Source organism: Mytilus galloprovincialis, chromosome 5, assembly GCF_965363235.1.
Source record: "Mytilus galloprovincialis chromosome 5, xbMytGall1.hap1.1, whole genome shotgun sequence".
Classification (NCBI taxonomy): Eukaryota; Metazoa; Mollusca; class Bivalvia; order Mytilida; family Mytilidae; genus Mytilus; species Mytilus galloprovincialis.
In genome coordinates, this window is record NC_134842.1 from 83,156,941 (window position 1) to 83,300,072 (window position 143,132).

At 33.0% G+C, this 143,132-nt stretch overlaps 4 protein-coding genes across 5 annotated transcripts in view; 1 reads left to right on the top strand and 3 right to left on the bottom strand.

Annotated features, from left to right (window-relative positions):
* The window catches only part of LOC143076535 (MORN repeat-containing protein 3-like), a 6,777-nt gene extending 2,593 nt beyond the window's left edge, over nt 1–4,184 (bottom strand). Inside the window, exons 1-3 of the mRNA XM_076252359.1 lie at nt 3,922–4,184; nt 2,000–2,154; nt 854–1,013 (exon numbers count right to left, since the gene is read on the bottom strand). Of these exons, the coding sequence (XP_076108474.1) occupies nt 854–1,013; nt 2,000–2,154; nt 3,922–4,066 (460 nt within the window). The 5' untranslated portion in view covers nt 4,067–4,184. The remainder of the gene's footprint in view (nt 1–853; nt 1,014–1,999; nt 2,155–3,921) is intronic.
* Nucleotides 4,185–13,415: 9,231 nt separating this feature from the next.
* Nucleotides 13,416–26,682, bottom strand: LOC143076542 (calcium release-activated calcium channel protein 1-like). The gene is made up of 3 exons (XM_076252368.1): nt 26,561–26,682; nt 23,947–24,127; nt 13,416–15,626 (listed from the first exon to the last, which is right to left on the bottom strand). Exons 1-3 carry the CDS (start codon nt 26,575–26,577, stop codon nt 15,120–15,122), a joined length of 705 nt encoding a protein of 234 aa, XP_076108483.1. The 5' UTR covers nt 26,578–26,682; the 3' UTR covers nt 13,416–15,119.
* A 24,980-nt stretch (nt 26,683–51,662) lies between these two features.
* Nucleotides 51,663–118,330, top strand: LOC143076536 (lysine-specific demethylase 2A-like). 2 transcript variants are annotated; one of them, XM_076252361.1, is made up of 17 exons: nt 51,663–51,813; nt 68,588–68,726; nt 71,655–71,733; nt 72,589–72,635; nt 82,154–82,326; nt 91,019–91,125; nt 92,437–92,530; nt 94,087–94,240; nt 94,869–94,984; nt 96,513–97,178; nt 101,293–101,376; nt 105,171–105,398; nt 105,799–106,020; nt 107,064–107,186; nt 107,897–108,133; nt 110,916–111,176; nt 116,946–118,330. In XM_076252361.1, the coding sequence occupies exons 1-17, from the start codon at nt 51,781–51,783 to the stop codon at nt 118,155–118,157; spliced, it is 3,975 nt and encodes a 1,324-aa protein (XP_076108476.1). In that variant the 5' UTR covers nt 51,663–51,780; the 3' UTR covers nt 118,158–118,330. The 2 variants fall into 2 exon arrangements, with proteins under 2 accessions (XP_076108476.1, XP_076108475.1); XM_076252360.1 differs by lacking the exon at nt 51,663–51,813 and adding an exon at nt 66,793–67,065.
* Nucleotides 87,117–117,880, bottom strand: LOC143076541 (uncharacterized). The gene is made up of 2 exons (XM_076252367.1): nt 117,587–117,880; nt 87,117–88,905 (listed from the first exon to the last, which is right to left on the bottom strand). Exon 2 carries the CDS (start codon nt 88,900–88,902, stop codon nt 87,235–87,237), a length of 1,668 nt encoding a protein of 555 aa, XP_076108482.1. The 5' UTR covers nt 88,903–88,905; nt 117,587–117,880; the 3' UTR covers nt 87,117–87,234.
* Nucleotides 118,331–143,132: the final 24,802 nt, after the last annotated feature.

Consider the following 143,132-nt stretch of genomic DNA (forward strand, 5'->3'; position numbering starts at 1 on the left):
CATAACAACTAATTTCTCTAGTAAAAACAAATAGCAAAACATTGTCCAATTTGAAACAAGAGTGTAGGAGTTGTCCTACACTTCAGACTCGACATTCACTAAACAAGCATGCTGAAATTGACATGGTTGTTTTTGTTACACAATTGACACATTCTAGTTTTGAAATAGATAGTTGTCATCGTAGAAAAGATTGCTGTTAATGTGTGTATGTTATCAGAAAATTGGTGTGATTCTTATTGCTCTAAAGAAATCAAACAGAACGTATAAAAGTAATCGTTAATTTGCAATTGATACGTCATTGGAATGCGACTGCAATACACATTCTGAGGTCACGCAGGTTCATACAATACTCAGTCCGACAGTGGGCGGAGCTTTTAAGCGATATCTGTATAGTATACAGATACAGCATAGCGATATCTGTAGGGCTGTATCTGTATAGTAGAACACCAAATTGCAGGATAAAAAGCAAAAGCAGTACATCTACAACATCTTCTTACATTTTTTTTTACATGATATTAGAATTCAATATACATGTATATATATATTATGGACTGAAAAGTGTCTGATGTCGAGATAACCTTAAAAATACGGAAAATGTGACCCAGTTGATGCCCCTGTTTGCATATAACGTTACAAAGGGGCATAACTCAAGAACAGTAAAAGTGACACTACCAAAATCCAAACTTGATCTGTGTTTTGTTACAGCATTCATAAGCATTGTGAATAAGTTTTTTATATCATTTGGTTAAGGCAAACTAAAGTTAGAAAACAGAAAAAAATTTCAGGACACATATTCCTACAATGGTAACACTTAATGCCCCCTCCTCTGTGGCGGGGCATAAAAAAAACTCACTTAATCTAACCATTCCTTGTCCATTTCTTTGATCATCAAACCATTCTCCTTCATAAATTGTTCCATCACTAAAGTACATGCGACCCCATCCACTTCTTTTATCTGCATACCATTCCCCTTCATAGTATTCATTGTCACCATAAAACTGTGTACCATAACCCTGAAAGTCAAATGATCATCACAGTTTTAATTCAGGGCTACAATTATTAAGGAGTATTGTTTATTTCTTTACTTTGAAAACAAGCATGAAAGAAATTAATTGACAAAATTTTAAAATATGAAATGTAAACATTGTTTCAAACATTCAAGTGTGGGATAAACATTTCTTGTACTCTTCAAAATTCAATGAATCTGCAGTATCAAAAAAAGGTTGGTCCACAGGAGTGGCTGTGCAGGGGAGTGGGATGGCAAAGAGGATGCCCCCCCCCCCTTTTCTCCCTCTTTTGGAAATTAATATAATGTTCATACATGTATGAAATAGTACTCCAAATAATATATACTGTTTTCTTTCTGGAATTAAGACCTAAATAAAAAAATACTAGATGTGCTCCAAACTTGTGCCACAAGTTTAAATTCTGTATGGAGGATACTTTCGAATTCTATAGTACATATCTTGGGGAAATATTTATATATTTCCAGCATTCTCTTGTAAAAACGCGATATTTCTACATTTACATTTGTGGCTCATACAGAATGTTCTTAGAAAATCAAATTCTTTAATATTTCTTTGCAAGAAATGGACATTGTTCATGTTTTTCTTATGTCTAGAGGAGATTTCCATGTTAAGTTGCAGCATGACTTTTATGTCGGAGAACTTTTTAGCTCAGATTTGTTTTAAGAAGCAATTTGTACTCATAAATAAATAAATAAACTCAATAGGCTCTGTGTTGAAGGCCGTGCATTGACCTATAATGGTTTATTTTTTTTCAAATTGTTATTTGGATGGAGAGTTGTCTCATTGGCACTCACACCACATCTTCCTATATCTATCAATATACATTTTGTATGTCTCTAGAAGAAATGTAGATGACCATTCACAAATATTTAAAATTAATTATTTCTTTTTCAGTACATCTGTGTTTGTGAAAATTTGAAAGGCAGTATTTCATATGCTTAAATGTCTTTTGTAAAATAGTATATGCATACATGTCTCATATCATTTTTCCATCCTCCCGAGTATTCTTTTCTATATCCATTATTAGGTTTAGGAACACTGTATGTACCAAACCCGTTCCTCTTTCCTTTCTTCCAATCACCATCATAGATTGCACCATTTTCTTTCCACTTGTATGTACCTTTACCTGTAAAATAAATAAATATTGATATCTAGAACAAGAAAGTGTCCATAGTACATGATGCCCCTGTTACTCGCACTATGATTTTCTATGTTCAGTGAACTGTGAAATAGGGATAAAAACTATAATTTGGCATTAAAATCAGAAAGATCATAGCATAGGGAACATGTGAACTAAGTTTCAGGTTGATTAGATTTCAACTTTATCAAAAACTACCTTGACCAAAAACTTTGACCTGAAGCGGGACAGACAGATGTATGAACAATCAAAGGGATGCACAGACTATAAAACAGAATGCCCCTCTACTATTGTACATGTAGGTGGGCCATAAATATGTTGTCAAATAAACATTTCACTTCATTTTGGTTTGTTTGATATAGTTTATCAAATTACTCATTGAATAAACTGCAATTGTTTATACTTGGTGACATCAGTATGATTGTATTAAAAGTTCAAGGTGATAACCATCCACTAAAAGTTATCAGATGTTTTCTGTGTCACATATACTTACAGAATGAAGTAACTACCGGTACATGTAGCAGACAGGAATTAGAGTCACTGACAACTTCTTCCTAAGATTTCTAGTTGGCCAGAATTTTTCATAAGGGTATGCTCACTGACTGACCTAATTAGGGCCACTCCAGTCATGCTTTAGCAATTCCATATAAAATCAACCAATTTTTCCCCCCCATTTTCAGTATTTGTCAATGAGACACTGGCATTTAATCAAAATCATTATAACAACAAGTCATATTCAACAAAAGGAGGCAGATGAAACTAAAAAAACAATCAAACAAAGAAGAGATACCAACAGAAAAACACACAAGCAAAGAAGAGACAAACAAGTCTACACAAGAGACTTCCTAATTCATTTGAAAAAATACAGCTGGATCCTAATAGCTAATAGACTATTTACTTAAACAGATTAAATAGTTGGCATGTATTTAGTAATGCACGCATATATATTGTGCATGTATTGGGAATTTTAATTCAAAATTTCAAAATGCATCCATGGTTAATTTCCTGAAGGCTGATTCTGCTTCAAATTAAAACTTTTTAACAATGTTCTCCAAATCCATTTATTTTTTATTTTTCTTCCTAGTAAGGAACCAAATTCATAAATAAATGTGTATGGTACTGTGTTATACTAAAAAATAAGCATTCTTCTTCTTCTTTAGTTTTTCAGTAGTCTTTCAATGATCTTAAGATTATTAACTGTTTTGCGCAGCGTGGCCTATAAGGAGGGTAGTAATGTCCTTTACCTTCATGAGTTAAAACTTAAACGGTCATTTTCGGTTACGGTAAGCGTCAAAAGAGGTAAAAAAAATACTGTGATTTGTCAAAATATTTATACAGTGATTCGTCAGTGATCTAAAATAATTATCAATACAGTAATGTTTTTGAAAAAAAATTGGTGAGATTCGTCAAAATCAGCTCATTTTTTTTATCTACTAGCCTAAAGGAAAGTGTACATTTAACGTCATTTGGCAAGAATTTTTACCGTTTATTTTACATAGACGAATGCATGGTTGTTCTCTGAAAATGTTGACTGTAGTGAAAGCGACTGTATTGTTTGGTATTATTATAATGGGAGAGTAAGAAGTAACTTAATTAGTACTTGAGTAAATTTTATTTAGAGTCGGACATGATATGTGCAATTCAACAAGGTAAACATGAGCTTATAGATGTTATTTAAATACATAAATTCGGTATATTCTATGACTAACAATAGACCTGTGTAAATGAGGAATAAGCCTGTTATTGTTATCTCACCGTCTTTTTTATTGTCTAGCCATTCTCCAGTAAATTGATCACCGTTCACAGAATAAACAGTGTGTCGGATGCCTTTCTTCTGTGCTAAATAATCCCACTCTTTCCATAAAGGTTCTTTCTCTTTCGGCTCCTTCAAATGTGGCATTCTACTGGCTTTGATTGTGGGTTGTAAAATGTAAACAAATAATGTCACCTTTCCATGTGTTGACAAAATTAAATCATCGGGAGTTTACGCGTGTTGTCATGACATTGGCGGAAATGTCCAAGGGAAATTACTCCGAATCGCAGTTACTTCCCTTTTACCGCAAAAATGTCAAACGTTGTTCAAAAGAAATAAATAAGTGGTCAAGCTGTTAAAAACACTGAATTATATATAAATGTTAGAAATACTAAAGTTATTATTTTTAATAAGGCTGGAAGAAAAAATCAGGCTGATTTCCTAATTCAGTATAACTTGATTGATTGTGTGTCACATTACAAATACCAAGGATATACAAATCCTTGCAAATACTTATAAAAAAATAACGTGAAAAAAATAAGTGTTCACTTTACTACATCTGGAAGTTTTCATCTATCTAAACTGACAACTATATAAAGTTAGAAAGGATTTGTCTCCGGGAATAATCATGGGTAATCTACATATTTTTTTACCATACCCTTAAACCCATTCTATTTCATGATTCAGAGGTATGGGGAGGTTCTAAATTAATGTTTCATGTAACAAATTACAGTTCTTATTTAATCAGTCTTGAAAACATTCATAATAATTTTCAGTGTGAGAAGCTTCATCTCAAGTTCTCAGAGTTTATACTGGGTTTACACATATGTCAAGCCGTTGTGGAATTTATTCCCTATTTATCAATATTAAAAAAATCATTTTCTAAATATTAATAAATCGATATTTTAATTAAGGAATGACTGTAATGTTTTTTCTGTCTATGAAGAAATAACATAAAAAATTTGGTGCACACTGAATAACGCGCGTAGCGGGTTATTTAACAGTGTGCACCACATTTTTTATGTTATTTCGAATAGATAGAAAAAAATATTACAGTCATTTCTTATAATTTAATTCTAAATTCCATTTTAAACCGTAATAAAACATGAAAAAACGTTGATGACGTCACGGTCACATGACTAAATTATGTCTATGGGCTCATAACAAAATAACAACAGCCAATCAGAAGATCGACGCGTTACATCCAAAATTAAATTATTATTAAATAAAACATCATTTTTTTAATTTTAATAAATGAATATTTAATATTAAAAAATGATTTATCAATATTAAAAAGTCATTTTTAATATTAAATAATACGCCGATTTTTTAATACTAAAAATGATTTATTGCCATCAAGGATTTGTATAGTACTATACAAATCCTTGTTGCCATATACTCAAAAGAAGTGTAAATTTTGCTGTATTATCAGAACTGGGGCGTTTCCCCATACATTATGATATTGTAAAGTCAATTGTTAAATTCTGGTGTAGCTTTGAAAGCTTCAGTCTGCTGAAAGATGCTTATATATGCAGCAAAGAGCTTCACAAATCTTACAAAACTTCTTTGTTCTCATTTGTTAAGAAATTGTTAGTTTATTTTGATATTAAACAAGAAGTAACGTGACATTATGGAAAATATAATTTTTTAAATATATCTAACAAATTAATTCACACTTAATATATTAACAATTGGTATGTTAGCAAAACAAATGCTTCTGATGGAAAATTGTTCAATTAATTAAAATTTAAACAAAATTTTTGCTATGAGAATTATCTCTCTTTGGTTAAGAACTTTGAAGAAGAGCTATTTTTAAATTACGTATATCTGTTCATAAGCTGCAAATTGAATTTGGTTGTTCTTCTAATAATCCACGACATGAAAGAATTTGCAAAAACTGCTCCTCTGGCTGTGTTGAAGATGAAATTCATTTTTTAACTCTATGTGAAAAATTTAAGTCGATCTGATAGAGATGATCTCTTTGACTTTGTTTGCCATAAAACTTAACTTTACTAAACAATCAGCAAAAATTTATTTATTTATTAAGCTGTGAAGACAATCAGGTTCTTAATGTTGTTGGAAAATTTTTCAAGTCAATATGAGTTAGATGTATTACTTACTCATATAAATATATTTTGGAATTAAACACATTTATTCTAAAACCAGTTGTTGGCATGACTCTTCTCATATATTTCATGATGGTATAATACTAAACCCCTAACAGGAGAGATTGTGCCTGATATTGATATGATGAAGACATAATCTTTCAATCAGTTTAATTGGGGTCTGCAGCTGGCATGTCAGTAACTCCTAGTAGTCTGTTGTTATTTATGTATTATTGTTATTTTGTTTGATTATTGATATGGTCAAAATAAATTAATTGAAATACTTAGGCGTTTCTACATGAGGAATAGATAACCTTAGCTGTATTTTCCAAAACTTTTAGGAATTTAGGTCCTCAATGCTCTTCAACTTCTTACTTAATTTGGCCTTTTTAACCTTTTTGGATTCGAGTGTCACTGATGAGTCTTTTATTTTTAAAGTTTTGTTGACGAAACGCGCGTCTGGCATAAATACAAAAATTAATCCTGGTATTGGTGTTGCTTAGGGTTGAACATACAATGATGTTAAATTGGTAATGTCTTAGGGTTAGATAAGATATGTTAAAATGGCGATCTTTTATGGTAATATTCTTTACAAAGCACAAAAATGTAAGTTTTCACCTCAGAAGCTGACAAAACCTTTACACAGACTTATTAAGAAGGGAAAAAGTTACGATACTGTTTTCATGCCATTAAAGATTGCATATTTTGGCTTTAAAATTGATTCACTTATAGGGTCTTTGTATCGGAATTAAACACATTTATTTAAAAACCAGTTGTTCGCATGACACTGATTCTTCTCATAAATTTCATGATGGTATAATACTTAACCCCTAACGGGAGGGATTGTGCCTGATATTCATACGATGGAGAAATAATCTTTCAATCAGTTTAATTGGGGTCTGCAGCTGGCATGTCAGTAACTCCTAGTAATCTGTTGTTATTTATGTATTATTGTTATTTTTTTTATTTTCTTTTGTTTCATATTCTGACATCGGACTCGGACTCCTCTTAAACTGAGTTTTACTGTGCGTATTAGTGCGGTTTTTTCTACATTAGCTAGAGGTATAGGGGGAGCGGTTTGAGATCTCAAAACTCATTTTAACCCCGCCGCAATTTTGCACCTGTCCCAAGTCAGGAGCCTCTCGCCTTTGTTAGTCTTGTATGCTTTTTAATTTTTAGTTTCTTGTGTATAATTCGGAGTTTTGTATGACGTCCATTATCACTGAACTAGTATACCAAATATAGTTATTCTATTACTCATAATAAGAGAGAAATTAACATTACAAAAAATCTTCACTTTTTTTTCAAGTATAGTCACTGAACCATGAAAATGAGGTCAAGGGCATTGGACATGTGACGGACGGAAACTTCGTAACATGAGGCATCTATATACAAAGTATGAAGCATCCAGGTTTTCCACTTTCTAAAATATAAAGCTTTTAAGAAGTAAGCTAACGCGCGCTACCGCCGCCGGATCACTATCCCTATGTAGAGCTTTCTGGGACAAAAGTCGCAGGCTCGACAAAAACTAAACATTGAACCATGCAAATGAGATCAGGGTAAGATAAACCATGACAGACAGACATTTACAGCTTACGATTCTGCCATACAACAAATATATTTTACTTATTTCTTATAGTTTTAAGAAAAACAGACCAAAACACAAAACTTAACACTGAGCAATGAACCGTGAAAATGGTGTCAAGGCAGGGGCGGATCCAACCATTTTAAAAAGGGGGGTTCCTAACCCAGGACAAAGGGGGAGGGGGGGGGGTCCAATTACATGTCCCCATTCAAATGCATTGATCGTCCAAAAAAGGGGGGTTCCAACCCCCGGAACCCCCCCCTCTGGATCCGCGCCTGTCAAGGTCAATATGAGACATATCATACATAATACATGAAATATAATTCATATGCCCGCTCTGAAATACATTTGATATTAACAAGTAGGTTATATGAGACTTTGACGAATTGAATAGCTTTTCAAGAGGATGATGCACCTATTTGCATAAACCGCCATAAAGGGGGAAAAATTGAGAATTGTAAAAATATCAATCTCCACTTAAATTCGAATTGATCGCTGTGTTATGGCTAATAAGTATTGTGTATAACTTTCATAACACTTGTTTGAGGCATCTAAAGTTAACAACAAAATTGAATATTTCCGTTCTCTATATTTATACTGTATATCTTACAAAATTATTTTCATTTACCTGTATAGATCTGTGTACATTATTCTATTGGTTGATTATATAGGAAATCATTGAAGCATGACTGGAGCCCCCCCCCCCCCCCCCCCCCCCCCCTTTAGGAAACGTTCTGGATGCGCCACTGCTTTTGACTCTGTCAAGGAAAGACAAAAATAAGCTTATTACTTGGTTGAAATATTTGTAACCTCTTTGCTCATTAAATAGATTTTTAAAATTTTTAAAAAAGAATGAATATAAGATGCATGAGCATGATGGCCATGATAAGGGAAGCTTCACAAATACAGCAATCCAACAACGAAGCTTACAAAAAAGAATATTTATATTATCTTTCTTCATTGAAACCCAAGAAACATATTTTCACAGAATAAAACACATTCACTTAATATAAAACAGAGCATCCCTTTTCATCACCAACCATTTACATATGTACACATCTCGTCATTTCCATATATACCACATCATTTTACCAGAGGCGGATTTAGGGGGGGCCCAGGCCCCCCCTTTTTGGGAAAAAATTTGGTTGCTTATATAGGGAATCACTGAAGCGTGACTGGAGAGGGCCCCCTCTTAGGTCAGTCAGTGGGCCCCCACTTATGAAAATTTCTGGATCCGCCACTGTTTACTGAGTTTTAGATTCAAATATAAGAATTTAGAAAATAATTGTTCAGGGACTTTACAAAAACACTTGTATCTGGTTTTTTCAGCTAGTATTAAGAGAGGCAATTGATCCCAAAAGGACATTTTGTATGTGGCTGTCCCAAGTCGTTTCTATCAGGATATTATTCATATTTTTCATTCATTGTTTTGTACTTCAATCAGGCTCTTAGTTTTTTTTTTTATTTTAATTGTTGTACATTTATCATATTAGGACATTTTATAGCTGACTATGCAGTATGGGTTTTGCTCCTTGTTGAAGGGATACAGTGATCTATAGTTGTGAAGTTCTATGTTATTTGGTTTCAGGTGGAAAGTTGTTTTATTGGAAATTTAACCAAATCTATGTTTATAGTCTTGTATTATTTTAATTTTAGTTTCTTGTGTACAATTTGGAAATTAGTATGGCGTTCATTATCACTGAACTAGTATATATTTGTTTAGGGGCCAGTTTTAGGACGCCTCCGGGTGCGGGAATTTCTCGCTACATTGAAGACCTGTTGGTGACCTTCTGCTGTTGTTTTTTTCTATGGTTGGGTTGTTGTCTCTTTGGCACATTCTCCATTTCCATTCTCAATTTTACTTCTTACCAGTATTTTTATATTCAAACTGATAAGTTAAAAATAAACTGATATAGTGAATGTAATAAACTTACTGTCATGAAAATCTTTACTGCATCTATATTATATATACATGTATATATAATCCTTTCTAATGAATCATGTGCAAAATCATTTACTTATCTAAATCTAAATTTAGCAGAAGATGAAAGTTGGACATACTCTGAATATCAGTATTCCTGTTATTTTCCTACTCATTTTAAAGTCATGTAAATAATATAAACGCTTTGCTAAATTAGTCCGTTTTAAGTATTTAACATGGGACTTTCCAGTCAAATTTTCAGCTTTCTGATGTGCCATAAGGTAGCACTCCACAGTTGGAAAATAAAATTAAAAATGAGCCACAAAATGTTTTATCATCTCCTATTCCTAGATTTCTAATACAGTAACCTAACTGTTTGTGTTGTACATGTGCATATGTATGTAATCAGTATCTTCCATAGAGTTGATTTTCAAAAGTTAAAAGGGTGAAAAATAATTAACTGTAAGTAATGAAAATGTGTCCAATAAATTAGTTACTGTAAATTCATCAATTATTGTGTAAACTTGTATTATTGTGATTTTTATACCCACACAACGAAGTTGAGGAGGATGAAATGTGTTTGGCCGGTCCGTCTGTCTGTTCGTCTATCCGTCCGTCAGTCAGATAGTTAGTCAGTCAATCCAGTTCTTGTCATCTCAACTCCTCTGAAACCACAAAACAGAATTTCATGAAACCTTTTTAGATAATAGGAGATACTATGTAGATCTGATGTGCATATCAACAGGATATTTTTGTTTTGCAATTTTTTTTTTTCTAGGAGTTACGCCTCTTTGAACTTATTTGCCTCAATATACTTCTGCCACAGTTTGTCATCATAACTCTTCTGAAACCTCACAACAGAATTTCATGAAACTTTGTAAATAAAAAGAACATACTATGTAGATGTGCATATGGACAGGAAATTATGATTCAATTTTTTACTTGAAGAATGGCAAACTGCGAGATTAATTATTGCATGTAATTCCATGAAAATCTGCAGTCAGATATTTGTATCAGATATCAGAATGGAAGTTCTTATTATTGTGATCAGCCCAATGCATTCTTTCCATTGATATATAACTTGCAATAATTTCTGAACTAACAGTAAAATTTTAATGCATTATATAAAACTTATAATTATATTTCATAAATTAAACAACATATAACTACTCATGAACACCTCAAAAAGCCTAGTTCGTTCTTTTGTTGTACTATTATACCACTGTCCCAGCTGGTAAGGGGGAGGGTTGTGTCATGCTAACATGTTTAACCCTGCCACATTATGTATGCATGTGCCTGTCCCAAGTCAAGAGCCTGTAATTCAGTGGTTGTAGTTTGTTTATGTGTGACATATTTGTTTTTCGTTCATTTTTGTACATAAATAAGGCCACACCAATTTAATTTCTTGTTCTACGGATTTTTGGACTCCAAAATTTGGGGCGAGCGAGCGATTTGAAAATTTTAATAAAAAAATATTTAATTTGCAAATTTTTGAGGCGAAGCTTGAAAAGTAAAGGCGAGCGATTATAATTTTTTTTTGTAAACATAAAATAGTAGGTTTTGACAATATTAAAGCTTGATTCATCATTTGTACTTTGACATTTCTTTAATTTCTGAAGTATTTTTTCCCTGTTCACCAAGAAATAATTAAATCTGGGTTATGTATGTGTGACTGACAATGAGACAATTCTCCTTTCAAGTCATAATCAGTTTGGGGACAACCCTTAATGTTATAAATATCCCTTTTACATGTTTTATGAGGGATCAATATAAGTTATAATATATTTGTTTGTACAAAAGACTCATATTTTCTCAAAGAACTATATATCTATCTGGTATTAAATGGTCAAAACATGTCCAAGAATTTTGTAATATTCCTGGACTTTAACCATGTTAACACATTTACTTTAACAGTTTAATATTATTCAAAATAAGTGGACCTCTTTTAGAAAAGTTGTTTAAAATATGATGTAACTCTCCTCTTTTTGAGTACAAAATTCTAAGTTTAAAAGGTTTTGTGTAGAAGAACTATACAAATCCTTGGTATTTCTATTTTCTTTTCTACATCAGTAAAATGACCCCTTGTCTGAGGGAGGGTTGTTCTCAACCTGATAATAACAAACACAGGTCAAAGTACGGCCTTTTACACAGGGCTTTGATACAGACCAAACAGCAGGCTATAAAGGACCCCAAAATTATTAGCGTACACAATTCGAAGAGGAAAACCAACGATCTAATTTATATATCATAATCATGTATATCCAAAAGGGAAAATACCAATGAACAACATCAACAAACGATAACTGCTGAACGACAGGCCCCTGAATCAATCAGGACAGGTGCATAAACATGCAGCGACTATGGATAGTTTTGTTTCGCCAGCATACAATATAATTGCAGTTGAAGGCAAATCCTTCAGAAGTTCTTTGTACTTTATTCTAAAAACGAACATTTTTTAATAGGGAATATAAGTAAGTGGGAAAGTAACCAACTTTTTGTTCTTTTTATAATATTTACAAAAAAAACGGTGCGGGAAATGGACATGATTACATTTCCGGATGCGGGAAGCGGGAATATAAAAAAAATAAAAAAATTCTGTTTTGAAAAAAATAGGTGCGGGCGGGTCCGTCGAACAAGGAATCAAATTGGTGTGGCCTAAGGCTGTTAGTTTTTTTGTATAAATTGTTTTACATTATCATTTCGGGGCCTTTTATAGCGGACTATGCGGTATGGGCTTTGATCATTGTTGAAGGCAGTACGGTGACCTATAGTTGTTAATTGCTGCATCATTTTGGTCTGTTGTGGATAGTTGTCTCGTTGGCAATCATACCACATCTACTTTCTTTTTTTATAGAGAAGTCAAAGTGTGTAAAATGTAAAATTAGTTTTCCAGTTTATTTTTAGTTGCATTTGTCTTGACAAAGTGACAATCTGTTTTTATTATCTGACATATTTTTAGTAAGATCTAATAAACATTAAGTACTTATAAATCTTAATGAAAATGTCCTCTTATCATGGACATGTACATCAATTGACCACTTGAAATATTAACTTTCCCAAACAAATTCTTGATAGAGATTAACTTCAATGATGTTGTCTATAAATTCTTCATTGGGTAAAACTGTGTTAACCTGATGTTCAGTAGACTTTCTCATTTCTTGTTTTTTTTGTATATAGATTAGATCTACTGTTAGCTCCTTTTTTAATTGTTTTACACTAGTCATTTTGGGCCCTACAAAGCTTGCTGTTTGATGTGCACCAAGGAGGGCCCTCATGGGGTTTTTGATTATGTGATTACTTGGCCGTTTTTTTAATGATTATTTGATTATTAAGCCAAATATTTCATGATTATTTGATTACCTAGGACTGTATTTTTAGTTTATGATTATTTGATTACTAAAGATAAGCAAATATTTAATGATTATGTGATTATATTGGCAAAAAAATGGTGATTATGTGATTACTAGGACCCCCCCATGAGGGGCCTCACCAAGGCACCATGTTGAAGACTGTACTTTGACTTTTGGTTTACATTTACAAATTGTGACATGGATGGAGTGTTTCTCATTTACACTCATACCACATCTTCTTACATCTATTAACATACCAAATAGATACATACTTTACTTTTGAAATAAAAATCATTTTTTTTTATCTGTTTTTATTGTAAAAAGGAGACGTTTTTAAATAAATAGATGTGACATGAGAGCATGATACAACCTTCCCTTTTTCAAAGAATAATATTTTATAACTTCTCAGTCATATCAGAAGTTTATATAAATAAAACTTCTCAAATGAAATTTTTTTTTCCTACATTTTTTTTTATCAATTGGAAAAAAAATCATTGTTCAATTGGAAACATTTTAGACAAAAGTAAGATGAATATGATAAAACGAGAATTTTAATGAAGTAGCTTAAATCACAGATCTGTCAGAGTTTGCCGCGTCCATGACGTCTAATGTTAAATATTAGATAAAAGAAAGAAATATGTGAACAAGAATATGCCACCTAATAGGTACAATCTGTCACAGTCAGGATGCTTGTCTTACAGAAAATGTATTAAGACTTGCAAATAAATAATATTTACAACATTTAATAAAATAAATTACAGTTGATGCTATACATACACAAATAATTGTAGAAAAATATTATTTTAACAGAGAATGACATTGAAAACTAACACCAGTTGTCTCCCATTTGAAGACAGCAAATGATCAATTTCTGGAATGCTTTTTCCTATTAAGGACATTGCACATTGCTATGCTATTTATTTACTGGTGGTAATCCTTCAAAGAGATGCGGATTAAGGCGAGCAGGAGGCACGGGCCGCCTGACCCTTTTGTTGATTATATATGAATCACTGTAGCGTGAGCAATAAAAAGTGTTTCTACTGGTAAAAAGGAATATATTTTACTTTTTACAGATATGAAATTATAAAAAAAGTTTTCTCACTTGTCATAAACATTTTGTAGTCTGAAAAAATCTTAAACTCTTAAAAATCAGTGTAATTTGAGTTAGTGCTTTAAAAATGTTTTGGATGTTATGATCAAAGAAAAACACATATAAAAACTTAGTGGAAAGTTTGGCAAGCAAAAGGCAATGTCATAATGTTTGAATAAAGATATTAACTTGTTTGCTATAGTAAAAAAATATTTAAAAATTAATCTTCATACTTGAACTATATTTTAACAAAAATGTATATGAGAATAAAATATTTAAAAGGTAAAGAAAAATGCCTCAACAGACCCAACATCAAACTCCTTCATATAATTGATTAGTATATCACATTCTACATCGTTGTCTCAAATAATTGAGCAAACAGATCATTATCCTTTTTTTTTAAATATCAATATCTCAATTTGTATTAAATCTCTTTTACAGTTGAATTTTTAAAAGTTCAAAGACATCATAATAAATTACAAAAACATTTATACATTATCAGTAAAAAAATATTAAAAATGTCTTCTATAATAACACATAATATAAAGCAAAATGTGAAGAAATTTGGTGTAGAAAATATAACACATTTTTTTACAGAAACTTGAGAAAATAAAATGCACAAAAGACCTGACATTATAATACATGTTAGTCATTTCATGTTAATTTTTAAAAGACATTTTTTTTATTTGAGCATGCCCAGTATTGAAATACTTGAGGTAAATATAATGCAACACTTTAACAAAAAAGTGCTTTTAAATCTTGTGGGGCAATTAAAAGCAAAAAAAATTACTGGACATGATTAAAAATTATAACAAAAAATTCCCTAAAACTTTGAGAATTCTAATAAAGATTCCATTGGAAAAAAAAACAAACACAAAAACAAATCATTTTTGCACACTGAACTTTTGAAATCTTATTCCTACCAAAAGAACGATTCAGACCTGTTAAAATGGGGAAAAAAGTTATGTAAATGAATAATGCCAAGTACATGTAGTACTATCATACTACACAAATGTAACCATGGCTACAAGGTACCAAACATCTTCAAATAAGGGGAGATAATCATACAATTTTAAACTATGCCTTCTTAAATAAACTTTGCAACAACTAGTAACAAGAACAATATTGATGTTAAATAACAAAATAGATTTAGACAATTTGTATGCCACCACTGTTATGGTTGTTCATATCTATATCATTTGCCAGTCTCGCTAACTCTTCTATGTCTTTAGCTTTCTGTTCAACTTTATGTGAAATTAATTGTCGATAAAAATGGAATGAAAATATTATGAAAATAACTCCCACAGGAATGACCACAGCAGTCGACGCCCATGCTGCTCCTTTATTGTTACCGATTTTCTTCACGTCAAACTTGACCCAGCATATTAGCACTATTTCCGTCAAAAACAATAATATTCCAAGTCCCGTTGAAAATGCCCACGCCATTTGAATTAAAATATTCATTTTTTCATGCGGAGATTCGTTGACAGCATTGACATTATGTACATTGCTGACAGCCTCAATGTTTGGTAAGATACATGTACTAATCATCAAGGCCAGGAGATGTACAGAAACAAGTAACGTGGTACACACACTAAACACTATCAGAAGAGCTGGTGATACATCTTCTTCAATCTGTATTTCTACCAAAGCAACCTGAAAATAGAAAAATGCATTTATAAACAAATTGATAAAACTGTAGTGATGTGATGCTACAATAAATTGTCTGTGAAATAATATGAAATTACTGTGTCTAAAGTAAAAAATGTACTAATATTAAACCTCTTAATTGTGCAGTTTTTTTTTAGCAGGTACATGTTGGTTTGGAGAACAGGGACAGATCCAACTATTTAAAAAAAGGGTCCCAACCCAGGATAAAAGGGGGTGAGGGATGGATGGGGGCAACCATATAATATCCCCATTCAAATGCATTGATCGTCCCAAAAAAGGGGAAGTTCCAATCCCCCTTTTCTGAATCCACCGCTTGGGGATGTGTGATTTCGGAAGGGTTTAAAGGATAAATTGTGAATCATTAAAACAGTCTCAATACTTAGTATATTTATTTCCCATTAGCATTTGATTATATTGATTTGTGTACCAAATAATACATATACTTTTTTGCTTGTCTTGTTTGTTCCCCCCTTCCTTTCCCACCTTTCAAAATCTTGGTACCCTCATTTTCATAATTCCAATGCATGTATTACACTGTTATACCAGTACTCTTTATAAACCCTATTTTAAAAACATACAAAATCTATTTACATACAGTTCATATGATACTAATTTAAACTTGGTATAAACAGTAGACATTTTGTAATACCCACTGCTACAATTAATGCTCAATTGTTAAAATTATTAATCTTTTTTAATCTTTTATGAACTCATAATATACATTTAGAAGGCTTCCTCAAATATTCAAAAGAAAAGGGGAGATAATCATACAGTTATTATATCAAAATTCTCTAAGATAAATTAGATAATTGTAATTGAGCTGTGCATTTACATGAGTTCTCCATGTGCAATTTTTGTGCACCATACAATTTTTCAAACTTTTTTTTCTTCTAATGAATGAACAACTAAAGCATTCATACCAACTACAAATGGATTTAAAAACACCAGGTACTTTTGACAAAACAGTATTATTTTGGGTGACCTATTCTACACAACATTGAGACCTTTTACAAACAAAATTATTCCTAATTCATTATTATGTACATTGTACTATCACCTCTTCACATATACAAAGTAATTAATGAAAAATAATTATTGGCATTAAATTAAAAATCACATACTATTTAAGATCCTGTTAAAATCAAACAAAGAATAAAAGACTACATCAAATCAATGAACAGAATGATGAAATATTGACACAGAGATATGTCTCGCCTGTTAGTAATTCCAATAGTGAAATACAATGCATAAACAACTGGTATGAATGAACTAAGGTGCCATATATATATTCTGGATGGAAATAGAAATGGAAATGTGCCAATACTAATATAGCATGAACTGCATACTAAATATCATTGAAATACTTCAAGCTGTTCCTGCTCAGAGTGAATTAAATGCATGTACAATAGAAATGTTGTCCCGCACAAAATTTTCCTATAGTCATTTCATATAAAATTAAACACTTTTTTCTTCACACAAATATTTTGAAAGCATTTTTTAGAATCTTAAAAACCAGTTAATGAAGGCAGAATTGTCTGTTTTTTCAAAAATAAAATTTATATAAGAAATGATAATCTCTCAAAATAAATTGTTCTTGAAAATTAACTATTTTAACAATAGATCGATATCAAACAAAAATGTTTTATTGTAATCTTTCGGGCGCAATAAGTAAACGAAACATCCAATGTCGAATCATCAACTAACAGTCCTAACAAAAAATGTTACAACCCTGTGGTGAGCGCAATCTCAACAGCGCCGTGGAATTGATCACCCCGGACGTTTAATGTGATCCCAAGGAATGTTATTCCACTTGTCCCGCAAAGCAAACTCAAGCTGACTTTATGATATTGGAGGTGGTTTTCATCGTCTAAAACATGTCAAATCTGATACAAAATTTGGTCGATGCGAAAAGCATGACTTTTAGCCAAGGCGGGTGCCAAATGTCTATGTAACCACCACTGACGTTTTTTGTACATAATGAATGATTTTTGGTCTACAGAATTCGATATTTACGCCAGACGGCTGTTTAAATGTCAATAAGGAAAGACTGTGGTGCTCTTAAACAATTTCTGCGCAAATGAAATTTCAACTGAATTGCTCCAAAGGTTCTACCGTTATCACCATTGAACTCTTTGACATTTGGACAGCCATCATAGTCGATATCGGATATGTGAAAGACCAAATGTATCGGTCTTGCTGAGCGTTTCTTGCTTTTTGTACCCCGGGATGTGGCTTATCATTAAATGATCCATTTTGGTTGAATTTGTGGATGATTTGGGTTATTGTAGAGGCTACAACTTCAGTCTTCTCGTAATTGTATACTGTGAAAGGCTTCATTGGATCATGCCCAAAACTGCATGTCGCTGGTTGTCGGAAAGTCCTGGCATTAACTCAGATGTTTATTGCAGTTTCCTAACAATAAGGGCGGGAAAATTCATGACATTAGCCAAGCTTTAAATGACAAAATCGTGAAAATGGTGCGTATGTTGAATAGCGGTGAACTCGGTTTTTGTTCGTTAAAAATAACCCTTACTTCGCATTTGTTCCAAAAATCACTCAACCTTAAAGTTGTCGAAAATTGTCTTAAAAGTCATTTTCAACCAACTATACTAAGTTCTAATATAAATAAAATAAAAATTATAAGATTTTTTGGAAAAACAAAAGTGTTGCGTTTTCATCGGCACTCAGTATAGCTTAAAACAAATAGTTAATGCTTTCAGTGTTATAAGCATCACTATGTCTCCCATTTTGAGTCAAAAAGACAAAATTGAGATGTTGAGAAAATGTCAATCCAAATACAGAATGGAAAAAAAACCATCTATAAGACAAATCTTCATGTTAGCTTACAGTCTTAACTCTAAGCCACAGGTCTAGCAGCCTGTGGTTGTAAAATTGCTTTAGGGCCTTTCAAATGTCAGCTCTACAGCCAGTACAGGCCAACAGAATCTTTCTAAATATTTTAACAAATTGTAAAACTGGTATATTTTAGGGCCAAAAAGGGGTCTCACTGGACCTACTCCTTTGAACGATATTACAGAGTTACCAAATGATCTTGACAGTTATTTAGCAATTATTCCCGATTTGTATCTGATCATAAAGACTGAGATAACTTTGGAAGGAAAACACAAATTTGTATGCTAGGCAGTGCAAGTTAAATTTGAATAAGCAGTGGGACTGTATTTCTCACAAATTAAGTGTAAGATCCCTTCTGAAAAAACAGTAGAAAACTCCCCACAACTATTTCAAATTAACTTACCAAAGCAAATCCTGCCAAGAGTGAGGATGTATGACTAGAAGCTTTCAATCTAGCTTTACTATGATGTAAATATAACCAATTTCTTCCTTCTTTAGTTATTCCCATTTTGGCCATTTTATAAAAATCAATTCACAGTTTAAACATTTAATTAAATGTTTTCAATCACAAGACATGAATGAATCCAATCAAAGAGGGTTGTATGACCTCTTTAGTCCAATCAAGTCAAAGTTCAATCTCCTGAGAAATGATTCTTCATTATAATTCCTATTCAAAGTTATAAATGGTAAATTCTAAACCATCTGTCTCGGAATCAATAAGATAAGTTTTTCTTTTGCATGTATTTATCTATTGATATTAGTACATGTACTATGTATGCAAATACACGCTCCAGTAATATTTTATCTACATGACATACATACATATATTTCAACCACTTTCAATATCCGTTTACACTACCAAAACTGTGAATGTTCCATTTATCATGTAGATCTATTAAGTAGTTCCTTCCCAAAAAACTGTACAATATTTTTCTGACCAGAGTTTAATTTCCTCAACCAGTTTTTGAGGTACATGTACTGTATTATGCCTTTTAATACAGATGATATGAAATTGGTGCACTGCATATGCATAAAGTTATATTATTAAATATATATTCGTTATAATATTTGATTTTGATGAATAACCTTGTCATTTGTATACAAAATATCCTAATATTTATGATGCACTGTATGCTTTAATTTATTATGTCCGTTTAATATTTGATATTGTTAAATAAACTTCTGATTTGCATAAAAAAAATCCTTCTATTTATCAAGTTTACGGCATACAGGTATCATATTTACATATGAATAATTCTCCATCGAGAACCTAGTACACGTACAAGTTCAACAAAGAATACTCCAACATTTTTCTTCCATTTAGTACTTGTCAATTTTAGATAAATTGAGGAGACATATATTTAATCATTTCTTGTAGACATTATATTTGAATTTCCACAAGGCTCTCACAAATTGTTTATAATTTGCACTTGTCAATTAACAGTTAATTAATCACTATACAAAATGACAAATTCACTAATTAGAGGTAAGAATAACAGAACCTCGGACAGGTAAATCACACACCTGCAAACACCTGTTCAATGGTCACTTATAACATCAATCCATTCTGTCCTATGTCAATGGTCACTTATAACATCAATCTACTTTGTCCCCATGCCCTCTGGACATTATGCACAAATCTTTACTTTTATTATAAACATTTTATCTATGACAATATCACTGTCTATAGATGTAGGACAGATTTATTTATCTTTCTGCATATAAATTACCTTTATTATTACCCTACTTTATAATATCAAGTGAATACATTTAAATTTAGAGATTAAGACCTGTGACTCTAGGAATGGTCAAAATTGTATCCCAAACTTAAGTTTATTGTTACGAGATTAGCCGAATTCAATAAAAAATCTATATTTTTTGTACAAGTTGAATATCTTCAGGTTTAAAGATCTGACATTCCCAAAGTAAATATGTTTCCTAGTTTACGATGTAACATGAGTTGTAACATAATATACATGTATATATCAGTTAATTTGGATAAATAAATTAAAAGTTTCTGTCTGTAAAGACATGCTTTTATGAAAGTATGAATGTTTACAATAGGCCTACAGCAGCAAATGAAATCTTGTACGGTATCCAAATGTATTGTACGTTCATGTATATATATATGTCATTGAATCTTTTAATCAACAGAAGGACATTAACTTTAAAATACTTTTTTTCTCCCCATGGCAGAAATAATCTTCAAATAAGAAGCATAAGAAGAGAATAATTGATTGGTCTATACCAGAGTTAGTCATGGACTTGAATTATAGTTTCGTGACATAAATGTATGAACTGATGAAGTCAAAAACATCTCAAGGTCTAATGCCAGGGGGAAAAGAATTGAAAGACTTAGTGCCAAGATATTCAAAATCTCTCTAAACTTGAATGAAATATATAGTTAACCATCTGCAAGGTTGGGTGTTTCTCAATAATTAATTTTGAACGGAAGTCTCGGTCCAAAGACTAGTCATTTTTCGCCATAGTGAGTCCATTTCAGTCCCCATGACAAAATGGAACAAGGAAATTACATCAAGTTTGTTTATTTTCATATTTTTTTCATTAAAAATGACAACTTTTGTGCTCACTCAGTTGATATAACATTATACTATCTTTCAAAATGATAGTCTAGGCAAATTTTGAACTTGCCTTAGTGACAACCCTGAAGGTTTCACATATTAACTTCACAATGTGAACGGCTGAAAGCTGGTTTTTTATGGCCTCTAGGAAAATCAGTTGTATAGCTAACCATGTAAGTCTATTTAAATGAAGTATTATCATTCTTATCTTATTATTATTGTTACAACATTGAGGACACATTTCACATTGATTATGTCTGTCCTGACAGCTTTTTCATGAGCTAAGGAAATATAATGATGTCCTCAGTATTGAAACATTCATATTGTCTCTATGGGGCCGCAGTGATATTGTTGGCTTTTTTCAAAACTACCTCTAACATTTTTTATTGGGAAAATATGCGTCATTTTTATCAAATTGGGAAGTTTATAATAAACCATGAATTTGACTGAAACTACAATTTGCAGACCCCCATTCAAGAGTCAAACCCTGCTTTGAAATAAGACCCCTTTTTGTCTCAGTGATGATACATAAATAGACCATCAAATCTGCACATATAGTCATTGTAGGCATCAAAAGTGTATAAATGAGTGTTTTTCAGTTTGTATTCATGCACAATTACTACTGAGATTGCACTGTTTGCGAAAAAAGTTGTCTTTTGGGACAAATTTAAAGCCATTTTTTTTCAAATTGGGATTTTTCTCCAGGGGAAAAAGCCTTTACTATTCTCTTTTAATTTAAGGCAAACAAACTGGGGGGAAATACAGATATAGTCTGTTAAAAGAGTTCCAACGACAATAGACAATGGCTGATGACCAAGGGATCTGGGCCAATTAATTTCCATGACATTGAGATGGAACAATGCTTATCAATAATCATTGACTTACCCTATTATTCCCACTTTAATTGAAAAATAAAAATAACCAGATTTCCATATGACACTCATCCTTTGATCAGAGCAATAAAAGAAAACTCTCAAAATGTACATCAAACAAGTACACATTGGGAACAAGAGATCAGTTTAAAAATTAACAAATCTTAAAGTCGTTTACTTGCTCAATTTTGTCATTTTAAAGGACTAAAATATAAATGATATAGAAACATAATTTCCTCATCTGACTGTTTGGACTCTGCATCAGACATGGTCAAAAATAAGAAAACTCTCTAAAAAACATCTAAAAAAACATGACAAAGACACATTGTTATAAAAAAATTCATGGGGATACCAGTTTCTTTCATCCAATAAAACATGTGTCACTAAACTTGCAAATTTCTTGAGTTCTGATTTTTCCTCTCACAAATTTTAAATTTCTAACATTATGAGACTGCCAGACTGACACTCTGTCATCAAGGTCATTAAATTAGTTACATGTTTGCACTAACTTCAACAGAAACTAAATATTCTAATTTTTAGACTGTTGGAAGACATTAAGTCTCTCAAAGATTTGGACAAAGGTGAAACTACCAAACGTGGTGCACCTGTTTAATTATGTCAAGAACAGTAACTCAGTACCAGCATTTATGTATTTAAATAAGGCTTGCATTGATGTTTACCGTTTTGTGATAGAATTCACATTTTCCATGTTTTTTTAATATATATTATTATATACAAGTATCCTGTGGTCTAGCGGGATGGCTACAGTGCAGGCGATTTGGTGTCACGATATCTCAGTAGCATGGGTTCGATTCCCGGTGAGGGAAGAACAAAATATTTGCGAAAGCAAATTTACAGATCTAACATTGTTGGGTTGATGTTTAGACGAGTTGTACATACATAATAAATATATATATATAATATATTTCAACATCTCTAATAAACAATTGATAGAAATGTAATCAACTCTATTGAATTAAAATAATAAAGTTAAAACTCAAAGAGACAACAACCCGACCATAGAGAAGACAACAACAGAAGGTCACCAACAGGTCTTCAATGCAGCCAGAAATTCCAGCACCCGGAGGCATTCTTCAGTTGGCCCCTAAACAAATATATATGTATGCACCGGTAAATTCCTTTGTTATCAGAAGAAACCACCATTTAACCCTCTACATGTACATGTAGATCTGTGAGGGTACAGTGGAATCTGTGTACACTCCCTTTTGAGTTGATGGAGATGTGTCACTAACATATATATACAACATTTTTTTACTAGGACAATCCCCACCCAAACACAAAGGGAGTGCTAGGACACCAGGTGTTCTGTTATTTAGGTGGAGGAAGCCGATATACTCGGAGAGAACCACAGGGACAATTGGTGGAACCAGACAAACCGAAGAAATTTCAGAAGATTGATCTATATGTCAAAGGAGGGAACAACTTTGACCAACTGAGGCTCAAATTACCCAGGTCCCTAGTCCAAATAATTATGACGTCTGGCAAGGCTATTTTATTGTTTTTTTGGGACGCCTTCGTAGAGGCTATTTTTTTCTGGGACGCCTTCGTAGCCTTGCCAGACTTCATAATTAATGGACTAAAAGTACCCATACAAGTTTAAACTCGGGTTTGGGAAGCAGTGAAGTGTATAGGAGGGTAAAAATCAGCCCTGTGTCTGATGTACTGAGATTTCGAGCACCCAACTTCGGGCCAAGGCAGAAACGACACCCTGGGCCTTCAGCTCTGTAGCCATCAGTATTAACCACTACATCAGGAACCCACACTAACTGTACTATAATAGATTATCTCTGTACAAGTGCAAGCTTATTCACATAACAGATCATAACACATATTATCTTTGATAAATATTTTTTTAAGTCACATCAGTACAAAATGCAGTTGTAACATGTGCCATACGGTAAAGAATCGATTTTCTCATTGAGGTAAAAAAAAAAAATCCGTAAAAGCTACAAACATATATTTTAGTTTCATTCTTACCATTGCGAATCCTGACAGTAATGCTGACGTAGAACTTGATGCTTTGAGCTTGGCCCTGCTGAGGTAGAGTTTCCTCCACGTCGCGGCCTGTCTATTGTGCTGATTTCCACTCATTTGTTTCACATAACTTTTGGCCAACCAGTCTTCATACGATGTCTTGTTGTAATTAACTTGCATATGGCTGGAGATTTAAATGACATTAGATTTTAATCAGCAATCAAAAATATCGAGTGACAGATCAGAAACAACGGGAAACAGTTTATTTGGTGCGGTCAATATAAATTACGGATTTTCATAATTTAGTGACGATTTCGAATTCAGTAAAGATTATTATGTCTTAATCATAAATTTCAATATACTATATCAAGAATATAACTTTATATAAATGAATCCAGTGTGACTTGATCTAGGAAATATTTTAGACATATCTGATATTGACAAGCTTTTCTTTAGTTTCGTTTTGACATAAATATTTGGTAATTTCGAATATCGAACTTGCTAAAAATACATCATCCCAAACAGCTCCGTGCGCGATAAATTAAAATTTCTGTTATATGAAAAACCCTTAATGACTTGGATTGTAACTTTCTTTCTTTTCTTTTTGATGGCAAAGGATTAAGTTCACAATGGTTTAAATTTGGCCCTTAGAGTTTGATAGGTTTTTTTGTAATCAGGACAACTTGCAACATAATGACCACATTGAAAAAGTTCAAGTGGAATATTAAACTATTATTACAAAATATCTTCCTTTTCGCACATCACATAAAAAATAACGACGAAATTACCTCTCAAGTATGCAATATTTGTGTTCAGTGGTTTTGGACATATTTCAGGCCGGGATAATTTTTTACCGTTTTTTACACAATTTACTTTGGCCGCCTAGATGACCCAAAAGGTGTTTGTGGTTAGGGATTCGATATCATCATTGGAAACATTTGGCTACAGAACATTTTGGATCCTAGGTTGCGGCCAAGGATTTCCTCAGATTGTTGGTTAGAAAAATGTGCGAAATCCTTTTTTTTTTTTTTTTTTTTTACAATATATCCAAAATTTACTACTTTGAACATTAAATGAACATGTTGGAATCTAAGGAAAAAAGTAAAATCACAAAAATACTGAACTCCGAGGTGAATTAAAATTAAAAAAGGAAAGTCCCAATGGCAAAATCAAAAGCTCAAACACATCAAACGAATGGATAACAAGAACAACGGGAACTGTCATATTCCTGACTTGGTACAGTATTTTCTTATGTAGAAACTCGACCGAGGATGGTGGATTAAACCCAAAAATGTGCTTTAATTAATGAAAAAAAAAATGTTAAAACTATTTGTCACAAGGCTTTTGAAATACTAGCAGATCCATTACGAATAAAATTATGTTCATTTTGAAGTTTTCTGATGTAGTTGGAATTCATGGCCATGTTTGGCCTAAAGGGAATTTTAACCTTGTCCTTTCTATCAAATAACACTATTTTTTGTAGAGACGCACACATCGTATATAGCCAAGAAAAGTTGTGAACATGTACAGCCTTAGATTCTTCAAAAGAGTTGTGGCACCCGATTTATACCGCAGAAATAAACCATCAGATATATGCATGACTTCTTGCAACCAATTAAACTATTCAAAGATAAAACATTGGACTTACGGAGCAAACCTTTTTTTCAGTTATTTCTGCTTTCAATTCGATCTTGCACTTTTAAAATATTTCTAAAAGTATTACTAAATTTGCCTCAATGGACTTGAGAAATCAGAGTCATTTGTGTTGCCCTTCATGGGGTGTCAAAGTAATCACACAATCACAAATGTTTGCCAATCTAATCACATAATCAATAATTTTTTCAAACAAAATAATCAGATAATCACAAAACACAGTTCTTGATTATCAAATAATCATGAAATATTTCGTCTGGTAATCAAATAATCACTATATATAAAAACGGTCAAGTAATCAAATAATCAAAAATCCCATGAGGAGACCTCATATGTTTCCGGAGAAATAGAGTAACGAAAAACTTATTTTACTCTGCCACGGTTCGATGATGTGATTGTATAACTGGGGAGTGGTTGTCTGTAGTTCTATCTTGACACTGTCGTCAAGTTTGTTAAATCAGGAAATTTGGTATCAGCTGGGATATAATATAGTTCATATTGTGGAACAGATTTTTGGTTGTAGTTACCAACTCACAACGTCCGTATGTTGACGTTTTCCTATAAAAAAAAAAATTCAAGAAAACAAAAATAGTCCCATTTTTTATGACATATTCCGATGTAACTCGATTAAAAGTACAAGTGTGCAATCGGAAGATATGCCATTCGATATCGTGTAACCTAACTGACAACGAATTAAGCCCTGTGTTTTACTGAATCATAAGTGGAAAACACAGGATTCCGTCTGCGAATTTCATTATTGATAAGATATCAATTAAGTTCTATTTCAAAAGACAATATCTAGCCACGTCGTCAGTGAATTGACAAGTCTAAAAAGCAAATTAAATGAATTTATACTTTAAAATCACATTGTTGTAATTAGTTTGGGCCATAGTCTTAATTAGTATTCAGTTACAAACAATGTATAGTTTTAACACTAATTAAATGTACAATATATTGTAATTACCCGTAAAAATAGTGCATTTCTGTATAGTATTCCTGTCCAGTTATTGAGACAATGAGTGGATAAACTTTCGGCCAGTAATTGCAAACATGTGGTTATAATCCTGTTACAGCTATAGGTCACTGGAATAGGTCATACAGCACATAACATGTACGTAATCCTCTTATAATTAACCAACCTGCTCCTGCTGCTACGATGTACGTGCTTTGATATTTTATTAATTCGATATGATCAGGATAATGATAATCATGTTTTAGGGTCTGGGAGTTTATAGGAGGGGGTCCTCCTTAAAAAAATCGATTATTTATAGTTTTTGCTCATTATTAACTTTTTTAATACTTTTAGCACTCAATTACTCTCTATTTTTTTTTTTTTAACCTAGTTTGTCTTTTTTTTATTTTTTTTTCTTTATTTTTTTTATAGTACTAGTATAACCCCATTAATTATTCTCTATTAAGACCCTCGTGTGCCTTTTCCACAATTTTAAGATTGGATTATGAGGATGACGAGCAAGAGTCACTTTCTTTTTGTACGAATGTTTGCTATCTACAATGTATTTATATCTACTAATTCATGTTTGTATCGCTTATATAATCATCTGCAGTCTTCGGAGGTTACCTCGATAGTTAATTAGATGAGGTCTAGACTAAAATACACACGAAATCATGATACATATCAATCCTATGCCATTTATATTGCTTATTTTAGACTTTTCAATATTTGGATATACGTTTTAGCATGTTATAAATCAAATATAAGAATTAGAACCATATCGGTGACCATGCATCCGACAGCCAATGCCCTTTAAACATAACCAAATGACTGCCGTATTAAGAAAAAAAGTTAGAAAAAAGATTGGAAACACAACTGTAAAGTGGGGGCTTTTGAATCAGACTGGTTTTTGTTTATATTTGCTTCCATTTATACACGAGGAGAAGGCATATAACAGACATATCAACTTGGCGGACATTTTTCTTTTGATAGATCCCTTTATGCCATGAAGATCTAAACGAGTCGACCATCGGTTGTGTATACATCCCTACCTTTACAAATATAAAACGTTCCTGATGAAAACAAAACAAGAAAAGCGCTTTGGAGTGTTATAACTTCAAATATAAGATAAGATATTTTATTTCCAATTATGGGCCCCAAAGGGCATAAACATTACAACATCAATAATTTTTTTTTTTCATAATACAATACAAACAAATATATTATTTTCCATATTCTTTATTTACTATATTCTCAATTCTTCCTATCTAAGCCCCTCCTTATTCTCGATTCTTTCTATTTCATCACCTCGTTATTCTCAATTCTTTCTATTTTATCACCTTGTTATTTTCAAATCTTTCTATTTCAGCACCTCGTTATTCTCAATTTTTCTTATCTAATATAAGCACATCGTTATTCTCTATTCTTCCTATTTAAGCACCTTGTTATTCTCATTTCTTTCTATTTAAGCCTCTCTGTTTATTTTCTTTGGTTACATCTTCTGACATCAGACTCGGACTTCTCTTGAACTGAATTTTAATGTGCGTATTGTTATGCGTTTACTTTTCTACATTGGCTAGAGGTATAGGGGGAGGGTTGAGATCTCACAAACATGTTTAACCCCGCCGCATTTTTGCGCCTGTCCCAAGTCAGGAGCCTCTGGCCTTTGTTAGTCTTGTATTATTTTAATTTTAGTTTCTTCAACTTGTGTACAATTTGGAAATTAGTATGGCGTTCATTATCACTGAACTAGTATATATTTGTTTAGGGGCCAGTTGAAGGACGCCTCCGGGTGCGGGAATTTCTCGCTACATTGAAGACCTGTTGGTGACCTTCTGTTGTTGTTTTTTTCTATGGTCGGGTTGTTATCTCTTTGGCACATTCCCCATTTCCATTCTCAATTTTATCTCGTTATTCTCAATTCTTTCTATCTAAGCACATCGTTATTCTCAATTCTGTCTATTTGAGCCCCTCGTTTTTCTCAATTCTTCCTAACTAAGCACCTCGTTATTTCCATTTCTTTCTATTTAAGCCCCTCGTTATTCTCAATTCTTTCTATCTAAGTACCTCGTTATTCATAGTTCTTTTTATCTAAGCACCTCGTCATTCTCAATTCTTTCTATCTAAGCACCTCGTTATTCTCATTTCGTTCTATTTAAGCCTCTCGATATTCTCAATTCTTTCTATCTAAGCACCTCCTTATTCTCAATTTTTCTATTTGAGCACCTCGTTATTCTCAATTCTTTCAAACTAAGCACCTCGTATTCTCAGTTCTTCCAAACTGAGCACCTCGTGTTCTTAATTCTTGTTATACATCTAAGCACATCATTATTCTCATTTCTTTCTATCTAAGCCTCTCGTTATTCTCAATTCTTTCTATCTAAGTACCTCGTTATTCTTAGTTCTTTCTATCTAAGCACCTCGTTATTCTCATTTCGTTTTATTTAAGCCTCTTGTTATTCTCAATTCTTCCTATCTAAGCACCTCCTTATTCTCAATTCTTTCTATTTAAGCACCTCGTTATTCTCAATTTTTCCTATCTAATATAAGCACATCGTTATTCTTAATTCTTCCTATCTAAGCACCTCGTTGTTCTCATTTCTTTCTATTTCAGAACCTCGTTATTCCCAATTTTCCTATCTAATATAAGCACATCGTTATTCTCAATTCTTCCAATTTAAGCACCTTGTTATTCTCATTTCTTTCTATTTAAGCCTCTCGTTATTCTCAATTCTTTCTATCTAAGCACCTCGTTATTCTCAATTCTGTCTATTTAAGCCCCTCGGTTTTCTCAATTCTTCCTACCTAAGCACCTCGTTATTTCCATTTCTTTCTATTTAAGCCCCTCGTTATTCTCAATTCTTTCTATCTAAGTACCTCGTTATTCATAGTTCTTTCTACCTAAGCACCTCGTTATTCTCATTTCGTTCTATTTAAGCCTCTCGTTATTCTCAATTCTTTCTATCTAAGCACCTCCTTATTCTCATTTTTTTTCTATTTAAGCACCTCGTTATTCTCAATTTTTCCAAACTAAGCACCTCGTATTCTCAGTTATTCCAAACTGAGCACCTCGTGTTCTTAATTCTTGTAATACATCTAAGCACATCATTATTCTCATTTCTTTCTATCTAAGTACCTCGTTATTCTTAGTTTTTTCTATCTAAGCACCTCGTTATTCTCAATTCTTTCTATCTAAGCACCTCGTTATTCTCATTTCGTTTTATTTAAGCCTCTCGTTATTCTCAATTCTTCCTATCTAAGCACCTCCTTATTCTCAATTCTTTCTATTTAAGCACCTCGTTATTCTCAATTCTTCCAAACTAAGTACCTCGTATTCTCAATTCTTCCAAACTAAGCACCTCGTATTTTCAATTCTTGTTATACATCTCAGCTACAATAACACATGGTACGTAATGCTCAAGTTTTCTGTATTTTTTCTCCATCACTATGATACACCTTTATTATTTTATATATATAAATTCATTATATTAAAAAAAAATAGATCTTTTTTTTAATAATTAAGCAACGTAGATTCAAATATTTTGGTATGCAAATAAACTCATCATCAAAGCATTCTGGTTTTCAACGAGACTCAATCTAAAAAATTTCTGCTCTAAAAATATTTTTAAAAATCCACACAAGTATTGCTCCTATGTTTTATGCCTCAGTGTTTACATCGTTCATCTCATACAACAGAATTTTGGACAATCCCGAAATAATCGCCGTTGCAGATGCTGCATGCTAAAAGAGTCAGACCGTAGCGTTTGGACATAATAGGGAACACAAACTTGCTATGGCTTATTCATTTGATATATCTTAATTCCCCTTTTAATTGAAGGGCGCCTGCTCAATCATTTAATTTCAATCTAAATTGTTGTTTTGTAGTATTTTGTTAATCACAGAATCTTTCATCGTTTCCCGTCAATCGTCGGCCGTCCAGTCTTCAACAAGCATGCGCATCCTCTATATATAGTCATGCACGCAACAATGCAGTCGACGTCAGCGTGCAGCAACAGCGAGCATTTCGGGATCGCGCAAAGCTTCATTACACTGAGATTAACGACGAACATACTGAAGAATAAAAAATGGGAGCTACTTGCGGAAAAAAAAGAAATTCAGACAGAAACCAACAAGGAAAAGAGTTTGCTTTGGCAAGGTTTGTTCTGAGACTGAGATATATATTTAATAAGAACAGAGTTGTACCCTTTAATCAACCAGGATCACTTTCAGTATCAAGCGTTATAAGTAACACGGCAATTATTCCAAGAAATAATAAGAATAAGAGCAGACATCTCTCCGCGGAAGAAAGAAATTGCCAAACGGAACTTAACACGCTCTGTGTAGATCAAAATTCAACACCACTTCTCGATAATGTTGAGTTCAACAACGAGGACTTACCTTCCGCAAGAGATAAATCGAATCGTAAACACTTCATTCAGAGAACAGGAGAAGAAACAAAAGTCGCCAAAGAAAACCAGCCCATCATAGGCATACAGACATGTGTTGCTAAGTTTGAAAAAGACGCTGATAAAGTTTTATCTGGTAACAGAAAACGGAGACACAACAAAGCATCGAAGGGTGTGAGAACAAATATGTCTATAATGTTTGCAGCCACCTCAAACATGGATGTTAGTTTACCGGGTGAAGTAATCCCATCCGCAGGCGCATCAAATGTTACAAGACCACAGTTGACAGTCCCTGAGATACATACTAAAGAAACAAAATATTTGGACAGTTGGATGGTACGTCAAATCAAGAAAGATAATTTGAAAAAATAAAATGTATGCTCTTTTTCCTTGTTTCAATAAAAAAAAATGAAATAACAAAATATATTATTCTGCCATATTTGACATTAAATTAGAATCCTCTCTGTTTGATGTTTTTGATCACCCCTAATTTTTGGTGGGGTTCGTGTTGCTTAGTCTTAAGTTTTCTATGTTGTGTCTTATGTACTATTATATTTGTCTCTTTGTCTTTTTCTTTTTAAGCCACATGTGGCGTTGTCTGTCAGTTTATTATCGATCTATGACTTTAAATGTCCATCTGGTAACTTTCGCCCCTCTTTTAACTGATACGTGTCCGTCCTCAGCTGATTCAACCTTATAACTCGTTTTAGTTAGGAGCAGAGAATACCCACACGAAGGTGGCGTATAGACCGACACATTTCTACTGTATTTCCATCCGTGTACTTGGTCAGAGTTTTAATGGTCAAGATATCACAATGGTCGGATTTGCTGCTTTGTCGTTTGTATGTTTTTTATCAATAAAATTGAGAATGGAAATTGGGAATGTGTCAAAGAGACAACAACCCGACCATAGAGCAGACAACAGCAGAAGGTCACCAACAGGTCTTCAATGCAGCGAGAAATTCTCGTACCCTGAGTCGTCCTTCAGCTGGCCCCTAAACAAATATATATACTAGTTCAATGATAATGAACGCCATTCTAAACTCCAAATTGTACACAAGAAACTAAGATTAAAAAATTACAAGACTAACAAAGGCCAGAGGCTCCTGACTTGGGACAGGCGCAAACATGCGGCGTTGTAAAAACATGTTTATGAGATCTCAACCCCCCCCCCCTAATACCTCTAGTCAATGCAGAAAAGTAAGCGCATAACAATAACAATTGCTATCAACAAATGCATGCGATAACCTACTCGGCGATCCAGTACTGTTCGTGTGCTTGTGTTATTTATTGGCGGGTCTTTTGGTTGACAAGCGGCGTTGATTTATGTATACCCGTGTATAGCGGGTCCGTTATTGAACTAAAGTGTATAGCTAAATGTCAACTTCGCATGATAATTATCTTGTGTAGTCGACTTGATAATGAAAATATCATGATAAATTAACTTGCTATCTTGTTAAGTCGATGTCACTTACATGCCACCATAGAATATGATCAAGAGAAAAAGTTTACAAGAAAAAAGATTTGAAACACAAGTGTGTGGTGGGGGCTGGTTTTAATCAGACTGGTTTTTGTCTTTATTTGTTCATAATCACATTAGAAGTATGTTTCGTTATAATACGTTATTATGATTGGCTAACTACATGATCACGTGTTATTCCTTACACAATTGCATTACACAATAAAACTTATCAATCATGATAACACGAGGTTCCACAATAAAGTGCATAGGTAGTTTAAATAAAAAAAAAATATGAATGATAAAATTCGTGTTTTCATGATCCTAGTAGCTAACAAATGTAATAACAAGTATTGAATGCTTCTTTTTGTAACTTCATAGGGTTGTAAAAGCGTTGACCGTGCGCACATTATTAGAATGAAGCGCTTCCGCGCTTCATACAAAATATACTTCGGTCAACGCTTTTACATCACAAAAAAGTTACAAAAAGAAGCATTTATTTCTTAACAATTTTAATACTTGTTTGCTATATACATCTATGATCTATGAGACGGCAAACGATTCGCAAACCAGCCGAACCAACAAATATGAAGAACACCTTTTTATATAGGCCCCTTTATGTCATAAAGCTCTAATAATCTTATAATCCTGGTACCTTTGATAACTATCTATAAGAGTTCGTCACCGGCTATTTAAACATCCCTTGATTTACAAATATATTTTGGTTTACACCTTCTTGGTGAAAAAGAATCAAGAAAAAGCTTTATAATTATATAAATTATGCCATATATTCTCAATTCTTCCTATGAAAACACCCCGTTATTCTCAATTCTTCCTATCTAAGCACCTAGTTTTTCTTAATTCTTCCTATCTAAGCACCTCGTTATTCTCCATCCTTCCTATCTACTAAGCATCTCGTTATTCTCAATTCTTTCTATCTAAGCACCTCATTATTCTCTATTCTTCCTATCTACGCACCTCGTTATTCTCAATCCTTCCTATCTAAGCACCTCTTCCTATTTAAACACATCGTTTTTCTCAATTCTTCCTATCTAAGCACATCGTTTTTCTCAATTCTTCCTATTTAAGCACCTCGTTATTCTCTATTCTCCCTATCTTAGCACCTCGTTTTCCTCAATTCGTCCTATCTAAGCACCTCTTCCTATCTAAACACATCTTTTTTTCTCAATTCTTCCTATCTAAGCACCTCGTTTTTCTCAATTCTTCCTATCTAAGCACCTCGTTTTTCTCAATTCTTCCTATCTATGCATCTCGTTACTCTCAATTCTTCCTATCTCAGCACCTCTTCCTATCTAAGCACTTGTTATTCTCAATTCTTCCTATCTAAGCACCTAGTTTTGTCTGAATTCTTCTTATCTAAGCACCTCATTATTCTGAATCCTTACTGTCTAAGCACCTCGTTTTTCACAAAACTTTCTATCAAAGCACTTCGTTATTCTCTAATCTTTCTGTATATATATTTGAGCACCTAGCTCTTTAATCTCAATTCTTTCTATTTGGGGACCTCGTTATTCTCTATTCTTCATATTCAAGCACCTCTTTTTTGTCAAAACTTTCTATCTAAGCACTTCGTTATTCTCTATTCTTCCTATATTTATATTTGAGCACCTCGTTAATCTCAATTCCTTCTATTTGGGGACCTCGTCATTCTCTATTCTTCTTGTTTGAGCACCTCGTTATTTTCTATTCTTCCTATTTAAGCACCTCGTTATTCTTATTCTTAATATTTAAGCACCTCTTATTCTCAAAATTTCATATCTAAAAGTACCTCTTTATTCTTAATTCTTCCTATTTAAGCACTTAGTTTTTCTAAATTCTTCCTATCTAAGCACCTCGTTATTCTCAATTTTTCCAATTTAAGAGAACATCATTATTCTCAATTATTTCTATCTAAGCACTTCGTTATTCTCAAGTCTTCCTATCTAAGCCCCTTGTTTTTTTCTAAATTCTTCTGATCTAAGCACTTCATTATTCTGCATTCTTCCTATTTAAGCACCTCGTTAATGTCAATTCCTTCTATTTGAGTACCTCGTTATTCTCTATTCTTCCTATTTAAGCACCTCGTTATTATCATTTTTTCCTATCTAAACACCTCGTTATTCTCAATTCTTTCTGTTTATAAACATCTCCTTTTTCTCAATTCTTTCTAATAAAGAACATCGTTATAATGTATTTTCAATTCAATTCTTTCCATCTAGGCACCTCGTTATTCTCAATTCTTCCTATACATCTAAGCACATGATTATTCTCAATTCTTAACTAAGCATCTCGTTATTCTCAATTCTTAATAGATATCTAAGCATATCATTATTCCCAATTCTTTTTATTTTAAAAGCACCTCGTTATTCTCAATTCTACCTATTTAAGAACATCGTTATTCTCAATTCTTCCTATCTAAGCACCTCGTTATTCTCAATTCTTCCTATCTAAACACCACTTTTTTCTCAATTCTTCCTATTTCAGCACCTCTTCCTAACTTAGCACCTCGTTATTCTCAATTCTTCACAATTAAGCACATTGATTTTCTCAATTCTTCCTATTTAAGCACATCGTTATTCTCAATTCTTCAAATCTAAGAGAACATCGTTATTTTCAATTATTTCTATCTAAGCACTTCGTTATTCTCAATTATTCCTCTCTAAGCACCTATTTTTTTTTCTGAATTCTTATCTAAGCACCTCGTTTTTCTCAATTCTTCCTATTTCAGCACCTCTTCCTTTCTAAGCACCTTGTTTTTCTCAATTCTTTCTATTTTAGCACCTCTTTCTATCAATTCTGATATTTTCCTCTATTTGTAGTATTGGCCAATTTTTCTCTCTTCTTTTAGTTCAAACCCCATCCAGACCCTCCCACTATATACTTCAATGTACATCATTTATCTTATAACTGCACTAGTTTCTCTATAACAGGATACACAAATATATAAAACGCAAATTAAGAATAGACTAATTAATATGGAATAAATAAAAAAAGTAAAGAAATAAATACTGGGTTAGTCCCTCATAAATGTAAGCTACAACAACACATGGTACGTTAAATGCCGAAGTTTTCTGTATTTTTTCCATCAAACATCTTTATTATTTTTTATTTATTATATTAAAAAAAAATAGATTTTTTTTTCAATCATTAAGCAAAGTAGACTCACATATGTTTGTATGCAAATAATCTCATCATTAATCAGTCTGGTATCTAACCAATCTAATTAAAAACCGATCTCTCATCGCTCCTGTTTCTGATATGCGACATATCAGAAACAGGAGCGATGAGAGATCGGTTTTTAATTAGATTGGTATCTAACGAGACTCAATCTAATTAATTCAGGCGCGGATCCAGAGGGGGGAGGGGGTTCCGGGGGTTGGAACCCCCCTTTTTTTTGGACGATCAATGTATTTGAATGGGAACATGTGATTGGAACCCCCCCCCCTTTGTCCTGGGTTAGGAACCCCCCCCCCCTTTTTTAAAATGGCTGGATCCGCCCCTGTAATTTCTGCTTTAAAAATTAAAAAACAAATCCACACACAAGTATAGCTTGTAAGTGTTATTCTTCAGTGTTTACATCGTTAATCTCATACAACAGAATTTTGGACAATCCAGAAATGATCGCCGTTGCAGCTACGGGGCGCCGAATTGGGGCTCTTGTGGTTTTGTACAAAATTCAATTCTGTCATTACAAAATCATTCTTGTCTTACAAAACTATGTGATACATGTACAGACTTGTTTTATGAGAACTTCAATTTTGTGATGACAAAATTCATTTATGACAAAATCCCAAAATTCATTTTTGTCATGACAAAGTCAATTTTGTCAAAAGGTATGCAAATATAAACTTATTTGCAAACAAAATTGACTTTTGTTACCTGATATGGAAATTAAAACACAAAGGTCAATTGTGTGAGACAAGATTCGAGACAAAATTGACAAAATTGAGACTTTTGTCTCACAAAAGTCAATTTTGCGTAACAAAAGTCTATTTTGTATGCAAATTAGTCCACAGAATCCAAACTAAACAAATTTGCATACTAAATTTACTTTTGTCGCGCAATTTTCAAATTAGGATACAAAAGTCAAGTCTGTGTAACAAAAATGAATTTGTCATGACAAAAGTGACTTTTGTCCACTGAAAGATAATTTTGTATGACAAAATTTTAAATTTGTTATATGCTACAAATTTTGTTAAACTGAACTCATTTTTGTTGAACAAAACTCACTTTTTCCGTACAAAATTGAATTCCGAGTACAAAACCACAAGAGTCCCATTCGGCGCCACGTAGCATGGTAACAGCTGCTGAGTGCTAAAAGTCAGACCGTAGCGTTTGGACATACATAGGGAAAACAAACTTGATATGGCGTGTTTAATATGATGTATCTTTTAATGGACCGGCGCCTGCTCAATCCTTTAATGGACCGGCGCCTGCTCAATCTTTTAATGGACCGGCGCCTGCTCAATCCTTTAATTTCAATCTAATGTTTGATTTGTATTATTTTGTTAATTAAAGAATCTTTCATCGTTTCTCGTCAGTCGTCGTTCGTCCAGTCTTCAACAAGCATGCGCATCCTCTATAGCCATGCACGCAACAATGCGGTCGACGTCAGCGTGCAGCAACAGCGAGCATTTCGGGATCGCGCAAAGCTTCATTATACTGAGATTAACGACGAACACACTGAAGAATAAAAAATGGGAGCTACTTGTGGCAAAAAAAGAAATTCAGACAGAAACCAACAAGGAAAAGAGTTTGCTTTGGCAAGGTTTGTTCTGAGACTGAGATATATATTTAATAAGAACAGAGTTGTACCCTTCAATGAACCAGGATCACGTTCTGTGTCAAGCGTTTTAAGCAACACGGCAATTATTCCAAGAAATAATAAGAATAAGAGCAGACATCTCTCCGCGGAAGAAAGAAATTGCCAAACGGAACTTAACACGCCCTGTGTAGATCAAAGTTCAACACCACTTCTCGATATTGTTGAATTCAACGACGAGGACTTACCTTCCGCAAGAGATAAATCGAATCGTAAACACTACATTCAGAGAACAGGAGAAGAAACAAAAGTCGGCAAAGAAAACCAGCCCATCATAGGTATACAGACATGTGTTTCTAAATTTGAAAAAGACGCTGATAAACTGTTGTCCGGTAACAGAAAACGGAGACACAACAAAGCATCGAAGGGTGTGAGAACAAATATGTCTATAATGTTTGCAGCCACCTCAAACATGGATGTTAGTTTACCGGGTGAAGTAATTCCATCTGCAGGCGCATCAAATGTTACAAGACCACAGTTGACAGTCCCTGAGATACATACTAAAGAAAAAAAATATTTGGACAGTTGGATGGTACGCCAAATCAAGAAAGATAATTTGAAAAAATAAAATGTATGCTCTTTTTCCTTGTTTCAATAAAAAAAAATATGAAATAACAAAATATATTATTCTGCCATATTTGACATTAAATTAGAATCCTCTCTGTTTGATGTTTTTATCACCCCCAATTTTCGGTGGGGTTCGTGTGGCTTAGTCTTAAGTTTTCTATGTTGTGTCTTATGTACTATTATATTTGTCTCTTTGTCTTTTTCTTTTTTAGCCACATGTGGCGTTGTATGTTAGTTTATTATCGATCTATGAGTTTGAATGTCCATCTGGTAACTTTCGCCCCTCTTTTAACTGATACGTGTTCGTCCTCAGCTGATTCAACCTTATAACTCGTTTTAGTTAGGAGCAGAGAATACCCACACGAAGGTGACGTATAGACCGACACATTTCTACTGTATTTCCATCCGTGTACTTGGTGAGAGTTTTAATGGTCAATATATCACAATGGTCGGTTTGCTGCTTTGTCGTTTGTATGTTTTTTTATCAATAAAATTGAGAATGGAAATTGGGAATGTGTCAAAGAGACAACAACCCGACCATAGAGCAGACAACAGCAGAAGGTCACCAACAGGTCTCCAATGCAGCGAGAAATTCTCGTACCCGGAGTCGTCCTTCAGCTGGCCCCTAAACAAATATATATACTAGTTCAGTGATAATGAACGCCATTCTATACTCCAAATTGTACACAAGAAACTAAAATAAAAATAATACAAGACTAACAAAGTCCAGAGGCTCCTGACTTGGGACAGGCGCAAACATGCGGCGTTGTTAAACATGTTTATGAGATCTCAACACCCCCCCCCCCTTTATACCTCTAGTCAATGCAGAAAAATAAGTGCATAACAATAACAATTGCTATCAACAAATGCATGCGATAACCTACTCGGCGATCCAGTACTGTTCGTGTGCTTGTGTTATTTATTGACGTGTCTTTTGGCTGACTTATGTATACCCGTGTATAGCGGGTCCGTTATTGAACTAAAGTTTATAGCTAAATGTCAACTTAGCATGATAATTATCTTGTGTAGTCGACTTGATAATGAAAATATCATGATAAATTAACTTGCTATCTTGTTAAGTCGATGTCACTTACATGCCACCATAGAATATGATCAAGAGAAAAAGTTTACAAGAAAAAAGATTTGAAACACAAGAGTATGGTGGGGGCTGGTTTTAATCAGACTGGTTTTTGTCTTTATTTGTTCACAATTACATTAGAAGTATGTTTCGTTATAATACGTTATTATGATTGGCTAACTACACATCACGTGTTATTCCTTACACAATTGCATTACACAATAAAACTTATCAATCATGATAACACGAGGTTCCACAATAAAGTGCATAGGTTGTTTAAATAAAAAAAAATTATAAATGATAAAATTCGTGTTTTCATGATCCTAGTAGCTAACAAATGCAATAACAAGTATTGAATGCTTCTTTTTGTAACTTCATAGGGTTGTAAAAGCGTTGACCGTGCGCACATTATTAGAATGAAGCGCTTCCGCGCTTCATACAAAATGTACTTCGGTCAACGCTTTTACATCACAAAAAAGTTACAAAAAGAAGCATTCATTTCTTAACAATTTTAATACTTTTTTGCTATATATACATCTATGATCTATGAGACGGCAAACGATTCGCAAACCAGCCGAACCAACAAATATGAAGAACACCTTTTTATATAGGCCCCTTTATGTCATAAAGCTCTAATAATCTTATAATCCTGGTACCTTTGATAACTATCTATAGGAGTTTGTCACCGGCTATTTAAATATCCTTTGATTTACAAATATATTTTGGTTTAAACCTTCTTGGTGAAGAAGAATCAAGAAAAAGCTTTATAATTATATAAATTATGCCATATATTCTCAATTCTTCCTATGAAAACACCCCGTTATTCTCAATTCTTCCTATCTAAGTACCTAGTTTTTCTCAATTCTTCCTATCTAAGCACCTCATTATTCTCTATTCTTCCTATCTACGCACCTCGTTATTCTCAATACTTCCTATCTAAGCACCTCTTCCTATCTAAACACATCGTTTTTCTCAATTCTTCCTATCTTAGCACCTCGTTTTTCTCAATTCTTCCTATCTAAGCACTTCGTTATTCTCTATTCTCCCTATCTTAACACCTCGTTTTCCTCAATTCGTCCTATCTAAGCACCTCTTCCTATCTAAACACATCTTTTTTTCTCAATTCTTCCTATCTAAGCACCTTGTTTTTTTCAATTCTTCCTATCTAAGCACATCGTTATTCTCTATTCTTCTTATCTAAGCACCTCGTTATTTTCAATCCTTCCTATCTAAGCACCTCCTCCTATCTAAACACATCGTTTTTCTCCATTCTTCCTATCTAAGCACCTCGTTTTTCTCAATTCTTCCTATCTAAGCACCTCGTTACTCTCAATTCTTCCTATCTCAGCACCTCTTCCTATCTAAGCACTTCGTTATTCTCAATTCTTCCTATCTAAGCACCTAGTTTTGTCTGAATTCTTCTTATCTAAGCACCTCATTATTCTGAATCCTTACTGTCTAAGCACCTCGTTTTTCACAAAACTTTCTATCAAAGCACTTCTTTATTCTCTAATCTTTCTGTATATATGTTTGAGCACCTCTTTAATCGCAATTCTTTCTATTTGGGGACCTCGTTATTCTCTATTCTTCATATTTAAGCACCTCGTTTTTCTCAAAACTTTCTATCTAAGCACTTCGTTATTCTCTATTATTCCTATATATATATTTGAGCACCTCGTTAATCTCAATTCCTTCTATTTGGGGACCTCGTCATTCTCTATTCCTCTTATTTGAGCACCTCGTTATTTTCTATCCTTCCTATTTAAGCACCTCGTTATTCTTTATTCTTAATATTTAAGCACCTCTTATTCTCAAAATTTCATATCTAAGTACCTCGATTTTCTTAACTCTTCCTATTTAAGCACTTAGTTTTTCTCAATTCTTCCTATCTAAGCACCTCGTTATTCTCTATTCTTCCTATCTAAGCACCTTGTTATTCTCAATCCTTCCTATCTAAGCACCTCTTCCTATCTAAACACATCGTTTTTCTCAATTCTTCCTATCTAAGTACCTCGTTATTCTCTATTCTTCCTATCTAAGCACCTCGTTATTCTCAATCCTTCCTATCTAAGCACCTCTTCCTATCTAAACACATCGTTTTCTCAATTCTTCCTATCTAAGCACCTCGTAACTCTCAATTCTTCCTATCTCAGCACCTCTTCCTATCTAAGCACTTCGTTAGTCTCAATTCTTCCTATCTAAGCACCTAGTTTTGTCTGAATTCTTATCTAAGCACCTCATTATTCTGAATCCTTACTGTCTAAGCACCTCGTTTTTCACAAAACTTTCTATCAAAGCACCTCGTTATTCTCTAATCTTTCTGTATATATATTTGAGCACCTCGTTAATCTCAATTCTTCCTATCTAAGCACTTCGTTATTCTCAATTCTTCCTATCTAAGCACCTAGTTTTGTCTGAATTCTTCTTATCTAAGCACCTCATTATTCTGAATCCTTACTGTCTAAGCACCTCGTTTTTTACAAAACTTTCTATCAAAGCACCTCGTTATTCTCTAATCTTTCTGTATATATATTTGAGCACGTCGTTAATCTCAATTCTTCCTATCTCAGCACCTCTTCCTATCTAAGCACTTCGTTATCCTCAATTCTTCCTATCTAAGCACCTAGTTTTGTCTGAATTCTTCTTATCTAAGCACCTCATTATTCTGAATCCTTACTGTCTAAGCACCTCGTTTTTCACAAAACTTTCTATCAAAGCACTTCGTTATTCTCTAATCTTTCAGTATATATATATTTGAGCACCTCGTTAATATCAATTCTTTCTATTTGGGGACCTCGTTATTCTCTATTCATATTTAAGCACCTCGTTTTTCTCAAAACTTTCTATCTAAGCACTTCGTTATTCTCTATTATTCCTATATACATATTTGAGCACCTCGTTAATCTCAATTCCTTCTATTTGGGGACCTCGTCATTCTCTATTCTTCTTATTTGAGAACCTCGTTATTTTCTATTCTTCATATTTAAGCACCTCGTTATTCTTTATACTTCATATTTAAGCACCTCTTATTCTCAAAATTTCATATCTAAGTACCTCGTTATTCTAAATTCTTCCTTTTTAAGCACTTAGTTTTTCTCAATTCTTCCGATCTAAGCACCTCGTTATTCTCAATTTTTCCAATTTAAGAGAACATCGTTATTCTCAATTATTTCTATCTAAGCACTTCGTTATTCTCAAGTCTTCCTATCTAAGCCCCTTGTTTTTTTCTAAATTCTTCTGATCTAAGCACTTCATTATTCTGCATTCTTCCTATTTAAGCACCACGTTATTATCAATTCCTTCTATTTGAGTACCTCGTTATTCTCTATTCTTCCTATTTAAGCACCTCGTTATTATCAATTTTTCCTATCTAAGCACCTCGTTATTCTCAATTCTTTCTGTTTATAAACATCTCCTTTTTCTCAATTCTTTCTAATAAAGAACATCGTTATAATGTATTTTCAATTCAATTCTTTCTATCTAGGCACCTCGTTATTCTCAATTCTTCTTATACATCTAAGCACATGATTATTCTCAATTCTTAACTAAGCATCTCGTTATTCTCAATTCTTAATATATATCTAAGCATATCATTATTCCCAATTCTTTTTATTTTAAAAGCACCTCGTTATTCTCCAGTCTACCTATTTAAGAACATCGTTATTCTCAATTCTTCCTATCTAAGCACCTCGTTATTCTCAATTCTTCCTATCTAAACACCACTTTTTTTCTCAATTCTTCCTGTTTCAGCACCTCTTCCTAACTTCGAACCTCGTTATTCTCAATTCTTCACAATTAAGCACATTGATTTTCTCAATTCTTCCTATTTAAGCACATCGTTATTCTCAATTCTTCAAATCTAAGAGAACATCGTTATTTTCAATTATTTCTATTTAAGCACTTCGTTATTCTCAATTATTCCTCTCTAAGCACCTAGTTTGTTTTTTTTTCTGAATTCTTATCTTAGCACCTAGTTTTTCTCAATTCTTTCTATTTCAGCACCTCTTCCTTTCTAAGCACCTCGTTTTTCTTCCTTTTTTAGCACCTCTTTCTATCTAACCACCTCGTTTTTATCAATTCTGATATTTTCCTCTATAATATTTGTAGTATTGACCAATTTTTCTCTCTTCTTTTAGTTCAAACCCCATCCAGACCCTCCCACTATATACTTCAATGTACATCATTTATCTTATTAGTTTCTCTATAACAGGATACACAAATATATAAAAAGCAAATTAAGAATAGACTAATTAATATGGAATAAATTAAAAAAGTAAAGAAATGAATACTAGTACACACTTCCTCTGTTTGGGTTTGTCCCTCATAAATGTAAGCTACAACAACACATGGTACGTTATGCCGAAGTTTTCTGTATTTTTTCCATCAAACATCTTTATTATTTTTTATCTATTATATTAAAAAAAAAATAGATTTTTTTTTCAATCATTAAGCAAAGTTGACTCAAATATTTTTGTATGCAAATAAACTCATCATTAAACAGTCTGGTATCTTACGAGACTCAATCTAATTAATTCAGGCGCGGATCCAGAGGGGGGGGGGGTTCCGGGGGTTGGAACCACCCCTTTTTTTTTGGACGATCAATGTATTTAAATGGGAACATGTGATTGGAACCCCCCCTTGTCCTGGGTTAGGACCCCCCCCCTTTTTAAAATGGCTGGATCCGCCCCTGTAATTTCTGCTTTAAAAATTAAAAAACAAATCCACACAAGTATAGCGTGTAAGTGTTATGCTTCAGAGTTTACATCGTTAATCTCATACAGCAGAATTTTGGACAATCCAGAAATGATCGCCGTTGCAGCTACGGGGAGCCGAATGGGGCTCTTGTGGTTTTGTACAAAATTCAATTCTGTCATTACAAAATCATTTTTGTCTTATAAATTATGTGATACATGTACAGACTTGTTTTATGAGAACTTCAATTTTGTGATGCTTTAAAAATTAAAAAACAAATCCACACAAGTATAGCGTGTAAGTGTTATGCTTCAGAGTTTACATCGTTAATCTCATACAGCAGAATTTTGGACAATCCAGAAATGATCGCCGTTGCAGCTACGGGGAGCCGAATGGGGCTCTTGTGGTTTTGTACAAAATTCAATTCTGTCATTACAAAATCATTTTTGTCTTATAAATTATGTGATACATGTACAGACTTGTTTTATGAGAACTTCAATTTTGTGATGACAAAATTCATTTATGACAAAATTCCAAAATTTATTTTTGTCATGACAAAGTCAATTTTGTCAAAAGGTATGCAAATATAAACTTATTTGCAAACAAAATTGACTTTTGTTACCTGATATGGAAATTAAAACACAAAGGTCAATTGTGTGAGACAAGATTCGAGACAAAATTGACTTTTGTGAGACAAAATTGACAAAATTGAATTTTGTCTCACAAAAGTCAATTTTGTGTAACAAAAGTCGATTTTGTATGCAAATTAGTCCACACAACATTTACTTTTGTCGCGCAATTTTCAAATTAGGTAACAAAAGTCAAGTCGTTGTAACAAAAATGAATTTGTCATGACAAAATCAATTTTGTCAAAAGGTATGCAAATATAAACTTATTTGCAAACAAAATTGACTTTTGTTTGTGATATGGAAATTAAAACACAACGGTCAATTGTGTGAGACAAGATTCGAGACAAAATTGACTTTTGTGAGACAAAATTGACAAAATTGAATTTTGTCTCACAAAAGTCAATTTTGTGTAACAAAAGTCGATTTTGTATGCAAATTAGTCCACAGAATCCAAACTAAACTAATTTGCATACAAAATTTACTTTTGTCGCGCAATTTTCAAATTAGGTAACAAAAGTCAAGTCTGTGTAACAAAAATGAATTTGTCATGACAAAAGTGACTTTTGTCCACTGAAAGATAATTTTGTATGACAAAATTTTAAATTTGTTATATGCTACAAATTTTGTTAAACTGAACTCATTTTTGTTGAACAAAAGTCACTTTTTCAGTACAAAATTGAATTTCGAGTACAAAACCACAAGAGTCCCTTTCGGTGCCACGTAGCATATGGTAGCAGCTGCTGAGTGCTAAAAGAGTCAGGCCTTAGCGTTTTGGACATACATAGGGAAAACAAACTTGATATGGCGTGTTTAATATGATATATCTTTTAATGGACCGGCGCCTGCTCAATCCTTTAATGGACCGGCGCCTGCTCAATCTTTTAATGGACCGGCGCCTGCTCAATCTTTTAATGGACCGGCGCCTGCTCAATCCTTTAATGGACCGGCGCCTGCTCAATCCTTTAATGGACCGGCGCCTGCTCAATCTTTTAATGGACCGGCGCCTGCTCAATCTTTTAATGGACCGGCGCCTGCTCAATCCTTTAATGGACCGGCGCCTGCTCAATCTTTTAATGGACCGGCGCCTGCTCAATCCTTTAATTTCAATCTAATGTTTGATTTGTAGTATTTGGTTAATTAAAGAATCTTTCATCGTTTCTCGTCAGTCGTCGTCCGTCCAGTCTTCAACAAGCATGCGCATCCTCTATAGCCATGCACGCAACAATGCGGTCGACGTCAGCGTGCAGCAACAGCAAGCATTTCGGGATCGCGCAAAGCTTCATTATACTGAGATTAACGACGAACACACTGAAGAATAAAACATGGGAGCTACTTGTGGAAAAAAAAGAAATTCAGACAGAAACCAACAAGGAAAAGAGTTTGCTTTGACAAGGTTTGTTCTGAGACTGAGATATATATTTAATAAGAACAGAGTTGTACCCTTTAATGAACCAGGATCACTTTCAGTATCAAGCGTTATAAGCAACACGGCAATTATTCCAAGAAATAATAAGAATAAGAGCAGACATCTCTCCGCGGAAGAAAGAAATTGCCAAACGGAACTTAACACGCCCTGTGTAGATCAGAATTCAACACCACTTCTCAATAATGTTGAGTTCAACAACGAGGACTTACCTTCCGCCAGTGATAAATCGAATCGTAAACACGACATTCAGAGAACAGGAGAAGAAACAAAAGTCGCCAAAGAAAACCAGCCCATCATAGTTATACAGACATGTGTTGCTAAATTTGAAAAAGACGCTGATAAACTGTTGTCCGGTAACAGAAAACGGAGACACAAAAAAGCATCGAAGGGTGTGGGAACAAATATGTCTATAATGTTTGCAGCCACCTCAAACATGGATGTTAGTTTACCGGGTGAAGTAATCCCATCCGCAGGCGCATCAAATGTTACTAGACCACAGTTGACAGTCCCTGAGATGCATACTAAAGAAAAAAAATATTTGGACAGTTGGATGGTACGTCAAATCAAGAAAGATAATTTGAAAAAATAAAATGTATGCTCTTTTTCCTTGTTTCAATAAAAAAAAATGAAATAACAAAATATATTATTCTGCCATATTTGACATTAAATTAGAATCCTCTCCGTTTGATGTTTTGATCACCCCTAATTTTTGGTGGGGTTCGTGTTGCTTAGTCTTAAGTTTTCTATGTTGTGTCTTATGTACTATTATATTTTGTCTCTTTGTCTTTTTCTTTTTTTAGCCATGGCGTTGTACATGTCTGTCAGTTTATTATCGATCTATGAGTTTGAATGTCCCTCTGGTATCTTTCGCCCCTCTTTTAACTGATACGTGTCCGTCCTCAGCCGAATCAACCTTATAACTTGTTATTGGTGGGAGTATAGAGAATACCATATGATGGTGAAGTATAGGCCGACACATTTCTGCTATATTTCCATCCGTGTACTTGGTGAGAGATTAAGTGATCAAGAGGCCCACAATGATCGGTTTGCTGTTTTATCATTGGCAATAAACAAATGCAGGCAATTAGCTACTCGGTGATCCATTACTGTTCATTTGATTGTCGTCGCTGGGCTTCTTAAAGTGGTACCAAACACTTTCACTAAAATTAATTTTGCTCGTTTAATTTTATTTAAATTTTGACAAAGTATTTACTTTGACCCTTTAACAAAAATATAAAAATTTCAAAAATTTTGAACCAACCGTTTCGTCAGAAAAAAAATACACTGGTTATATAGCAGTTTGACAAACACCAATTTTGATCATTAAGAAGCTTAATATTCCCTATACAACACAACGTAATTAAAACGTTGAGCTGACTTTACAGAGTTATCTCCCTGTAGTGTTAGGTACCACCTTAAACGTTGTAAATTACAAATTTTTTAAGAATAAAAATTCTTACAAACAGGCTTTGAAAATTTTGGCAAAATGCATGCTTCCAAAATGTCGTATGTGAACTTGAACATTTTGTAAATAGCAGTAAAATAAAAACTTTGACATTTCTGGATTATCCAAGAACTTAAATTATTTTCACAGAAATAAAGAAATGTACAATTATTTTTTCCCAAAGCCATTCTACAACGATTTTCAAGTTTTCATACAACATTTTGGATGCAAACTTTACAAACAACTGACATTGGCAATTTTGTAATATGTCTTTTTTCACACATTTTCAGTGGTCTAACTTTATGCTGTTTTGTAAGATTTCCTCCCGTTGGTGTGAAAAAGTATTTTTAGCCAAAAAAGTCATATACGACATTTTAGAAGCCCAGCGACGTTGTGCTATTTATTGGCGGATCTTTTGTGAATCCAAGAGAGGCTGACAAGCGTTGGTTTATATATATATGTGTCATTCGTGTCGAATATTAGTCATTTAGTGGTAACGTTGCAATATCGGAAATCGGTACTATTCTGTGTTCAACTATATATAAAGGATTCCTTTCTTCCTTTAGTCTACATAAGACGAGTTAATTCTGAGGTTGACAAAGAATGACTCGTTTTTACAATTGCATTCTTAGTTGTTATGGACAGTAACTGCAGAAATTCTGATGCCAGGTTAAATTCTTTCGTCTTTCTCACTTATTTTCTTTCAGTATTCCATAGATAAGTTGACAGTTTATTTTAAGCGATATCCTATATTATTTTTGTTATTCTTGGTAATTTTGTATCCCTCTCTCTTTTACTGAGCGATTCACTACATTTGTACCATCACCGTTTCGAAATTTAAAAGAAAGTATATTTCTCCTCCCCCAGGCCTACCCTTTGTAAACAGACCAGGAAGGCATGGATGTTTTTTTTAACTGGATGTCATAGTCACATGAATGGTTTGACTTGTCCAGTGGAGGCCATTTATCAGTTGATTGTGCTCAAATTGAGTGTATTTATTTTAACTATCAATCCTTTTGCTTTCAAGCACTTTTAAAAATGGAAATGAAATATTTTTTGGGAAAAAAATAATTTCAATTTTTTTGTGGAAAATATTTTTTTTTGTCCCGGGGATTATTTTTTACCCTGGTGGGGGAGGGGAAACACTCATACTTTTAATTTTGGTCGCGGCCTTGTTATAGCCGAGTATACGTACTGTATTGGAATTTGCATTGTTTACGGCGTTTAATATGGTAGCCTACTTCATTTGAACTTTGATGGATAGTTAGAGTTGTCTCATTGGCAACCATACCACATCTCTTTGTCATTAGATTACCTCTATGAATTGGAATAATTTTCCCGACAATTCACGTAAAAACTATATATTTGGTCCTCAATGCTCTTCAACTTCCTCCTTTATTTGGTCTTTTTCAAACTTTTTGGATTCGAAAGTCAATGATAAGTCTTTTGTAGACTAGCGTAAATACAACATTTTATCCTGGTATCTATGATGAGTTTATTTACAACCACTGTGTGGAGTTTTAATTCCCCGAGGGTATCCAATAGTCAGCAGCTTCTGTGCTGACATAAATGATCATTGATATGGTCAAAATAAATTAATTGAAATACTTAGGCGTTTCTACCTCAGGAATAGATAACCTTAGCTGTATTTTCCAAAACTTTTAGGAATTTAGGTCCTCAATGCTCTTCAACTTCTTACTTAATTTGGCCTTTTTAACTTTTTTGGATTCGAGCGTCACTGATGAGTCTTTTTTTAAAGTTTTGTTGACGAAACGCGCGTCTGGCATAAATACAAAAATTAATCCTGGTATTGGTGTTGCTTAGGGTTGAACATACAATGATGTTAAATTGGTAATGTCTTAGGGTTAGATAAGATATGTTAAAATGGCGATCTTTTATGGTAATATTCTTTACAAAGCACAAAAATGTCAGTTTTCACCGCAGAAGCTGACAAAACCTTTAAACAGACTTATTAAGAAGGGACATAGTTACGATACTGTTGTCAGGTCATTAAAGATTGCATATTTTGGCTTTAAAACTGATTCACTTATAGGGTCTTTGTATCGGAATTAAACACATTTATTTAAAAACCAGTTGTTCGCATGACACGGATTCTTCTCATATATTTCATGATGGTATAATACTAAACCCCTAACGGGAGGGATTGTGCCTGATATTCATACGATGGAGAAATAATCTTTCAATCAGTTTAATTGAGGTCTGAGGCTGGCATGTCAGTAATTGCTAGTAGTTTGTTGTTATTTATGTATTATTGTCATTTTGTTTATTTTCTTTTGACATCGGACTCGGACTTCTCTTGAACTGAATGTTACTGTGCGTATTGTTATGCGTTTACTTTCTACATTAGCTAGAGGTATAGGGTGAAGGTTGAGATTTCATAAAACATGTTTAACCCCGCCGCATTTTTTGCGCCTGTCCCAAGTCAGGAGCATATGGCCTTTATTGTTCGTCTTGCATGATTTTTAATTTTAGTTTCTTGTGTATAATTTGGAGCTTAGTATGAAGTCCATTATCACTGAACTAGTATAGAAATTTTAGTTAGGGGCCATGAAGGACGCCTCCGGGTGCGGGAGTTTATCGCTGCATTGAAGACCTATTGGTGACCTTCTGCTGTTGTCTGTTTTATGGTCGAGTTGTTGTCTCTTTGACATATTGCCCATTTCCATTCTCAATTTTATGTTTTAGGGTTAGATGAGAGGCTTTCATTTTTTTTTTATATCTTTGGGTAAGACCAGAGATGTTAAATTGGTGGTGACTCAGAGTAAGACCAGATGGTTTCAAATTGATGATGACACTGTTGTTCGTCTTTTCCTCGTTTTTTTTTCTTTTTCTATTATAAGAAAGTTGGACTAAATACATCCGATTTGCAATTATTCAAATAATGAGCAAAACTGTAATTAAATGAAAGTCAAATGTTATGAACCATGTCACCCCAAATGAAAAAATAGACGTTGCATTGTTCTCGTTTTATTCTTGGTAAAAGTTTAAAGAGGCATCTTATTGAAACTACGTCACGTCCTGAACATATATGAAATATTTGCCACTGGACGCTCAGCAACCAACAATCCAACCATTTATCAATACTACGCCATTGGAGACGGTCATACGATATAACTGCTCCCATTCAATCCTGCATGCAACTGCATGTTATTAAAATTGATACAGTTATTTCATCAGACCTGTTCTATCTAAATACTCTAAAAGATATCAAAATTATCTCCCCTTGACCACTGATTCTTTCCTCATGCATTTGAATTAGTATTTGATGTTTCTTTAATCACTCTGTAATGTTTATGTCATGTTGTTATTAATGTTATGCTCTTAATGGGCCCTTTAATTTGGAAAATAAAAATATTGTATTGTATTGTATTGTAAAGAGGGATAACTCTAATATTTCTTGAATTTTACAATGAAAAAATATAATAATCAAATTTACATAAATTACTAATAGCCAGATTTAACTTTTGTCATACTGAGTATATATTTACCCGTTATCCGTGTCTTTTGAGCATATAAGGTTTCTTTATCGTGTTGGCAGTGAATATGTGTCTTTATTGAGTGAGGGGGTATTTAAAATTATTATTTTTATTGAATTCTACATTTCTAAATAAGACAAAAATTGTGATAAATTATTTGAAAACCACGCATATAAAAAGATTATTAATGTCTCTTGAAGTTTAATTTGAAACAGAACGCACACAATAATTAGTCGGTAGTATTGGCTGACATCTGGGGCACTATCATGATATAAAGGTTTTATATGTATTTTATCAGAGATAAGTGACTTTGGATATAAATCCCTTAAAAGAAACCACTTGTAGTAAAAAGATGACAAAATTAAAAGTCCGAGATAATGATTGTAACAAAGTAATACCTGTCTCAATTCTAATTTAACTTCAAACCTTACTGTTGCCCACCTCTCGGGGTGCCTAAACTGGGTACTATGTGTGCCTCTTTCAGTTGATATATAAAGACAAATTTTAATGATTCATTGATAAAAAAAAAATACCAGCTGGTTTGGAAAGGTTGAAAGAATGACTCATGATATCTTTAGCAGAAGACCTGTTTAAATTAATATTGTTTATTTGACAGTTTTCTACACTGTCCTGTTGTCAACGTATATTTGCTCCGCCTAGCAGAAGTTCCAAAGGAAACTTTGTTATAAAATTGTCATAATATCTTTTCCTGTTGGAACAAATATTCTATATTATTTATTCCGTTAGTAACATATACTGTAATATTTATTCCTGTAATAAAATTATTCCAGAGTATTTTTTTCCTTTTGGAACTTATATTATGAAGGAACTTCTATTCCGTGACACTGTGTCGTTAGAGTTTAAAATTGTACTTCCTTGTATATCATTTTTTCTTTCTATCGTATTTTTTTAATTTTTTTTGACAAAACCCACCTCATTACACTACGAAATCAAGGGTTTAAAATTCACCAGTTTATTTATAAAAGGGAGCGGATACGGAACGTAGTACATCTTTTATAATATAAACAAACTGACAAAGTCGATCAATAATTGGATGACCTCAAGGGCATCTGTCACGTGATAAATGTTTTTATTTTTAATTCGCCGTGACGTCACTACTTTGTCTCCGGCAATATCGCTTAGTGTAAGGAATCCCCCATTTCTCTGTATCTGGATATACTTCCCTAAAAAACTAAATGTGCAATTTGCAAGATGAATGACCAAAGTGACGAATGCCGTATTTTGGTAGGTTGGAAGTTTTATTCATGAATTTAGGACTTATTGCAATGTGACTACGAGCAGCCATTTTGAGCTCTTTACTGCAGAGCGGGTGAAAACTTGACATAAGAACAAAAGAATAAAATGTTCAAAGACGTCCTATTTTCATTATATTTTACTCTTAAAAGTTCTATGAATAAATTGTCTTACTTTCTATATACTTTTTACGAAATTTTATTCGCATGAAAAGGTAAAAAATCAACTTTTTCCTGCGATACCCACGTGGAAATATTGACCATAAAGAAAAATTCACGATTTCAATCCGAAAAACTATGAATAAATCAGTTTTTCTAAGCAACTTCGTATTTTTATCTTTTCGGTTACTTACAACAGTATATTTTCAAAGTTTTCAACCAGTTTTTACTGAGAATTTAATACAAATATCAGTTATTAAGTTATTTTTTATACAGTCGCCAAGACAAAGGATTTAGAGTGATTTCAACTCAAGTGATGAAAAAAACTAGATATTTGAGGATTATCTTGCGCGTATTTCGGTTTTGTAAAAACCATTTGAACTAATAATCTGTTAGAAAAGTTTTACAATTTCAAATACAGGCTCTTGATAGTAAACGAAAATGATTTTGAAGCAATTTCTGAAGAGCTGTCTTATAGTTTGACTGCCTACGTGCAATTTTTCAGTCATTGATGGCGAAAAAACGGTAGATTTTTAGAGGGAGGGTTTACAAAAAATGTACCAAATTTCCCTAGAATAATCATTATATTGAAGTAAGATTCGTTTGGAAATAGAAACAATACTTAGAGAGTTTATGTCACGATTTTCCCAGTGTATTTTATTAGTTATATGTATATAATCTGTTTGTTTGGTCATGTAGTGAAGATGTGTATGTATTTTTTGTATTTTATTTGAGTAAAAAACGCAATTTGTTGGGAAAGTAGCTGGTAAGTATAAATGATGACGAATTAGTGAGTAAATCTCAGCAATCATGGTAAAAGGTCTTTCGATATAAGTAAACAGAGTTGCAGGAAATAAATTTACAATGGTTGCCTTATGTGCAGTTTACAGTAGAAATTTGTTTGAAACAGAGAACAGGTCGTATTTGTTTGGATTAAAAAATATTTACAAATTTTGTGTGATGGGGTAGGTATTCTTGTACATTTTAAGTGCAAGTAATTGTTCATGGATTGATAAATGTGTTATTGTATTCGTTCACAATGTTAACCATTTGTCGGACCAAAACATTTTTTTTTTAATATTCTGAAAAGTAAAGGGGTGGTATCGGTTAACTGTTTCCATTATACGTGTATATGCTTGTATTGTTTATGAGCAGGAACACATTGTACAAAGCAAAATAACCTAAAAAAAAAAGTAGCACAAAATTTTGCGACAGGATGTTTTATGCTTATCGTCGTAGGCCTTACAGTAACCTGGATTTGGTCGTTGGTTCTGAATTGATATATTTGTCTCATCGGAAATCATCATTAATTTATCATGTGTTGGTTGATATCTCTTGTACTTGAGCATAGTAAAAACTTTTCGATTAGGATGCATCATTTTGTACTGACCAAAATGAAAATATGTCTTTATTTTTGTCTCAGAGACTCGAATTTTGAGTGTTGCTTACTTTTTAACTAAAACATGTAAAACTAGTTTGATATTATTACGAAAATAAACGATTCTTTCAGATAATCCAGATTTCATAAGTTTTTTTTCCCAACTCACCCTGGAGTTTAATTTTCTATACTGATTACTTTTTGACCTCCGAAAGTCGTTTATCGAATTAATTTGTATATAGGGAAACACGTACATGTGCCCCAGCCCATAATTTTTCCTGATTTCGAATATGGATGGCCTTTATGCCCCTACCTACAGGCGCTAATTGGTTCTTATCTTTACAATCTTGCAATAACCGGTTTATACACGTGTTGAAAGAACACACAAAATAAGAAAAAAATAAGTTAAAATATTAAAGTGAAATTAGTAAAAAACTGTATACAATAAATTTATGAGGCGTCCATGCCCATGTCAAAAACTGCTTGTAATTATAAGATTATTGTGCATGCTTCGTCTCAGAGTTATTCAGCATATATATATATGTTGTTCCAATGTTGATTGAAATTGACCGACTTTGACGGACTGTGTACTCTGAGTATAACAATGCAGTATATCAATATTATTACATTTTCCTGGTAGCTTAACCTTTGTATGATGTACAAATGGAAATATCTTACGCCTCGTTGCCTTTTATAAAATCGTTTTATTTATTTATAATATTAAGCAATGGTTAAGACCATTTTCTTTTTTTGTGGGGCTATGGTTAGTGATTGACCGAACTGTTCACTTGCTATGACTTGGGAGAATTTTTAGTCCGACACGTCAATGCAGTGTATCCCAAACTATGTCTTACCGAAAAAATGTTAGACAAAAATCTATCGGTCAGACGGAAAAGTTAATATTTTTTAGTTGATAATATATTTCAAAAAGTCAAATTTCTTCTTCGGTCATACAAACCCGTAAAAACAGTTTTCGGCAGACTGCAATGCATATATTTTTGCTGAATGTATAATAATTTGATAACAGACCAGTAAATCCGAGTAGAATGAAAGAAACTCCATGGATTTACAGTACCCCTTAAATTTTTTTACAATATGATGAAATATTTAATCACTTGTTTCCATTATGTTTCCAGTCCGATGTGTATAGGTGTAACATGTTACAATTATTTACTGCAAGTATATGTCAATTTTGAAATTTTAATTGAATTCACGGGTATTTTTACTCATGTTCATGAAAAATAAGATTAACTGAAAAACTAGAATAACCGTCGTGGAGGTCCTATAAGTTCTATGGTATTTCGTTGTCCTCTACTCCTACAATGAATATATATTTATTGTTAGATTGAAGGGGGTCTCATGATGGGAGAGGGGGTGGGGGAGGTTCTGATCCCGGATCCCGCTTAATGTTTTTTTTTAGATTTCCGTATCCCGCTTACACTATGTACGTAAGTAGTTCTCAATTTTTCGTAATTTCCCGGGTCCCGCTAGACTTCATTTCCCGTTTGCACGGTACAATAATTTGACTTTCATCTGTCGCGCTTACAAAAAATCGTCAATTCCGTGTCACGCTTAGACCCCAATGAGACCCACATTGAATAAGGGGGGGGGGGACAGAAAGCATGAAATAAGGGAAATAAGCTGAAATGTGAAAGACAAATTTTACAAAATTCTTAACAATCCAAAAGCAAAAAAATAGGGGGAGGGGATTTTTATACCCCTGGCGCATGTAGATAAGGGGCAACCATTTAACTTCAAATAGAGGATAATGATTTATGAGTCAAAACATTATTATTTAGTTTTTCAACGTTATCAATCAATCTTTTTTTTTTCGTTATCAATCAATTTTTTTTTTAATTTAACACTAAATTAATATATATAAGGTATGCGGTCAATCTGGATTCAGAATTTTTTTTTTTGTCATTTGCTTGATTAGATTTTTTTTTTTATCAAATAACGGATCAGAATATATTCTTTTGAAAAATATCATAACCCCCTTGAAGTTAAATTGTCGTTAATTCCCTCAGAACAAAAATAGCTCGGACTATGACGGACAATATACTTTGAGTAACAAATGCATGCATGCAAGTGCCGATGCCAATGTTTTTCAATCTTATTACATTTTCATAATTTTACTCCTCGAGGCTCGTCGCCAGTCATAAAGACATGCATGAATGGGTGCGGGGAGACATTCACTTAACAATACGATATTGTAAAAAGAAATTAAAATATATCATATATTATAAAAGTATAAAAGTTACTGAAAAATAAGACGAAACCATGACATTCGTACTATTTTACTCCACAAAAAGTCCTGTAAAAGTAAAAGCATGTTGGTGTGCTGCCTATACAATATAACAGGGGACAGCACGTATAAACTTCATTACTCAGATTGCAAGAATTATATATATAGAACAAGAACACATTTTGCATCTTAGAATAGGTTGAAATTCTTGAAGAAAATGAAAAAAAAATCGTTAATAATTTATTTTTTTCAAATATGGAGAGGAAGGGGGGCATGTTTCCTAAACTGCTTCTAATTTATTTATTTAATGTCCTGGCACCGGCTTTCAGTCGGACTATTTCAGCATAGTGAACCATGGGACTATTTAAGCATAGCGAATGCATTTGTACCATGTAGATTAAACAATAGCTTGAACTAAGCCCGACTACACGCTTGGGGTAACAATGCATGTCCATTGTATGTTTGTCAATATTATATATTTGTGCATGGTCATGGTTAAGGCCAGCGTTAACCTTTTGCATCATGATAAGAACTTGCACATCTTCACCAACTCGTTTTATTTGTTTTATGATATTAAAACTACTTCCTATTTTTGACCTAAGGAGTGAATAGGAAATAGCAATATGGTCATCCTTTGGTCATCTTCCGTTCCTCTAATTATTACTGAAGTGGGGCGTCCGTTTAGCTGTGCGGGATGTTTAAATACACAAATCACGTACAGCATTAACCTTTTGCATCATTATTAGCTACTTGCTCATCTTCACCATTTCGTTTTATTTGTTTATGATATTAAAACTACTTCCTATTTCGAACCAAAGGTCGACTGCATGGGGTATAGCAATATATGGTCATGCTTTGCCCTTTGGTCATCTCCCGTTCCTCTAATTCTTACTGAAGTGGGGCGTCCGTTTAGCTGTGCGGGATGTTTAAATACACAATCACGTACAGTTTGAATGTGGACGTTCATCTGATGATTCGTGTAGTAATATTAAGCGGGCCACGCTTAACATGCTGCCTGTTGCAAGAAAATCGTTCAATATCGCCTTCCAACATGCCTGCGTTTTCAAGCGGCTGACCTAATGTCCCGCCCTAAATCCCTGCGTTCTATAGAGGCTGACCAAATGTCCCGCCCTACCTACCAACCTTGCAGATCAATCTTCTGTAAATTCAGAAATTATTGCGAGGTTTTTATTATTGGGAAAACTGCGACAGAGTTGTAAACGCAATATTTAAAACTCGCATTTTGAAATATTTTATATGAATTAACAGAATTTATTAAATCGTAAAAATTAAATTCGCATTTAAGTCTTAAATGAAAAAATCGCAATAATAAATGCACGCAATAATTTCTGAATTTACAGTATTGTGTTCTGAAAATGCATTTTTTTTTTTGGTGCGGGAATGGATTGACGGAAATGTTACGACTCTACATCTTTTATTGATGCCAAAGACTCGTGATAGTTTGCTAAATGCAATCATTTGAAAGTCCGGGCAGATCCAGCCATTTAAAAAAGGGGGGAGGAGGGTTCCCAACCCAGTACAAAGGAGGGGTTCCAACCACATGTCCCAATTCAAATCCATTGGTCGTCCAAAAAAGGGGGGTCCAACCCCCGGACAGCCCCCTGGATCCGGGCAGAATGAAAGGGAATCAAGGGCTGCTATGTCCCTTAATTTAATAAAATGATTCAACCACTTTATCATTTACTTTCCCCCCATTTTTCTTAGGCTATTTCGTAGAACACAAAAAAAATATAGAATTTAAAGTTCATGATCAAATCACCTGTAAAAATAATAAAAAAAATAAACGATTTTTATCGTACATGTAGGTTCATGGATCGTGAAAAGGATAGATTTTGACCGTATGATGACTAATGTGAAATGAAGACGAACTCAAATTTAAGAAATCGACTTATCGTTAATAGGCTCTAAAAGATGAATATGATAGAACACGAATCGTAAGGACCTTGACATATTAACTGTATGAACATCTGACTTGACTATTAACACATACTGTTTTAAAGTGTTTTACACTTCAGTTTTCTTCTTCCTCTCATACCTTCTGTGAGATATCTTTCTTATCTCTTGACAGTTTTATTTATGTTTGGGATGGTCATTATAGAATTGTCAATACCGTCACTATACCTTGACTTTTGACCGCACGGTCAAATATATTTTGTGGGGGTGGGGGGTTGGCCATTAAGTAAAACCCTCGTCTACACTTCCGTCCGTACGTCCGGATATTGGGTTCCATTCTGTTATGAATCTTATACACAGTGCTTATTACCACCAAACACGAATCAAGATTGAATCTGTTGGCGTTACTTTTATCTTTCTAGAGTAATGCCCCTTTACAAAACGAAAAATTGCTGATTTTTAGTTTACTATCGTTTCGTTCGTTTGCCTTAGGTAGTAATACACAGTTAGGAAAAAAACTTAAAATGAATTGACACTCATAATTTTTAAACACCCTCTTTTCCTTCCTTTCTAACAAGTAAGGCTAAATATTTGTGTTATGCATGTGTATATTTATAGAAAGAGAATCTTCCATAGATTTAATTTCCAATAGTTATAATTGTGAAATACAATTTCTTTTTGGCGTAACCACGGCTACAATCTGCATTTAATTGATACAAAATATTGCCAAAAAAAGGGGGGTGAACATGTCACAAAAGTCTCCAAAATTTGGTCCAAAGGAAAATTTCAATCAATTAGAGTGATACCTTTCCTGAAACTTTACAAATTCATCTATCAACGGGTAAAAAAAATATCATATGCATTTTAGCTTGTTTTTCCATAAAATTGAATTGAAAAGATCGAGCGTCAAATATTGGTTGATAAACACGACAATAATTTCTGAAAATACGGACTGTCAAATAGACAAATGGCCTATAAAACATTCTAAAAACAATCTAAATGTTCATATAAACCCACTTAGAAGGCTATATTATCTTTCAACTATCTAAAAATCAATTTTATTGTACAAAAACTTTCATATTTAAAAAAATCACCATGGCCATAATGCGAAACTAAACTTCTAACTGTGTATTGCTACCTTAACCAAATGTTATGAATTTCAACCTTGTACTCAATACTTATTACCACAAACACACATCAAGTTTCAATTTTGGTGGTGTCACTTTAACCGTTCTAGAGTGACCCTTTACAAATGGTAAATTGCTGAATTTTTCGTTTCATCTCGAACAAAGTTTTCCTCAACCTAATATAGTGAATCTTATACACAATGCTTATTACCACAAATCAATATTAAGTTAAAATTTGGGTAGCACAACATGATTATACCGTTCTTGAGGTATGTCCCCTTATAACCTTATTCGCAAACGGGGACACCAGCTGTGTCCCATGGACACATTCCCTGTTTATTAATAATATTTAGATACAATTGTGCCCAGACCAGAATTCTTTTTTACATAGATTTGATATTTCGCATTGACTGTACCACGACATGCAAGATTTGACTCCATTATCAAATTATATTCTCACTGACTTAATCGAATTATTAATTTGACCTGTCAGCCAGGTTAGCATGGGTTATAACTCTACTATCTTTTAATGTAGAATACTGATATTCGACCTGTTACGGGACTAACATATATATAAGACTTGTGTCGCATACCACGGACTAAAATATGGCATTGACCATGCGCCAATATATGACATTGACCACTAATATATGACATTGACCCCAATATATGACATTGACCCCCAATATATGACATTGACCACCAATATTATATGACATTGACCCCCAATATATGACATTGGCCACCAATATATGACATTGACCCCAATATATGACATTGACCACCAATATATGACATTGACCACCAATATATGACATTAACCTCAATATATGACATTGACCACTAATATATGACATTGACCCCAATATATGACATTGACCACCAATATATGACATTGACCACCAATATATGACATTGACCCCAATATATGACATTGACCACCAATATATGACATTGACCACCAATATATGACATTGACCCCCAATATATGACATTGACCCCCAATATATGACATTGACCCCAATATATGACATTGACCACCAATATATGACATTGACCACCAATATATGACATTGACCTTGCATGATCTCGAGGTCAAAACAATTAATTGAATAACCTGTGGGTTACAATTCAAAGAATCAGAAATTAAAAAAAAGACTCAACCATGAGATCAATGAAGAGTTCAATTAATACGGTCTTCAGAAATATAGACCCATGTCTGTATAATTTTGCAATCATTGTCTAAAGGTTGTTCCTTACCTTAGACAAGTTTGAAAAAAATCAACATAGACGACCAAAGATCGGCCATCACTACCAATGTTTTAAAAGTACAAAAACACCAAATACTATCACAACCGAAAAAACTAAAATATATTCACTAAACATATTCACTATATTTATGTTCAAGAATGCTCGAAATTACTCGAAAAGCAAGCTCATAGTATACGTAACATATTAGATAATTGGTGTAAAAATTATTAAATTGAATTACAATTTCAATACTAATGTAAAGATGATTAAACCTTACTGGACTCGACTTGGTGTGCTCTACCATTTTCTCCAGTATCATAGCAGAGTAGAGGACTCGGTTTCGATTTGACTTTTTATGACACTACTTTTTCTACCATTTTCTTCAGTTGCATAGAAGTAAAGGAATCGGTTTCGATATGACTTCTTATCAACCCCAACAAATTTAAAGAAAAAAATGTCATTGTCTGTTTTATTTTCTCATGCTCGTCTAAGGTCAGTGAACTTACCCAGGAAAATTTAAGTTAGAAGATCGATATTCCATCCATTTATCCGCCAGTCTGTCCATCCGTCCAATAAATGTGTTTCAACGCAGCTTTCTCAGGAACAACATTACAAAGATTTCTGAAATTTGGTTTTAGTTTTTATATGAGTCAGATAAGAATGTACAACTTGTTTTTGCTCAAGAGTTTCTTCTCAATGGTTTAAGAATTATAATTCTCTGTACATATGGAGCCAAGCTGTATGTGCAAATTCTCTGTAGAGCCAAGCTTTATGCGCACATTCTCAGTAGAGCGAAACTGTATGTGCAAATTCTCTGTAGAGCCAAGCCCCTATGCGCACATTCTCGGTAGAGCGAAACTGTATGTGCAAATTCTCTGTAGAACAAAACTTGATGTGCCTGATTTTTCGCAAAACAGTTTTCCCGCCTGCAAACCCTTTAAAATTTTTCTGTGTAGGGGAAACCAACATTCAATCTAGTTTTCATGGCATTAAAAAACTGTTTTTTATGCCCCACCTACGATAGAATGTTTAGTATGTGTATCCGTTCGTCCGTTCGTCCGTCCGTCTGTTCGTTCATCAGTCTGTCTTGCTGCAGGTTACAGTTTTTATTGAAGGTTGTTTTGGGTGAAGTTGATTTCCAATCAACTTGAAACTTAGTACAAATGTTCCTAATAATATGATCTTTCAAATTGTAATGGCAAATTAGAGTTTTGACCCCCAATTCCGCCGTCCACTTAACATAGAAAATGATAGTGCGAGTGGGGCATCTATGTACTATAGACACATTCTTGTTGAAACATATAGTTCTGCGTATATGGCTCATCATTAGAAAATGATTTACCCGCGGGGTCAGGTGAGATACAGATTTGATGGAACCTTTGTCAGCCATAGAAATAAATGTCGCTCAAAGTGAGACAAAAACTTTCGAGCAAACGTATATAAAGTTCGCACAGAGATGTCTTCATCCTTAGAAATCAGGATGGTGACTACATGAAATTAAAGGTAAGTAACGTTGTCTATGAAAGAAAAAACATTTTATTAAAACTGCCCTTCGATTCCATCAGTTAAGTTTTAATATATTTTCAGAAATATAGGACAACAGCTAGAGTATCATTGAACCGATAGTAAGCTACAATGATATTGTTTGCCTTAAATTACCGGAAAATAAAGGCTTTTTCTTTTTCCCCTGGAGAAGATTCCCAATTTGAAAAAAAAAAATGGCTTAAAATTATTTCCCCAAACAGTGCAGTCTCAGTAGTAATTGTGCATGAATACAAACTGAAAAACACTCATTTAAACATTTTTCATGCCTATATGTGCATATATATTTGATGGTCTTTTTGTGTATCATCACTGACAATAAGGGGTCTTATTTCAAATGAGGGTTTACTTCTTAAAAGGGGTCTGCAAAGAAGTTCCTCTCAAATTTATGGTTTATTATAAATTTCCAAATTTGATAAAAACGACGCATATTTTCCCAATAATAGCGGTAGTTTTGAAAAAAGCCAACAATATCACTGAGCTAACAAAAATATCACGGCGAAATAATCGAATATATTTGGATAGATACTTTGTGTGGTTCACTTATGTTTCTTTTCAACAGTAAGACAAGGAGTAAGTCGGTAACTATATAAAAAGTGAATAAAGAACAGTTTTATTTTTTTAAATCCGATGTATGCATGGCATTTCTGTGCCTCCACACTAAGTATGAACTGATGTTATCGTCCAGTTACTTTTGGGAAGAGCAGTCTTGAAAGCATCTACATATCGGATAATCTATATTGATTACTCTAAAAAAAATCATATCAATTGTGTTACAATCGTAGAATTCTATTCCTATCAAAACTATAAATGCTTAAAGGTAGCCCCAAGCTATAATCTTGAAAGATTCGTGCAATTTTTTTTTATCGTTTATGCAAAAGTGAATAATATGGAAATTATTTTTAACCAACCATTCTGTCCGAATTAAATGCAGGGCGGATCTAGCAATTTTTAAAAGGGGGTCCCAACCCAGGAAAAAGGGAGGGGTTTCCAACCATATTTCCCTATTCAAATTTAATGCATTGATTGTCAAGAAAAAGAGGAGTTTCCAACACCCGGACACCCCTTTTTTCCTATGGATCCGCCACTGATTTGTGTTCCAGATGCGAAATAATTTAGTTCGTTTATGAATGTCATTAAATAACATGCACATAATTTTTTTCGTATCAAAATTGTCTTCAATCGGAATCTTTATCATACAGACCATAACAAATTTTATTTTATTTTATGGGAATCTGGGACCACAGGCGCTTGGGTATATATGATAAAGATAAAACAAATGTTTATTATTTGTTGATTAAAATATTCCATTTTCTATATTTATGATACATATCTCTCTCTTCTGTGCATGCCTCACCTAGTTTCGAGTGATTTCAACGTTTCAGAGAAAATTAATACCCAATTTTACTTTCCTAGTATGGATAGTAAAATTTGGTATTTTCTCTGAGTCGTTGAAATCACTCGAAACTAGTTGAGACATGCACAGAATTGATTGATATGTATTATAAATATAGAAAATTAAATATTTTAATCAACAACAAAAAATTAAAAAAAATATATCTGTATCATATACCCAAGCCATAGGCGGATCCGGGGGGGGGGGTCAGGTCAGTCAGCGCCCCCCATCCCCCTCTTTAGGAAAAGTTCTGGATCCGCCACTGCAAGTTGAAGTTGAAGCGCCTGTGTCTTGGACCCGTCAATAAGTATGTTCCTGGGGGTATATATAAATATAAGAAAAGAATTGAGACGTATATTTTTTAAGTATGTATTGCATTTAATCAATTAAACTCTAATAATCAGCTTTCTAATTTTAACCCCGTGAATAAACCGAATTCAGGAGACTTAGTTTAGTTAAAATTAAAAATCTCTTATAATTGTCAAAAACAATTACCAGGCATACACATGCATAGGTTACAAGAGGGAACTTTTTCGTAATGCAGCTTCCATCTTATAGGGTACAATACATTTTATGGCTCGTACGTGCATAAATTGAATATATTCTCTGCACTTTTTTTTTCTAGATTTAAAAATAATAAACCGATAAGCTTTCGACTTAATATAATTACAAACCCGTATCATACAATACAAAAGATGTACAAGATTTTATACTGAACACCATGACCACATAAATATTTGTATACTGGTAAAACCTAAGGTCGGCCAAGCAGTTCACTGAATGTAGTATTAATGAATATTTTTTTTATGAAAATTGAATGTATTACGGCATTATATGTGATTTTTGGCGTACAATATGAATTTTTGAAATTTAATTGGATTGTAAATGCTTATAAATGGTACATATATAAGCCATTTTATAGATATATAATGTCGACATCATATGCATCACATTATAGAAATAATTAGGGACTAAATTCTATCAACAATAAGAATAAAAATGACAAAAAACAATGATTTAGGATCTGGCCAGTAACCTTCACGATTTTTTAAAAGTATATTCATTAAACTTGCGTTCAGTTTTTCTTTGGCCATTACTTTTGATTACCACTTCCGTGTTTTCTCGCCTTTTTAAAAATACAAGGTTGAATATTTTGGATTGAGTTTTTGTTTTAAATAAAAACAAGTAGGTCTCGGAGCTTTTTGCTTTAATTTGGTGTGCTTTCGAAGAAATTCCTCTATCCAGTTTCCATTGTTTATGCATCCCTTTAGTGAATTTTAAAATTGAATATTTACATTATATATAGCCAAGTAAAAATAACAACACTTTAACTGTTTCTTTGTTTCTCGTTTTTTGTATAGATTAGACCGTTCGTTTCCACGTTTGAATGTCCTTACACTAGTTATTTGTTGGGGCCCTTTATATAGCTTGCTGTTCAGTGTGAGTCAAGGCTGCGTGTTGAAGGCCGTACCTTGACCTATAATGGTTTACTTTTTATAAATTGTTACTTGGACGGAGAGTTGTCTCATTGGCACTCATACCACATCTTCCTATATATATTTAAAGCATCTTGATCACTTCACATCGATTAAAACTAAAGTCAAGCTAAGACTTTCTCCCGACACCGTATGCTTGGATTTTGGCCCAACCTCATCGCTTCATTCAGCCATGATCCCAGGCTGATGACTTCGCAACAGTTGAACATTACTCCGGTATCCCTGTTTAAATCAAAATGATGAACAGGACCAAGGGCGAACCCAAGGTCATTGCTACAAAAATATATGTCTCGTGTATCTACTTTTGGGAATCGATTTATAGATACTTCTTGAATATACGAGTTTCTAGTAGGATACCATCAGTTTTTAAAAACGATATTCAGATATTACATTTTTCTGTGTTGTTGCTCTCGCTGAAAAGTTGTCAGATCCTATTGAAAATTGAATGTTAAACTGTCTATATCATAGTTGGAATACTTTTTCACAATTTTGCATATCTTTGATATATTTATAAAATCAATAATTTATTCAGCGGTATGCATAAATTGCTATTTATAATTTGTAGGCGTTGCAAACGTCATATTTTTTTGTCAAATTTGCATCGGCGGACATCTCCACCAAGAATGAATAAATTGGCATCCGGAAGACTATCTATAGCTTTTCCTCAAATATGTCCAATATAATTTTTGTTTTGTTACACATCTTGGGGAAAATATATATATTATTCAACACAAATTTTGCCAAAATATCTTAAAGTATAGTCTTTGGCATGTTTCATGCGTTTATAATTTGCAGGCGCGGATCAAGCCATTTTAATTGAAAAGGGATTTCGACCATCGGAACGCTATGTAACGTTCACTTAAAAAAAAAAACAAAAAAAACTGGAAAACCCGCGGACTGGAATCGCCAATGATATAATAACCTGTTCAGGAAGATTTTAACCCGATATACTCTCATAGAACATTAAAGTACACTTTGGTCTTTCAATGAAGATTTTTAAAATTTCAGACAGAACATTAATTTATAAGCAGATATAAACAGCACACGTGTACTCGAATCTTTGATACTTTATTTTTTTATTGCAAAATTACACTGACCCATAAGGGTCAAGCAATACCATCAAACAATTTTATACAATACAATGCAATAAGCTGAAAGATAGACCCATAGGCAATGGCCCGAGTATGAAAAAATTTATCAAGGAAATCGGTTTTCAACTTGTAAGAATCCATAAAATCCTCTAGCAATTGCAAGACTGTTTGTTGGTGTTTGTTACTGTTCTTTGGAAATTGATATCGTTACATTAAAAAGAACATATTGATGTTCACCAATTTCAGCTGTGTAGAGAAAATATATAATATTCAAAGGCACAATTGCATAAATTTACCAATTATCGTTTTCTCAGTGATTTTTTTAACATTACGATACATGTTTTTAAGCAATGTCCACAATGATATTTTGGTATTGAAGGAACACACGGAAAACATTAAATTTCTGTATTGTTCAGTGATATAAGGAAAAAGAATACTGTCTAAAAAACTACACACAAAATAAAAAAAAAATATATACAACTGCATAAACATAGTTTTACTTTATATACAGCAGGAACATCTAAATAATACTGAATTATTTATTGTCATCTAAAATAATTTTTCAGGTTTGTTTATTTTTTTTGAGCCATTTCAGTTTATGATCGCAAGAAAACATTTTGTTGCTATAAATACATTTTGTTTGGGCTTCTGTTTACATATTTGCCGAATTACATTGATTGAACATTTACCATAATTATATTTTACATTTCTCAACTGCTTGAAAAATGTAGATTTTTTGGGGGGCTCGAAATGTGTAAACCGTACTACATTGTTATACTGTTATTTTGAATTATTTGTATAATAAAAAATGATATATGTTTGAATATGAGTGTTGTCAACTTAAAAGTCTATGAACTTGCTTACCCTATAATACAATATTCATTGTTGAAGGCTGTACGGTGACTTAAAGTTATTAATTTCTGTGTCATGTTGGTCTCAATCATACCACATCTTCTTCAGTTTTATATATAAAATGTTTACTTACATTTAAATCGTTTTCATTTTAAAACAATGCCTTTTTTCTAAATCTATGAAAGCCTTCTCTCTCCCAACATATGCCCAAGATGGAGTGAATAAACTTTCCTTTTCTGCTCTCATTTATTGTGAATATATTTGGTAAATATTTATTTACAAATATAATATATCTGCTCTATTTTAAGGCATATTTTTAAATAGATAAATGGTATATTTTTAATTCATATATTTTTGTGATTAGATTGACCCTGCTGTCGAATAAGGGAATCTACTTAATAACAAACTATTGGATTTCTATTCTTGATATTGGTGATTTGTGAAATTAATGTGTAGTTTCGAATACACAAACCGCGAAAGAGTATGCTTGAATACACATAACGTATTGATTTATTGTGTATTACCTGTGTACATTAAATTAGGTCACCATTTAATACACATTAGACGTAAACAAATTGCACAGTGCATGCTGAATGTGCATTACTGCACATGGTGTGCGCATACAGTACAAATACATGCAAACTATCTACCGAAATCTGGTGTATAAATCATGTATCGTACATATTTCAGTCTTATAAATATGGCACAAAGACTAAATATTGAATAAGCGATATTGGAATTTTTGAGGGTGTAAAAGATGTTTAATGAAACTACAGTTACAGAGGGCTCAAAGGTTTGATTTTAAAATCATATTGTTGTTGATTTCAATATTGACCCTTTTATGGATCGTGATTTTGACTCTGAGTATTTGACCTACATTTTAAAGATAAATATGTACATGTAATATGTAAACATTTAAATTTGATCAAAACATGTTTTCAAATATAAACAGATAATTTACATAACTGAGCTTTCTTCGAGAAATTGCAACTTGTATGTACGATCAAGGATTTGTAACTACCATTCAAATCCTTGGTACAATGTCACATAATCTCTTAATTTTACGTTATTAACATAAATTGTGAACAAAACGTGTTACCATGTTATATGCAGCCTCGGGAATATGACTGATATGAAATAATCAATTATGAAATGACAAGATAATTTTTTAAAACCATATATATAAACAAGTAGCTGGTGATGGAGCTCAGTAAAATTTGATACAAAGATGATTTTCTTTGACACTCTCAAAGCATCGACATGTACAATTCTAGAAATGCTAAAATATTGAGTACTAAATAAGTTTGTGGTACATGTACCGACTCCTCATATATGTACAATGTTTATAAATGTGATCAGATATATATGTTTGTATGTTTGTGTATAACCAACGTGTATCAGGCGTTTTGTCTTGGTATCAATCCTGTAATTTTTTATTTTAGACCAATAAAATATCTTATCTTATTTTATCAAAGCACACTGCCCCTAGTTCATGTTGTTTTATTTCTTGATTTTTTAATCAAACCCAATATTTAGGATCATATACATATGTAGGTGACCTCGTATATAACCGGAAATATATAATACAAATATATATATATATATATATATAATTTAAGGTAGATAAGAAAGGAAAAGGAATGATTATCTTAGTGCTTACCAAGTCATCATAAATTATACTGTACTTTACTTATCTTACCTTGTTTTTGTTTTTTTTAAAGTTAAATTGTGCATTTCTTAATTTAACTCAAGTATTTTTTTTCAAGAGATCTTCTTTTATTCCTACCTCCATGACTCTTTGTCTCATGCACATTCACCCTAAAGATATTGTAATTGGAAATAATAGCTGAGCAAAGTAAACAGACATTTACTTCTTTAAAATAATGCAATGCTGTATACATTAATGACAGAGAAATTTTGATGCTGTGGGAAAGTTTCAGTTAAAAAAATCTGATTAATTGTTGGATTTTTGGTTGCTTAATGTTCAGTGGCAAACATTTCATTCATGTTCTGGACAAAAAAAATTGTGTCATGGGTGGTACAAGTAAGTCACTGTTAAATAATGTTTTGTAAACCGTCATGAAAACAAAAGAAAAAGAAAAAAAGATTTTTAAAGCAAAACATTGTCACTACACATCATACATGTTAAGGAAGTTGTTCAGAATTGTCTTTTTAGTATTATGTATTTATCTCCCTTTGACAGAGATATTTATCTCCCTTTGACAGAGATATTTATCTCCCTTTGACAGAGATAAAAACTAGAAATCTGAAGATTTTCAACAGTAATCTTTAATAATATTTTTCTCTTTTTCCAGAGAGTGAAAGAAAAGAAGATTTATTCAGAGGAAGGTATTGACGATGATGAAATTGAAGGGAAAAGAACATACAGTGTGGAGGAAAAACTTAAATCCACAAAATACAACAAAGAATTTGTCAAAATATTGAAAGGGGAAGGTTAGTATACTGTATGGAGAACAAAGTATGTACAAGGGGAGGTAACTCTCATTGCAACCAAGTGGTCATGACTTGTTCATGAGTTGTATCCCCTTGTTTCATTCTTGTTGGGTTTCATTCTAGATGTGGTTTGTGCAGGAGATGCTATAGATACAAGACGATATAGTATGAGTGCCAATGAGACAATTCTCCATCCAAGTCACAATTAATAAAAGTAATTCATTATAGGTCAAAGTACGGTTCCAGCACAACAAAAAGAGCAAGCTAATAATTAAAAATTACTAGTGTAAAACCATTCAAATGTGAAAAACAATGGTTTAATCTATGTAAAAAACGAGAAACAAGAAACACTTAAGAACCACATTTACAACCACAGCAATTGAACATCAGATTCCTGACTAAGGGCAGGTGCAAACAATTGCAATTGGGTTTAATGTTTTAATGGTACCAAACACTCACCCTTATCTGAAATAATAGACTAAGTGTAGCATTACAACATAGAAAGACACATTATGAAATATCAATTGAAACGGCTTAACTCAATCAAAAGACATATTAAGGAGATGCTATGTTTGAGCATGGAAGTATTATATTGACAGGAACTCCAACAAACCGACTTCAACCGTTTATAGTGCGATGCCGCAAAATCGTTAAGTATCTGTTAATTAATTTGACATCTTTCAATTAGTTGTATCGATGCATGGGTTCAACGACGTTTTCGGGATACTCGTAATTACGGAATTTACCGAAGTAACCGGATGTATACATAAATGTCAAGGATATGACATTTAACGACCATGCCAATATTTGACAGTTGACAATTTATAGTTTTTAGGTTTTCTAAGTTAATAAACTATCAACATTTACAAATATTTCACTAATCAATATGGACATGCACGATTTTGATGATGAAGAATTTGAAAAATTTATCGGAGAAGAAATTGAAGAGTTTTGTTGCTTTTGTAATCTGAAACATGTTCAATAGAAAAGATGATTCCGTGTGAAGGACCCGACTGCAAAACAAAATTTTTCCACCACAGTTCCGCCATATCAGTTTACTGAAAAAAAAGTAATGCTATTCTTCATTTGATTCAGTTGTAGTAAAAAATTAACCATCCCCCTTTTGCGCTACCAATGTGAAACAAAATCATTACTGACAACTAACTGATTAATTTCAAACAGATGCCATATGATCCAGAAAAAAAACCATAATTAATCGTTTGCATGGACATCATTTTCAATCGCAAATATCTATTTATTCTTTATATTCGCTTATTTGTTTCTCTGTTATTTGTTTTGTGCATAATCAGGCCAATAGAATTTTTTTCATATATGAAATGGATTTGCTAAAATATGTTTAAGGCTGTAAGGTGACCTATAGTTGAAAACTTCTGTTTCATTTGATCTCTGGTGGAGAGTAGTCTAATTGGCAATCATCTTCCTATTTTTATATTGAATTATAATAAATGTCTTGTGTAAGGAAACAAATAGTTGTAATCTGCATGTATAATTGAGGTTTACTGCTAACAAATCACTTGTTGAATTGTTTACTGAAAGTCCGGTGTCAAATGTTTCATTCATTTCAACAAAAAGAAAATTTTATAAATTTCCCAAAGCAAATCCGTCAGACGCCAGAGCAATCTCGGACCAGGTTGAATTTAAAAAAAAAGGTGTACATGTAATCTGTGCTTTAACTTGATACATACTAGAGACAATCACGGGCGTATAATTATCCACCTCTTAGTGCTTAAAACAATTTCTATAAATATGTTAAGTTACATTTTATGATCGAGAAACTATTAATATTTGTGTTACACTCGATTAAAATTTACAATCTTTAACTTAAAATTTGAGTTATCAGGCGCCATCAGGCACACTACACGGACATCAAATTATTTTCTGCAAACACTCTACTTCAGAGTCATGTAATCTGCACAATCCGATATTTTCCGATTTCTTAGTTCTAGTGATAAAAACATATTAGACAAAACTAAAAATAATCTTATCTTCTTTCCAAATACAGTTATTTTTCTTTTGTTATTCTGTTAAATATGGACCGATTTTTAAGATTGTTTCAGCTGTAGTCTTTAATTATTGAATAGAAACAGGTGTCGTTATTCATGTAGCGATTCGCAATTAGCCACGGGAGTTTCCGTGTTTATTTACATTGGTAGGTAGATTAGACCCTCGATAACAGATCACGTGATAAGATCAGTTTCTGTAAACTACACACGCGAGGGCGGCATCGCAGATACTCCACAAAGGAGTTATCACATACTTGACATACTGAGTCGGAATCTTTTATTTTCCTAAAGAAATCAGTGGGGTGCGAATGTGCTAATTTTTCGTTGGAGTTCCTGTCAATATAATACTTCCATGGTTTGAGCTTGATAACAATAAATTATTACACTGACAACAAAGCACCTTTTTCCAAAATTTGTTTGTCATGTTTGTTGTCAATAAAATCTACAAAGTACAAAAATGTGTTATAGTTCAGAAAGGTGTTTGTAAATGGTGAGAATTAGAAATTAAATCCACAATATGAAACAAAAATTATGTAAAAATTCCAACAATAGAAGTTTAGTTTTCAGTGTGGTTAACAAACTTAATTCACATCCTTGCACATACATTAACAAGTCCAACAAATGATATTTCCAGTCTGGTTGTGGCGAGCCCTAAAGGGATATGTAACCTAGGTTTGCCATGACACAATTAAGTAACTGAGGATATCAAATTAAATCCACTAAAAAAAACAATAATCAAATTGTGTAATGAGGAACTAGGTAAGTAAATGAAAAAAAAAATATTAATAAAAATAAAAGCAAGTCTTGTTGTTTTGAAAAGCAGAAGGTTGGAACTTATGTAGATACTTTGAACAGATAAGTATAAACTTGGTGGATAGTGGATGCAATCTATCTTTTATTTCAGATTTTACTGTAAAGTATCTACAAGAACATGGGTTAGAGACACCAATTGTTTTCCATGAAAAGAGTGGTCTAGGTTTACGGTAGGTATAAATACACACATATATATATATCGTCGCTGTTATGCAAAAACCTCGTATCTAAGGTTTTGATAATTTTACACCAGGCAGTAAAATCTGAAATCTTTTTTCGATTATTTAGAATTTAATATGTATGTTCCGCTGTATGCGAAAATATCTGATCTTCTAACCAATCAATTACCAAGACGAGCAAAAATTTCTGCACCTATATTGTATTTTCATTATTTTTAAGCTAATATATTAGCTTTGAGAACCTAAAATTGATAAAACTGTACCTGTAATAATGTCAGCTGCCGTGCAAAATTTTTTTCTTTTGAGATACGATATTTTTGCACAACAAAATGTCTCACCAATCCGACTACACTTTTTCGTCACATGTCAGAATTCGGGTTGATGATTGGTTAGAAGGTCAGATATTTTCGCATATAGGGGAACATACATATTTAATTCTAAATAATCGATAAAAAGATTTCCGCAAAATGTTGAGATACGAGGTTTTTGCATAACAGCGACGATATGCAAATTGGGCAACTATCCATCAAATTTATGCTAGATCACAGGACAAAGATAAAAATTACAGGTCACTTTACGACCTTCAACAATTAACAAAACCCATACTGTATCATATGTTATAAGGTATAAAAAGAAATGGTATGAAAAAGTGTGAAATAATTCAGAAGAGAAAACCAAGGTCTAATTGTTAATGTATATTGACTTGTAAAAGAGTTAGTTGGCCACCCAACAACACAACTTGACCAATATAAGGCATTAACATATACAACTTTCTTTTAATCTGACATTAAAATTTGACAGTTGATAATATAAATACATTTGTCATTGTATATTTTGTATTTTCAGGGTACCAAGTGAGAACTTTAAAGTCAGTGATGTCAAGCAGTGTGTGGGTATATACTCTATTCCTTTATTCCTTCATGAAAAAAAAATGATGAATTTTTTGCCTGTGCAAAATCCTTAAAATACTGTAATATTTCTCGATGTTGAATAAAAGATCATGTAGTCTTTAAAACTATCTTTTCCTTGTTTAAGCTGAAAATTTATCAGAGTTATCTACCTTATGACAAACAAAATATTTGGACCTGAAGTTGACAATATTACTGACCAGCTAAACATTTATTTTCATGTAAAACTAATATTTTGTGTAAAATAAAGAAAAAATATCAAATTTATATACTGCTGATGGAGAAAACTGTCCTTTTACACTGGTTTCAGAGTCTTCCTTTAAAAAAGTTAAAAAAAACACTGAGATATGTTTGACCTGTATAATTTATTATGGAACGCCATGACTGCCTTATGTTAATGATCAGAATTATATTCAGTGCTCACAACATTATATGCAGTGCTCACACCATTATATGCAGTGCTCACACCATTATATGCAGTGCTCACAACATTATATAAAGTGCTCACAACATTATATTAAGTGCTCACAACATTATATTAAGTGCTCACAACATTATATGCAGTGCTCACATCATTATATGCAGTGCTCACATCATTATATGCAGTGCTCACAACATTATATAAAGTGCTCACAACATAATATTAAGTGCTCACAACATTATATGCAGTGCTCACATCATTATATGCAGTGCTCACATCATTATATGCAGTGCTCACAACATTATATAAAGTGCTCACAACATAATATTAAGTGCTCACAACATTATATGCAGTGCTCACAACATTATATGCAGTGCTCACACCATTATATGCAGTGCTCACACCATTATATGCAGTGCTCACAACATTATATTAAGTGCTAACAACATTATATTAAGTGCTCACAACATTATACCCAGTGGTCCAAACATTATATGCAGTGGTCACAACATTATATGAAGTGATCACAACATTATATGAAGTGCTCACAACATTATATGAAGTGCTCACAACATTATATGAAGTGATCACAACATTATATGAAGTGATCACAACATTATACGTTTTTTGTTGTATGATGAGATTGATGTATAAACTTTGTTTTTTAGCGGAAATTACCGAATCCATAATTGGTAAATTATGGTAAATTAATGCCCAGCAAACAAATTTCAACAGTTATTATTATATATGTTATCATTAAGGCAGTATACACTATTTAAAACTGATTGAAATAAGTAAATTAAGAAGTATGATCAATTTAACACAAATTTATTCCACACCAGGGCAGTTTAAACTTATTTTGAGGATCAGTTTCACCATATTCACAACTTTTAAAATATGTCTATAAAATTATATTTAAGTCTTTATTAAAGTGCTTCGCCGAACGCAGTTGGATACGACCGCAGAGGCCAAACCCTGAACCGTTTGGACAAAAATGGACACACTATTCACGCTTGATTCAGGTCTGAATTTGGAATGTACTGAAATATTTGACACATAATAGGTTTCTGACACAGAATAACTGTAGTCAAAGAACTAAAAATTGGTTATATATTTTGAATTTATACTAAATGTTTTGCTTTTGCACTACACTGTTGCAAATTGCCCCACCCCCTCGAAAAATTAAAAAAATACCCTCCTTTTTTTGTTGTTTTGTGCAATATACTATGCTGTTGCATACTGACCCCAACCTCAAGAAAAGAAAAATGTATCCTCCTCTTTTTTTCTTTTTAATTTCTGAAATCTGATATGGGAAAAAAAAATCTTTACACATAATTTTAAAGCAGTGTAAGGGAGGTAATCAAACATGTCTGGATTACCTTAATATATTTGGATTACCTTCCTCACACTGGTTTCAAATTGTCTTAATTGACCATTAACCAAGAAACCCTTGTTTTTCCCTCTTTTTTGCCTCTAATTGCTAAACGGTTTGAGCCATAACACCTCCCCCACCTACCCCTCCGAGCAAATCATAACCATCCCTTTTGTAGTTTGGAAACTTCTGGTATAATTTCAGAGAGATTCATACACTTAATGACTGGAAACTACAAAAATGTTTATTTCGACCCCCTTTTTGGCTCCTAATTCCTAAACAGTTAAGACCATAACCCCCACCCCCCCCACCCCAAATCAATCCCAACCTTTCTTTAGTGGTTATAAACCTTGTGTTAAAATTTGATTGATTTCTATTTACTTAAACACAAGTTATTCATGTTATTATCCAGAAAACATCTGTCTTCGGCGACGCTGACGACGACGACGTGATAGCAATATACGACCATTTTTTTAATTTTTTTTCTTGCAGTCGTATGTAGATTTATACACATATATTGTGCATTTCTGAATAAATATATTCAGATTACTCGGGATTGTAATTAAGATATGTTATGACCCAGTATTTTTCAAGGAGAACCAAATATCTGTCAGAAGTATACTGTTCATTGCAATTTTTTTTTATCAATGTTGGTCAGCAAATGCAAATAGTATTTTACTTAAACATTTACAGTTTTCAATCATATTTTAAAAAGGCATGTCACAACAATGTTTGGTGCAAAATAACAAGTTTGTGAATTTAAATTCTTTTAAGAATATAATTCGGACTATGCTATACATACATGACATAAAAGTCAAATTAGTTTCAACAATTTTCCATTTTTTTCCTGTGAGTGATCCATATCCATGAGAAAGAAGCCCCACAGAAACAATCAAGATCCGTCGTCAAAAGTAACTTAAAAGTTTCCAGATAATGAAAAAAATATTCAGATATGAAATTTTCAACCTTTTACATTGATCCTAACATGGGATTTGGAAAAAAAATTTGTAGCAAAAAATAACAGAAATCCCCAGACTATAGACAATCTTGTATGGGAGAAGAATTAGAACGCCAATAACAACAACGAGCAGAATTCACAGTAAAACAATACTAGAAGTTTTCCATTAATATAATTATATTACAATTATATATTGACATAATAACGAGTATCGTTTTTAGCTCACCTGGCCCGAAGGGCCAAGTGAGCTTTTCTCATCACTTGGCGTCCGTCGTCCGTCGTCGTCCGTCGTCGTTAACTTTTACAAAAATCTTCTCCTCTGAAACTACTGGGCCAAATCAAACCAAACTTGGCCACAATCATCATTGGGGTATCTTGTTTAAAAAATGTGTGGCGTGACCCGGTCAACCAACCAAGATGGCCGCCACGGCTAAAAATAGAACATAGGGGTAAAATGCAGTTTTTGGCTTATAACTCAAAAACCAAAGCATTTAGAGCAAATCTGACATGGGGTAAAAATGTTTATCAGGTCAAGATCTATCTGCCCTGAAATTTTCAGATGAATCGGTCAATCGGTTGTTGGTTGCTGCCCCTGAATTGGTAATTTTGAGGAAATTTTGCTGTTTTTGGTTATTATCTTGAATATTATTATAGATAGAGATAAATTGTAAACAGCAATAATGTTCAGCAAAGTAAGATCTACAAATAAGTCAACATGACCAAAATGGTCAGTTGACCCCTTTAGGAGTTATTGCTCTTTATAGTCAATCTTTAACCATTTTTCATAAATCTAAGTAATCTTTTACAAAATCTCCACTGAAACTACTAGGCCACAATCATCTTTGGGGTATCTAGTTTGAAAAATGTGTCCGATGACCTGGCCATTCAACCAAGATGGCCGCCACGGCTAAAAATAGAACAAAGGGGTAAAATGCAGTTTTTTGCTTATAACTATGAAACCAAAGCATCTAGAGCAAATCTGACAAGAAGTTAAATTGTTAATCAAGTCAATATCTATCTGCCCTGAATTTTTCCGACAACTGGTTGTTGGGTTGCTGCCCTCCAATTGGTAATTTTTAAAGAAATTTTGCCGTTTTTGGTTATCTTGAATACTATTATAGATAGCGATAAACTGTAAACAGCAATAATGTTCAGCAAAGTAAGATCTACAAATAAGTCAACATGACCTAAATGGTCAATTGACCCCTTAAGGAGTTATTGCCCTTTATAGTCAATTTTTAACAATTTTCATTAATTTGGTAAATTTATGTAAATTTTTACCAAATATAGTTCTCTGTTACTAATGGGCAAAGTTCATGATAGATATAATTGTAAGAAGCAAAATCGTTCAGTAAAGTAAGAACTTCAAACACATCACCATCACCAAAATACAATTTTGTCATGAATCCATTTGTGTCCTTTGTTTAATATGCACATAGACCAAGGTGAGCGACACGGGCTCTTTAGAGCCTCTAGTTTTTTAGCTCACCTGGCCCAAAGGGCCAAGTGAGCTTTTCCCATCACTTGGCGTCCGTCGTCCGTCGTCCGTCGTCTGTCGTCCGTCGTCCGGCGTCGTTAACTTTTACAAAAATCTTCTCCTCTGAAACTACTGGGCCAAATTACACCAAACTTGGCCAAAATCATCATTGGGGTATCTAGTTTAAAAAATGTGTCCGGTGACCCGGCCAACCATCCAAGATGGCCGCCATGGCTAAAAATAGAACATAGGGGTAAAATGCAGTTTTTGGCTTATAACTCAAAAACCAAAGCATTTAGAGCAAATCTGACATGGGGTAAACTTGTGTAACAGGTCAAGATCTATCTGCCCTGAAATTTTCAGATAAATCGGATAACATGTTGTTGGGTTGCTGCCCCTGAATTAGTAATTTTAAGGAAATTTTGCTGTTTTTGGTTATTATCTTGAATATTATTATAGATAGAGATAAACTGTTAACAGCAATAATGTTCAGCAAAGTAATATTTACAAATAAGTCAACATGACCGAAATGGTCAGTTGACCCCTTTAGGAGTTATTGCCCTTTATAGTCAATTTTTAACCATTTTTCGTAAATCTTAGTAACCTTTTACAAAAATCTTCTCCTCTGAAACTACTTGGCCAAATCAATCCAAACTTGGCCACAACCATCTTTGGGGTAGGTAGTTTGAAAAATGTGTCCAGTGACCCAGCCATCCAATCAAGATGGCCGCCATGGCTAAAAATAGATCCTTGGGTAAAATGCAGTTTTTGGCTTATAACTCAAAAACCAAAGCATTTAGAGTAAATCTGACATGAGGTAAATTTGTTTATCAGGTCAAGATCTACCTGCCCTGAAATTTTCAGATGAATTGGACAACCCAGTTTTGGGTTGCTGCCCCAGAATAAGTAATTTTAATGAAATTTTGCTGTTTTTGGTTATTATCTTGAATATTATTATAGATAGAGATAAACTGTAAACAGCAATAATGTTCAGCAAAAAAAGATTTACAAATAAGTCAACATGACCGAAATGGTCAGTTGACCCCTTTAGGAGTTATTGTCCTTAATAGTCAATTTTTAACCATTTTTCGTAAATCTTAGTAATCTTTTACATCTTCTCCTCTGAAACTACTTGGCCAAATTACACCAAACTTGGCCAAAATCATCATTGGGGTATCTTGTTTAAAAAATGTGTCCGGTGACCCGGCCAACCATCCAAGATGGCCGCCATGGCTAAAAATAGAACATAGGGGTAAAATGCAGTTTTGGGCTTATAACTCAAAAACCAAAGCATTTAGAGCAAATCTGACAGGGGTAAAATTGTGTAACAGGTCAAGATCTATCTGAATTAGTAATTTTAAGGAAATTTTGCTGTTTTTGGTTATTATCTTGAATATTGTTATAGATAGAGATAACTTGTAAACAGCAATAATGTTCAGCTAAATAAGATCTAGAAATAAGTCAACATGACCAAAATCGTCAGTTGACCCCTTAAGAAGTTGTTGCCCATTTTATTCAATTTTTAACAATTTTCACTAATTTGGTAAATTTTTGTAAATTTTTACAAAATATTTTTCACTGTATCTAAAGGTCCAAGTTTATTATAGATAGAGAAAATTCTAAGTACCAAGAATGTTCAGTAAAGTAAGATCTACAAACACATCACTATCACAATTTTGTCATGAATCCATCTGTGTCCTTTGTTTAATATGCACATAGACCAAGGTGAGCGACACAGGCTCTTTAGAGCCTCTAGTTTTGTTGTGCTTCTGTTACAAAATAAATTGTGTGGACTTAAAATAAAATCAAAGAAGTGCTCAGCAACAAATAGCATTCCTCTTTTGTATGTTGTTGCTATCATCTGGACCTAAACACAAATTTGAATTTTTTTTCGAGGTCCATTGTTATCAAAGAAGTGCGATCTAAAATATATTATTCTTCTATGACTTGTAGTTAATTATATTTTGTATCTTAATGTACCTTAACCAGAATTAATTTAGGTCAAGTAGTTATCAAAGGTACCAGGATTATAATTTAGTACGCCAGATGCTCGTTTCGTCTACATAAGACTCATCAGTGACGCTCATATCAAAATATTTATAAATCCAAATAAGTACAAAGTTGAAGAGCATTGAAAATGACTCTTTTTTCATGGACAATCGTTACTATCCAATAATAGTAAATCATTCTTTTTTACTCACAGTTTGTTTCAATCTTTACCTAAATGCAAAACTTAGATGCATGTTTTTTTTTATTAGTTGTTAGTGGCTTTGAACTAGCTGTCAGTAACTGCGAGTACTCTCAGATCAGTACTTATAGTGTCTTTTTGTTGTTGGGATATACAAGTACCCGCCCACGTCCACTCTATTTTCTTGTTAGATGTATTTATATTTGTACCCATCTGATGAGTTAAGCCTTTTACAACTGATTTTCATAGTTCGTTCTTATGTTGTTCTGTTACGCCATTGTCCCAGGTTAGAGGGAGGGTTGGTATCCCGCTAACATGTTAAAACTCGCCGCACATTCTGTATATATATGGCTGTCCCAAGTCAGGAGGAGCCTTTATTTCAGTGGTTGTCGTTTGTTAATGTGTTATATACATGTTAGTTTTTCGATCGTTTGTTTGTACATAAATTAGGAATGTTTTATGTTTATCATTTCGGGGCCTTCTATAGCTGACTATGCGGTATTGGCTTTGCTCATTGTTGAAGGCCGAACTGTGGCCGTTTAGTTGTTACTTTCTGTGATGTCATTTTGTCTCTTGTGGAAAGTTGTTTTATTGGCAAGCATACCACTTTTTTATATATATTAACCGTGCAGACTGACGAACAAACGTAGTAAACGTTTTATTCATCCCCACAAACTCAGTTTTCATAAGAGATGATAACTTTAAATGAAGATGTTAAACTTGGTCTTGAAAGGGTAAATTTTTCTTATGAAAGTTTATATTTCTATATAACACTGCTGATCATACTTAGAAGACAAACTACTTGGCGTGCTAAAAAGCTTAATTGTAAAAAATGGAATAATTGATGTAAAGTTATGTTAAACACCTACAATGAAATGCTTTAAACTGCATTTTCCATATCTGTTAGATACTTATTCATGTAAAAATGCCAAATTCTGAAAATCGATGCCAAAAATGACTCTATCATGACATATATAAGCTAGCGTAATATGGCACTTATGTGTTATAGAAAGCTGACTGTTTTATTAAAACTGAGTACGGACTATAAAATGGCACCTTGCTAAAGTTCTTCAGTAGGAAATGAACTCGAGGAATATATCATACAAATTTTCCTTCGATATTTCATTAAATAAACATTTTATTATTTAACTTACATTTTGCCATTGGAATTTCTTACGACGAACAGAACTACTTCAATCATTCATCTCTTAGTTTCATCTTTTCCTTACTTATTTCAATCAGTTTTAAATAGTGTATACTGCCTTATGATTACATGACTTTAATAACTGTTTAAATTTGTTTCGGCTGGGCATTACCGTAATATACCAATTATGGATTCAGTAATTTCCGCTAAAAAACTAAGTTTACCGAATGATCTCATCATACATCAATCTCATCATACAACAAAAAACGTATAATGTTGTGATCACTCCATATCATGTTGTGAGCACTTCATATAATGTTTTGACCACTTCATATAATGTTGTGACCACTGCATATAATGTTTGGACCACTACGTATAATGTTATTAGCACTTAATATAATGTTGTGAGCACTTAATATAATGTTGTGAGCACTGCATATGATGGTGTGAGCACTGCATATAATGGTTTGAGCACTGCATATAATGTTGTAAGCACTTAATATAATGTTGTGAGCACTGCATATAATGGTGTGAGCACTGCATATAATGTTGTGAGCACTTAATATAATGTTGTGAGCACTTAATATAATGTTGTGAGCACTTTATATAATGTTGTGAGCACTGCATATAATGGTGTGAGCACTGCATATAATGGTGTGAGCACTGCATATAATGCTGTGAGCACTGCATATAATGTTGTGAGCACTGCATATAATGTTGTGAGCACTTAATATTATGTTGTGAGCACTTTATATAATGTTGTGAGCACTGCATATAATGTTGTGAGCACTGCATATAATGATGTGAGCACTGCATATAATGTTGTGAGCACTTAATATAATGTTGTGAGCACTGCATATAATGGTGTGAGCACTGCATATAATGGTTTGAGCACTGCATATAATGTTGTGAGCACTTAATATAATGTTGTGAGCACTTAATATAATGTTGTGAGCACTTTATATAATGTTGTGAGCACTGCATATAATGCATATAATGGTGTGAGCACTGCATATAATGGTGTGAGCACTGCATATAATGGTTTGAGCACTGCATATAATGTTGTGAGCACTTAATATAATGTTGTGAGCACTTAATATAATGTTGTGAGCACTTTATATAATGTTGTGAGCACTGCATATAATGTTGTGAGCACTGCATATAATGGTGTGAGCACTGCATATAATGGTGTGAGCACTGCATATAATGCTGTGAGCACTGCATATAATGTTGTGAGCACTGCATATAATGTTGTGAGCACTTAATATTATGTTGTGAGCACTTTATATAATGTTGTGAGCACTGCATATAATGTTGTGAGCACTGCATATAATGATTTGAGCACTGCATATAATGTTGTGAGCACTTAATATAATGTTGTGAGCACTTTATATAATGTTGTGAGCACTGCATATAATGATGTGAGCACTGCATATAATAATGTGAGCACTGCATATAATGTTGTGAGCACTTAATATAATGTTGTGATATAATGTTGTGAGCACTTAATATAATGTTGTGAGCACTTAATATAATGTTGTGAGCACTGCATATAATGGTGTGAGCACTGCATATAATGGTGTGAGCACTGCATATAATGGTGATCATTAACATAAGGCAGTCATGGCGTTCCATAATTTATAGTCAAAACAATTGTTGAAGCGGCCGATTCAATGCACATTTATCATGTTTACAGATAGCCTTTAAGATTAACTTAAAAAAAAGATAATTTACGAGAAAGATTGAGCCATTGCATTAAAACAGGAGTAGGGATAAAGAATTTTAATATTGTCTTTCATCAGTCAGAGATTTTACACAATATCTTTGTACAGGTAATCAATGTTAGACCATAAAAATGAACAGTTTATGTCTACCTGTAAAAAAAATACAGGTATTTCTAAATTCACACATTTTGAAATCTACTGATTATTATATATTTGCAGGGAGTCGGAGGATGCTTGATGTTATGGATGTTAATACTCAGAAAGGGATTGAGATGTCCATGAGAGACTGGGTCCAGTATTATGAGAATACAGAAAGGTCAAGGTTACTGAATGTCATCAGTTTAGAATTTAGTCACACCAAGTTAGAGAATTATGTGGAATCACCAGCTCTGGTAAGTTAAAAGTCTGTTACATTAAAGTCTATATAACAGCTACTAAGTCATGTGAGTTAGTAGCCGTTTTTGTCTCACCTGCGACTGCAAGACATAGGGATAATAATCCTGTAGTGGATGTGACGGCTTGAATTTTTGTCAAGCCAACTTTTGTTGCAGAAAGCTCGACATAGTGATAGTGATCCGGCAGTGGCGGTGTTAGCTTACTTCTTAAAAGCTTTATATTTAAGAAGGTGGAAGACCTGGATGCTTCATACTTTGTATATAGATGCCTCATGTTACGAAGTTTCCGTCAGTCACATGTCCAATGTCCTTGACCTCATTTTCATGGTTCAGTGACTACTTGAAAAAAAGTTAGGATTTATTGTAATGTTAAATTCTCTCTTATTATAAGTGATAGGATAGTTATATTTGGTATGTGCGTACCTTGTCAGGTCCTCATGCCCGCCAGTTTTCACTTGACCTCGACCTCATTTCATGGATCAGTGAAAAAGGTTAAGTTTTGGTGGTCAAGTCCATATCTTAGATACTATAAGCAATAGGACTAGTATATTCTGTGTATGGGAGAACTATAAGGTGTACATGTCCAACTGGCAGGTGTCATCTGACCTTGACCTCATTTTCATGGTTCAGTGGTTATAGTTAAGATTTTGTGTTTTGGTCTGTTTTTCTTATACTTTATGTAATAGGTCTACTATGTTTGGTGTATGGAATGATTGTAAGGTGTACATGTCTAGCTGGCAGTGGTCATCTGACCGACCCTGACCTCATTTTCATGGTTCAGTGGTCAAAATTAAGTTTTTGAGTTTTGGTCTGTTTTTCTTATACTTTATGCAAAAGGTCAACTATATTTGGTGTATGGAAATATTTTATGATCTATATGTCAGTCGCACAGGTTTTAATTGACCTTGACCTTAATTTCATGCTTCATTGCTCAGTGTTAAGTTTTGTGTTTAGGTCTGTTTTTTTTTAAAACTATAAGCAATAGGGCAACTATATCTGTTGTATGGAAGAATTATTACCTGTGCATGTCTGCCTGGCATGGTTCATCTGACCTTGACCTCATTTTCATGGTTTATTGGTCAGTGCTTAGTTTTCTTGGTTAATGTTAAGTTTATGTGACACTTGTAATAAGGCTTTATATTTAGGACTATCAACATTGAATCAATGATTAGTAAAGAAGAGAGACATTTCAGCGTGTGCACTCTTGTTAGTATAAAGCTTAAATATTTCAGATGGTAAAAGACATTGATGCTTAATAACTTGTATGCAGATACCTTATTTTACGAAGTTCCTCAGTCATTTGTTCATTGACATCTTTTTCAGGGTTCAGTAATGGCTTGGAATTTGGGGATGTGAATTTCTCACTTGTTATGAGTAATATACTCTATACGTCTATACATCTATCAGACATGGTTCACCTGACCTTATCTTCATTTCATAGATGAGTGATGAAGGTTAAAGTTTGGTGGTCAAGTCTATATCCCATATACTGTAGTATAGGCAATAGGTCATATATATCTGGCGTAAAGAAGGATTTAATGTGTAAAATGTTTCATCTGACCTTTACCATTATTTTATGGTTCATTCGACAATGTTTAGTTTTGTGGTTTAGTCTTTTTCTGGTGTACCATAAGCAATGGAATTATTGTAAGGTGTACATGTCTGTCTGTCTGTCTGTCTGTCTGGCAGGTTTCATATGACCTTGACCTCATTTTTATGGTTCAGTGGTCAATGTTACTTTTTTCATGTTTTTTTCCCCCTGAGTTTATCAGGCACATTAAGCAGCTGGTCATCTTTATTTGGTTTATTAATTTTTTTTAAGGTCTGCTTGTCTGCCAGGCAGGGTTCATTTGACCTTGACCTCATTTTCATGGATCATTGGTAAATTTTCAGTTTTCATTATTTTATCAGTTAATCATATACTTTAAGCAGTAGGTAAACCATTACTTGTGTATGCAACAATTGTAAAATGCAAATCTCTGTCTTGCAGGGTTCACATGATCTTGACCTTTTTTTCATAGGTCATTTGTCATTGTTATTTTTAGCTCACCTGGCCCAAAGGGCCAAGTGAGCTTTTCCCATCACTTTGCGTCCATTGTCCGTCGTCGTTAACTTTTACAAAAATCTTCTCCTCTGAAACTACTGGGCCAAATTAAACCAAACTTGGCCACAATCATCATTGGGGTATCTTGTTTAAAAAATGTGTCCGGTGACCCAGCCAACCAACCAAGATGGCCGCCATGGCTAAAAATAGAATATAGGGGTAAAATGCAGTTTTTGGCTTATAACTCAAAAACCAAAGCATTTAGAGCAAATCTGACAGAGTAAAATTGTTTATCAGGTGAAGATCTATCTGCCCTGAAATTTTCAGATGAATCAAACAACCCGTTGTTGGGTTGCTGCCCTAGGCCTGAATCTGTAATTTTAAGGAAATTTTGCTGTTTTTAACCGGATTTTTGTGGCAAAAATGTCTGTTATTGATTTGGGGATGTACGGCGGGTGGGTTGGTGGGTAGGCGGGCGGCAATCAAATGTTGTCCGTGCATTAACTCATGAACTGTTCAACCAAAGCTTTTAAAATTTTAATATGTTGTTACTGATGACAAAATGGAGGTCAAGTTCAATAATGACGATTTTGACTTTTACCGTTCAGGAGTTCTGGTTCTTGAAAGATTGAAAAATTGTGTTTCCAGTCGTGTCTGTGCATTTTCTCATGAACCATTCAACCAAAGCTTTTGAAATTTTTATATGTTGTTACTGATGACAAAATAGAGGTCAAGTTCAATAATGACAATTTTGACTTTTACCGTTCAGGAGTTATGGTTCTTGAAAGATCGTAAAATGGCGTTTCCATTCACTTTATTGCATTTACTCATGAACCATTCAATCTAAGCTTTTCAAATTTTAATATGTTGATACTGATGACAAAATGGAGGTCAAATTTGATATTGACGATTTTCACTTTCACCATTCATCAGTAATGGTTCTTGTGATATTGCCAGGACACAAATAAATGTTAATAAATCCGGTTTGCTGTCGTTGTGACAGCCTCTTGTTGGCTATTATCTTGAATATTATTATAGATAGAGATAAACTGTAATCAGCTATAATGTTCAGCAAAGTAAGATTTACAAATAAGTCAACATGACCCAAATGGTCAATTGACCCCCTAAGGAGTTATTGTCCTTTATAGTCAATTTTTAACCAGATTTTTGTGACAAAAATGTCGGTTATTGATTTGGAGATGTACGGCGGGTGGCAATTAAATGTTGTCTGTGCATTAACTCATGAACCATTCAACCAAAGCTTTTAAAATTTTAATATGTTGTTACTGACAACTAAATGAAGGTCAAGTTCAATAATGGCGATTTTGACTTTTACCGTTCAGGAGTTATGGTTCTTGAAAGATTGAAAAATGGAGTTTCCAGTCGTGTCCGTGCATTTACGCATGAACTATTCTACCAAAGCTTCCCAAATTTTAATATGTTGTTACCGATGACAAAATGGAGGTCAAGTTCAATAATGATGATTTTGACTTTTACGGTTCAGGAGTTATGGTTCTTGAAAGATTGAAAAATGGAGTTTTCAGTCGTGTCCGTGCATTTACGCATGAACTGTTCTACCAAAACTTCCAAAATTTTAATATATTGTTACTGATGACAAAATGGAGGTCAAGTTAAATAATGACGATTTTGACTTTTACCGTTCAGGAGTTATGGTTCTTGAAAGATCGTAAAATGGTGTTTCCATTCACGTTGTTGCATTTACTAATGAACCCTTCAATCTAAGCTTTTCAAATTTTAATATGTTGATACTGACTACAAAATGGAGGTCAAATTTGATATTGACGATTTTTACTTTCAGCATTCATCAGTTATGGTTCTTGTGATATTGCCAGGACACAAATAAATGTTAAGCAATAGGTCAACTATATTTGTTGAATGGAATGTTTGTACGGTATGTCTGTATGGCAGGGTTCACTTGACCTTCACCCCCTCATTATTACTTGATTTTGAGAAAAAGCAGGCAACTTTGATTGATAATTGTCTCATTATATCATACCACATCTCCTTAATTTATAAGACATTTCAGGGTGGCCAAACTTGTTTAAACCTAAAGGACAAGAATTAATAGGATGTTTTAGCCTACATTTTATGTATTCGTATTATCATCTGATTCAGTCATGAATGCAATTATAAGGTGCACAGTTTTCTATGCTTTCAAACTACTGTTTGAATCCATCCTGGTTTTCTTACTACAACTGAAAACTTCATGTGACATATACGATGTGAACTATTGGTGACATATAGAAAATTGACCTCCCTAAAATTTGAAGCTGGGTCAATTTTCCAACTAGGGGTAAAATGTGGAAAATAATAGGACGGGAGTGGTGTTATTTTTAATCAACGCCATTGTCCTACATTATTCATATTTAACATTGAATCCTTTGATTCTCTGTTTTAACATCATACTAGCTATCAAATTGTACCTCAATATTATAGAAGTATAGATGTTTAAAATTATGAACATGATTGAGTGATCTAACACAGGATATGTTCCAAAATAACTGATACCAGACTCAACTTGTATAAAAAATTAGATGATTGCCAAGGAGACAACTCTCCACAAGAGATCAAAATAACACAGAAATCTACAACTATAGGTCACCGTACGGCCTTTAACAATGAGAAAAGCCCATACCGCATAGTCAGCTATAAAAGGCCCCGAAATGACAATTTAAAACAATTCAAACGAGAAAACTAGGGCCTAATTTATGTAAAAATTGAACAAAAAACAAATAAGTTTACTGATTCTGTATGATAGTAAATAAATAGACATAACAAGTTGTTAGTTGTAGTACATGTATCAAAGTCAGGTAAAATCATTTGACTCCTTAGTGTATATTTTATCCAGAAGATAAATTGAATTTTGTCAAGTTTTTGCCTCTGTAATCACATATAAAACCTGAAGACTCATTTTGTTTCAAACAAATACATCTAGGATACTCCAGTCCATCACTAAGTAGTACTTTACTTTCCTTTCCATCTTTTGATATAACTATTATTCTAGCAGATCCCCAGTCTGCTACAATAATGTTACCATAAGTATCTGTACAAAGTCCACTTGGTCCTGATAAATCCTGTTTATATTGCCAGATCTGTTTACCTAATTGATCAACACAGTATACTGCTTCACCATTATAGTCACTATAGATTACTCTGTCATTACAGTAAACAAGGTTCCACAGTGGTAATTCACTCTTAACTTGTATTGACTTCAGTGTATTTCCTTCTAAGTCTATAATACGGATTACATGATCAATCAAACCTACAACAAGAGAATTATCTGATGATGATAATCCATAGCAACATGTGTCAAATGTGATAACTTTGGTTACTGTTTCATTCTCCATATTGAATATCTTAATGGCTTTCTCTTTAGGATAAGTTACGGCAATAGTGTTCTTATTGATCTGTGTAACACTCCCGGGTCCACCAGGTATAGGTAACTTTTTCAGTAGTTTGCCATCAGGAGTAAGTAGGTTAACTTTGTCATACAATTTCACTATTATAAGTCTTCCATCCATCAGACAAATCATGTCACTTATGATCTCATTAATTTTGATCTTTATCTTTTTCTCAATATTCATAGTCATGTTGTTTATGTTTGTTTGATTGATTGATTCTACTTGTGCTTCCCTCCTCACACTTGTCTCTCTCTTCAAATCCATATCTGTTTTAACAACAGTTAATTCTCCTAAGGATCCTAACTTTTTTATCATCTTTTCTACTTCATTATTTTCCTCCATTTTGATGGTAAATTCTTTTGCCCTGTCCTCTTTTTCGAGATCATCTATGTATCGTTGACATTGATGTACTTGTTGTTCAATCTGATGTATGCCTAGAAATGATTGGAGTTTGGAGGCATGTGGTATGACTGTATGGAGTTGGTCTTGCATTTTCTTTAAGTTTTTCTGTTTTTCTGCAATTGCAGCAATTAAATCTGTGGCTTTTGATTTTTCTTCATTCAAGATGGTATCTGCCTCATTGCATATCTTCTTCTCTAGGTGGGTTAAATGTTTATCTATTTCATTGCGTATTTTCACAATGAATTCTTTAATGCTTTTATATTCTTGTTCTCCTCTTTCAATGTTTTGTGATTTGTTATTTACAATTTTACCTAAGAGTTGTAAGATGGAGTTGATATCTTTCTCTACGGATTCTTTAGATATTTCAATCTTGGTTTTCTCCACAATACTGGCTAAACTTTTTATTCCGGTACACTTTGAATGACTAATGGATATACATTCATCACAGCAAGGCATTAAATGACTCTGGCAATACAAGTTAAGCTGTTGACCATGTTTGTCACATTCTGTTCTAATAGCTTGGACAGATGGTTTATAATTTTTGATATCAATAATCTTATGATCACGTGACAACTTAGATCTTTTGTGATGACCAGAACATGTTGAGCATAATCCTTCATCACAGTTGTAACACCAGATATCAGCTTTAGTGTTTACTTTTCCTGCTATACAAGGTCCACATGGAATAGGTTTACTGGATGCCATGACCTGAAAATTTCAAAGATAAATGTTATTTTGCATTCTTGTAGAGGTCCAAATAGTTAATGGTCAATGGATAATGATATTTGGCCAGAAATGACCAATGTAAAAAAAATCAAAGGAGAAAACTAACACACTGATTTATGGACATAACAATGAACAAATGTATGATCTCTATGTTTCCTGTCCAATAATCTATGAAAATTTGCCTATTTCCAATGATTTTTTCGTGGAAATATAATATTAGTACAACTTAAAAACAGCATAAAACGCAGGAATATGAATTTTCAACAAAATGGTTTATTTCCTATGTAATCACTGTATTAGCTTATTGTGATATTGCTCAATAAATTCTAACTTGAAATTTACGCTAAAAAAGGGGGCCATTTTAGGACCTTACCCAACTTACTCCTCTGAACAATAAGACATATTTTTACAATGTATGGACATAGGTTACAAACACATTACTCTGCATTTTATACCTAGTCATTAAATAAAATAACTAATAATTTAACCAAATACCTGTTCTCTATCACCATTTCTTCAATGTCAACCAACCAGGAAGTTATTTAGGACATGTCTATACCTGATTCAGCTTATTATTAAATATTTAAATGACATAGAAAATAACTGACCCAAATTATAAAAGTTCAAAATATTTTTTTGTCATAAAGACATTTACAGGATTTAAATTTTCTAATAGAGAAAAATGGTGTATGTTAACTGGGACTATTATACTAACAGATGTTAATAATGTTTCTAAATCATTGGCTGATCCAAGGGGAGGGGGGGGGGGTCTGGGGGTTGGAACTCCCCCCTTTTTTTTATGATCATTGCATTTGAATGGGAACATGTGGTTGAAACCCCCCTTTATTGTGGGTTGGGACCACCCCCTTTTTAAAATGGCTCGATCCGCCCCTGTAAATAGTATTTAATACAGAAGTATTCTTTTTGAAGAATCTGGATATATTTTGTTTCTCATCTTATCTGTAGGTTGACAAAATATTTGCTATTTTGTATTATAGTGTGATTTTGCTATAATTTAAACCTTGTCCATATGTAGAAACAATGTTTTCTATACAATAACAATTGTTTCATTTTAAAAATCATCCTATCAATAAATAATTCAATGAGCCTCACTAATAAAACTTAATAATTTTTTTGTTAAATTACTATATTTGGCTTCCACACAAAGTCTAATGTCTAATCTAATGACTTTACTAATCTTTAAACAAAACCCACCAGTAACCATGGTAACATGTACCTGAAAATAATAGAAACAAAATAATAGAAAACACAATAGTTAACATTGTTGCACTGCCTGCCACAAAAGTCGTTGTATGCGAAACAAAGGGATTAATATCTGGCCTAGAAGGCACAAAACTTTGCTCAGTGCTCGGAGCACAAAAATCATGCTCAAAACATGAAATCCAGCAATTTGATTGGTTGATTTTCGAGTACGAGTACAAAAAACTGACTCAAAAGTTTTATGACCGCAAGCATAAACTATATGTAAATTTATAAAGCTAAATATTTCAAAATGTAGAAGACCTGGATGCGTCATACCTTGTATGCGTATTCTGTATTTTACAAAGTTTCTGTCTTTCATTTGTCTATTGTCCTTGACCTCATTTTCAAGATTCAGTGATTAAGGTTAAAGTTTCATGACTATATAATAAAAAGGTAAACTATAAGTGGTGTTTGATTGATTTTATATTAAAAAATGTGGTCATTGTAAAGGATTTGGCTCCTTCAGGAGCTCATCCAGCCATTTTTAAAAGGGGGTTTCCAACTATATGCCCCCGTTCAGATGCATTACTCGTCAAAAAAGGGGGGTTAAAACACTGGAACCACCCCCACTGGATCCACCACTGATCTGGTTAGATGACACCATTCTGCTTGATGTATGGATCAACTAAAGTTGTTTATAATTTCTTTGTACTGGTAGGTCAGACAAGTGAAGATGACACACAGGCACTTACTTGTCTCAGAAAAAAAATTCTTATATAACTTATATAGGTATATTATTATAGGGGGAATAAATTCTGAGACAAGTGCCTGTGAGATGACACCATACTCTTGATGTATGGATCAACTAAAATTGTTTATTATTTCTTTGTAGGTCAGACAAGTGGATTGGGTGGATACAGTATGGCCAAGACACTACAAAGATTGTCAGACAGAATCCACTAACATAATTGACAAGATGAAATACCCAAAAGTTCAAAAGTAGGTTTAAATTGGAGGTAGTCCAGATAATCATGCCGTCTGCTGTGGGTATTTTTCAATTTTGACTTTTTTTTATCCCACATTCCAGAAAAAAATTAAAATAGCCTTGCCAGACGTCATAATTATTTGGACTAAATTTGAGGCAGCTTTTCTACTACCAAGAATTAAGTGTATGACATTAATTCATCTAGTGTTCTGATGAACAACTAGACCAGCTGCTCTGTGGTGTTGCATTTTACCCTAAATGCAATACAATGTTATTTATAGCGACAAAAAGAGAAGTGGGATTTCCAGCATTACAAAAAATATAATCATTAGAGACCTTATGTTTTGAATTTTCCTCAAAGTTTAGTATATTTTATCATAGATATAAGAAGATGTGGAATGAGTGCCAATGAGACACCTCTCCATCCAAGTCACAGTTTATAAAAGTAAACCATTATAGGTCAAAGTACATGTATAAGTTTGTGATTATGTCAGTTCAAGGGGGGTCCATTAGTGGTAGGCCAATGTTGATTAGTATACAGTTGCATAAGCATTAGCACGTCTTAGTTCCATGTCTAATATTTGGCCCTGCCCTCTAAGTCATGGTCTATTGACTTTGAAACTTTTGCTTAGTTTTTTCATGTATTAGTTTTTGATTAGATTAGTTTAAAATGAAATGCTAATGTTAAGTGAATGATATTTGGTATGCAAATTTTTTTGGCATTTGCAAGTATCATTTCCATGTGGCCACAATCAAAAATATTTTGGTTTGCCCAAACCCTACTCAAGGTTGAGACAGTGGGTAGGTAGGTAGGCATTTTTTTTTTTTTTTTTTTTTTTAAAGAAATTGAAGTATCGGATGTTTATTAGTCTTCATGCCTATCTGATTAAAAAAAAACTTCTTTAAATCAGGACAATAAAAGAATTTGAGTAGAAAGCTTTTTTCTGGGTAGGTAGGGTTTGGGCAAACAAACCTATTCTTTTTTATGGCCTGGGGATCATATAGCTCCAACCCTCATCATTGTTAATTGACTGACACTTTTACATAGTAAATAAGTTTGTGTTTAGGGTTGGTTAAATGAAACAGCTTACGATAAGTCAATGGTTTTTGGTATGCAGTTGTATTGGCATTGACATATCTTTATTTCGATGGAGATTGTGTAGCCATGTACCTTCAGTCATGGTTTATCAACTTTGATTATTCGCAAAACTTACATGTTAGAGTATTGATTGCTATTATAATTTCAACATTTGCAATATTAAAATAACAAGGTGGGACATACGTCTGTGACAACATTTTATATTATATATATTAATATTTTTTAGGTATTGTTTAATGAGTGTGAAGGGATGTTATACAGATTTCCATGTAGATTTTGGTGGTACATCTGTATGGTATCATATACTACACGGGAAAAAAGTAAGTGCTAGATATATAAATCTAAGAAGATGTGGTATGAGTGCCAATGAGACAACTCTCAATCCGAGTCACAATTTGTAAAAGTAAATCAATATAGGTCAATGTACGGTCTTCAACATGGAACCTTGGTTCACACTAAACAGCAAGTTATAAAGGGCCCCAAAACGATGTGTAAAACCATTCAAACAGGAAAACCAACGGTTTAATCTACACAAAAAATGAGAAACACTTATGAACCACATTAACACACAACAACTACTGAACACAGCTATATTAACCCTATTGACACAGCTATATTAACCCTATTGACACAGCTATATTAACCCTCTTGACACAGCTATATTAACCCTATTGACACAGCTATATTAACCCTATTGACACAGCTATATTAACCCTATTGACACAGCTATATTAACCCATTGACACAGCTATATTAACCCTATTGACACAGCTATATTAACCCTATTGACACAGCTATATTAACCTATTGACACAGCTATATTAACCTATATTCCAGACCTTATCTTTACCCTATTGACACAGCTATATTAACCCTATTGACACAGCTATATTAACCCTATTGACACAGCTATATTAACCTATTGACACAGCTATATTAACCTATATTCCAGACCTTATCTTTACCCTATTGACACAGCTATATTAACCTATATTCCAGACCTTATCTTTACCCTATTGACACAGCTATATTAACCTATATTCCAGACCTTATCTTTACCCTATTGACACAGCTATATTAACCTATACTCTATACCTTATCTTTACCCTATTGACACAGCTATATTAACCTATACTCTATACCTTATCTTTACCCTATTGCCACAGCTATATTAACCTATATTCCAGACCTTATCTTTACCCTATTGACACAACTATATTAACCTATATTCCATACCTTATCTTTACCCTATTGACACAGCTATATTAATCTATACTCTATACCTTATCTTTACCCTATTGACACAGCTATATTAACCTATACTCTATACCTTATCTTTACCCTATTGACACAGCTATATTAACCCTATTGACACAGCTATATTAACCTATACTCTATACCTTATCTTTACCCTATTGACACAGCTATATTAACCTATACTCTATACCTTATCTTTACCCTAATTACTAACAGAGTTGCAGTGAAGTAAAGATATGAAATGATGTAATTTTTTTTTTAAATAACCGTATTTAACAAAAAAATCTATTTCTTGTATTAAAGATTTCATATCAAAGTTGCAATGATGAATCTAACTGTTATTGACAAAGAGGAATAACTCTAGTTAAAAACTTTTGTTTAAATTTGTTCCATTGCTTAGTTTAATATAAAATACAATGTAGTTCAAAATGTCAAATGATAGCAATCAAAGGCACTTTGATTTTTATGTGAAGATTTTCATCACAATTTTGAACTTTTGATATGCAACACACATGTACAGAAATGAAATAAAAGAAATAAAATGCAGTTATATCCACATTAAAAAGAAATAAACAGCACATGTACATACAAAGTGGATTTAAATTGTTTCTGTTTTCAGGTATTTTGGTTAATTCCACCAACACCAAAAAACATGGAAATCTACTTAACCTGGGTGTTGTCAGGGAAACAAGGTGACATTTTCTTGGCAGACAAGGTTGAGGGATGTGAAAGAATTACATTGCATGCTGGGTACACTTTCATCATACCATCAGGTAAGTAGTTACCACGGAAACTGAAACTATATGTGTATTTCAGTTAATGGTTTAAGTGGTACACAATTTATTGCAAGTAACACAATAGAGCTTTAGAAAAAGAATATAGATTTTGTAAAAGAAAGAAGGAGTTTGATAATCATTTGTTTAAAGATATTTCTCTTAGAAAATTCACAATGGATTTCTGTTTTGAATAAAAACAGCTGAAAAGAGTTCAGTTTATGTTGATTGAAAAAGACGGCCCGTTATCAAAGAAAGGCATGTACTTGGGCAAGGATTGATTGATTGTTTGCTTAATATTAAATACTGACAATCATAGAAAAGTCTGATTGGTGTCTGTCTTTTGATGACAAACCACTGTGCCATGAGATGCACTACCTAGACCATTTAGATGTTGGGGCCCTTCAAGATGTTGGAACCTTAGTGAATATTAAAAACTTTTAGACACATGCTTCATCTTGTATTTTTTAAAGATTGAAACATACATTAATGTTTTCCTCCCTCATTTGTCAAAAATTCATATTTATAGAAATAAAGATATTTTACTGACGTATTGATAATGGTATGAATGAAATAAATATAAAACTTGAGATCAATATAACCTATAATACTTATTATGTGTTTTTAGGTTGGATTCATGGAGTTTATACACCTGAAGACTCTCTAGTGTTTGGAGGTAATTTTCTTCACAATTACAACATGGAGACCCAGTTAACTGTGTCTGATATTGAGGACAGAACACATGTAAGTAATTTCTAGTGGATTTTGTTGGTATAAGTGAATCACGAAATTAAATGTTCATCGAATGACACATTCCCTATAGGCGTGTATGCAAACTTGTGCAAAACCACTTAATTAAATATCCACCAACTTGCAAGTTTTCCACGAAATTGGTCGCACGAAAATAACTGAATCCACAGTATCACATGTTTAATGAAATTGATATCAAAAGTTTGAATCGGCAAGATTTTTTATGAGTTCAATAGTCAGCATTGATCAACTATTGTACGTGATCTTATGTTTGATATATATATATACTTTTAATTAGCATAACAGTAAACATTTCAGATTATCCTGCAACAATTGCTTAAAAGTTAACTCCCTTTTTAATTCCTTATTACTTTATTTGAAATTACAAATGGCCACCATACCTGCAAACTTTTCAAAATGCCCATGGGGGTTTTGCGTGCAAGATGGCTCTCATAGTCATACTTTTTGAAGTCTATAGCCATTGTAAAATTAATTGTTTTGTTTAAATTGTGGACACAATTGCTCTTTTAAAATTTCCATTTTGGAGCCTCCATGGGGGGAAATCCTCCCACCAATAGTGACAGTTGGCAGGTATGCACCATCTGAGGTCACATTTGACATTTAAACTCTCTAGGAAATGGCAGGGTTTTTTTCAATAGTAGATAAAGTAAATTGAAAACAAATCGTTTCCTCGAAGGTACTTACCAAATGTTGTTACTTTGACTTTAGCATCATTTCTAGAATCACTAAACAAAGTGAAACCAAACTTATTTTCAAAGATCTTTTCTAGAATCACTAAACAAAGTGAAACCAAACTTATTTTCAAAGATCTTTTCTAGAATCACTAAACAAAGTGAAACCAAACTTATTTTCTCAAAGATCTTTTCTAGAATCACTAAACAAAGTGAAACCAAACTTGCTACATATGTTTTATGTTTTGATTTATGTACTTATAAAAAGCTTATTTTAAGGCTATTTTGGCAAAATAAATAAAAGTGATCAATTTAGGCACCTTGCATCCTCTGATTTTGTCATGTTCAGGTCAGGATGATAGATGAAAACAATTATTGTGAATAATGGTTACACACTAAATGGGGGTCTCATTGGGGAGTTCCTATCCCAGATCCCGCTCACTGTTTTGTCAGATTCCCGTATCCCGCTTACACTATGTACGTAAGCAATTCTCATATTTTTGTCATTTCCCAGGTCCCACTAGACCTCATTTCCCGTTTTCACGACACAATAATTTGACTTTCACGAGTCACGCTTACAAAAAATCGGCAATTCCGAGACCCACCTAAATGTGTGGATTGATTTCTTATTATTTAAATATAAGGAAAATAATACCTTCATCATTTTAAATCGCAGTCATTTGTATATCCTGACATGATTCAAACGCCAAAAATAAGAACACCTGAATTTGTTGTAACAAATCAAATTGATACTTTTATACCATGTACTTAAACAAGTTTGGCAACCATACCTGTGATTCTGATTATGACAGATTTATTTCTATTTACAGGTGCCTCATAAATTTCGGTATCCATTTTATGCCGAAATAGCATGGTATGTTTTGGCTCAATACTTGTGCTGTCTGACAGGGAAGCAGTGCATTGAACTTCCATCTGAGAATCAGGAGGATGAAAAACCAGATTGTCAAGATGATTCAAGACCCTCATCAAGATGTTCACAAGAAAATGGACAAATGGAATCAAAAAATTCACCTGAAATTGGAACATCAAATATTTCAAAAAGTATCAAAATAGAACTCACTAGAATAGACCACCAAAGTGTGAAAAAATCTCCTTCCGCTGATGATGAAAAATCGGCAATAAAGTTGAAACAATCACCTCGGAAATCTACATCTGATAGTTGTAGTTCTGCAGACACTGAAATATACGAGAGACCAGATGATATTGCTGGTCACCATGGTGATATTGATTTTTCAAATGTATCAAAAGAAATAACTTCCAAAGCAAGCAAATTGAAAATGAATGAGGATTCAAATAGTTCGGCAGGATCAATCGAAATCAGACGAATGAAAAGAGAACGTAAGAATGTTCATTTAACGAAGTGGGAGATAAAAGGATTGAAAAAAATGATTGAATGGTTGGAAGACTTACCTCCATCTAAGAAAGGTATCCCTAAAGACCTGATTGATCCTGAGGGTGTACTCAGAGAGGCAAAGGTAAGTTACTAAGAAACAGAATATCAAGATACAGTGAAACCTACTATAAAGGGGGTCTCATTGTGGGGTTTTGATCCAGGATCCCGCTTACTGTAAACCGGGAAATTTTCGCGCCGTCTTTATTTCGCGATTTACTTACACGATCCAAATTCACGCCGTTTTGAATTTGCGATTTCCCAGTGGTCTAGATAAATATTTTCACAAATTATTTGGAAAGTGAACAGCTTTACATATATCTTAAATCAAATGATAAAATCAATCAGAAATATTTTGTTTTCGGTTCATTAATGTTAAAGTAGATTGAAAGTTTGGCATGTTTCAATGCTCGTAAAAACACATACACAACAATAGAAAAGTAAACCTAATTAGGAATGAATTAAAATAACCAGCTGTCAGGATAAATACTAATTAGTCGATCTTTTGATCTGATCAATCTTTGTAGTAGATTCAACGATGTGATATTTTATTACTGATTGACAGATGTCATTAACATAATGGTAATGAGTGTTTGTTTACATAACAATATCCGTAATGTTCGCTTCAGTGAAATAACTGATTTGAGTTAAAGACATGACTTTTAACATTGCTTTTCATTAAGAGATACTGTTATAATTCAAATTATATATCTGTCGTCTTTGAAATCAGTGTTATACAGTATTCCTATATATATTCTATTCATATACGTGGATATAAGAAGATGTGGTATGTGTGCCAATGAGGCAACTCTCCATCCAAGTCACAATTTGTAAAAGAAAATGTAATTAAAAGAGTTTTTCCTTGATATTTTCGAGGTCGTTTTATTTTCACGTTTCACTTCTTACCGCGAAAATAGCAAAAATGAAACTACCGCAAAAATTTCCCTGTTTACAGTACTGTTTTGTCAGATTATCGTATCCCGCTTACACTATGTACGTAAGCAATTCTCAATTTTTTGTAATTTCCTGTGTCCCTATAGACTTCATTTCCCGTTTTCATAGCACAATAGTTTGACTTTCACATGTCACACTTACAAAAAATCAGCAATTCTGCGTCACACTTAGACTTCAATGAGACCCACTATAAAAGTCACTTCTTTTGCATACAGTAAAACCTGCAATAAAGGTATTTACTATAACATGTAGCCCTATTTTGTCATGTCAATTTCTTCTTTTCCCACTATAGAAAAATGTTTGAATTACAAACCTCAATTCAAAGTTTACATTTGATAATGTCAGTTTTCTCTGTGTCTGAAGATGATCTTTTTATGCAGGTTTACTGAAGTAACGTCAATTCCAGAAAATCCATTACCCTGATATTGTCCTGGCTAGTTAAAAACTTGACCAAAAGACGACTGATTTGTTTTGTGTTTATTTCAATAAGACCAATATAGGATTTAAACTATATTGAATTAAATATAAATAAAATAAAATTAAGTATAACATATAAATTTTCTTTACAAGTGACTTTTTAAGTTATCAGATTGCTGTTTCATTATTTATTGTTATATATTCATTATAAAATTCTAATGCATTAAATTAACTGTTGTTCTTTTGATAAAGATTATATTTTCAAAAAGGGAGATAATTTTGCAGGTTTTTCAGAAAAGAAATTGTATTTTTAGCTCACCTGTCCCGAAGGGACAAGTGAGCTTATGCCATCACTTGGCGTCTGTCGTCGTAAACTATTTCAAGAATCTTCTCCTCTGAAACTACTGGGCCAAATACTTTCAAACTTTAACTGAATGTTCCTTAGGGTATCTTATTTATAAATTGTATCCGAAGTTTTGATCTATCAACAAACATGGTCGCCATTGCTAAAAATAGAACATAGGGGTCAAATGCAGTTTTTGGCTTATAACTCAAAAACCAAAGCATTTAGAGCAAATCTGACAGGGATTATATTGTTTATCAGGTCAAGATCTATCTGCCCTGAAATTTTCAGATGAATCAGACAACCTGTTGTTGGGTTGCTGCCCCTGAATTGGTAATTTTAAGGAAATTTTGCTGTTTTTGGTTATTATCTTGAATATTATTATAGATAGAGATAAACTGTTACCAGGAATAATGTTCAACAAAGTAAGATTTACAAATAAGTCAACATGACGGAAATGGTCAGTTGACCCCCTTAGGAGTTATTGCCCTTTATAGTCAATTTTTAACCATTTTTCGTAAATCTTAGTAATCTTTTACAAAAATCTTCTCCTCTGAAACTACTGGGCCAAATACTTCCAAACTTTAATTGAATGTTCCTTAGGATATCTAGTTTGTAAATTGTATCTGAAGTTATGATCTATCAACAAACATGGTGGCCATTGCTAAAAATAGAACATAGGGGTCAAATGCAGTTTTTGGCTTATAACTCAAAAACCAAAGCATTTAGAGCAAATCTGACGTTGGGTAATATTGTTTATCAGGTCAAGATCTATCTGCCCTGAAATTTTCAGATGAATCAGACAACCTGTTGTTGGGTTGCTGCCCCTGAATTGGTAATTTCAAGGAAATTTTGCTGTTTTTGGTTATTATCTTGAATATTATTATAGATAGAGATAAACTGTAAACAGGAATAATGTTCAGCAAAGTAAGATTTACAAATAAGTCAACATGACGGAAATGGTCAGTTGACCCCTTTAGGAGTTATTGCCCTTTATAGTCAATTTTTAACCATTTTTCGTAAATCTTAGTAATCTTTTACAAAAATCTTCTCCTCTGAAACTATTGGGCCAAATACTTCCAAACTTTAACTGAATGTTCCTTAGGGTATCTAGTTTGTAAATTGTATCCGAAGTTGTGATCTATCAACAAACATGGTCGCCATTGCTAAAAATAGAACATAGGGGTCAAATGCAGTTTTTGGCTTATAACTCAAAAACCAAAGCATTTAGAGCAAATCTGACATGGGATAATATTGTATATCAGGTCAAGATCTATCTGCCCTGAAATTTTCAGATGAATCAGACAACCTGTTGTTGGGTTACTGCCCCTGAATTTGTAATTTTAAAGAAATTTTGCTGTTTTTGGTTATTATCTTGAATATTATTATAGATAGAGATAAACTGTAAACAGCAATAATGTTCAGCAAAGTAAGATCTTCAATTAAGTCAACATGACGGAAATGGTCAGTTGACCCCTTTAGGAGTTATTGCCCTTTATAGTCAATTTTTAACCATTTTTCGTAAATCTTAGTAATCTTTTACAAAAATCTTCTCCTCTGAAACTACTTGGCCAAATACTTCCAAACTTTAACTGAATGTTCCTTAGGGTATCTTGTTTGTAAATTGTATCCGAAGTTATGATCTATCAACAAACATGGTCGCCATTGCTAAAAATAGAACATAGGGGTCAAATGCAGTTTTTGGCTTATAACTCAAAAACCAAAGCATTTAGAGCAAATCTGACGTTGGGTAATATTGTTTATCAGGTCAAGATCTATCTGCCCTGATATTTTCAGATGAATCAGACAACCTGTTGTTGGGTTGCTGCCCCTGAATTGATAATTTTAAGGAAATTTTGCTGTTTTTGTTAATTATCTTGAATATAATTATAGATAGAAATAAACTGTAAATAGCAATAATGTTCAGCAAAGTAAGATCTTCAATTAAGTCAAATTGACCAAAATTGTCAATTGACCACTTAAGGAGTTATTGCCCTTTAAAGACTTTTTTCACAATTTGTTCATCATGTTGACTTACTTTAAAAAATCTTCTCCTTTGAAACTGCTGTATCAATTTCAGCCAAACTTAAGCTAAATGAGTTTCAGAGTATCTAGTATAAATTTTATATTTTATTTCCTTGTATGTCAAGAAACATAGCTCCTATGGCTAAAATAGAACATAGGAGAAAATGATTATTTTTTTTGGCTCTTGAAGAAAATAGGACGATCCAAAAAACATTTAAATAAATTGAAAAGCCAAAATAATCATTGATGAGAGATTTAACCAAAAGAATTAAGGTGAGCGATTCAGGCTCTTGAGAGCCTCTTGTTTCAAATAAAGGTAGTTAATGAAAGCTTGTCATCTTGATTATTTTTGACAAAGAGGAGAACAAATTTTAAACATTTTCTTGTTAAACTTAAAAGTTTTTGAAGCTTTTAAACTATCCAAGTTAATTAGGGCTGTAATGTTTTTGTGTTGTTGCAGCAATTGGTAATAGACCATCTTCAGGACAATGCACAGCTTGCAATCACAGGAGAGGCAATTACTTATTGGCCACCATCAAAAAAGGTGAGAGTATATATGATGGAATTTACATAAGATCTTAAGTGGTTAATTAAAAATTCTTCTTGAACATTTAATGCCTCCGTCTTGGCCCTTGTCCGTCTGTATGTCCGTCCATACTTACGTCCCAAAATTGGTTTCTGTTCTCTAACTTGAGTTTGCCTCAACCAAATGTTTTGAAACTTATACACAATGCTTATTACCACAATATATAGATCAATTTTGATGTTTTGTGGTGTCACTTTTAATATTCTTGAGTTGTGCCCCTTTACACATGTTACAAATGAAAAATTGTTTGATTTTTCATTAAGGTTCTCTTACTAAAGTTTACCTCAACTAAATGTTTTGAAACGTATACACAATGCTCATTTCAACAAAACTCAGATCAAGAACAAATTTGAATAGCGTCACTTTTACAGTTCTCGAGTTATATTCCTTTAACATTATATGCCAAAAAGGGGGGGGGGGAGGGCATCATCTGTCCCATGTATATTCCTCATTTATTTGGCATCAGACAATCATATAGGAATATGGATTTTAAAGAAATGTGAAATTTTATAAAATCTTACTAAAATGATTTAAGGTGGTACCTAACACTACAGGGAGATAACTCTGTAAAGTCAGCTTAACATTTTAATTACGTTGTGTTGTAAAGGGAATATTAAGCTTCTCAATGATCAAAATTGGAGTTTGTCAAACTGCTATATAACCAGTGTAATTTTTCTGACAAAACGGTTGGTTCAAATTTATAAAATATTTATATTTTTTTGTTGAAGGGTTAAAGTAAATACTTTGACAAAATTTTATGAAAATTAAACAAGCCAAATTAATTTTAGTGAAAGTGTTGGGTACCACCTTAAATAAAACCCCTAAAAATTTCATGAAAGTTTTACTTCTGATGTTTTTATACGAACGCAAAAATTTAAATTTTTTGGTCGTATCTTGCTATCACGTTGGCGTCGTCGTCCTGCGTCGTCGTCGTCCGAATACTTTTAGTTTTCGCACTCTAACTTAAGTAAAAGTGAATAGAAATCAATGAAATTTTAACACAAGGTTTATGACCACAAACGGAAGGTTGGGATTGATTTTGGGAGTTTTGGTCCCAACATTTTAGGAATTAGGGGCCAAAAAAGGCCCAAATAAGCATTTTCTTGGTTTTCGCACTATAACTTTAGTTTAAGTGAATAGAAATCTATGAAATTTTGACACAAGGTTTATGACCACAAAAGGACGGTTGGGATTGATTTTGGGAGTTTTGGTTCCAACAGTTTAGGAATTAAGGGCCAAAAAAGGGCCCAAATAAGCATTATTCTTGGTTTTAGCACAATAACTTTAGTATAAGTAAATAGAAATCAATGAAATTTAAACACAAGGTTTATGACCACAAAAGGAAGGTTGAAATTGATTTTTGGAGTTTTGGTCCTAACAGTTTATGAATTAGGGGCCAAAAAGGGGCCCAAATAAGCATTATTCTTGGTTTTTGCACCATAACTTTAGTATAAGTAAATAGAAATCTATGAAATTTAAACACAAGGTTTATGACCATAAAAGGAAGGTTGGGATTGATTTTGGGAGTTTTGGTCCCAACAGTTTAGGAATAAGGGGCCCAAAGGGTCAAAAATTGAATAATTAGGGTTCTTTGATATGCCGAATCTAAATATGTATGTAGATTCTTAATTTTTGGTCCCATTTTCAAATTGGTCTACATTAAGGTCCAAAGGGTCCAAAATTAAACTTAGTTTGATTTTAACAAAAATTGAATCCTTGGGGTTCTTTGATATGCTGAATTTAAAAATGTACTTAGATTTTTAATTATTGGCCTAGTTTTCAAGTTGGTCCAAATGGGGGTCCAAAATTAAACTTTGTTTGATTTCATCAAAAATTGAATAAATGGGTTCTTTGATATGCCAAATCTAACTGTGTATGTAGATTCTTAATTTTTGGTCCAGTTTTCAAATTGGTCTACATTAAGGTCGAAAGGGTCCAAAATTAAACTAAGTTTGATTTTAACAAAAATTAAATTCTTGGGCTTATTTGATATGCTTTATCTAAACATGTACTTTGATTTTTGATTATGGGCCCAGTTTTCAAGTTGGTCCAAATCAGGATTCCATATCAAGTATTGTGCAATAGCAAGAAATTTTCAATTGCACAGTATTGCACAATAGCAATAAATATCTAATTGCACAATATTGTGCAATAGCAATTACTTTTCAATTGGAGTTATCTTTCTTTGTATAGAATAGTAGTTGATAATATATGTTGGAAATTTGCCAGACATGACTATGATGTCATTTTCTATTTTTATTTCTATTTTTATTTGCCAATAACTTTATGTAAATAACTTCATTGGAAATTTGCCAATATAAAATGTTTCTGATGAAGCTTTTTTTCCTTATCTTATCTAAAATGTTTTTAGATAAGGTATGTTGGACATTTGCCAGACATGACTATGATGTCATTTTCTATTTTTATTTGCCAATAACTTTATGTAAATAACTTCATTGGAAATTTGCCAATATAGAATGTTGCTGATGAAGTTTATTTTATTGTTTTATACAATAAACAATGTATATTCACTTTTACTACCAACCAATCTTTACCATTCAGTGATAACAAGCACTTTACTTTACATTTTAATATTTTATGATGTATTTAAAAGAGTAGTTATTGTTGCAAACTCCATTAGAAATTTGAATTGATATCAGTTTTGGAAAAAGGGTAACGAGGATGTGAAAAAAAAGGGGGGGTTAAATTTTTCTCATTCAGATTTCATAAATAAAAAGAAATTTCTTCAAACATTTTTTTGAGAGGAATAATATTCAACAGCATAGTGAATTGCTTAAAGGCAAAAAAAATTTTTAAGTTCATTAGACCACATTCATTCTGTGTCAGAAACCTATGCTGTGTCAACTATTTAATTTTAGATTTAAATAAGTTTGAAGAAAAAATCTTTAATTGATTTGTAAAATCTTGACATTTGTTTTGTGAAAAAAAAAAACCCATGTAATGTCAAAAATTTGATCACAATCCAAATTCAGAGCTGTATCATGCTTGAATGTTTTGTCCATACTTGCCCCAACTGTTCAGGGTTCGACCTCTGCGGTCGTATAAAGCTGCGCCCTGCGGAGCACCTGGTTGTGAAATGTGTTGGTAGATAAATTTACACTGTTATGTTAAATAAATAGTTGCAGGGTTTTTGGTCATAAAACTTTACACTTGTGAAAATCTGCAATATTGTATAAGTGATCATTTTGACTATTTATGAAATATTTGCCACTGGACTTTAAGCTAACAACAAGAAATCAGTTATCTGAGTGATTCTAGTCCTTGGTGGTCCTGACTATAACATTTATAATAACAAAATCGTGCATTTTAGTCAAAAATGAATAAATCTCAAACAATAAATGCATGCAATAATTTCTGAATTTACTGTAGTTAGTTATTTCTGAAGGAAATATCATTACATTTCTTATCAATTTTCCAGAATTCAAAACTATTCCCAAATGACTATTCCAGGTTCAAAATATTCCTTACTTTATTTGAAAATAGAGATCAGATGACAGTTCACCAATGAAATCAATCAAAAGCACCCCTGACAGGAAAAAAAACCATTTATTTTGTATCACCAATACTCAAAACTACACTTTAATTTGCAATACCAAACCCCATGAAAAAGGGTATCCTTAGAAGGGTAAGGGTTTCTAACTTTATATGCAACAATTAATATATTATAATGATATTTAATTAAAATAAAATATAAGATTACAGTATTAATTTATCTGTATTTTCTGCTACAGGTTATCAAACCAAAAAAGCAGTATACCTCCACTGGACAGAAAGCACCCAAGGCTGCAAAGGGAAAATTACAAAAGTCGGAGGTTGTGCGTCGTCGGAGAACAAGATGTAAGAAATGTGAACCATGCACACGGTCAGATTGTGGGGAATGTAATTTCTGTAAAGATATGAAGAAGTTTGGTGGATCAGGCAGAATGAAGCAATGTTGTAAAAGCAAGCAGTGTCTTTCTGTAAGTATAGCGAAAGCTGAGCAAATGTATTTAAGTTTAGTGGAAAACTGTTTAAACGAAACTATAAACATTTTTACATTTTCTTTAAGATAGACAGCAAATGCCTTTTAAAGTGCTATAACACTTTGATTAAATTGTAAACTGGAAACAATAAATGGCAGCAGTGATTCATCCAATCAAGTTAAAATGGCCTAAATTGTATGTAGTTCAAATATGATTTCAAGGACCAAATCTGACTGATATTTCATTTTTTAGTATTCTTATTTCGTGATTCCTTTCATTCACAAAATTAGGAAAAAGTAAAGTCATTACCCAAATTTCCCGCTATATATTAATTTGTCTATTTGCTTTGGTCCTGCTAAAAAAAGGCCTCTTCAGCTATTACTTTTACATGTTACAGCCTGTATTACCACACAATGCCACCTGTTTGATTTGTAATAAAGCCGACCAACCAGAACCAAACCAGTTAATGGAGTGCAGTTTGTGTTGGGAGATTATCCACGTTCCTTGTTTACATCAGAAGTACGAGAACTTAAACAGCGAGGGTGTTATTAACGAAGATATCCGACAACAATGGGAATGTCCCAAGTGTTTACATGATACTTCAAAGGGACCATTACAGGTAGAGATTTGTGTACTTTTAATGTGTAACCACACAAATATGTACTTGCACACATACATTCTACCACAATAGAATTGTTTGAATATGTTTACAGGATTCTTAAAGGGATCATTAAATGAAATCATGTACAAAAAAATCAGTGTTAGATTCTAAGGGAAATGTATACAACAATGTCAATTGTAATGTCATAAATAGTTGTCGCAGTTAGAAATGGTCACTCTTGTATATGAAATGGCTTTACAACTTCTATAATACTAATGATAGGTGAACAGAATTTTATTACTGATATTGTATAGTAAGCTATCAAAGACCCTGAAATGACATTTGTTACACAATTCAAAACAAGAAAAGAAAAACAAATATGATATACTGCAACAAATGACAACCACTGAATTAGAGGCTCCTGACTTGGAACAGGCACATACAGAATGTTGCGAGGTTAATCACGTTTGCTGGGACAAAACCCTCCCGCTAACCTGGGACAGTTGTGTAACAGTACAATATCAGAACAAACATTAGAATCACTTGAAAAGGGCCAAACTCATCAGATCAATACAAATCACACACAAAAACCAACACCTCAGTAAAACAAAAAAGGACGTTAAGGACAGATCTGAGAGTCTTGGCATTTGTTGTAGAAATTTGTTAACTTGAGTAATATAAGTGGAAAATACTCTTGTTGACTTTCTACAAAATAAAATACAATGTTATTATTTAAAGCTGTAATGAAATAAAACTGTACTATAAAAGTACTTTACAGAATCACTGAAAAGATACTTTGAAGTTTACAACCTCAACTCTGATGGATCAACTGAAACTTTTTCATCACACTTTTCTCATAAAGATGTCATATTTGGTCATCAGCTCAAAAGTCATGTGTGTGAACTTTTGTTCGACATCTATTTGTCTGACACTTTGAACTACAAGTAGGGATATGCTTAGCACAACAACACATGCAATCTTGTTCACCGGTAAATTTTTATCAACCAATTTTAAAAATTTCAATAGAATACCTAATTTAAATTATGTAATGTCTGTTGTAGCTTAGGGTTAAAACTGAAGTAAAAAATGAGGATCCAATAGCAGTACCAGCAGTATCGATACCTGATGTCAAAAATATACCAAAGGAAACTGAAGGAAAACGGGTTACAGTCAAAGAACAGATGGTAAAATAGGACTTAAAATCATATTGATTATTCTGGTTCAATTATTTTGAATCAATGGTGCTGATAGAATGTTGATCATTGTACAATTCTCCTTCTAACTGTCTTGGGTGTATCTAAGGGAATTGTCATTTTAAATTCCTAAATTTTGACATGTAATTTCTCCAAGATAAGCAAAAATTACATTTTGCAGCTAGAAATCAACTTGCTTGTAAATTTTATTACATTTTGAGGTGTGCGTGAAGCTAGGAAATGTCCAGTGTTTACCTATCATACGCACAACATACTTATGAAATCAACTAGCTGTGCTGTCAAAGAAAACATTTCTCCGAATTTTCATTTAATGAAAATAATACGCCAAAATAATGGGTAGAACTGTAGATTTGTTTATTTTATATTAGAAAATAGATGACTGTATGGTATTTGAAGCTATAGAGACATCCATTAGTAGTTTTACTGTCACAAATATCCATTTACCTGTTACCCCTACAGGTCACCAGGTAAACTTAATTTTTGACAGTAAAACTACCGATTGAGTCTGCAATTCTTCAGGGCTCTCCTTTTCTGGGGAAAATTTGGTTGATTATAAATGGAATCACTGAAGCAGGACCAGAGCTGGTCCCCTCTTTGGCAGTCAGTAGGTCCTCCACTCATAAAAATTTCTGGATCTACCACTGGTATTTATTTTTAATTTATTTTAAATTTGTTTCCAGCACTCTCCAATATCCTATGCCAGTGAAACAGATTTAGACGAAGTGGCTTTAGAAATGGAATGTTATGATGATGCAGCTGTATCACCGCAAAAAGTAACAACAGACAACCAGGAACCAATCAAAGGGAAGAAAGATGGTCTGAAAAAGAAGTTGACAGCAAAAAGGAAAATAACTGATGGAATCAAAGAGAAAAAGTCATCACCGGCAATGTCTAAACAGAGATCTCCTCTTAAAATGGTAAATAATTGTTGAAAATTATTTAATTTGTTTTAACAATGGATTAAAATGAAGCAAAATAATTGAAAAATTTAAGGCCAGCTGAAGGACGCCTCTGGGTGCGAGAATTTCTCGTTGTATTGAAGACCTGTTGGTGACCTTCTGCTGTTGTCTGCTCTATGGTCGGGTTGTTGTCTCTTTGGCACATTCCCCATTTCCATTCTTAATTTTATTACAATCCTATAAGACTTTAACTCCACTTTCATGATGTTGTGACAAAATTAGTCTATCAGTTTGTATAGGTATATCATAGTCATTTCCATGCTGAAGGAACTGTTATTATTTTGAATTGCTATAAAAATGTCAATACTAAGCTTTCATATAGTTTTGATACGACCGCAAAAATTTAAATTTTTCGTCGTATATTGCTATCACGTTGGCGTCGTCGTCCTGCGTCGTCGTCCTGCGTCGTCGTCGTCGTCGTCGTCCGAATACTTTTAGTTTTCGCACTCTAACTTTAGTAAAAGTGAATAGAAATCTATGAAATTTTAACACAAGAATTATAACCACAAAAGGAAGGTTGGGATTGATTTTAGGAGTATTGGTCCCAAAATTTTAGGAATTAGGGGCCAAAAAGGGCCCAAATGAGCATTTTCTTGGTTTTCGCACTATAACTTTAGTTGAAGTAAATAGAAATCTATGAAATTTTTACACAAGGTTTATGACCACAAAAGGAAGGTTTGGATTGATTTTGGGAGTTTTAGTTCAAACACTTTAGGAATTAGGGGCCAAAAAAGGGCCCAAATAAGCATTATTCTTGGTTTTCGCACCATAACTTTAGTATAAGTAAATAGAAATCTTTGAAATTTAAACACAAGGTTTATGACCATAAAAGGAAGGTTGGGTTTGATTTTGGGAGTTTTGGTCCCAACAGGTTTTTAGGAATAAGGGGCCCAAAGGGTCCAAAATTGAACTTTGTTTGATTTCATCAAAAATTGAATAATTGGGGTTCTTTGATATGCTGGATCTAACTGTGTATGTAGATTCTTAATTTTTGGTCCTGTTTTCCAATTGGTCTACATTAAGGTCCAAAGGGTCCAAAATTAAACTTAGTTTGATTTTAACAAAAATTTAATCCATGGGGTTTTTTGATATGCTGAATCTAAAAATGTACTTAGATTTTTGATTATTGGCCCAGTTTTCAAGTTGGTCCAAATCGGGGTCCAAAATTAAACTTTGTTTGATTTCATCAAAAATTGAATAAATGGGTTCTTTGATATGCCAAATCTAACTGTGTATGTAGATTCTTTATTTTTAGTCCCGTTTTCAAATTGGTCTACATTAAAGTCCAAAGGGTCCAAAATTAAACTAAGTTTGATTTTAATAAAAATTGAATTCTTTGACTTTTTTGATATGCTGAATTTAATCATGTACTTAGATTTTTGATTATGAGCCCAGTTTTCAAGCTGGTTCAAATCAGGATCCAAAATTATTATATTAAGTATTGTGCAATAGCAAGAAATTTTCAATTGCACAGTATTCAGCAATAACAAGAAATCTTCAATTTGCACAGTATTGTGCAATAGCAAGAAATTTTCAATTGCACAGTATTGCGCAATAGCAAGAAATCTTCAATTGCACAGTATTGTGCAATAGCAAATATTTTCATTGCAGAGTATTGCGCAATAGCAAGAAATATCTAATTGCACAATATTGTGCAATAGCAAGAAATATCTAATTGCACAATATTGTGCAATAGCAAGAAATTTTCAATTGATTGGAGTTATTTTTCTTTGTCCATAATAGAAGTTGAATCAACTTAAATCATTGTTTTATACAATACACAATGTATATTCACTTTTACTACCAACTGATAAATTAAAACAATCTTTACCATTCAGTGATAACAAGCACTTTTTGTTACATTTTAATATTTTATGATGTATTTAAATGAGTAGTTATTGTTGCAAACTCCATTAGAAATTTGAATTAAGATCAGTTTTGAAAAAAGGGAAAGGGGGATGTGAAAAAAAAATGGTGGTGGTGGGGGGGGGGTTTAAATTTTTCTCATTTCAGATTTCATAAATAAACAGAAAATTTCTTCAAACATTTTTTTGAGACGATTAATATTCAACAGCAAAGTGATTGCTCAAAGACAAAAAAATTATTTTAAGTTCATTAGACCACATTCATTCTGTGTCCAAAACCTATGCTGTGTCAACTATTTAATCACAATCCCAATTAAGAGCTGAATCCAGCTTGAATGTTGTGTCCATACTTGCCCCAACCGTTCAGGGTTCAACCTCTGCGGTCGTATAAAGCTGCGCCCTGCAGAGCATCTGGTTCTTTCTAAAAGTATTCTATATTCATAAGAATTTGCTCTTTATAGTCAATTTTTGACATTTTTCACCATAAAGTTTTGTAAATTTTTTACAAAATATTTTCCACTGTAATTACTGGGCCATGTTCATTATAGATAAAGATAATGTTCAGTAAAGTAAGATCTACAAACACATCACCATCAACAAAGCACAATTTTGTCATGAATTTATCTGTGTCCATTGTTTAATATGCACATAGACCAAGGTGAGCAACACAGGCTCTTGAGAGCCTCTAGTTACAACTTTCTCCAATATAAATCATCGTGAAAATTTAAAGCTACATCAAGTAAATATGAAAATAGCAAAATTAAGTCGCCACGTATTGGGAAACAAAAGGCTAAATGCAAAATGAAGCAAAATAAGTTGGTTTACAGAAGCTGGAATTGAGCATGCATTCTTACTGTATATTTTATTTTTTGTAGAAGAAGTCTATAACAAATGTCAAAGCTTCTCCGTTAAAGAAAACCATCAAACCTGACGACCATGGTGATGTTATTGATAACCCTCTACCAACATCAGAGGAAGTACAAGGGACACCCAAGGGAGATAACCCAAAAACAAATGGAGTTGCTAAAACACCAGAGTCTGTGAAAACTAGATCGGGACGAACCATAAAAAGGTCACCGACTCTGAGCGATGAAAACATGACATCAGATCACATGGCTAAGCGACCGAGACGTGAGGTAGTTACACCTCGTAGATTTTTGGACTACTGTTAATATTCGTTATTCATGTTCCTAGTTTCTTTCAGGGGATATTCAAAACTTGCCGTGTATCATTGCTCAAATCTGTTGTACTTTTCTTTTTTTCTCGGTGTATATAATTTTATAAAGGCCAGTATGGGTAAAAGAAAATGACTGTTTAATCTTTGGTACATCTAGGATGTTGAAAAATAAAAGTTGGGAACCAAAAAGTATATTTAACTTCCTTTATATTTTAAACAAGATAAAAATAAGACATGGATTTAATTTTTGTTCTAAATTGCTAATGTTTGTATTAGATATAGGGCAATATACCACTGGCGTCAACGTGATGATCGTAACTGCAATTACGATCATCCCAATATGGCAGACACAAATATAGGGATATTTTAGAAGGCTGATTTCTCCCCTTTAACAGCTTATTTTCAGATTTGTTTTCTATCAAGAAAAATCTTAATAAGCATTGCCATTGAATGTGTTTTTCATAAATTATTGAAAAACAACCCGAAGAACGAAAATCGAGATTAAAAAAAACACGATGATGATCGTAACTTCGTCTATAGACGATCGTAACTTTGACTTGTTTTTATAAAAAGATGATCGTAACTCAAAATTTATGAATGTTTTGTTTTCACTAAATGAACACCCTATTTAGCCTACTCTTAGGCAGCCAGTCCCCCATCCCTTTATCTCTGGATACGCCACTGGACTACTGTTACCTATATTTACCATGGGTTGGCTATTTACATAAAGAATGAAAAGTTGAAATAGATGGTATACACGTTCATATAAGTTTTTTCAAGCTACAAATCCTTATATTTCTACTGTATATGACATGTATTATTGAAGTTGGTCGAAGAAGTTGTTTTAAGCCAAACATATCAATAAGGTATCTACCATTTGATTTTTATAAGGTGTGATGAAATTTAGCCGAAAAGGCAGGACAGGAGATTTGAGTAAAAAAAGGCCGGATGAACATTTTGGCCAAACAGAAAGGCAGGATGACAATTTACGTTAAAAAAAATCAGGATGAAAAAAAACGGTTGAAAGAAAGCAGGACCGAATAGAGTAAAAATAAAAACGCAGGATAGAGATTTCAACATAAAAAATGCAAGACAAAATAATTCATCCTAGCCCCTCCCCCAAATAAAAATCAAATAGTAGCTCCCTTTATTAACGGTTTCATTGGTTTTTTTTTTTCATTCAACAGATATGATTGAACTTCTTAATGCTTTATTTTTTCAACCTCTCCTTTAAAAATCGCAAATCTGTTAATAAAAGAAACTATAAAGTCTGAATTCCCCCAAAAATACCAGATCCTCGAAAGGTGCTATTGTCCCTATAAAGTGTAGGAGGGGAGAGGGGGGTGAAAAAAATCTCCTTTTTTAACAAACTGGTCATTAATATGAACTGTCCAATAATTTATTTATATAAAACATATGAAATCAATATAAAGTTGTTAACCCCCAATGCATTTTGACATTGAACTAGATAAAAAATAAATACAAAATCTCGAGAAGTCATAACCATTTGTGCACTTACCAATAGGACGTTATCCTCCCCTCAGTGATCGTTCCTTATTATTATAACAAAATCAGCTGATGACGTACATTTTCTCGCATATTAGACAGCTTTATTTGTCCTTATTTATCAGAAAATGCTTCGTTGGAACAGACAGTTACGATCATCTTAAGTAAAAGTTACGATCATCGTTGATAAAAATAAACAAGAGTTACGATCATCATCGTGATTTTTTGTATCTCGATTTTCATTCTTCTTGTTGCTTTTCCATCCGGTCCGAAAAAATATTTCAAATGCAATGCTTATAAAGATGTTTCTTGACATGATACAAATCTGAAAATAAGCTGTTAAAGTGGAGAAATCAGCCTTATAAAATTTCCCTATATTTGTGTCCGCCATATTGGGATGATCGTAACTGCAGTTACGATCATCACGTTGACACCGGTGAATATACTAAAAAGATTTATGGCGGTTGAAATAATTTCTGTTCATGTCATCATTATTACTTTTGTGTAATCAGCTGATTTTTATCTTATTTGTTTTTATTTTGATACTGATTTAGGTTATTAATTGGTTTTTTTAAAAGTATAATGAATTAATCCAATGATCTCAATTCCCAATATGTTTAATTTATTTTCTATATGTTTTGTTTTGTTCCTTGATTTCATTTCAATTAAAAAAATTAAAAAAATATACCTGTTCAGTAAAGTTAGCTTTTTTTAATTTTTACTCGAGAAAAGTGGATATTGGACAAATTATGAGCATAATATACATAACATAAAATTATATGACCATTCATACATTCTATAATATCATGATACTGTAATATAGATATCAAAATTTCTTCAACTTAAAAATGCACCTACTGAGAAGAGAGTAAATAATTATAACCCACGCAACGAAGTGACGCAGGGTATAATGTTTTTGACCCGTCCGTCCGTCCGTCCGTCAGTCCGTCCGTCCGTCCGTCAGTCCGTCCGTCCGTCAGTCCTGTTTCTTGTCATCGCAACTCCTCTCAAACCACACAACAGAATTTCACGAAACCTTTTCAGATAATAAGGACATATTATGTAGTTGTGCATATCGACGGGAAATTGCGATTCAATTTTTTTTCTAGGAGTTACGCCCCTTTGAACTTATTTACTTTAATGTACTACTGCAACAGTTTGTCATCGCAACTCCTCTCAAACCACACAACAGAATTTCACGAAACCTTTTCAGATAATAAGGACATACTATGTAGTTGTGCATATCGACGGGAAATTGCAATTCAATTTTTTTTCTAGGAGTTACGCCCCTTTGAACTTATTTACTTTAATGTACTACTGCAACAGTTTGTCATCGCAACTCCTCTCAAACCACACAACAGAATTTCACGAAACCTTTTCAGATAATAAGGACATACAATGTAGTTGTGCATATCGACGGGAAATTGCGATTCAATTTTTTTTCTAGGAGTTACGCCCCTTTGAACTTATTTACTTTAATGTACTACTGCAACAGTTTGTCATCGCAACTCCTCTCAAACCACACAACAGAATTTCACGAAACCTTTTCAGATAATAAGGACATACTATGTAGTTGTGCATATCGACGGGAAATTGCGATTCAATTTTTTTTCTAGTAGTTACGCCCCTTTGAACTTATTTACATTAATGTACTACTGCAACAGTTTGTCATTGCAACTCGTCTCAAACCACACAACAGAATTTCACGAAACCTTTTCAGATAATAAGGACATACTATGTAGTTGTGCATATCGACGGGAAATTGCGATTCAATTTTTTTTCTAGGAGTTACGCCCCTTTGAACTTATTTACTTTAATGTACTACTGCAACAGTTTGTCATCGCAACTCCTCTCAAACCACACAACAGAATTTCATGAAACTTTGTAGATAATAAGGACATACTATGTATATTGACAGGAAATTATTATTCAATATTTTTTCTTATACAATTTTTTTTCTTATACTTAATTAATTTCTCCAATGACAATGTGGGGACGTGGGGTATGTGAGCGTGCTCACTAAGGTTCTTTAATTATAATAAAAAAAAAGGATAATAAATTGTACTAAAACTAAAAGAATAATAAAGTGTGAGTTCTGAGGTTTTATAAAAGTAGATTAGTTTGAAAATTATCCCAATTTATGCTCTTGCGATCCAATAATCCAAATTGACATTACTAGGGTTGTATACAAATCCTTATGTATATATATAAATATATATTGAAGAACATTTTGTTAATGAATATCTGAATGTGCCAATTTTGTTTATACATATCGAAAAAAAGAAGAGAAATTGTGATTATTGTTAATATAATGTAATTAGATAATTTTTAAAGGTAGGTTAATTTTAGTTACATCATTTCGAAAGTAAGTATGAATGTTTAATCAACCATTACAAATTCCTTATTGGTTGCCTCATAATATATATGTAAAAGTTCACAAATTGTTATAAATTGACTGATTTTGTTTTCCTGTAAAAATGTTCATGTTTTATTTTTTTCAATGATTAATTTCAAGAAAAATAAGTCTTATCCCCAATAATGAATATTCATATTTAAATCTAAAATCAAAATAACAAATTTGCTTTTCCTAAAATTAAAATTTTGAATTCATTAATGAAACGTTTAAGGGATTATCAGTAGATTTTTTTTCTTATCAATGTGATATTTCAACTAAGTTTTGACACACTTTAGTTAATTTTCAAATTTATCTTCGATTATAATTTTAAATTATTTTTTTTTATTTTAACACCTAGTGATACTAATTTTTGCCAAAAACTAATTTTTAAACTTCTTGAAAAAAATCCTCATGTTTTTAACAAACAAACTATTCTGTCAGATCCTTCATATGTTTCTGTATGTTGAATATTTAATGACTGAATTAGATTGCAGACAAGGAGTATTCTGTTCTTTACCATTGCATTATCTAGAGAAGGTGTTTCATTCCTTTTTTAATGGGCTTTTGGGGCAATGAAAGGTATTAGAAAATGGCTTTTTTATTAGGTATCCTGTTTTTATGTTTATATAAATAATTAATATGTTTGTTTTATTGGACTGTGGCTTCATTATTGTTCGTGGGATACCAACTTTTGTGAATAAGCCTAAAGCAGGAATTCAGATATTGGACCAAGTACAAATTTCTATAGGCCTCAACCATTACAGACCTTGGAAGAGCCTTGAAATTAAATATCCAATAAATGATTTTTTCTCAAACCATGCTTATTGGTACCCACGGAAAACAAATGAATCAACTGTATTCATCTTTAATTGACACAATGCTACCTCTTCATTTAGTATGATTGTTTATGTAATATTATTGAGGGAAATATATGAGGGACAGTTTACATAAATCACATAGCATATTACTTCATTGGTAATTTTGTAGTATAATGCCATACTATCAGGTTTAAGTTATGTATATAAGTTATTAAAATTTTATTCATTTTTTTGTATATTATATAATGTTGGAAGTAAATCAACTCATTTTAAAATACTGTAAATTCAGAAATTTTTCTGTACAATTTTTATTGAGATTGGGGATGAAAATGTAAGTGAATCATTTCCTTTCTTAAGTTTCCGAATCATAGAAACATCATGAAATTTCTGAGATTACAGTATCAAATTATTTAAATTAATTTGATTTCTTTGAATTGCCAAAAAAAAAGAAACAAACAAATTTGTTTTTAAATTGTTACAACATCAAATGAAAAAGTTCTCTGAAATTTGTTTTTCTTATAATGTATAGGAAGTACTCAAATATAAAAAGACAAATCGGTTCTTCGTAGTCTTATTCCTTTTGATATTCACTCACAGCAAAATTGATGAAACAATCACAATTTTCATTTTTGCAAGTCAAAAATAGAAATTTAATAGAATTGTCATTGCACTATACTTGAACATACTATAAGGTCATTAATCAGAAGAACAGAATTTCATTTTGATGTTTCTTTTAATTGATTGTTTGATATGTTTTTGAATGAATAAATTTTATATAGTTCAAACTGAATTTGTGTTGTTCTTCCTCCCAACCTTTGACCTTGAGAACTGAAAATGGCAAAAAAACACAAAAAAACAAGAAATTGATTAATAAAAAGTCCTAATTTAACATTTTCCTTCTAGCTGTTTCTTGAACAGAGAAGATCCAACACAAATTCAAACCAGGAACTAGTTTGAACTTTGAACTTGGAACATCAGTGTCCTTAACTCCACATCTTTGTACTTATAGGCACTTACATCACCAAGGGGAAGACGTCTTTATGGATTCAAAAAGTTCAGGAGGTCTGCTGGGTCAAAGGTCAGAAAGAAATTGTCAACAGAGGCATTAGATTTAGTTGAAAATGTTATGGACATTGATGTCCCGTCTACTTCATACATCGAACATGGAGCCAATCACACACCTTCAAAGTCAGGTTTCAGAGGTCAAGGTCAAGGCAAGAAGAGAAAAAAACTGATTGAGAGTGCACCAAATAATACTAATGATTTGCAGAAACCAAATAAACTGTTTGCACCTGGAAGAGGGGACATAACTCCAGAAATAATTGCACCACTAAAAATAGAACCTCTGAAAGATATAAAGCGATATGTGATACGTCCCCCACCCCCACCTCCACCAGCAGACTATTTTGTAATGAACAATGGTAAAAATCATCCACTCTGTAGAGAAATATGGATGAAAATATTTGCTCATCTAAATCCAACATCCTTGGTTAAAAGTTTGGGATGCTGTAAGACTTGGAATCGATGGTGCATGCATCATACATTATGGAAAACTATAAATCTCAGTGGAAAATACATTTATCAAGTTCATTTGATTGGTATTGTGAAACGACAGCCGTCAACATTAATTCTTAAATCATCAAAACTAACACACAAACAATTAGCTTGGTTGTTAGCTAGAATTCCTCAGCTGAAAACTCTTTCTTTGTCGTCATGTTCATGGGCCGTTGTTAGTGCATTAGGATTTGCTGTTTGTCCTCTTTTGTATTCTCTTGACATCAGCTGGATTACGATGTCCGATGAACAGTTTCGGGACATAATTCGTCCCCCAGCAGACAGACACCCAGGGATGGTAGATATAAGTCGTCTGCATAAATTAAAACATCTTTCGGTAGCAGGGACAGAAATTTCGAATACATCACTATCAGAAATTCCCAATCATTTAATATCACTAGAAAAATTAGACATCAGCTACTGCCCAAGGATGACCGACGATGGTATCCGACAGTTACTGTTGCCAGGCAACTCTGTGACTCAGTCTTTGATTGCTTTGGATATAAGTGGATGCATAAAGATCACGGATCGTGCAGGAGATTCATTCCAACATTGTACACAATTACAAACAGTTAAGATGGCTTCCTCTCCGCATATCTCTGCTAAGATACGGAAGAAATGTCCTGTGGTCTCGTTTATCACACAATCCTCATTCCAGATCACATGACTTGTCACATGATATGAGTTGCCTCAGGTAGAAATTGACCTTATGCAAGTCCTCCTGTACGTGTACATGTATAAGATGTTGACCAAGTTTCAAACTTAAAGTAATAGATTAACTTTGGTCTGTGTTGTAGGGTTTTTATGTCACTAAATTTGTAAACAGTTACAAAATTGGAATACTAGTACGAATTTCTTTCAACCCGAAACAATGTTAAAAAAAATATGTATTGATATTCAATTGATAATCATTTGCATATGTTGATTTCTATCCGAAACAGGTCATATTTTGATTTTGATAGTGCTTAGCAAAATAGGATAGATTAGTACTTAGGTATTGTTGTTTTCTAAATTACTTTCAGAAGTAATTGGAGTCATTAAAGCATTTACAGGCATACTACTATACATACACACATATATATACAAGAATATCAGCAGAATGTTATCATTTTATTTTAATTGACCACAACTGCTAAGCAAAGAGAGTTGAAGTTTATCAAACAAAGTTTAGAGGATGTGACCTTATGAAATAGAAGGTTAAGTTAATTATATCAGTTAGCCATTACCGGTACCCATATTGGCATTGCCATGAACAATAAGTACAAAGGTTAAAATTAAAGTGGCATCAGAAAAATGAGTAAAGCTAAACTAAATGTTATCACCTTAAACAAAGTGTTTAATGCCTATTAGAAGTGTCGCTTTTTTCTGACCATATTGCCTGTTTTCTTTGACTTGACAGCATAATTTACCATATTTAAGTTCCAGCATAAAACCGTGTGTAAGATTTATAAAGGGTAACATTTACCTTATGTATGTAAGTTATCATGCAACAATTTTGTATACTTTTGAAATCATGTTATATATTTTTATAATTACTATTTGTAGTCTTTTCCAATTGTTAAGTGTTTCTGTCCACAATTGTGTGCATAGTTTTCTATCCAAAGAGGTTATATAAATACGCAAGTTAAATTAAGCCAATGTAACCTATATTTCATTTCCATATTCATACCTATGGTTATGCAATCAGGTCATCTTTATGAATAGATTGGTTTGAATTGATATACTCTGAGTTTCATGTTTAAGTTGTTTCCCTTGGTCGCCATTTTAGACGGATTGATGGTTTAATATCTTGTTTGACTAACCAAAATGCAGCATGCCATACATCGATTGATTGATTGGCGTTTAAAGCCACTTTCAACACTATTGTGCTATTTCTTGGCAGTCACGTGCAGTTTTTATAGGTTGAGGAAGCTGGAGAGAACCAGCTACATGCTATACAACCAAGTCTAATAAGAGATCCTTATTATGGGATAGGGATGAATTAAAAGCAAGGCTATACAAAATTTAAATTGTTCAGAAATTTATTTTTTACTCAAGTCTAGCGGTCTGTATAACAGTTGAATTTGACTAATTAAAAGAGTTTGTGCACTTAAACCTCCAAAATGGTATTATAAGGGAAGTAACTCTTGCTGAATTTGTATCAATTGAAAGGTATACATACAGTATGAAATGAGCCAGTCCATGCGAAAAGGTACAAAAACGAAAAATTTACGAAATTCTAAAAAGTGTGCATAATTATTGGTAGTAGACTTGTGATTTATAAAACACATTTACTTTCCCTCATATCATCAAGCTGTGAGCTACACGCACCTGCGAGTGTTGAGACCCCCCCCCCTAGTTTTATCAAGATTTTTAGTGAATTATTTCATATATTTCAATAATTTTCAAAGTACAGTTTAAATGGCTTGATTTGCCAATTGATAGCGTTAAACCTGGTAGCAGTGGGGATAAGGCTCTCGCTTACGATGCGGATATCAATGCAATCAAACCGGGCAACGGTTCGAATCCCGTGCAACTAAGGTTGATTTATATAATATTAAATAACTTAACTTAAATTTCAATTTCTAAAACACAAGATGTCATAGTTTTTGCATTTTCCCTCATGTTTTAATGTTGTCTTTCTTTCTTTAAACCTGTAGAACTGACGGAAATTATTGACTTTTGTCTCTGTAGTGTCATAATTTTTTGTAGTTTCTGGTCGGTATAGCATTAGTCCGGGGAACAAATGATTTTACACTTGCTCAAATACCAAAAATTCAGATATTTCTACGTCTTTTTCGGTTTTAGTTGACAAATTCGGGATAGAATTGACAATCTTATGAATGTTTACATTAATGTAATTTTTTTTCGGATAAAATCGTTTTTCAAAAATACTATAACAAACTTTGATAACGTGTCCTGTAAAGTTTACCAAAAGGACTTTTTGTACCTTTTCGCATGGACTGGCTCAAATATAAGTCAACAGGACATGTTTTGGGTTTACAATCTTTAATATCAAATTATTTATAGTCATTTCATTTTGATGGAGGCAGGTCTTCCTTATTTTTCATTCCAGTTTAATAGGACATGTTATGTTTTGATATTCTTGAATATTTTTATAGACATCAATAATCAAAGGTATTAGTTGTTACTGTATAGTGATGATGATGATGATGATGATGATTTAGCTTTTATGGTTTTTTGTTGTACAAATGTATTTTCTAAACATACTTTTTCTACCTCCTTTTTTCAATTTATTGCCACAGGTATCAAAAGTCTTAAGTCTTGCATGCAAAATCTCAGTGCTATTATGCAAACTGATAAAAATCTGGACTTTTTTTAAAGCATTGCTGTTCCTGAAATGGCTATAGTTTCAAGAATGCAATGTCAAGATCCTGGAAAAAGTCTATTTTATCTAATGTTTACAAGCATGGTTCTTGTACGTTGTTTTATGTTAATTGTATGAAGTTTTTTGATAGTTTATTTGTAGCTTGTTTACTTAGAATTTAGCTTGTTTTTTGTCGAGCCTTCGACTTTAGTCGAAAAAGCGAGACTAAGCGATCCTACATTCCGTCGTCGTCGGCGTCGTCGGCGGCGTCAACAAATATTCACTCTGTGGTTAAAGTTTTTGAAATTTTAATAACTTTCTTAAACTATACTGGATTTCTACCAAAGTTTGACAGAAGCTTGTTTATGATCATAAGATAATATCCAGAAGTAAATTTTGTAAAAATAAAATTCCATTTTTTCCATATTTTACTATAATTGGACTTAGTTTTTTCTGCGGGGAAACAAAACATTCACTCTGTGGTTAAAGTTTTTTGAATTTTAATAACTTTCTCAAACTATCCTGGGTTTGTACCAAACTTGGACAGAAGCTTGTTTATGATCATAAGATAATATCCAGAAGTAAATTTTGTAAAAATAAAATTCCATTTTTTCCGTATTTTACTTACAAATGGACTTAGTTTTTTTCTGCGGGGAACCATTACATTCACTCTGTGGTTAAAGTTTTTAGAATTTTAATAACTTTCTTAAACTATCCTGGGTTTGTACCAAACTTGGACAGAAGGTTGTTTATGATCATAAGATAGTATCCAGAAGTAAATTTTGTAAATAAATAAATCCATTTTTTCCATATTTTACTTTTAAATGGACTTAGTTTTTCTGCGGGGAATCATTACATTCACTCTGTGGTTAAAGTTTTTAAAATTTTAATAACTTTCTTAAACTATCCTGGGTTTGTACCAAACTTGGACGAAGCTTATTTATGATCATAAGATTGTATCCAGAAGTAAAGTTTGTAAATAAATAAATCCATTTTTTCCATATTTTACTTTTAAATGGACTTAGTTTTTCTGCGGGGAACCATTACATTCACTCTGTGGTTAAAGTTTTTAAAATTTTAATAACTTTCTTAATTAAACTATCCTGGGTTTGTACCAAACTTGGACAGAAGCTTATTTATGATCATATTAGATTGTATCCAGAAGTAAAGTTTGTAAAAAGATTACTCTGTTTTTTCTGTAATTTACTTTTAAATGGACTTAGATTTTCTTACAATCATAAAATAGTAACAAGAGGAATATTTTTATTGATTTTTTTCCTCATTATTGTTGAGCCTGCAATTTACAGCAAAAATAGGCGAGACACTGGGTTCCGCGGAACCCTTACAAATTTTTTTATATATGAAGTACAATTTCCTTAAGTTCCAAAAGCTGTTATTCAATAAGAATGACATTGCCTGGAAGACCATTTTTAGAGTTTAAACCAAAGTCATTCAGTTGAAGTAAGAGTAAATGATAGTTTCTTCCTGCCATATCTTATTCAATACAATCATTGAAAATAGGTCTTGAAGAAATCTTTGAAAAATCCTTGGAATTTTGGTAAATTCTGTAATGTGAAAAACCAGATGTGAAAATGTCTTTGAAGTTGAGGACAAATCTGTGACAATTGTCAGATAAAATTTTGTACTGTAAGTTATATGGTTCGCTACTGACCCCCAACCGATTCATAGAGGGTTAGTAAAATCCATAGGGGGTGAGGCTGGAGGCTGAATCCCCTTTTGATTTTGTTCACCCTCTATGGTCCGTAGGGGGTCAGTTATTAACTGTATAACAAATTTATGGCACGCTGGAATTTTTCTGCTGTTTATTTGAAAAATAAACAATGAACCACAACAACATTAATAGATGACGTCATCATTAACAGTAGACATGACGACACAAACCCCCTATGAAATTTACTAACCCCCTATAAAACTCACAAACCGAATGTATTTGCAGGAGTCATTTTAAAAAGTTCATCATTTTGTTTACATTGTAGAATTCTGCTGTTTTGTGACTTTAAATATAGAAGGAGAGATCTTGATATGTATATGTTTACTGGTAGTATTTATAGTTTATTTGTTATTATTGGTCTGTGATAATAAGACGCCTCAATTCACATAAAATAAAACATATAACACAACATTTCATGTTTGATATAAGTAAGTTGTAGTTAGTAAAACTGGACTAGGGGCTTTGTTTGCTCATTGTTGAAGTCTGCACAGTGACTAATAGTTGTTAATTTAATTATTTAAGTGTCATTTGGTCTCTTGTGAAGAAATGTCTCATAAGCAATCACACCGCATCTTGTTTTTTAAGCCCCCATCTACGATAGTAGAGGGGCTTATGTTTTCTGGTCTGTGTGTCCGTTCGTCCATCTGTTTGTGTATTCTTCTTTCATTCATCTGTCCTGCTTTAGGTTACAGTATTTGGTCAAGGTAGGTTTTGATGAAGTTGAAGTCCAATCAGTTTGAAACTTAGAACACATGTTCCCCATGATATGATCTTTCTAATTTAATTGCCAGATTAGAGTTTTTATCCTAATTTCATGGTCCACTTAACATAGAAAATGATAGTGTGAGTAAGGCACCCATGTACTATGGACACATTCATGTTATATCTCTAGATAGAGTGGGTAAAAACTGGCATACTCCGTTTGAGCGAGGAATGTTGCACCAATGCAAGCCTCCAAGGACATATCTTTCTACTTGTAACTCCTAGTCGTTTTCCTAAATGTCAGATGCTTTGTTGAAGAAGCAACAAATACCATTTTTGGGATACGATTGCTTTCAAGCAATCTGTAGACTTATACTGGTGGCTCAGAGCATTGCCCTCACGTCAATCGTTTTATTCTAAACATTAAGGAACATCTCAGATTCTTATGATTGTCTTGCTTTAAAAGGTAGAAACAAACAAAGGGATTGAACTTTAACAACTTTCCTATAATGTTCTTTTCATAATCTTCATGTTTGATAATTCCCTTGACTTATATGTATGTTTTTAACAACACGGAAAATCAGAATTACGCAGTATTTATATTTAGTGTTTTTCTAAATTTAGAAACACGTTAGAGGGAATTCCCAGTTTGATAAAATGCGAGAGTTCTCTGAATTCCGATAAATCTATTTCTGTCGTATAAGAACTGAATTGGAGTTTTTCTTATATTTTACCTTTATGAAACTGATATTTGAGATTGTACTTCCATAAAGAAATAGAGAACTATCTAGATCGTTTAATAAACACTTAATATACGTTCTTGCTCCAGGTTTTTTTTGGAAATGTATGTATATATGTATGTATGTACGTAGATCCCTACGAGAGCTGCGAGGGTACAGTGGAATCCGTGTACACTCCCTATCTGGATTAATGGAGATGTGTCACTAACGTATTTACAATGTTCAATATTTACAAGGACAATCACCACCCAACACCAGGGAGTGTTAGGACACCGGGCAGAGTCTGTTATTATGGTACTCGGAGAGAACCACCGGGCTGCTCGGCGGGAACAGACAAACCGAAGAGATATCAGCAGATTGATCTCCAGGTCAAAGTCGGGAGCAACTTTGACCAACCGAGGCCCCCATAGTACCCATTCTAGTTTAAACTCCGGTCTGGGTACCAGAGATGTGTGTGAGAGGGTGAAAATCGCCCTTCTGATGTACTGATATTTTTAGCACCCCGAGTGAGAATCGAACTCGGGACCTTCAGCACTGTAGCCATCGGTCTTAACCACTAGACCACGAACTCACACATGCGCATGCGTATAGTTTTCTTGACTTCGAGGGGTTTTCGATTGAATGGTTGCTCTGGATTCCCCACTCAATTAATTTTAAACTCATGGGATCTTTTCTATGTATGTCTGCTATTGAAGGTTATTATTGTTGCATAATTTTAAATCATATGCATCATTTAAATTAAAATAAATATAGTCCACATCGTAGAACACCCCTTCAGGCGAAATGGAGTCTTCCATATTATTGTTTCGAGTTGTCTCCCTTCTGGAAGTAACTTCCGTGAATTCTGAATTAAAACAATACGTCGAGTATTAGCTCCTTCTGTCAATAAAGTGTATTATATTAAAAATGATCGAAATTTAAACCGATAAATGTGTACGGAAAGGAGTCATGATCACTGACCGAAAGGAAATTAAATATTTAAAGAGTTAGGAATGGGGTTCCTCCTAGAATTAACGTAGGAAAATAGGTAATAAGATACGAAGTGAAATACCTTCTCTCACTCTGAGTCTCAGTGACTGCTGTGAAAAGTAAACTTGGAATTGATAGTACAAAAATAAAACACAATAGGCCTAATTGCATTGTTCATACACTTTTATCCGGGATTGGCTATTTTGTAACTATTTTACATGTGCAGTTGAATTAGTTTTGAAAATAATATTATCCAGCTACATGTATACATGTACATGTGTCAACGAAACAACGGCAATCGTATCCCTCAGAGCAATCTGCTCTTTGATTAAACTTATTTGGCTTGACCCAAAAAGGGATGAAACTTAACGACTACTATACACTACAACATGGAAACCTGAGGCAATTCCGATTAATTTAAAATACTGTAAATTCAGAAATTATTGCGTGCATTTATTATTGCGATTTTGTCATTTTAGACTTAAATGCAATTTTGAAAAAAATCCTGTTTATTTTATATAAAATATCTCAAAATGAGTGTTTAAATTATTGCGTTTACAACTCGGTCGCATTTTTAGCAATGATGCTAAAAAAAGCTATTTTTCTAAGATCTTTTAATGCATGCAGTTTAAAAGCTTGGCTTGCTTGCTTGCTTTGTTTGTATAAAATTGAGAATGGAAATGGGGAATGTTTCAAAGAGACAACAACCAGACCATAGATCAGACAATAGTGAAGGCCACCATTGGGTGTATATAAAAATGTATACATGCTTGTTCAAGCACTGTAATTACGATGGACATCTAAAGGTGAAAGATAGCCAGGGCTTCACTTTGTATACATTATATTCTGCATTATATTTAGCATCCAACAACATTCAAGTACACAAACTGAAGCCCTGTCTATCTATTGATTGCATATATGCTCTTAATTACAATGATAAAAGCAAAGATTTATAAATTTATACAAACTAAGCAACCAAACAAACCAAACCTAGAAATAATTTACATTAGGAAAATTACATAATGATGCCTTTTGACGCCTGTGTAGTGCCTCAGTTGAAACGTCTTACGGTACCTAAGACAAATCTGAATCAGACTTGGTAAAAGTTGTATCTAATATAAAAAGGATATACATGACAATATCTGACTAGAATTTCATTGATAAAATATTTGTTTTACCAATGCAAATTAACACTTTAAACATGAGGAATTTTTTTTTTTTTGAAAAATCCTATGCCAATCAAGTGTGTTAAAAATAATTTTCATGGAGGAAAGGGTTAATTAATGAGAGCAAAGATTTTAGCAAACAGGGAAAGTATGAGAAATGAATTTTTGATAACATGATGACCAGTACACCACAAGGCCTCTCTTCTGCTCTCTACTGCAAGTTCTATAATTTTCAAGTCTTTCCATGGGTACACAAAAACAAGGAAAACTAAGGCAATTCCTACACAGGCAAAAGTGCCATGCATGATTACGCATGAAGGCCATTACATGCGTATATTATGAGTAAATCATGCGAAATATGAAGTATGCGTTAATCGCATGATCTTTATGTGTGGTTTTTGCATGTTTCAAACATGCATGTATCGCATAATTTCTTAAACGCATGATTTACGCATGAAGGCTATTACATGCGTAAATCATGTTTGAATCGTGCGAAAATCATGCGGTATCTGAAGGATGCGTTAAACGCATGATCTTCACATGCGTTTTTCGCACGTAATAAATACATGCGTGTATCACATATATTGTAAATGCATGATTTACACATGAAAGCTAAGTACATGAGAAAGTCATTTGTGTATCATGCTCAACTCATCCGATTTATGTTATAGTTGTAAATATCATGTGTTGTATATAAATCATTATAGATACTGCACATATAAAGTCAATTCTTTACTTGCTTTTAACATTCTGCATGCCAGATCATGCCAGATGCATGTACATCCATATTGTAAATCTCTGCTTAAAGCTTTGAACTTAAAATATTGGCATATGAGTACAAATGGAGTGATTTCTTTCTGGAGCAAAGACCACATGATTAATCTAATTTAATTAAAAATATGAAATATAAAAATAATTTAATATAGCAATATTTAATGAAAAGGGTATGGTAATATACAAAATAAAATGGGCAGCTTCTCTTGACAACAGTTTCACATTCTTTTATATGATGAAAAGACAGTGAGTTTCTTAACGCTGATTTTTTTTAAATTTCTTCATGTACAATGAATTTATTTAATTTAAAATATGGTTGTACCATCAACATGATCAACCATAAACATCTCTTCAGAAAAAAATCTAGAAAAGGGGTCAACACGGTCAAATTATATTGCATTAAAACAATGTGGATTTAAAGAATAGGTTTTTCCTGTACATTGTATGTAATTGAAAAAAATCTTTCTTTTAAATTTGAAGTTTATGTGTGTCCCTGAGTAACAAAAAGTGCCTAGTGTCTTCCCAACAAACAACTAAAGTAATGGTGGATGGCATATCAGTTAATGTTTTTCTTTAGTTGAAGAATTTGGTGTTAACATGGTTAATGACAGATCTTTTGTTCTTCACCACTTTGGAAAAAAAAGTTTAAACTAATGATATAGAACTAGGAATATCTAAATGTGTTGTGTTGTGTTAATATTGTTATCCAGTATATATAACTTTCTCAAAAGTTTAGTACAATACCTTACATCTCTTTTTCAGTTTATATGTATATGTGTGCCAACTATCCGGCTCCCCCCCCCCCCCCCCCCCCCCATCTTTGACAAAAAGGCAGTTACATGTAGATGTATTTTAGACTTTAAAAGGTGCTTCATACAGTTATGACTATAATCAAATTAAAGTAGCCATTTACTTCGTCCCTAATAGTCCATATACAATGACAAAATAATGTACCCGATGATTATAAATTGATCTTCTTCTTTGGAGAGGAATATAAAAATCAAAAGACATAACTACCTGCTTCTATTCTATTTGTGTTTTAAGCAAGCATTTGGGAGAGGTTTACTGTTACATGTATAAACTTCCATTTGTGACCACCTCCTGCATGTCCTGCGTGTGGTTTCAAAAGTTACCCGTGCTTGTGGTTTTTCATTGGCGAATCCAGAGGGGGGTTCCGGGGGTTGGAACACCCCTTTTTTTTGGCCAATCAATGCATTTGAATGGGGATATATAGCTGGAACTCCCCCTTTATCCTGGGTTGGGAACCCCCCCTTTTAAAATGGCTGGATCCGCGCCTGTTTTTCAAAGTTCATTACTCCGCAATTCTTTATTCTATACATGTATAAAGGAAACAAAAAATGTCAATTTTCGAGGCATTTATAAATACCAGTGTGCGGGAAAACATTCACGGAACGGATTTTGATTAAAGTACTGCAAAGAAGTCGTTAGTTAAGATCAAATGTGAACGCATTTTAAAATTGTGATGTATGCCAAAACAGACTTGGTAAGAAATTTTGACAGATTGGAAAGATGAAAGATAAGATAAAAAATAACAATACATGGTCTTTAGCTGTGTGTCTGCTGTTAACCGTGAAATCAAAGGAGGATACAAATTAATCTGGTAATTTATTACCATAAATCCAATAAAACCAGGTATGAATGGGTACAGATATTTGTAGAACTGGGAATGCCCAAAAAAACAAAGTATCGATTAATCGGGCATGCACAATTCAGCCAGTTTTATAAGTTCCGAGCACTATTAGCAAAATGCTTCAGGCATCGTATTACAAGATTAATTTTAGCAAACACGGCAAAATTATTGAAATTAAACAACTACTTGCATGATTATGCATGGCTTTAATTCAAGTGCACAGTTTTACAAGTTCGTGCACGATTATGCCTGGCTTTATTTCAAGTGCACAGTTTTACAACCTATTGCATGATTATGTCTGGCTTTATTTCAAGTGCACAGTTTTACAACTTCTTGCATGATTATTCATGGCTTAAATTCAAGTGCACAGTTTTACAACTTCTTGCATGATTATGCCTGGCTTTATTTCAAGTGCACAGTTTTACAACTTCTTGCATGCTTATTCGTAGCTTAAATTCAAGTGCACAGTTTTACAACTTCTTGCATGATTATTCAAGGCTTTAATTCAAGTGCACAGTTTTACAATTTCTTGCATGATTATGCATGGCTTTAATTTAAGTGCATAGTTTTACAACTTCTTGCATGATTATTCACGGTCACGATTATTCAAGGCTTTAATTCAAGTGCACAGTTTCACCATTGTTTGCATAATTCTGCAATTATAATTCATAATTCATTCAATTTCTTAATTCAAAACAGTTTTGTTTCTATGAATGTCTACAATTGTTTTCATAATTCTGCATAATGATTAAATTTAACTGTACTGCAATGATTTGATTCTGTGCAGTTTTGCATAAATCTGCAACGATGCAATTGATGTGCACAGATTAGATTTTTTTTGTATAATTATAAAATGATTTATTCCAAGTAGACAGTTTTACAATTATTTCCATACCTTTGCAATGATCTAATTCAAGTGTTTTTGTATAAATATGCAATAACTCGATTCAGCAAAGTTTTTCAATTATTTGCATTAATATGAAGTGATTTATTTCAAGTGCACAGTACCGGTTTTAACCTGCAAGTCAGGAACTGTTTTGACATTTGGAACATTATTTCACACAATCATGGTTCTATTTGTAGTTCAAACACCTTGTCTCGTACCAAACAGCAAGCTATAAAGGGCCCAATGTAAAGCAAACTTAGAAGGGCAATATCATTTTGTTTTTGTCTGGTGAAGTTGGATGTGCACATTTTTCTACCGTTTTTGTTATTGCAAAGATAACTAATTTTTAGTATTAAACTTATGAGTGAAGTTTTTGACAACTGATTTTTTTTAACATTTTTTTGTTTCGTTTTGTTACACCAATATCCATACTAAAAAGACTTTTTTTTTTAAAACACAAAAATCTAACACCACCTTCGATCTGTGCTTTCTTCATATATGTGTCACATGTATGCTATTACGTGACTGTAGATGTCTGCCATGTGTAGTATGTTTTTGTTCATTGCTGTAGTATGTATTCCTATTTGCATTGCTTAGCATGGTGTCTATCGGGGCTTTTATAGAAAAATGAAACATAATATTAATCATGTTAATACGCATGTTGTGTCTGAAGCGATTTTCTGTATTTACGTTCATGAGGAACGTACCTAAACGTGTGTTAGCATAGAAATACAAGTACATATACATAGCTTTTTGTATGTTAATTGTAGTCTTTGTCCATTGTTGCGTTTGTTTGCTTTCTTGTATGTTGCATATATTATAAAATTTGAAGTGAGTAGGTAATAAAATTGAGAATTGAAATTGGGAATATGCCAACGAGACAACAACCCAACCATAGGGCTTACAACAGCCGAAGGCCATTAATGAATATTCAATGCAGTAGTGAGAAACTTTCGCACCCCGAGGAATCCTTCAGCTGGCCCCCAAACAAATAAGTACACTGGTTAAGTGACAATGAACGTCATACCAAACTCCGCATTATACACAAGAAACTAAAATTAAAAATCATGCAAGACTAACAAAGGCCAGAGGCTCCTGACTTCATGAAAAAATTATGTACCCTCCAAAGTTAAAATAAAGTAATCGAGCCTTAAAATGTAACTTGAAATAGTAGCTGTATATATACACTTTTCTATTTACAACTGTCCAACATTGCTTTCAACTGACTTTTGCAAGAATCTACAGACATTTACATATTTCAAATCAATATCTTATTTTATTCACAGTCACTTATTTCAAATCAAAAGCAAACAACAATTATTTAATGACCATTTAGTCAGCTGTCTAGGGTTCATATATTATTTTGGTTAAATGTTTTATAATTTATAATTTGTGTTTTAATTCTTGTCTATTTATCAGTTGGCTAGGTCTTATAAGTTGTATGTAAAACAAGTTGCTTTCTTTAAAAGAAAAGAAAGCAACTTGTTCTATATTCAACTTCTAAGACCTAACCGGTAAAATTTGTAAATTCAACATTCATCCACAAAAAAACCCGAACTTTACTTCTATTTCTGTATTTTTATTTTGTAAACTTTTACGGTTTTCGAATATGATATAAATTGCTGAAGTGACATATAGGTCAAATGGGCCGGGTCAGTGTAAATAATATCAAATTGCTATGTATATATAATTGTATAAACGTATGTTATGATACACATCATATGTCCATGACATGTTTCTGTATAATAAACAATTATTTGTACATACTTACTCACTATTGATATCTAAAGATACTTACTCACTATTGATATCTGTAAAGATACTTACTTACTCACTATTGATATCTGTAAAGATACTTACTTACTAACTATTGATATCTGTAAAGATACTTACTTACTCACTATTGATATCTGTAAAGAAACACTTCCCAATCAATGAGATTTTTTACATATCCGCATATTTAAAAATTTAGTTTCATTTTCCCGCAATAAGTTTTATACGGTACCTGCAAAAAAGTTCTTTATATAAACATATAATGATATAAGCATATATATGTATTCATAGAACCGAGAATGTTTTAATGGGAATGTGCCAAAGAGAAAACAGCTAAGGAGCAGAAAAATGGTCAAAGGCCAACAATGGGTCTTCAACACACCAAATAAATTACGCACCTGGAGGCGGTTTTCAGTTTTATGAATGAATGAATGGTTTTATTCTAAGTAAACTAGTACATAGCTACAGAGAAAATAACAGTTCATATAATACATGTTTTGTTTCGCATGTGTGAAAATAAATAACATTATAATATTATTACAGTTCCTCTAACCAGGAGGACAAACTTTCATTAGATATTGTAAACTCACCGCTACTAATTATCACGTCCCGTGTTAAAAGTTGCATTCAAATACAGACCAATCAATCAACCGTTAAAGATAGTTATCAAAAGTACCAGGGTTATAATTTTATACGCCAGACGCGCGTTTCGTCTACATAAGACTCATCAGTGACGCTCAGATCGAAATAGTTAAAAAGCCAAACAAATACAAAGTTGAAGAGCATTGAGGACCCAAAATTCCAAAAAGTTGTGCCAAATACGGCTAAGGTAATCTACTCCTGGGGTAAGAAAATCCTTAGTTTTTCGAAAAATTCAAAGTTTTGTAAACAGAAAATTTATAAAAATGACCATATAATTGATATTCATGTCAACACCGAAGTGCTGACTACTGGGCTGGTGATACCCTCGGGGACGAAACGTCCACCAGCAGTGGCATCGACCCAGTGGTGTAAATAGTTATCAAAAGTACCAGGGTTATAATTTTATACGCCAGACGCGCGTTTCGTCTACATAAGACTCATCAGTGACGCTCAGATCGAAATAGTTAAAAAGCCAAACAAATACAAAGTTGAAGAGCATTGAGGACCCAAAATTCCAAAAAGTTGTGCCAAATACGGCTAAGGTAATCTACTCCTGGGGTAAGAAAATCCTTAGTTTTTCGAAAAATTCAAAGTTTTGTAAACAGAAAATTTATAAAAATGACCATATAATTGATATTCATGTCAACACCGAAGTGCTGACTACTGGGCTGGTGATACCCTCGGGGACGAAACGTCCACCAGCAGTGGCATCGACCCAGTGGTGTAAATAGTTATCAAAAGTACCAGGGTTATAATTTTATACGCCAGACGCGCGTTTCGTCTACATAAGACTCATCAGTGACGCTCAGATCGAAATAGTTAAAAAGCCAAACAAATACAAAGTTTAAAGAAAGATACACATCCATGTACGTATACAAAAAGAACAAAATATGTGTGTACTTATTTTTACAATAGCAGGCTGACTGTGGGATAAACAAAATTACACATTTAAAAAAACTCGTTATCTGATAGTTAGAAACATAAATATCATATAAAAGTTAGTGTAGAAGTTGTGGTATGATTGCCAAATATTTTAATAGATTTCTTTTCTAAATAATATATATTAATAACATTTGCCTGGCTTTAAGAAGGGAAAACAATGTATGCAGTAACGCACGGCAAGGATTAAATTGTGTATAATACAAATTTTTGCGTACAGCAATTGTTTAGTTTCTGTGCTGCATGGGCAGGTCAATAAAGAAAGCAAAAATGTTTAGATTTTTAGGTGAGGTTTTAGAATTTGTGTAAGATGTTCGGACTTCTTGGTGTTTTCCCCCGCAATACAATGTAAAATATTTTGCCCCATAACACCCATTACATTTTTTTCTTAGAAGACATAATAGTTCATAAAAGGTCATTTACCAAATTTACTCAGATTCTTGATGTTCTTTTTTGTATTGATACCCAAATATAACCATTGCAAATATAAGGTAAAAATCAGGGTCAATCTTTTCCCGCCATGTTTTGTAAATCCAATAGCTCGAAAAAGAGTTATCAATATTTTTTGCTTTATATATTGATACAGTAACTACATTGCTCTTCCAGATTATAGTTTCAATTTTAAATTCTTGATTTATTTAATTTCACCTAAGTACATCCCAAAGATAACAAAATAAAAGCTTGTTGTTCCCACACAAGTTTATAAAGTTAAAAATAATTAGTGATAATCATTAGTCCTTTTCAAAATCCCTTTTAATCTGCATAGTTTGCACTTTATATATAATTAGCTTCAAATTTGGTTGCAATTCTGACACTGCATGGAATCACATGATCAAATGATAAGTGTTTGACACAATATAATATGTGTTAATTAATGATGAGGTGTCAATTAATCGTAATTTTTTCCAGACATGGGATCAATCGAATTTGTGATAACTGCCGAAACTCTCCCAGGGGGTAACCGAATAACTAACAATTTACGCAAAAATGCGCGAAAGAAAATAGTTCTCGAAAGTTTACTTATTAGTTTTTTATTCATTTGTATAAAAATTATATTATTTTAAAGGACAATTCATTTAAACATGATTCGTTTTATGTATGGTTATTGAAATTGTGGTACATTTTCACCATATTTACTAAAAACATTTCACCGCTCACGAAAGAAACAACATCATATCCATACACGAATCAAAATTTGTTCAACCGAGTTTGGAGTAAGACAGTTGAAAGATTAGATTCGGAATCGACGCGTGTGAAATATTAGTCCAGAAAACAAGGTTTGGTTTTTCGTCTTATTCATTTTCATTTAATTAATATACATTCTTTTTTAAATGAAAATGACCATTGAAACTTCAAACAAACGATGGCGCTACGCATAACCGATTAAGTATATTTAAACATGCACTCGGAAAAGATGCCGCACGTGAATGATTTCAGCCACGTAAAATCGGCTTCATCATCATTCATGTAACTGTACCAACAAATGACGAAGGAAATAATAAAATTACCTATTTCGATTTTGAGTCGGGATTATAACCCTTGTTGGGAAGTATTTGCAGATTTCAAGATTGCTGCATGTGCATGCCCAGTTCAACAAACTTTGGTAAAACTGTGCATTCCGGCCATATTTATAAACGAATGCACAGTTTTACAATTGTTTGATGATCTAGGCTTCATTGTTTAATACGCATACATACATGTATGAACTGCTCACTTGTACAATTTCCTGGGTAATTGTGCATGATGTACAGATCACTATTGTAAAACAATGCACGCCCATTTCAACAAACTTATAGGTAAAACTGCGCATTTCATGATAATAAATGAATGCACAGTTTAACAATTGTTTGATGATCTAGGCTTCATTGTTTTATATGCATGTATGAACTGCTCACTTGTACAATTTCCTGGGGAATTGTGCATGATGTACAGATCGTATGAAAATTGTAAAACAATGCATGCCCAGTTCAACAATATTTGGTAAAATTGCGCATTCCATAATAATAAACGAACGCATAATTTAACAATTGTTTGATGATTTAGGCTTCATTGTTTTATATGCATGTATGAACTGCTCACTTATACAATTTCCTTGGGAATTGTGCATGATGTACAGATCATATGAAAATTGTAAAACAATGCATGCCCCGTTCAACAATATTTCGGGTAAAAATGCGCATTCCATAATAATAAACGAACTCATAGTTTAACAATTGTTTGGTGATCTAGGCTTCATTGTTTTAGATGCATGTATGAACTGCTCACTTGTACAATTTCCTGGGGAATCATGCATGATGTACAGATCGTATGAAAATTGTAAAACAATGCACGCCCATTTCAACAAAATTTGGTAAAACCAAGGAGGTTATATTAGAAGGAGAGTGAACACTCTGCTTGATACAAAATTAGCATCCCCAGGATAGCAGTTCGATCAGAGAAAAATGATAAAATTATAAAGAAACCGACATGTTTATCACCCACTTGACATGGCCCTCTGATGTACCGGGCTGTTACCGCGAGTAGTTCGGGGTATTAGATAAATCGCATATGTCACGTGATTGTTATCAGTGACTGGGTCATTAAAGTTCAGGTGTATTTTTAGTTACAGTGCAGCGCATAGGTGTTTATGATTTGGAAAAAGATTTGACGCGCAATTTCAAAATCAACCGTCTGTCTACGGTGAAAATATAACTAATATAACCTCCTTGGTAAAACTGTGCATTCCATAATTATAAACAAATGCACAGTTTTACAATTGTATGATGGACCTGGTTGCATGCCTTAACGTGCATCAGCATGCACAGTTTTACAATTGTTTGATGATCTAGGCTCGAGTCATTGTTTTACGTGCATATATATGAACTGCTCGTTTGTTCAATTTCCTGGAGAATTGTGCATAATGTACAGATCATATGAAAATTGTAAATCAATGCATGCCCAGTTCAACAAACAATTGTAAAACTGGGCATGCTCAGTTCTACAAAATCTTGTGACAAAACATACCTTAAATATAAAATTTCATGCAGTAAAACACCAATAACTTTACATTACCATTACAAAGAAACTAACGATTGTGCCCAAGGATCTCCATGGATGAAAATTGAACCATGGAGGAACTTTCACCATTACAAACCGTGTCTACGCTGTACAGTGTAGCGCGATCGGAAGTATTTTATCCCTCCATAGTCCATACAAGGAATGGTGAACATGCTAATTCATTGCTTATTTAAATTATATTTATTTGAATTTTCATTATAGAATTAGAAGTATCAATATGTTCATTTATTGCCGTTTTTAACCATTCAAATGCCAAGTCTTCATGGTCCCCCCCTTAGTCGAGAATGACCAAAAGCTGTCATGAAGGTCCCCATGTAGATTTCTTGTATTTTTTGGTAATTGTTATAGGGGTTAAAAATCATATGATGTGGAGCTTATTTTTCATGGACACTGTCAAATTCAGAACCCATTAGGGAGCTACCATTTGATTTTTATGGGGGGGGGGGGCTAGGATGAAAAATTTGGTCCTGCATTTTTTTTTTTAGCTGTAATCTCTGTCCTGCCTTTTTATTTTTCACTCTGTTTGGTCCTGCCTTTTTTTTTGTTGTTTATCCTGACTTTTTTTACCTAAATTGTCATCCTGACTTTTTTTTTTTTGCAAGTGTCTCATCCTGCCTTTTTTTTTACTCAAAAAACTCCTGTCCTGCCTATTTTTTTCAAATTTCATCCTAGCCCCCCCATAAAAATCAAATGGTAGCTCCCTTACCGGTATGGCTGATTTGCAGCAACAACAAAACGATTCGTACAGGTTATGTAAAAGGTTAAAGAGATTTGTAAAGCAAATGAAAAGGTTTTTAATGACTTTATCTGACAAATTGATGCAGTGCAACATGCATCTTTCGAGTCTGAATAGAAACCCGAAACGCGGATGTATCAATTTGATTGTAATATACGAATTCCGATACGATATTTCTTTACAGGAAATATTTATAATTTTTTACTTTTAAACTTTTAAAGTCATTCTAAATCATCGTTACAGCAGTACTCGAGTTATTTGCGATGAAATAATATTTACTGTTTTGCGTCTTATTTTGTACTTCTTAAAAAAGGGGGATGCTGATTGCGTAAGTCAAAATAAAGCACGTGTTCGACTTGTTAAACTGTTTTCTTTGTAACTGGATTATTAATTTATTTATTATATCTAAATTATCATAATCATTAGCTGAAACTTAGTTGATTAATTCGACAAATGGATCGTCTATCCTCAGATAGTATTCTCCTGTCTGGTTTGTTGATCTCCTTGTACAAGCTCAGGTACAAGTGATTAGAGATCTTAATCCGGATATCCCTCAGGCGTTAGAACTGTGTTGGATTATAACATAAAAGGCCTAAGGGTTATGCAATTACATGCATTTGATTATAATTGATAAAAAAATGGCGTCGGGCTACAAAAAATGATGAAGTTTTGAACGATGGCGGAAGACAATTTAACGATGGCGCAAGACAATTTAACGATGGGGCGAGTCATTTGACGATGGCGCAAGACATTTGAACGATGGCGGGGCGCCATCGTCAAACAGGCCATGGAGATCCCTGTGTGCCAGGGACGGATCCAGAAATTTTGATAACTTTAAAAGAGGGAGGGCACTGACTGCTACTTGAAAGATTTTCCGCTCTATAGTCATGCTTCAGTGGTTCCCTTTATATAATCCATTGCCTTCTTTGGGGAACACGAACCTCCAAAATACATGGGCGAACTTAGGTACTATAAATGGTAAACAGTTCGGAACTTTCTGCTGTAAACATGTGGCAACCTAGCCTCAGCAGGTTTCAGTAAAATTACAAATGAAGCTGGGACTATTATACTAACATAGTGAACATAAGGTTTGGCGAACTTTTCGTGGAATATAAGAGATAGTGTTAAAAGTATGTGCATAGTTAATAAATCCATGAGTTGATTATTATAAAAGAAAAACATATTGTTTAACCTTGGACCAATAGATCGAGTCCAAAATTTAGCCATTTCCAGGATCAACTATGCTGATAATGTAGGCTAGCACTGGCTATTATTTGTGTATACCGTAGACCTTTGTAGAGTGTGCAATTCTAAGTCACAAAGACAGTAGCAAACTTAAAGTATATTTTCTAATAATATAATACGTCTTTAAATTCAGATTAGTAAAATGTATAATTCACTAATTAAATGAATATATCTGCATCCAAGACTTATTGGTTAATAATTTTTGCGCCACTGTCAACAGTATTGACTATTTCTCGAAGGTTTTTTCTTGGTGGTAAGTTTTTATTAATGGAGGAAGCTGGAGAGATCTTCGACAGGAACACTAACAAACCAAGAGTATTCCTATGTGTTGTATTTTATTTATTTACACTCTAAGATTTCTAAATTTCTGATTTGATTAATTCTCGTTTGTCAACTTTCCCAAATTCCATCTCCCCCTTCTCCTCAAACACACTACATCCCACATCACAAAAGGGGGCACAGCCTGAAGAATGTCAACCCCTCAGCAGAGTAACTTGATTCTGAATCATGGAAAAAATGTAAAATAAGTTAATGACTTATATAACGGGGCTTTCTTGTGTGTGTCTTAGAACTATGTCATTATTTCGGATCTACGTATCCGGGATCGTAATCCATGTTGCCCGTTAACATAGGGAACTAGCTATTGTATATATGCCACAATAAAGTAACTGTTAGAATTGAACGAAGTCTCCTTAATGTTCACATGTTTAATCGTCTAAAAGTACATGTAGATATAATATATATTTGAAGGTTCACAACTATAACTTCCAATACAAAACGTTACTAAATTCCAGCTCTATAAAACAACATGTTACTTCAAGCTACTACTCCAATATAACTCTGACCAATACCTAAAGTTTCTCACAAGATCGAGCTATAAACATGTTCTTAATTTATGTAAGGCATTGATTAATGGTCTTAGATTATTTGGATAAACTATTGCAGTTCAACTGTGCAACTAATGTATCGTATTAAGTGTCACATTAAACAAGATGAAAGGTCATTAAACTGATTAAGAACTGACCATCAAATCTTAGATGGAATTGATTACGCCACATCACTCCCTGCTAAACAAAATTCGTTTTCACTCGAATTAAAAAAATTCATACCAAAAATATTACACAAAGTAAAAAGATAAGGGGAGGAAATGTGAACATTAAAACATAAACTTTTTCTTTGACTAAAACTACTTAAAAATATCTAAACTTATAATAATAAAAAAAAAGAATGATAATTGCTATACCATGTAATTTATCAATTTACGTCGTGAATAGTTGTGGAAAACTTGCAAAAAGATTACTCTTAAAATCTAAATTAACAATTATCCTTTCAACTTCAAACTCTTGATATTCATAACTACAAAAGAGGCACTAAACAAAAATCATAAAAATATATAACACAAGTTTGACTTAGTGTTTTCTGGTATACCACATAAAGACGACGAAACCATAGAAGAAACGGAAAACATTATAAAAAACTTTATGTTTACAGAACTTAAAATGGAGACAACTGTGGACTTTCACCGAGCGCATCGTTTTGGCAAGGAAACAGAATTTCGAGATAAAAAAGATGGGAGGCTGATAAAAACAAGACCTATCGTATGCCGTTTTAAAAACTTCAAGGATAGAGAAAGTGTTCGGACGTCGGCAAAGGAACTAAAAGGGACCCATTATGGTATACAGGAGCAATTCCCGAAAGAGATAAATGACAAACGTAAAATGTTATGGCCATATTTTAAACAGGCTAGAGAAGATAAAAAGAAAGCTTATTTGAAACGGGATAAGCTGTTTATAGATGGGAATGAATTCATCCTACCCGATGACGATGAAATGGAAACAAATGATGATAAGAGGAAAAATTCGTAAGGGTTCCACGGAACCCAGTGTCTCGCCTACTTTTGCTGTTAATCGCAGATTCAACAAAAATGAGGAAAAACATGAATAAAAATTTCCCTCTCGATACTGTCTTTTGATTGAAAGAAGCTTCCAAGTTTGGTAAAAAATCCAGGATAGTTTATGAATCTAATAAATGTTTTATAAACTTTAACTGCAGACTGTATGTAATGTTAACTGGAAGAAAAACTAAGTCCATTTATAAGTAAAATACGGAAAAAGTGAATTTTTTTTTTACAAAATTTACTTCTGAATAATATCTTATGATCAGAAACAAGCTTTTGTCTAAGTTTGATAGAAATCCAGGATAGTTTTAGAAAATTATAAAAATTTAAAAACTTAAACCACAGAGTGAATGTTTTGTTTCTGGCAAAAAAACTAAGTCCATTTATAAGTAAAATACGGAAAAGTGGAAATTTATTTTTACAAAATTTTCTTCTTGATACTATCTTATGATCATAAACAAGCTTCTGTCTAAGTTTGGTACAAATCAAGGATAGTTTATGAAAGTTATTAAAATTTTAACCACAGAGTGAATGTAATGTTCCTCGCAGAAAAAGTAAGTCCATTTATAAGTAAAATACGGAAAAAATGGAATTTTATTTTTACAAAATTTACTTCTGGATACTTTCTTATGATCATAAACAAGCTTCTGTCCAAGTTTGGTAGAAATTCAGTATAGTTTAAGAAAGTTATTAAAATTTCAAAAACTTTAACCACAGAGTGAATATTTGTGGACGCCGCCGACGACGACGCCGACGACGACGGAATGTAGGATCGCTTAGTCTCGCTTTTTCGACTAAAGTCGAAGGCTCGACAAAAATGAAACCCAAACTACGCGTCCAAAAACAACCCCCCACAGAGAGCCTCAACGACAAACACAACGATCCCACATTGCACCCCGCAGAGGGCGAAGACACTAGGTAGATCAAGGAGGATTAACAGATAGTTTCATTCAGCCTGACTACTCCAGCGGAACGGACTTTCACTTAATTAACAATGACAATCCATGTTATATACGGCACGGGACATTTGCGCTTTTTCATAAGACATTTGCGCTTTTTTATTTGGACACTTGCGCTTCAAAACATAGGACATTTGCGCTATATGTAAAAAGCGCAAATGTCCGGTCAATTTAATATAGGTGAATCAAAATTTAAAGCGCAAATGTCCATAGTGTTTGAAGCGCAAATGTCATATCGATTTACAGGTAAAAAAGCGCAAACGTCCTGTGCCCCTTTTATTATGACAAAAACTGAAAATGTTCAAAATGTTGATAAAAATACTATTGATGAAATTGTAAATGAAATAAGAGATGTTTTACTCAATTTTGCTAGAAATACAGATTCAGATTCAGATTCAATATTTTATTATAGTCTCACCACATACAAACATAAAATGAGATTCACATACATAGATTTAAAACATTAAAACATTTGCATTGCATGTACCAATCTTAAAAAGATTTATGAGAGACTTTTAAGATATACTATATACATATAAACTTATTTTTACACATTTAGAATTAAAAATTCTGACATAATATACATTTTTACTAAATGATATTAAAACATTTGTTTCTTTAAAAACTAGTGAAATAAAATACTATTTCTTCTTAATAAAATGTTGTTGCAGGTTTTGGCAACTATAGCAGCAACATTGTCATTACTAAATAAAAATATAAATTTTTCATTATCTGATAAAAGGTTAAAATGTTCATTAAAATGTAAAGCTTCATGTATCATGATTTGTCTTAGATCCACATATAATGGGCATTTTAAAATGACATGCATTTCATCTTCAACAATAGAGCTACAGTTAAAACATGTCCTCTCGTGGACTTCTTTCTTTTCATATCTTCCAGTTTCTAGTTTTAGTGGAGCTACCCCACATCTAAATTTAGCAAATGAACTTCTGTTCTTTAAAGATATAATATTTTGCAAATAATTTTCAGTACAATAGTTATTTTTAAACAATTTGTAAGTTCTTAATTTACTTCCCTCTGCATATGCAGCAACTCTTGTACACCAGTTTGATTTAAAATTATCAAATACATCCTCCTCAATTTGTTTAATACAATTTTTGTTTAATACATTTGATTCAAAATTACAATATTGCTCATAATTATACAATTTTAACATTTCTATAACTCTAAAACTCCAGTTTTTAATTCTAGTATTACACTTTCGTATAGACCACTTAAAAATTTTAAAATTTATCCTGTGTGGGTCCATTATGGAACACCTAGCCCAATGTCTCAAGACACTTGACCATTGTTTAACGCATGGAGGTTTCCAGCCCATATCACCAGCTATGGCATCATTTGGTGTGTATTTGCCAACACCCATGAAAAATCTCATGGCCCTGTTTTGGACTGCATTTATGCAGGAAAAGTCTCTTGTTCCCCAAATACCTGCGCCATAACTAATAACTGACCATACCATTGTATCATACAGTTTTGAAAAAATTTTGTGCTGGAAACCACCATGCATTTTACTCTTTACAATTAATAATCCTAAAGCTCTACTGGCTGACTTCGCTACTGCCTTAGCCATTAACTGATAATCTAAATATTCAGTAAGTAATAAGCCTAAATATTGATAACTTTTTACACATTCTATACTATTACCACCAATAGAAAAAATACATTTAGTTTGTAAAACAGCTGGATTTCTAAAATGTATGATCTTAGATTTATTTATATTAACTGTCAGCTCATTATTGAGACACCATGTATTAAGTACATTCATCATTTTTTGTAAATCTTCTTCATTCTCTGCCATTAAAATAACATCATCAGCCATACGCAACTATTATCAGCACCCGCAGTGCGCATGCGCTAAATTTGATCGCAATCGATATCGATAAATTTACTATAGATTATTAAAGGAAATATTGAATTTTGGTTAGCTGACAGTAAACAAAAATAAATATCTTTTTCATTGGCATCACATTAGAAAATACATTTTCTTAGCTTTCTAATGACATATTTTATAATTGAATCGGGATAGCAGAAGTTACGGCCATTTTCATTTTTAAAAAAGTGGTTCATTCCCTATTACTTCATACAATTCAAAATCAAAAACGTTTGCAAAGGAGTTTTCATATATAATTACATCTTTCACTATTTTTAGAAATAAATTCATTGGCATAAATATATATTCTTTGCTTTATAATCTTTCCAATGATATATATTTTATATTGTAGAAAATTTAATGAATCGGGGCCTTTTTTATCCAAAACTGGAGTTATTGTCATTGTTTGAAGATTGCGAGAAAAATTCTAAGTCCATGGAAGATTTATATTGATATAGTACTTCCATGGTCCGACCAAGTAAACCGCTCGATCACAAGTCACAAAACAAAGTTTAATCTATTTGCACATAAAATATTTATACATTTAATACAATGTTTTATATCAGGAATTTAAAA

Bases quoted from the DNA above. Each gene is read 5' to 3' on its own strand.
- LOC143076542 (XM_076252368.1), bottom strand. The intron at 15,627-23,946 runs GTAAGAATGAAA...TTCTATTTTCAG, and splicing joins TACTGTCAGGATTCGCAATG to GTTGCTTTGGTAGAAATACA.
- LOC143076536 (XM_076252360.1), top strand. From the start codon at position 67,030: ATGTTTAATGAAACTACAGTTACAGAGGGCTCAAAG. The intron at 101,377-105,170 runs GTGAGAGTATAT...TTTCTGCTACAG, and splicing joins ATTGGCCACCATCAAAAAAG to GTTATCAAACCAAAAAAGCA. The intron at 107,187-107,896 runs GTAAAATAGGAC...ATTTGTTTCCAG, and splicing joins TTACAGTCAAAGAACAGATG to CACTCTCCAATATCCTATGC.
- LOC143076541 (XM_076252367.1), bottom strand. From the start codon at position 88,902: ATGGCATCCAGTAAACCTATTCCATGTGGACCTTGTATAGCAGGAAAA.